Source organism: Rhineura floridana, chromosome 12 (assembly GCF_030035675.1).
Source record: "Rhineura floridana isolate rRhiFlo1 chromosome 12, rRhiFlo1.hap2, whole genome shotgun sequence".
Taxonomy (NCBI): domain Eukaryota; kingdom Metazoa; phylum Chordata; class Lepidosauria; order Squamata; family Rhineuridae; genus Rhineura; species Rhineura floridana.
Window position 1 is genome coordinate 7,254,913 of NC_084491.1, and position 104,564 is coordinate 7,359,476.

The following is a 104,564-nucleotide window of genomic DNA, read 5'->3' on the forward strand; positions in this document are numbered from 1 at the left end:
TTGGGACCCTCTGCTCTAACTGAGGTAGCAGATCTTTGGGGGGAACTTGGAATCTCCTTTGGGCAGGGTCAGCCCTTACCATTAGACAGAATGAGGCATAGGGGCTCTACTCCCGAGTAAGCATGAAGATAGGTTCCAGCCGCATAGGAATGAGGGTGCCCCCCCCCCAAGTTTTGCATGGGGAATGATGCGGGCGGGGGGAGAACCTCCCGTGCATTAAGATCCTGTTTGCATGTTTACTTGGGAGTAAACACCATTGAGTTCTAATGGGGTTTGCTCCCGAACACGTATGCACAGGGCTGAAGCCGTGCACCTACATTCCGTTTGCATGTTTCCTCGGGGGTCAGGGCCGCTGGAGGGAACGGGGAAGGGAGCGTTTAATCCGGGCCTGCAGAATGGAGGGCCGCGGCCCCTTTAAATCGCAGCTTTCCTCCCTCTTCTCCCCCTCCCCTCCGCCTTGTTTATAACACGGTGCCACCGAACTTGCTCCTTGTTCCCCCTTCTGGACCACGCCCTCGGCCATGCCCATTGGCTGAGCTCTGCTGGCCCCTCGTTTGCATTGGCCTAGGCGCCCGCAGGCAGGTTCGGCGGCGCCCCAAGGGGAGTCAGCTGACCTTCCCCTCGCCCAGTCCACTCCCCCTAGTAGCTGCCTTTGGCTGCTGTAGCTGCAGCTCCTCTGCTGGGTCCAGCAATGGTGGGCAATTGCAGCTGGCTGGCGCTGTTTTGTGGCTGGGCTGCGGCGGCTGCTCTTGCAGCTTTGTGGCTGGGCTGCGCAGCCGTACAAGGAGAGGCTCCAGCGAGCAAGGTCCCCACGGGAGCCCCAAAAGCCGAGGCCAGGGCATCCCAGGAACCCGGGCTGCCTGTCCCCAAGGTGATGGGCTTCCGCCTGGAGGAGGGGGCCTCAGCCACTGGGGGCCTTATCCGGGCCACCCCAGGAGCCACTTTCCGCCTGCGCCTCTACGGCACTGGCCTCAGCAACCACAGCTGGCCCTGGGTGGCCTTTGTGCCAGTGGAGACCTCCTGCATGGTGCCTAGAGGTGGCCCTCACTCCACGCCCTCCCCTGCTGGGGCTCCCAAAGTCCTTCCTCACGATGTCCTGGCTGTTGGGGAGCATGCTGCGCTGGTGACCGTGAAAGTGGCCCCTGGGGGCACCCAAGGCCAGTACCGGCTCTGCAGCCCAGCAGGGCCTGGACACCAGTGGGCTCCAGCTGCCCCTGGGGATGCTATCTTGGTGACAGAGGATGAAGGTGGGGGTGGGAGAGTGGCAGCCGTGGCCTTGCCACCTCCTTTGGCCCCCTGGCTTCTGGGCACCCTTGTGGCCTTGCTGCTGGCCCTCTTGGCTTTGCTTCGTACCTTGCAGCTCAGCACGTTGTGGCTGGATCCAGTGGAACTGTACGTGTTGCGGGACTGTGGCTCAGAGTCGGAGCGAGAGGCTTCCAAAGCGCTGGAACCAGTTAGGCAACGTGGGACGTTTGTTCTGTGCTCGCTCCTGCTGTTGAGCTCCTTGGCCAATGCTGCCTTGGCCGTGCTGTTCTATAGAGCTGTGGAGATGTTGGCGCCTGCTATCCTGGGAGTAGCAGGTTTGGTCTTCCTGCTGGCGGAGGTCCTGCCCTTTGCCATCAGTTCACGGTGGGGGCTCTTGCTGGCCCCGCGTGGGCTCTGGCTCACCCAGCTCTTCATGCTGCTCACTTTCCCCATTTCACTACCGCTCAGCAAGGTGCTGGAACTGGCCTTGCAGCATGACACCAGCACGTGCCTCCTGCGGGAGAAGATCCTGGATATGGTGCGCAACAGTGACCCCTACAACGAGTTTGTGCGGGAGGAGTTCAGCAAGAGTGCCCTGCGCAACAAAACCGTGGAGGATGTCCTGACGCCGCTGGGTGAGTGTTTCATGCTCAACGCCAGTGCTGTGCTGGACTTCAACAACATGTCCATGATCATGCAAAGTGGCTACACCCGCATCCCTGTCTATGAAGACGAGCGCACCAACCTGGTGGACATGCTTTATGTCAAGGACCTAGCCCTGGTGGATCCCGACGACTGTACCCCTCTCAGCACCATCATCAAATTCTACAATCACCCGCTCCATTTTGTCTTCAATGACACCAAGTTGGATGCTGTGCTGGAGGAGTTCAAGAGAGGTAAAAGACACCCCCCCCCCCCAGCTAGACCACATGCTTTGCATGTCTGCCTGAGATTCTGGTGAGCTGCTGCCATTAGAATAGACAATTGGCTTTCAACCTATGTACCATGGAGCCCCAGTTTTCTTAAAACAGGCATGAGAAACCTGTGGCCTTCCAGATGTTGTTGGACCCTACTTCCATTAGCCAACATGGCCCATGATCGGGGATGATGTGACTTGTAGTCCAGCATCATCTGGAGGGTCACAGGCTCTTCATGCCCGGACTCCAGCTCCCATCATCCCTGGCCATAGGCCATGCTGGCTGAGGCTGATGGGAGTTGGAGTCTTAACAACATCTGAAGGACCGTCGGGTTCTCAACCCTGTCGTAGAAGCTTATCCAGGGTTATTGCACAGGAAGCTCAATAATGGCAAATAAACTTCCTAGCTTGCCTGTCTGTTACCAGTCTTCTCCAGTGCACAGAAAGTGCTGAGTGTGAGCTAGGGCACAGCCTCAGTTCCCACAGAGCGACAATGAGGCCCAACAGGTACAATCAATGCCCTGCAAGGACTGTGCATGTCTCTCAGACAACTCTCCAGCAAGCTGTGGTTCCATAGTAAATACCTGGGGGTTCTTTGGCAGACAAGTCAATGTGGAAAGCAGAAAGTCTGAAAACAGTACTAAGCTAGATGGATCAGTGGTCTGACTCCAGGATGCATTGTGTTAGGGGGCTTGTCTTGGCCTCCTTGCAGGAATGCTGGTACCTTTCCAGCTCATGATGTGGGTGACTTTTCCAAGTGAGGACCATAGTTCAGTGATAGAGGAAATTCTTAGCATGCAGAAAGTCCCAGTTCAATCCCTGGCACTTCCAGGTAGTAGGTAACAAGAAAGACCCTTCTCTGCCTGCTGCTGCTGCCGCCAGCCAGAGTGGTCAGTACTGGGCCAACTGGGTAAATAATCTGACCTGGTATAAGGTAGCTTTTTATGCAAGTAAGTTTTGATCTTGGTGCTTCAGAGAGCCTCTGTGCTTTGTGAGCCTTATCAGAGTGGGTTTGTTGGTCCAACAGAACAAGAACTCAGTAAAATGATAATAGCTGGCCCAATAAAAAAGCTATCTAAAGAGCATTGCTAGCTTTTGAACCCCATTTGCGCTTCATGTGGTTGTTATCATTTGAACATATGTACCATAAAGAGCTTGTAAAGTCCCACAGTTTGCAGCATTGCTGAAACATCTAGCTCAGTCTTTGCCAACCTAGTGCCCTCCAGATGTTTTGGACTGCTACTCCCATTGGCCCCAGCCAGCACAAATATCAATTTAATTGTTTCCAGGAAGGACAAGTAGAGTTGTATCTCAGCAGGGATGTTGTTCTACAAAACGGGAACAGCTGCTGCACTTCTCCAGGTTGTTTTGGAGTGAGCTCTGATATTTTGTGGACTTTAAGGAGAGAGAGAAAAACCTGGTTGTACAAGGGATAAGGTGGTCTCTCAAGTAACCTGGCATGGGAACTTATATATTAGTACCAAAACCTTGAACTTGGTCCACTGTTACCAGCCTTTGGTGCTCCAGAGGAGAAAAGCAGGCAGGAGGTTGGATGACAATGTTGAAAAGTATTCTGTGCACCTTTCCTCCAACCTGTCATGCTCCCTGCTAGCCTATCTCTCTGGAGAAGTGAGGGTTGCTGCATTCATCTCCCAGTATCTGTGCCCAACTGGCTGCTCTCCTCACCATCCCTTCCCTTGGGAAAAGCCACAAGGAGAGTTTTAGGATCTTCAATGCAAAGGCATTGGGAGCACTTTAAAGCAGCGGAAACCAAACTGACGTGCTTTCCATGCAGGGGTAAGGGGCTTTGTGTGAGAGGAGGGGGATGGGGGATGCTGAAAACTACAATTTTTGGCTTCTCCCAGCAAGGCCAGCCAAGAATGGCTGACCCCCGTCTCTTAGAGATTTGCAGTTGATCAGCAAGGGGTTCTGATTCCTATTCGTTTTAACAGTAGCAAATAAAATGGTTAAGTACACAAAAGGACTGTTCAGCATGGTTGGCCTTGTGCTAATTGCTTATCTCTCAGCCTTGATGTTCCTCGGCTGTAAAATATTGAAAAACTTCACAGTTGAATAATACCTTTATTAGGACCAGTCAAAAAGCTCAAAAATATGGCAACCAGTTATCTAGGGAGGTGGTGGGCTTTTCAACACTGGAGGCATTCAAGAGGCAGCTGGATGGCCATATGGTGGATATGCTTTCACTTGGATTCTTGCATTGAGCAGTGGGTTGGACTCAGTGGACTTATTGGCCCCTTCCAACTCTGCTGTTTTATGATTCTGAGTTTTTTGAGTTCTCTAGAGCTCTTCATTGGGCAAGATGTTACACTCTGGGATTTTCTGCCCCTTGATATAGTGAGGGCCACCAATGTGGGCCTCATCTGCACTATACATTTAAGACAGTATTACACCACTTTAAACAGTCATAGCTTCTTCCCCCAAAGAATCCTTGGAACTGTAGTTTGTTAAGGGAGCTCTGTGAGTGAAACGAGGGTCCCTAATAACTCTTAGCACCCTTAACGAACTACAGTTCCCAGGATTCTTTGGGGGAAGCCATGACTGTTTAAAGTCATTTAAATGTATAGGGCAGATGGGGCCTTGGATAGCTTTAAAAAGGAGTTAGACAATTCCATGGAAGAGAAGGCTACCAGTGGCTAGTAGTCATGATGACTATGTATAATCTCCAATGTCAGAGGCAGCGTGCGTTCTGAATTTTAGTTTCTAGGAATTGCAAGTGGGGAGAGTGCTGCAGTGCTCAGGCTGTGCTTGTGGACGCCCCATTGGGGCATCTGTGAGAACAGGGTGCTGGACCAGACTTTGGTCTGATCCAGCAGGGCTCAACTTTCGAGCAGGCCCTTCTGTAGTTCTGCTGGGCAGACTTAGAGTTTTATTATGTGGAATCCCTGATCTAGAATAACTCGTACCTAAGTTTGGACTTGACTGTGCAAGCCATCCTTTGGGTGGCTTATGGAGTGTACTAGGTAATTATCTCTGCCCTTGCCCTGCCATTTTGCATCTAGCTTCAACCCTAGTCACTGTTTTGCACTTGGCTCCAGCTGGTAAACATCAGAGTTCTAGTAAAAACAAAGTTTGCCCTCCAAAGTTGGCTCACCTCTGCAAGAAATTATGCACAATAAGAATGCAAAGAAGATTGCTTGGTTTTCATTATTACAAGGCCCAGAATCCGGCATCTCTCAACACAGTATTTGGGGTGTGTAAGTGCAGAGTTGTAGCGTAGAGCAGAGATTCTCAACCTTCTTGGTGTGGTGACCCACAAGTCAAATTTACTTGGTATGCTGACCTATTGATTTATTGTCTCATGGATTGTGGACCTTAGGTCTTTGGCAGCCATCAGTTTCATGCATTTTAACTGCAAGTTTGTCTACTCTTGTAATCATTGCTCGAGGCATCCAAGCAAAAATCTACTTAACGGCCCTATTAATGTGGAATTTGTTGAAATATTTATTGTAATTGCAAGTTTTTCACAGTTTTATTTACAGGAATGTAACCACATCAACCATGTGGTTGCAGGATACTTTGGGTTTACTTAAAAACCCACTTGCATGTTGAGACCCGCAGGCTGGGAAACACTGGTCTAGAGTACACACCAGCCCTGCTTATGAAAGCCTTGGTGAGAGGGGTAACCATATATACCAAAGGCATCCCAACCCAATAGGCTAGGTGTAGGGGAAGAATACACTTGACCTAATGTCATGCAGGTGGTGGGGAGCCAAAATGGATGGAGTGAGAGAAGGAAGGATAAGGATGCAGCTCCTGCTGGGTGGGGAGAAAGTTTTGGGAGGTAGTGAAAGGGGTTTGAGAGGGAGGGAGGGACCTGCCCACTGGTATGTGGTCCTGCAATAGACACATGAAGCATTTGCAGATACTGTCTGCACATCTTCAGATGCATCTTTGCAGTTCATGAGGACTAGTAAATTGTTCCCTCCTGTTTTTTTTAAAGAACTGGAAGCTGTTATTGTTAGGAACCCAGATTTTTGTGCAGTGTTGTGCACAGACAGAATACCAAATGGCTCGCTCTTCATTGCCTCTAGAAAATTGCTCCAGCTCTGTAAAAATTTGTTTTTGCCCAAGGAGCCACCCCCCCCTTTGCCCCACACGCACACAGACACCTTCCACTACTTCCAGGCCCTTTTCTATCCTCTCCCTGTAGAAACTAGCATGATATAATCTGGCCTTGTGTAGCTTGTACATGACCTGCGTCACGAGAACACTCTCAGTGTCTTCCCAGCAATAACAAAGCCAGCGGGTGTCCTGGCCTAAGAGAGGAGGTGAGGCCTTTGATTTTGGTCGTGGGGATTACGCAAAATATTGTTCTCAAGATAACCAACTTTCTTTGGTTGCTTCCCTCCCCCTCTTTCTCCTGGAAGCCAGCGAACACTGAAAGAAGGCCGGAGTGGGGAGCAGGATCCGGCCAGTGGGCTAGTTTCTGACTCCCCCCGACCTCCTATAGGCCATTATGACAGGAGAGGGGAGCCACACTTTTCATTGGCGGATGCAGCTTGAGCCTTGCCTGCAAAGGAAAATCCTTTGCATTGCCGGCTTTAATTTAAGTCGGTGATGCAAAGGGGTACCGTATATTCTGGCGTATAAGATGACTTTTTAACCCAGGAAATTTTTCACAAAAGTTGGGTGTCGTCTTATACGCCGGGTGTCGTCTTATACGCCGGAATATAGTATTTCTCCTGCTTGCAGCCTGGCCAGGCGTCCCCTCCCCTGAGGGGAATCCCCATTGCTCCTCCGTCCCCGCCATCTCCTGCTCGGCCGCCTCCACTGCAAAATGGCGGCCGGGGTGGGGAGCAGCAGCAGCCTCCCCGCATCCTTCTCCTCCGTGGCAGCCTCGCCTGCGCCGCCTCCCGCCGCTGCTGCTGCTCCTCCGCCCGCAGCTGCTCAGGCGAGCGACGGGGCCGCGGCGGCTGCTCCTCCTCGGGCGGCCAACGGCGGGCCGCTTTTGCTGCTCTCCTCGCTGCAGGCCGCGCCGGCGCCTCCGCTGACGCACAACCACTGGGCGGCGGCAGCAGCAGCTGCAGGGGCAGCTGTCGGCAGCGGGTTCCCGCATCCGCCGCCTCCCGCTCAATAATGGCAAATAAACTTCCTAGCTTGCCTGTCTGTTACCAGTCTTCTCCAGTGCACAGAAAGTGCTGAGTGTGAGCTAGGGCACAGCCTCAGTTCTCACAGAGCGACAATGAGACCCAACAGGTACAATCAATGCCCTGCAAGGACTGTGCATGTCTCTCAGACAACTCTCCAGCAAGCTGTGGTTCCATAGTAAATACCTGGGGGTTCTTTGGCAGACAAGTCAATGTGGAAAGCAGAAAGTCTGAAAACAGTACTAAGCTAGATGGATCAGTGGTCTGACTCCAGGATGCATTGTGTTAGGGGGCTTGTCTTGGCCTCCTTGCAGGAATGCTGGTACCTTTCCAGCTCATGATGTGGGTGACTTTTCCAAGTGAGGACCATAGTTCAGTGATAGAGGAAATTCTTAGCATGCAGAAAGTCCCAGTTCAATCCCTGGCACTTCCAGGTAGTAGGTAACAAGAAAGACCCTTCTCTGCCTGCTGCTGCTGCCGCCAGCCAGAGTGGTCAGTACTGGGCCAACTGGGTAAATAATCTGACCTGGTATAAGGCAGCTTTTTATGCAAGTAAGTTTTGATCTTGGTGCTTCAGAGAGCCTCTGTGCTTTGTGAGCCTTATCAGAGTGGGTTTGTTGGTCCAACAGAACAAGAACTCAGTAAAATGATAATAGCTGGCCCAATAAAAAAGCTATCTAAAGAGCATTGCTAGCTTTTGAACCCCATTTGCGCTTCATGTGGTTGTTATCATTTGAACATATGTACCATAAAGAGCTTGTAAAGTCCCACAGTTTGCAGCATTGCTGAAACATCTAGCTCAGTCTTTGCCAACCTAGTGCCCTCCAGATGTTTTGGACTGCTACTCCCATTGGCCCCAGCCAGCACAAATATCAATTTAATTGTTTCCAGGAAGGACAAGTAGAGTTGTATCTCAGCAGGGATGTTGTTCTACAAAACGGGAACAGCTGCTGCACTTCTCCAGGTTGTTTTGGAGTGAGCTCTGATATTTTGTGGACTTTAAGGAGAGAGAGAAAAACCTAGTTGTACAAGGGATAAGGTGGTCTCTCAAGTAACCTGGCATGGGAACTTATATATTAGTACCAAAACCTTGAACTTGGTCCACTGTTACCAGCCTTTGGTGCTCCAGAGGAGAAAAGCAGGCAGGAGGTTGGATGACAATGTTGAAAAGTATTCTGTGCACCTTTCCTCCAACCTGTCATGCTCCCTGCTAGCCTATCTCTCTGGAGAAGTGAGGGTTGCTGCATTCATCTCCCAGTATCTGTGCCCAACTGGCTGCTCTCCTCACCATCCCTTCCCTTGGGAAAAGCCACAAGGAGAGTTTTAGGATCTTCAATGCAAAGGCATTGGGAGCACTTTAAAGCAGCGGAAACCAAACTGACGTGCTTTCCATGCAGGGGTAAGGGGCTTTGTGTGAGAGGAGGGGGATGGGGGATGCTGAAAACTACAATTTTTGGCTTCTCCCAGCAAGGCCAGCCAAGAATGGCTGACCCCCGTCTCTTAGAGATTTTGCCCCACACGCACACAGACACCTTCCACTACTTCCAGGCCCTTTTCTATCCTCTCCCTGTAGAAACTAGCATGATATAATCTGGCCTTGTGTAGCTTGTACATGACCTGCGTCACGAGAACACTCTCAGTGTCTTCCCAGCAATAACAAAGCCAGCGGGTGTCCTGGCCTAAGAGAGGAGGTGAGGCCTTTGATTTTGGTCGTGGGGATTACGCAAAATATTGTTCTCAAGATGACCAACTTTCTTTGGTTGCTTCCCTCCCCCTCTTTCTCCTGGAAGCCAGCGAACACTGAAAGAAGGCCGGAGTGGGGAGCAGGATCCGGCCAGTGGGCTAGTTTCTGACTCCCCCCGACCTCCTATAGGCCATTATGACAGGAGAGGGGAGCCACACTTTTCATTGGCGGATGCAGCTTGAGCCTTGCCTGCAAAGGAAAATCCTTTGCATTGCCGGCTTTAATTTAAGTCGGTGATGCAAAGGGGTACCGTATATTCCGGCGTATAAGACGACTTTTTAACCCAGGAAATTTTTCACAAAAGTTGGGGGTCGTCTTATACGCCGGGTGTCGTCTTATACGCCGGAATATAGTATTTCTCCTGCTTGCAGCCTGGCCCGGCGTCCCCTCCCCTGAGGGGAATCCCCATTGCTCCTCTGTCCCCGCCATCTCCTGCGCGGCCTCCTCCGCTGCAAAATGGCGGCTGGGGTGGGGAGCAGCAGCAGCAGCAGCCTCCCCGCATCCTTCTCCTCCGTGGCAGCCTCGCCTGCGCCGCCTCCCGCCGCTGCTGCTGCTCCTCCTCCGCCCGCAGCTGCTCAGGCGAGCGACGGGGCCGCGGCGGCTGCTCCTCCTCGGGCGGCCAACGGCGGGCCGCTTTTGCTGCTCTCCCCGCCGCAGGCCGCGACGGCGCCTCCGCTGACGCACAACCACTGGGCGGCTGCAGCAGCAGCGGGAGGCGGCGGAGGCGGGAACCCGCTGCCGACAGCTGCCCCTGCGGCTTCCTCCTCGGCGGCCGCTGCCGCCTCCAGCCTGCTGGCGCCGCGGGAGCTGGCCTACAACTGGCAGGCGACGAAGCCGACGGTGCAGGAGCGCTTCGCCTTCCTCTTCAAGAACGAGGTGCTCAGCGACATCCACTTCTTGGTGGGCAAAGGTCGGTGCGGGCTATGGGGCGAGGGGGCGCTGGCCACTCAGGGAAGAAAGGGGAGAGGGACACTGGCTTTTTAAACGGGGATCAGGGTCTTTCTTGCGGCTGGGGGCGGGTTGCTATGGGGGCAAGCGGGTTGAAGTGTTGTGGCTGTGGTTGGGGGGCTGTTATTCCGGCGTATAAGACAACTTTTTAACCCAGGAAAATCTTCTCAAAAGTTGGGGGTCGTCTTATACACCCAGTCGTCTTATACGCCAGAATATACGGTATTTGCCCTTCCAGCAAGCCCTGCTTTGGACAGGCGTCAGCTCCACAGTGGAACCCCCCGGCTCTGTGGGCCGACAGCAAGCAAGCACTGGGAGCACGTCAAGGGTCTCAGCTGTCCCTTGGCAGCCGTGTCTCCATTTGCCCCGCACTTGACATCACGTACAATGGCAGGTGGGCATTGTTTGGGGAAAATGGATCACAGGCCAAATTTGGAGCTGTGCCTGGCCTAATTTGGCCCACAGGTCAGAGGTTCCCTTTGCCTGACCTGAGGGAAGCATCCCCGGGGCAGATAGTTGGGTGGCAAACATTTAGGCCATCCAACTTCGCTCTCCTATAAACCCCCTGCTCAATGCAGGAATCCAGCTTAAAGCATCCCCAACAGGTGGCTGTCCAGCTGTCTCTCGAATGCCTCTGGTGGGCTCTCCAAAACTGGAGGCGTTCTAGAGGCAGCTGGACAGCCACCTGTCAGGGATGCTTTAAGTTGGATTCCTGCATTGAGCAGGGGTTGGGCTTGATGGCCTGATAGGCCCCTTCCAGCTCCAGTGATTCTATGGTGGGGAGCTTGTGGTCCTTTAGATGTTTCTGGACTACAGTTCCCATCATCCCTGACCATTGGCCATATCTGCTGGGGCTGATAAGAGCCAAAGTCCAACAGCCTCTGGAAAACCACAAGTTCCCCATCCTTGCTGTAAGCTTACGCCAGATGCTGATGGAGCACATCCGGTTCCAAAGGATTGCAAATGATCCTAGCAAGAAGAGGGCTTATTTTGGATGTGGGTGCCTGGTCTGTGTGCCTGAGGAAGTGGAAAACCTTGAATATTTTTAACTTGTTTAAGTATTTATAAGCCACACTTTGACAGCAAATGTAACAAAGCAGTGTACAACATAAAATATGGACCCAGACTTTCCTTTCTGCATGGATATATTTGGCTGAAGTTGAGCCATTGATTGTGGATTCAATTCTGTTTGCTGCTATAAAGTTGTACGTTTTACGAAACAGCAGTACTCCACTCTCTACCATGTGGTAAACTGAGGCAGGAATCTCAGACAGCAAATGCTAATGGGTGAGGAGTGGATGGAGCTGTGTGTACCATATGGTCTACCCCTCAGCCACCTGACAACTGCTGTTGATCAGGGCTGGGGAACTTCAAGTCTGGGGGCCACATGTGGCCCTCTATAGGCAGTGGAAGCTGATGGCTCCGATGTCAGCAGGAGTAGTGAATCCCCTCTGGGTTTTAGTCTATACACTTTCAAGGGGCAGTGATTCCGCTCTGGGTTTTACTCCGAACTGCAAAGCACCTTGGACAGGCTTCTTAAGAGTTCAGACTAACCGGGAGCGGATTCATTTCCCTGCTGACTTTGGAGCCACCAGCCTCCACTGCCTCTAGGCATCTCTTTCTGGCATTCAGGACTTCCCCGCCCTGCTATACCTCCTCAACCACACCCATCTTCAGCCCTACTTCACACATTCCGTTTAGCCTCTCTGATTCAAGCACCGCACTCCCTCCTGCCTCCACCCTCATCAAACATAGCACTGCCATGTGTTCAGAGTATTTCCCATATGCCATCTGGTAACTCTTACTAGAGTTCTGTGAGGTTGGACAGTATTACCCCCATATTGTAGGTGGGAGAGAGCATGGCTTGCTCAATGCTGCCTAGAAAGCCCTGAAACCAGCACGGGCTGCATTCTTAGAAAACTGTAGCTGTCGGCTGTAGAAGCTCTGACTTCAATTTATTTTATTTTATTATTTGATTTATATCCCGCCCTTCCTCCCAGCAGGAGCCCAGGGCAGCAAACAGAAGCGCCAAAAACACTCCAAAACATCACAAAAACAGACCTTAAAATACATTAAAACAAAACAACGTTAAAAACATTTTTTAAAAAAAGCTTTAAAAACATCTTTTAAAAAAGGGTTAAAAACATTATTTAAAAAAACATATTAACAAGCAATTCTAACGCAGACTGGGATAGGTCTCAACCTAAAAGGCTTGTTGAAAGAGGAAAGTCTTCAAAAGGCACCGAAAAGATAGCAGAGATGGCGCCTGCCTAATATTCAAAGGGAGGGTATCCCACAGGGTAGGTGCTGCCACACTAAAGGTCCATTTCCTATATTGTGCAGAATGGACTTCCTGATAAGATGGTATCTGCAGGAGGCCCTCACCTGCACAGCGCAGTGATCGACTAGTATATAAGGGATAAGACAGTCTTTCAGGTGTCCTGGTCCTGAGCTGAGATGAACTCTCCTTTGCTTTTGGTTTAGCTACTCGGGTGTTGTGGACTGTTTATGAACATTCCAGCTGCTCAGAATTTTAGAGGGATGGTAGCTAACCTTTAGCTCTCCAGGTGTTGCAGGACTACAGTTCCCATCATTCCTGCTGGGAGTTGAATAACATCTGGAGAGCCACAGATTAACCACCCCTGGTTTATAGGGTCAGGGAGCCTCCCTGCACAGCTGGCCTCATAAGAGACAGTGGGGCTCCGTGTTTTCAGTGGGAGGGGTTCAGTGAAGAAAAGGAGCACTATGAAGTTGTGAGTCAACTGACTGAGTGTACATGTGAGAGTGTGTATATGTGAACTGCGTCAGTTAGTGGTATCTACAGTAGTTTTGCATGGGAGGGATGTGAATGGATGTTGTGTAAGGATTGGGCCTAGAGAAGTCACTGCATGTGAAAGCCTCCCCACATCCAGATAGTCTGGGTGCCTCCAGACTGTCATCATTTTGCTGGTGGGAGAGATGCAAGCTCTTACCGGAGTTAAAGTGCATTGTCACCCTAATGCATCAAATACACTTTAAAAGAAAACTTTTTGCAGTTAGGAAAGTGATAGGGAAATGCAAATGGTTAATGGGAACATGCTGCCAACAGATCAAGACAAGTGCTTGTTGTGTTGCTGCCCCATAAGCAGATCAGAACAACTGCACACTAAAGACTGGACAGTCTTAACCACCTCAGAAGCATTGTCCAAGCAAATCATGTTGAATGCTGGAGAAGCCCTGAAACGGGTAGCAATTCAGCAGGGCCCTGAGAGGCCTGCCTGGCCGCGGTCCCCTTGGCATAGGCTATGCCTGCTTGGCCTTGCGCAGAGACATGTTCTTGTTTGTTCCCCAGGAGCTTTCTCTTTTCTGCTCTAGCCGCTCCCCCTCCTGAAACTCTTGGCAGGATGGCCCGGGTGGCAGCCGTGACCTCTGCATAGTTGTGGAGATCTGGCTTGCACAGGTTCAGTTTGCCAACCTTGCCACTTTCCTTGCAAGGGCCTCTGGGGTCATTTTACTCTGGGGAAATAAGCCTCCTAAGAATCTTACACATTTGTTCCTCCTCCTCCTCCTCTCTCTGATTATCTTCACAGCTAAGAAGCTGGCTCCCCCTTTCCTGGCACATGATGGGAATGAGCAGTCTCTGCCCCATTCTGCTCAGCAGCCAAAATAGCTAAGCCTCTGGAACAGGGATGGCTCCTCTGCTGCCGCTACCACTTTTCTGGGCTCCTATGTATTATACTTATTTATCTAGAACAGAGATGGGAGATATGGCACCCGCTGGTTGCTGTTGGACTATAACTCACATCATCCCTGACCAATGGCCATGCTGGCTGGGACTGCTGGGAGTTGTAGTCCAGCAACACCTGGAGGGGCACAGGCTCCCCTTCTGCCTGATTTAGAGCCTTTGTACCTTGCTCTTCAGCAAAAAGCCTCCAAAGGGGCCTACATACAATCTGTTTAAAACAAGGCAGTCTCTGCGCGCAGGCTTACACTAAGACATGGCACACAAGGAACAAGGGACAGGGAGGGGAAGGGGGGCTGAGAAACCACTGCCAGTGGAATGCAGATTGTGGGTTCCAGCATAACGCTTGAAGTTGGATGCCTCCAAAGGGGAGGGGAGGAAGCCTGATCCGGCTCTCGTTGTGCGTAAGCAAGGTGCTAACATTGGGGAAGGGCTGTAGCTCAGTGCCAGAGCATCTGCTTGGCATGCAGAAAGTCCCAAAGTCTGTCCCCAGCATCTCCAGGTAGGGTTGGGAAAGAGCTTGGGGAGTTGCTGCCAATCAATTTAGACCCCCTGCCTGACCCTGGCTCCAGAGAGAGGCTACAGTTATTCACGCAGCCTCTTGCATCAGCTCCTGGCTGGGTCAGGAGGCATAAAAGCCCAGCTTCCCCTGGGCAGTGGATCTGCCACCGGCAGGGTTGCCAATGAAGGGGTGACATCAAAGGGTGTTGTCCCTTAGGGAGGCCCAAGGGCCAGGGCACTACCCTCTTCTGTTTCTTTCTTTTGTTTTCCTAACCAGTCTGGAGGAGATTGGGTAATGGGGAGGGCGTGTGGCTTGTGTGTAGTTCCTGCTCAGGGTGAGAGCCTGTGCAGTGAACTGAATGATAGGAAAAAGTCGGCAGATGCCTTCAGAGTGAGAGTCTGTAACTGGCAGGAGGCTGGCCCTCCCTGGGTGTGAGACAGAGGGGGAGTAGATGTGCCCTGTGTGAAAAAAATATTGAGTGGGTCTGACCGTTCCCAATTCTTGCAGAGGCCTACTGGGATAATTGGCTCAGGTGGGTTTTGTTGCTGGACTCTTGTTGAGTCCATATTGGGTGTTTAGGAGGAGTCTTAGTAAGGAGAAACTTGGGTGATACCACCTCAGTTTCGGTGATCACGGGTAGAGGGAAGTATAGCCATGGGGAGGTGGTGAATTACCATAGAAGATGAGGGCAAGGCTATCTGCGCCTTGTTCCTTGCTGCCACTCCTCTCATGGATGGGTTCCTTGTTGCTCATCTGCTGTGCCCACTGGCCTGTGTGTGTTGTTGTTTAATGCCAGATCGGTACACAGTAAGATCACACTGATCCATGATTTGATCATGGATGAAGGTGCCCATTTGGTGTGCATTACTGAGACCTGGGTGGGTGAGCTGGGAGGAGTTGCTCTGACCCAGCTTTGCCCACCTGGATACTCAGTGCAACACCAGCACAGGCTGCAGGGACAGGGGGGAGGAGTTGCTGTGGTCTGCAGAACTTCCATCTCTGTCACCAGGAAACCGCTCTCTGTCTTGGAGTTGGCTGTGAGGGCCTGAACCTGGTGTCGGGCTGAGGAGACAGTAAACTAGGGTTGCTGCTGGTGTATTGTCCACCCTGCTGCCTGGCAGCTTCTCTGACTGAGCTGGCGGAGGCCATCTCGGCTGTGGTATTGGAGGAGCCCAGAACGAAAGTCCTGGGTGATTTCAATGTCCACGCTGAGGCTTCCTCTAGTGTTCTGGCTAGGGACTTCATTGCCTCCATGACTACCATGGGGCTGTCTCAAGTTGTCACCGGCCCGACGCATAGGGCAGGGTACACCCTCGACTTGGTTTTTGCTCCAGATGGAGGAAGGAGTGGTCTGGGGATAGTGGGGTGGATGTCTTGGTCTTAATTACTTTTCTGTATACTTCTTTAAAAGCAGTTTAATAAATTCATAAACTTAAAACTTGAGCTGTCCATTAGCCATGCTGACTGGGACAGATGGGAGCCGGGAGTTCAACAACATCTGGAGGGCCAGAGGTTTCCCATGCCGTTCCCCTGGGGTAGAGCAGGGCAGGTGGAGCCACAGGATGGGTTAGTTCACCCAGCTGAGATGCAGAGCGTCTCATTCCACTATGCTTGCACCTCAGTCTCTGGCACATTCACACATTACTCAAGGCTAACTCCTTTTTGCAGCTAAGTCTGCCAAGCCTGCCTTTCTGGTGTGCATACTTGTTTACAATAAATAAATAATAAAAAGATGCATAGCTTTTTAAAAAATAAATGTGTTATAAGTCACTTAGAGACCTTCAGGTAACATGATGATGATGATAAAAGAAAAAGAAAGATTTCTGTGGTGGTGGTTGTGATGAGGATGATTACCTGCCCTTCCATAGCATATTCAATATTAAAAACTGTTTAAAATGAAAGAGTAGTGTGGGCCCTGAATACACATACCTCAAACATCAAAGGCCAGGGTGAAGAGGTGTGTCTTCAGCATATGGAGTAAATTCTATAATGAAGATGCCAGACTCTGTGGGGAGGGACTGCTACAGCTTAGGGGCTGCCATAGGGAATGCCCTGTCTTGGACAGACAGATGGACAGACGGACTGAAACACAAGCTTCTGAGGAGGATGGAACTACCACAAGGGCCCCCTTTGCTGATCTTATTACCCAAGAAGGTCTGTGGGAAAGCAGGCAGCCTTTGGGACCTAAGCTCGAGGACGTGGACAAGGTGCTTGGACAGGTACATGCAACCACTTCGATACTGGATCCTTGCCCCTCTTGGCTAATAAAAACTAGCAGGGATGGAACAGCTAGTTGGGCCAGGGAGGTGATAAACGCCTCTTTACAAGAGGGAGTGGTCCCTGGCCGTCTGAAAGAGGCGGCTGTGAGACCACTTCTGAAAAAGCCTTCCTTGGACCCAGATAATTTCAATAGCTACAGACCAGTAGCGCATGTTCCATTCCTGGGCAAGATCTTGGAGCGAGTGGTTGCCGGCCAGCTCCAGGCACTGTTGGATGAAACCAATTATCTAGACCCATTTCAATTGGGTTTCAGGCCTGGTTTCGGCACCGAGACAGCCTTGGTTGCCCTGTATGATGACCTATGTTGGGAGAGGGACAGAGGGAGTGCAACTCTGTTGATTCTCCTTGATCTCTCCGGCTTTTGATACCATCGACCATGGTATCCTTCTGGAGAGGCTCGCGGAGTTGGGAGTTGGTGGTACTGCTTGGCAGTGGTTCCACTCCTACTTGGCGGGTCGTCTCCAGAAGGTAGTGCTTGGGGAACATTGCTCGACACCGTGGGCTCTCCAATGTGGAGTCCCGCAGGGGTCGGTTCTGTCTCCCATGCTTTTCAACATCTACGTGAAGCCGTTGGGTGCGGTCATCAGGAGTTTTGGAGTGCGTTGTCATCAGTATGCTGATGACACGCAACTCTACTTCTCCTTTTCATCCTCTTCAGGTGAGGCTGTCAATGTGCTGAACTGTTGCCTGGCCTCGATAATGGACTGGATGAGAGCTAACAAACTGAGGCTCAATCCAGACAAGACTGAGGTGCTGTTGGTACGCGGTTTCTCTGATCAGACGGTGGATATATACCCTGTCCTGGACGGGGTTACACTCCCCCTAAAGGAGCGAGTTCGTAGTCTGGGAGTTCTTTTAGATCCTTCCCTCACACTGGAGGCTCAAGTAGCCTCGGTGGCACGGAATGCGTTCTACCATCTTCAGTTGGTAGCCCAGCTACGTCCCTATCTGAGCAGGGAGGACCTCACATCAGTGGTACATGCTCTGGTAACCTCGCGTTTGGATTACTGCAATGTGCTCTACGTAGGGCTGCCTCTGAAGACAGTTCGGAAGCTACAGCTTGTGCAAAACGCGGCTGCCAGATTGATAACGAGGACCAAGCGGTCTGAACACATAACACCTCTTCTGGCCCACTTGCACTGGCTTCCAATTTGCTTCCGAGCCAGATTCAAAGTGCTGGTTTTGACCTATAAAGCCTTATATGGCGCGGGACCACAATACCTGTTGGAACGCCTCTCCCAATATGAACCTGCCCGTACACTGCGCTCTACATCGAAGGCCCTCCTCCGAGCTCCGACCCACAGAGAAGCTCGGAGGGTGGTAACAAGAACTAGGGTCTTCTGAGTGGTGGCCCCCAAACTGTGGAACAGTCTCCCTGATGAGGTGCACTTGGCGCCAACGCTGCTGTCTTTTCGGCGCCAGATTAAAACCTTCCTCTTTTCCAGAGCTTTTAATCTAACTTAATTCAGTTTTAAAGTGTGTTGTAATTGTTTTTAGATCTTTCATTCTCTGTACTTTTGCAGTATGGTATTATTGGATTTTATTGTATTTATTTGTATTGCTTGTTGTTCACCGCCCAGAGAGCTATGCTAGTGGGGCGGTATAAAAATTTAATAAATAAATAAAATAAATAAATAAGTAGTTAAGGGCTCTAAACACTAGCATAAGCACCTTAAATTGAGCCCAGAAACAAACTGGCAACCAGTGCAGCTGTTTTAGAACAGGGGTCACACGAGTTCTAACTAAAGGGAACATAGCCTGTAATCTAGCTGCTGCATTTTGGACCAGTTGAAGTTTCCGAGTCGTCTCTGCGTTTGCCATATTTGTTTTTAGGTGTACACTCACTGTTAGGTAGCGGAAGCGTGTACCAGCCAGATGTTGTTCTGAACCAGATGCCGAAATATATTTGCTTCACCTCCACCTCTGTTTATTTATTTTTCTCTTGTAGCAGCCTCATCCCATTTTTGACTCTGTTGTTGTTAACCAAGCCCTGTGCGTTCCTGTTCCTCCTTCTTAGGTAAATCACACATGGCCATTGTTCAGAAGGTAAACAACGAAGGTGAAGGTGACCCTTTCTACGAAGTCATGGGCTTGGTGACTTTGGAAGATGTCATCGAGGAGATCATAAAATCTGAGATCATGGATGAGTCAGATGACTACAGTAAGTGGTTTCTGTCAAGCATAGCTAAGTTTGGTCAAGCTAAAATGGCTCAACCAGAGGGAATTCTGGGGGGCTTTGTTGCAAAGACCTCTGGGATACTCTGTGCTGGGGAAACCCAAGTGTTTTAGTGCCAGACAGACAGCTGCAAATTGCTAATGTTAAGAAGATGCAGCTGAGTCCTATCTGTCACCTCTGTGATGACCGACGGGGGTCCTCCCCGCCCTTCACCGTCCCAGGAGCCAATTCCCTATCCAGGGCAGTTGATCCTGGCAAGATAACCTTCTTTGCCAAGGCTATGCATGCTCACAACAGCCCTGCAAGGTAGATAGCTGCCACCACCCCTTATCTGGTTAATCACCCTGAGCCAAGGGGAAGCTCAGAGCCCCGTAACTTTCCTGAGATCCTCAGAGACAAGAGACAATCAGACACTCCTTGCTCTGGGGCCCTAGACAAACATCCCAATTTACACAGTCGTCATGGTCAATAGTCAAGGTACTGGGTTAGAACCAACCCTCTCCTAAAATGAACATGCACTGGTAAATAGAAGTAAGTTTATTAAAGAATAAAAGAGGTGCACTGTTACAGCAGCAAAAGGGTTCCTTAATATTCACACCCAAGAGGGGCAAGATAAAACATAGAGTTCAATCACAATAATGAAAACAACAAAGACTAACTAGCCTAGCCTAATACTTACAGAAAGGCTTTCAGTTGGTTTGCCACCTCTCCTCAGAGAGAGAACAGTCAGGATAGTCAATGGCACAATGGAACCTCACCAGGCAACATCAAGTAGGCATGGTGGGACCCAGAAAAGGAAGAAACATTGGAGTTTACTGCCCATACTTACGGCAAAATCCTCCAGCCACAGGCCAGAGACAATTAACCAATCAGGGGCCAAATTGTACATTCTCCCTGCAGCCTGCCAGACCTCACATCTTCTGTGGAGCCAGTCCTCTGCTGACAAGAAGGTATTAAGTTGGGCCTCTGATTACACATCCTCCCTAAAGCTTCCCAGGCTTTAGATCTTGTTGGAGCCAGGCCTCTGCTGATAAGAAGGTGTTAGGTTGGGCCTCTGATTACACATTCTTCCTGAAGCTGGGCAGACAACTGCCACTCATGGCCTCATTGCAACAACCAAATGTTAACCTGTGAAGATCCCACAATTCCCTGCTACACAACCATCTTGAATGCAGGTGTTCATGGCAATCTCTTATCTGCTTCCGGAGATCAAAGTCAGGGGTTTGGGTATTGCAGATCAGGGACTGCTTGAGGTGAACTGTCTAGCCCTCCTTATCTTCAAAGAAGGTGATCATGGAAGAGGTGCCTAGGATGGCTGATTGGCCCCCTTCCTGTTACCAGCTAAACCCCATAAAATTTAGGGTGATTCTTCAGTTACTTGTTCCCCCATTTCATCTATCTCATTTCATCTATGGATTTCAATAAAAGCCTTCGGGAACCAGGCTATCAGACTACGAAGTAAGTATTAGCTAGGATAGGTGAGCTTTCTTATCAAATCAAATCAAATTTTATTGTGCGGTCATAGAGCCAATATACAATTGATTAAACAAACAAAGTAAAACAAATGAAGCACTTCAGTGCGATATTACAAAATGGTATTACTCTAAAACAGACAATTTTTTAAAAGTATCGTTCTTACGCAATCTCTGAGCTACATTAAAAAACTTTGCGACTGATTCTGAGATGGACTTATCTGTATCGGACATGAGACGTTTCAGGAGCCAGGCTGTAGATCTACCTGGGAAGGCTTTGATAATAGGGGAAATAAATCTAGAGCGTACATCATTGTAAAAGTTACCGTCAAAAAGAACATGAGCTATTGTTTCGACCTCAATAGACGTACAAGGGCAGACTCGCTTTTCATAGGGAATACCAAGAAAACGACCCTCCAATATGAGCTTTCTTATTTTCTTTGTCTGTTTGTCTTTGTCTCAGTGTTATGTAAATGTATCTCTTGCTCAGCCCTGTTGAGGATAACTGGCTTTAAAGGAAATATATGCTGCTGTCTTTTTATGTGTACCTTTCTTTTCTTTTAAATAAACTACCTTTTCTTACTGGTGTGTATTGCTTGGGTCTTTGGCTCTAAATGCAGTCCTTGACCACACACTACTGACTACTGTTGATTAATTTAGGTTAAAGCTCCAGAGCAAGGAGTTTAACAATAGATCTGCTCTAGGATTTCAGATAGTGCTCTGAGTTCCCCGTACTCAGAGTGAAGGACTATTTAAAGGGGTGTGGTGGCAGTCTACCTTCTAGGGTTGGCGTTAGGTATAAACTAACCCTGGGAAAGTGAGTGTTTGCCTGGGAAGCAGTGACCCAGGGAATTGGGACTGTTCTCAGAAGCAAGGACACCCCCTTGGGGTTGCTGAGGTCAAAGGACCCCAGGGGGCAATCTTTGACAGTTTTCATGCAGGTTTGGCCTATTAGGGGCTTGTTTTCTTCCGGTCTTTCTTCCTCTCTCTCTTTTGTTCTTTTTTTTAGCAAAGATATCCTAAAAACCTCAGTTCCTCTGTAAGGACTACAACCTAATCAAAAGACGAAGCAAGTAAGCAGCAGCACAGAGATCTCTCCCACCTGTAGTTTACCATCCTAAGGACCCTCTCCTCTTAAGCTCTTTTCTCCCAGCCAAGGCCTCCTCCAGGGTGTGAGCAGGCCAGAATATGCTACTGCATTGGGAGGTGGCAAACTGGGAGTTGCCATTCCAGGTCCTGTGACCTGTTGAATGTAGCCGGGCACCTGACCCACTCTGGTGCACACACACCATCCCCTCTCATTTTTAGGCACCTCCCCCAGAGCTGCTGTTCCAACTTCAGATCATTTGAAAGGCAAGCAGTGCATTGCAAGGAACTTCACTGATGTTCAGTTAGCCCTGAAGCACATTTAGTGAAGCCACAGGACTCTGGGCTTCTTTTGCACAGCCTCCCTCAACCTGCTGTGCTCCAGATGGTTTGGATTACAACCAGTTCAACTCTAGTTTAAAGATGAAGAACCCTAAAGAGGAAGAGGGCAAGTTGCCACAGTGAGAATCTGGACAGCAGCCTGAGCCAGGCACGCAGGTCACTTGGTCACAGTCTTCCCCACTTTGGTGAGATGTTTTGTACTTCTATTTAAATTATAGTAATTATTCCTAAATTTGCATCTATACATATAAACTGGCACGTGCACGTTTTAGGCAAATCTGTGTCTCATCCTCTTTTTTTGGTTTTGCATAAGTGGCTGCCTTAAAGTGTGTGTGTGCGCATGTGCACATATGCTAGAAAGGACTGCACCATTTCGGAGTGTACGGGAGGGCAGCTCACGTTTTTGAATGCTCCCCTACTTTAAAAATTCCACCCAAAGAGAACACCAGCTCAAGAGAAAACATTTGGGGTATCCCTGATGTTGCTGCTGTTTAATTTGCAGGTTGTTTTTTGGGGGGGCTGCTGTTACAAGGGGAGCATTCAAAAGTGGTATTCCTCATTTGTAGTTTTAAGTGGTACAGTTCACTGTGCTGCCGTACTTTGCTGCATTTATAGTCCTAGTTCGAAGCTCCTAGGTTGATGGAGGAGGGTTTTTACAAATCCTGCTCCCCTCAACCCTGAATTAGGAAGTCTTAAGCCCGGTCTATCCATGCAGGAGAATGCTGACATGATAAAATGGACTGCATCAGATCAGGTTGCAAGGGGGGGACTCCAATTTCAGATGCTCCTCTTGATTTATTTAAAAACAAACACTCCTTGCAATTAGAGCACTAGCACTAGGCAAGGTTTTGTTGCGCCCTTTGCCAACTGTGCCAGTTTTCTATTTGAAGTAACTTTTTTAGTGTATGAGAGCATTACAAAGAAAAGTGATCGCGGATGTGCAGGCTGCAGGGCTACAGCCCGCCCAGCTGCCTTGTTCTGTTGCAATTGTAGAGCAGGGCTTAGTACTTGAGGAAGGGGAGGCCTGTTCGCAGCTGGAGGAAGAAAAGAGTAGAAACTGTGGATCCACAACTCAGAACTGGGGGCAGCATACAGCTGCCACTTTGAATGTTGCACCCAAGAGATGCCAGGATAGCAGTATCCATAATAAACAGATGAGTGCCCCTGCAGGGAGACTAGTCTCACATTATGAGAAGCAGGAAGCATATTGTGGTGCCAGTTAGAATGGGGAAGTGCGTGCCATGAAAATTTCACAGACAGCTCAAACTCTGCAACTTCATCCAATCGTGTTGGAGTTAAATGAACACCCTCAAAGTGCACTTTTCATTATTTGCAGGTGGAACAGCAACTCTGGTGGAAGTTACTAAAAATGGCAATGCGTGGCACGGTTGTTTAGGTGTCTGGGCCCATCCCAGTCCTCAGGCTATATGTCATTATTCCTTGGAGCATCTATGGTTTTCCTTTCCACTTTGCTTTCTACCCAGGGCTGTGTGTGCCAAAAAAGATAGATAAACCAAAATTCTGTACAAAGATATCCCAAATTCTCTAGAGTACATAAATACTGCAGGTCAGACAAATTTGCACAAAATTGGCTCACTTTTCGGAACATATCATAATCAGGGAAGTAGTATGTAACTGCGCAGTTGAATCCCCACCCTCTTAGATTCAGACCTTTTATTTAGCTGTGTTTCTGGTTTCTGCGATTCCACCAAGCATTGCTAGGAGACATTCAGGTCTATATTGATTAGCATAAGAGCTAGACACTAGCGTGTTTTTTTTAATGAAAACGAAGATTTTCCAGAAACTGAGTTCTGCAGCCATAACTACGTCCTGTGGTTTTGCTGCACAGGTGCAGAATTGTTGGATCCCTCCAGTCATATTTTTATGGCCCTACAAGAGAGCCCACCCCCTCCCCAAGGAAACAGTGCTGGTAGTGGTGGATCGCTTGACTCTTCTGTCTCCTCTTGTCTCTTTTCGGCTTCTTCCCCCACCCTTCTAGGGGAGAACAAATTGAAAAAGAAGCCTCCTCCCCTTGGGACCTTGATGGACCGCAGGAAAGAAGATTTCTCCTTGTTCAAGGTGTCTGACAATGAGTATAAGGTGAAAATATCCCCCCAGTTACTCCTAGCTACGCAGCGCTTCTTATCCAGAGGTAAGGCCGGGGAAGAGGCACATCCTCCAACTTTGTTCTTTCCCCCCACCCTCCATCTCTGCTCAAGCCGGACACACTGGATGAAAATGGAGATTTGTTGCAGTGATGGCTCCATGAGGGCCCTTGGGAACGATGCCCCCCTCCCTCGATGAGTCTACCACAACCTTTGTCAACCTTAGGCCCTCCAGGTGTTTTGGACTACAACTCCCAGGCAGCACCCTGACTGGGTCTGTTGGGAGTTGCAGTCCAAAACATCTGGAGGGCACCAGGTTGGCAAAGGCTGCTAGACGACATGGCCTGATCCTCACCTTTCAGACTAATGTGCAGATATGAACATAGCTATCACTGGACTTTGCACAGTATCCAGTTTTTGACACAGTTACCCATTTAACTGTATTAAATATGTACATTTAGAGAGAAAATAAACAATTGAATGTGTATTAAAATATGCATTCAAATACACAAGGGAGTTTTTCCCAGTTCGCTACCTGCAGGTGCTGGGGACTGAATCAGACCTTCTGCATGCAAAGCAGATGTTCTACCACCGAACTATAGCTCTTCCCTATATATAGGAGGAGAAGAGGCACATTGCCCAGCTGCAGCAGGTCCAAGACACTCTTGTTAGTGGGCCCCCTGCTGGGGTGTGGGCCCCAGCAAATGCCTAATGGTGCCAACCCTTGGTGCCAACCTTGATTTGTTGCTTTTTTTATATATAGGTAGTTGCAGACTTCCTGCACCCGACCGACACTGCTCTTGCCCTTTTGTGCAGCAGGGTGATTTGACCTGTCTCTTCCTATGTAAGGAAGAAGGGCCATAGCTCTGCGGCAGAGCATCTTCTTTGCGTACAGTAGGTCCTTGGTTCAATCCCCAGCATCTGTAAGGCGAACTGGGAAAGACTCCCTTGTGTATTTGAATGTGTATTTTAATACATATGAAAATACTTCTTTTCCCTCTAAACGTGTGTTTTGATACCGTTAATTGTCTGAGTGTCTCAAATTTGGAGAAGTGCAAAAGATGATAGCTTTATTCCGATCTGCATGTTAGTCCGAGGGGTGAGGATCAGGGCATGTCGTATAGCGGACATTGCCAACCTGGTGCCTCCCAGATGTTTTGGACTACAACTTCCATCAGCCCCAGCTAAGCACAGCACAACTGTATGTTGTCATATAGGAATTTGCAAAGATTGAATTCCTCAAGCATCTCTTTTAGCAGCTAAGAGAGAAACTTGACCCTCACACTCCCCATAAGGACAGCAATGGTGTACTTTCCCGTCCCTTTAGGTACAGTGCCACACAGTATAAGGAATATCACAGTACACTCCATCAGATGGCATCCGGTCTGGAGAAAGTAAGCAACTGAAGAGTCTTTTACTCAAAGCCATTAGATAGTTTTCAAGGCCAACCTGAAATTTAGACATATTCGGGGGCAACCCTAGAAGTTATATCTGCAGCAGGGACCCTGTGGCCCTCCAGATGTTGTTAGACTACAACTCCCAACAGCCTTAGGAGTCTGCACAGCCAATGATCAGGGATGATGGGAGTTGTAGTCCAGCAATGTTTGGAGGGTTCCTCACCCTGGGTTATAGGCTATTGTGGCAGGTGTTTGGGATCGAACACATCTGTTCTCCTCCTCCCCCCGATCCATTTCATCTGGTGGGGTAGGAGAAGTGTCCACAGAGAGCTTGGGAGGGGGTTGCGGACTGGCCCTCTGCTCTTTGAGATTTTCATCAGATCTTCATGTGCCTCAGATGCCACTGCGATCGGAGGTGTGGTGGGTGAGTGTGGGTGAATTGGGCCTTTTTGGTGTTGGCCCCTTAGCAGTGGGGTGCCCTCCCCAGGCACACTCAACTGTTCCGTGCTCTTCTGTCATTTAAGACACCCAGTAAAAAGCAGTATTGTTCTCTCTCAAGCGTTTAATCAGATTGCACTTTCTCTGCAGGGTCTTTTATCCATTGCTGTTTACTCTTTATTTTACTTATTTATTTTATAATTTATTTGTTTTGTTGTTGCTGAGTCCTATGTGTGAGGTTTCTGCTCTTGTTGTTTCTGCCTCTTTTTATCATTGTTTCGTTTCTAAAATTGTTTAGCATGTGTTTTTAAATTGTTTTTTAAAAAATGTGTTTTTAAATTTGTATATTCGTTTTTAATGTTTTTAAATGCTGTAAACCACCCAGAGAGCTTCGGCTATGGGGCGGTATATAAATGTAATTAATTAATTAATCAATTAATCAATCAATCAATTAATTAGATCATTTTTAATGTCAAGTATGAACCTGCTGGTGCTGCCGTTTCTGTCTCTTCCACTTACCTTGCCCTGCCCTGCAGAGGTGGATCTCTTCAGCCCAGCCCGAATCTCCGAGAAGGTCCTCTTGCACCTGCTGAAACACCCCAGTGTCAACCAGGAGGTGAAGTTTGACGAAAGCAACCGCCTCGCTGCTGAGCACTACCTGTACCAGCGCAACCAGCCGGTCAATTACTTCATCCTCATCCTGCAGGTACCGCTTTTCACCAAGCATTTATTGAGTGCAACGGTGGGGGAATCTCAGGCCCCAGGACCAAATGCGGCCCTCCAGACCTCCCTGTCTGGCCCTTGCCACCCTCCCAAGGCCACACCCCCTCTCTTCAGGGCCACACCCCTCACCAGCCTTGCTTCGCACCCTCCTTGAATTTGCATAATTTCTTCTACATTGTTTGCTTTTTTGCATATTTTACTGTTATAGTCATAGGAAAGGGGTGTGTGGCCCTTCAGGTCTCTCTGTCTGGTCCTTGAAACTCTTCCCCAGGCCACACTCCTCACTGGCCTTACTTCACATTCAGAATATTTTTGTCTAGCTGGAATAGGTTTGTTAAACGATGATTATGCTTCCTGATTGCCTGGATGGAAGATAGAGAGAGGGGTGTGTGTAGAAACTAGCCTAGTGTACGTACTCCACCCACTTTTGCCTCTGGCCCCACCCACTACTGGTATGTGGTCCCCGGAAGGCTGCCCAGAAGGGAATGCGGCCCTCAGTCTGAAAAAGTTTCCCTACCACTTGTTTAGTGTTGCAGGTTTGTCAGGCGCTGTGCTCAGGGCTAGCCTGACCAGGAAGGAAGGTGAAGGCACTGCTTCAGGCGGCGGATTGGAGGCATGCAGCAAACGGAGGAGCCATTTGCCCTCCTTCTGTCAAGGCCAGGCCGTGTGAAGCTGCATCCAACCTCACGCCTTGAAGGTTGCACCATGTAATTGAGGAGCCTGAGCTGGAAGACAGGGGGGCTTTGAATATGCAGCCAGGGGGATATCCCACTCCAGAGGTTCCCAAACTGGTCCGCGAACCACCAGCAGTCCGCAAGCTTCATTCAGGTGGTCTGTGGCATGTCCACAGTTAAATATTCATTTTGGTTTTAATTCTTTTGTTTCTTACCTTTATTTATTTCTTACTTTATTGCATTACAACTTGAATTCTATGGAATGCAAATTGTAATGCTATAAAATACAAGATAAAAAAAATAAAAGAAGCAATGCAGATACAGTTAAAAAGCGTGCAGCCTCTACAAAACACGATTGTTACAACAGGCAGAAAAACTATTCAGCAATTATGAAGGCTGAGATTAGGCAGAGAGAAAGTGACGGACCCAGGGTGACTGATCATGCAGGGAGATTTGAACCTGGATCTTCCCAGTCCTAGTCCAGCAGTCTAACCACTGCACCACATTGGCTGTCCAGCTGTGAGGCAGAAACACAGCAGGTGAAGCCTGCAGTAATGTTGGAAAGAGAGGAAGGAGAAAACCTTAGCTCCTGGGTCAGCCAGGTGTGGAGTGTTGAAGAAGGAGGCCCCAGTTCAAATCTTGCTCTGCTTTGAATCCATAGGTGACCTTGGGTCAGACTTTTTCTCTCTCCTCCAGCATAACCTACCTCACAGGGTTATTGTGAAGATGAAATGCATACACAGGAACACTTCGATACCTATTCATCAATTTAGGACCCACCCTATTCTTGTGACTGTAAATTGTTTTAAACTGTTTTTGATACTGTATTTAAATTGTTGTAACCCTCCCTGGGACCTTATGGTGAAAGGCATATGGAATAAATGGAAATTAATAATGAAATTAATAATGCTGTGCAACAGCAACATCTTCATATCCGTATGCTTCTGCCAACGAAGTCCTTTTAGAAATGCTAATAGCACATTATTATTTTTTTCCTTTTTATATTCTCTCTTTCCTCCAAGGAGCTCAAGGTGTGGTATACATGGTTCTCCCCACCCCCAGCCCAGTTTTTCCCATCATTACAATGTTGTGAGGTAGGTTAGACTGAGAGATCGTGATTGGCCCAATGTCACCCAGTGAGCTTCACAAGAGAGTGGTAGTGGTGCAGTAGAGGAGAAGCACAGATCTTGGACTCTCTTCTGAGCAGGAGCAATCTCAGAGTACCAGGGTAATTGGTAGATTGTCCTTGCTGTGGCGGGTGAATGAGGTGATAACAAGGCTTTCAAGTTTTACTATTGTTTGCAACTGATTAGCATAGAGGAAATCAAAGAATGAGGAAAATAACCAACCAGAGGCTGGACACTTCTTTTGTTCCCTTTGATGGGGTTCCTACTTCAAGCTAGCAGTTTAAATGGTGTCATTTCTTTGCAAGATTGTGTGCATTTCTAATGAAAAGCCAATAGTTGCATTTCAGTCGCCTGAATCTTTTTTGTTAGTTTATGTGTTTTACAAGCCAAATTCATTCTGTAAACATCAATTCTATGACTGCCAGCTGATCCTAATGAATTGGATATTATGCTATGTACTGCTGCTCTTGAGGGGGAGAATGCAGTCTGTGCATATATATGGATGCCTGCGTTTTTGGACAGATTATGGAGGGTTAGGCTATCAATGACTACTCATCATGAGAGCTATGTACCACTTCTACTACTAGAGTCAGAAGGCCTCTGAGTACCAGTTGGTGGAGGGCATGAGTGGGGTGAGTGCTGCTGTTGCGGACATATCCTGCTTCTTCCCAAAGGTATCTGGTTGGCCACTCTGAGATCAGAAAGATGGACTAGGTGGGCCTTTGGTTTGGTCCAGCGGCCAGGCTCTTCTGATGCCCTTACAAACGCTCCTTGAGGGCCGTCATGATGTGTTCCAACTCCCCACAATTTACTGCTACCCCATAAGAGTGGGGATTCAACCCTGGGCCTCCCTAGTGCTGGCATGAAATCACTAGTGCTCCTCTGTCTGCCTGTCTCTCTTTCACATTTGTATCATGCTTTTCTGCCAAGGCACTCCATACCCTTTACAACTTGAAATATTAACCCCAACAAATGGTACAAAATAGTTGTGGCTCCCCATATGTAGAATGTATTAGGAAAGTATTAGGAAAGTGTGATTTGTTACTGTATTTTCATTGAAGGTTGTTATTGTTGCTTTTTAATAATGTTATTACCTTGTTTAATTTTTGTAAATTGTACTGTTTTTATTGATACGTATTTCTATATTTGTGTTTATTTTTTGTAAGCAGCCTTGAAGGCCTTTTGGCCAAAAGGTGGGATAGAAATAAACCGTAATAATCATAATGGAATGCTCTCCCCAGCAAGGATTGCCTGGCACCTCTTCGGTGACATATTTTGGCACTGGGTAAAGACTTACCTTTTCCCCCAGGCCTTTTGATGGACTGAGATGATGTTGATACTAGTGTGCTGACAAAGCTTTGTGTGGCTGTTGTGAGGATTTTTTTGCTCTGTTTTTATGGTATGACATATTTATACTCATGTTTTCAAATGTGTCATAAGTCGCTTGGAGACTTTCAAGTAACAAAAATGTAAATGTACTGCCTTCAAGTCGATTCTGACTTATGGCGACACTATGAATAGGGTTTTCACGAGGCTGAGAGGCAGTGACTGGCCCAAGGTCAGCCAGTGAGCTTCATGGCTATGTGGGGATTCGAACCCTTGTCTCCCAGGTCATAGTCCAACACCTTAACCACTACACCACACTGGCTCAAGCAACTGACAAGCCTAATAAATCCTTGCCATCTCTAGCTGGCTTCAGGATGATGGGCGAGTGCTCCCAGGCCTGCTCTTCCTGGTTTCTGCCTTCCCCCAGGGCATGCAGGTCTTAAGCAGCCTCAAGGAAGGTGAGAGTGGGCCTGTTCCCCACAGTTCTCTTGGGCCACTGATGGTCCCTTTAGTGGCTGGCGCTTGTGTCTGGCTAGGCCTCTGCTCTCTGCCCCACCCTGACTCTTTCTGTGTGGCCTGTCCTGTCCAGAGGCCCCATCCTGCCACAGGAGCCAAGATTGATGCACATCCCTGGTTGCTTCTGTGCTGGAAGAGGTCACCAAGGCCCCTCATGAGCCCTGACAGGTCTGGCCAGGCCTGGCTTCAGCGGTGGGCCAGGTGGGGCACTTGCCGGGAGGCACAATCCCATCCCATCCCTTCCAGCAGAGTCAGCTTATAGATGTTGCTATAATATCATTTTTTTTTATTAACATGCTTTGCCCATACAAAAATGTAATGTTTTTAAGGACCTGTGAAATGCGATGCTATAGAGAGACCCAAAGGTTTGCGTCAGATGTGGGGGAGCGGTGTATCCATTCAATGATGAAGAGATGGCACTCCTCATTGCAAAAGTTCAAAAAAGGGAATGTTCTTTCTTTGACAATAGGGGGATTTGTTTTACTTGAAAGGGGTGGGGCCAAGAGGGAGGAGGCTTGAGGAAGAAAGCAAGGGGACAAGGGGCCCCAAGAGATCTGGAGCCAGCCCTCGCTCTGCCCTGAAGCTCAGCAGAATGAGGTGGTAGCAGGCTGAGGACTGCACCATTTTAGATTGGCGGGGGAGGATGGGAGAAAATATTTTCAAATGCTTCCCTCTCTTATAAATGCCATGTTAACTAGAAAACCTTCATGCTGTGAAGGCTGCTGTGGGACCTTTCTTCCCTGACATGCTTTATACCCAAAGGACGTCTTCAATAGAGGTACTCCTCTCCCAGAGTGGTACAGCCCATTGTCCTGCCTCATTAACCACCTCCTGCCGCTGTGGAGGGAGGGGCACCCTGGCCCACCTGCCCTCCCTCCTCACCTTGGGTAGGAAGCCAATGAAGAAAGGAAGCTGCTCACCTCCTCCCAAGGAGAGAGACCTCCCTGTGGGACACAGAGGGCCCCATAGCTTTGAGGGAGGAACAGAGCTGGTGTTTGGGGGAAGCATCACCGGGCGCCTTCCGAGGCTCACCCCCGAGCAGGCGACCCACTGCCACACCCCAGAGTCTGCAGATCTGCCGCCTCCCTGCCAGCTGCCTGTTCAGTCTCCCCCATCGAAGCAAGTGAGCAATGAGGAGTGGAAGGGCCACCCGCCACCGGCACCCCTCGCCTCGTTCTTTCCTTCTGGGGCAGGCTGGGCCCAATGCCGGGGGCGAGAGATCGGGCAGCAGGGAGAGCCACGAGGAAGAAGCGGGCCGCCACCCTTCGCTCAGGAAGGGGACTCGCTGAGGGTCTAGTTTTGCCCAGCAGCCCCCTCTAACCTGAGGAGGAGGGAGACCAAGACCACCAGCAGCAGAGAGACTTGATGGGGGGTGGGCAGGGGGTGGGTCTGGCCCTACCATGAGGCAGAGTGACATGGCTGACTCAGGCTGCAGATGCTGGGGGGTGGGCAGGAGCGTTCCTCTTGAGCCCCCTGGCCATCTGTTGGGAGACAGAGGGGTGTGTGCCCCACGGACTGCTCTGCACCCCTGTAACTTGCCCGCTGCCTTCGGGCGTAGAGGAGGACACTGTCCACGATCGAAATAAGATTCGTGTGCTGGTCCAGTCAGCCTCTGTACATGGAAAGCTGAGGAAGCCATCTTGCCCTTAGCCTCAGGCAGCAAAATGTCTTGGCCCAGCCCTGTTGGGGAGAGCAGCAGTGCCTGATCCTCTGCCTTCATAAGAGGGGGGAGGAATCAGCAGCACAGCACCCGGGGCTGGCTCCAGATCCGAGGGGGCTGTCAGGAAAATCCCTGCTGACAGTCCTGTCTCACTTTGGGGGTTAGCTGGCAGCAGCAGGGAAACACCTAAATTTCCCACAATGCCCTGGATCAATGCTACGTTGGGGGCATTGTGGGAAATTTAAATGGCTACCCATCACTGTCCCACACATACACACACCAAGCAGCAGCTGCCTAAGGGTCCCAGGTGCTACCGGCACCCTATACGATGACGGAGGGAAGGGTTTTTGCATATGCTGCTTCTCTCTCTCTCTTCCCCCCCCCCCCGTGCTCTGCCAAAGGAAGACCAGCTCTCAGGATTTTAAACACCTTTTCCCCACGCAAAAGCATGTAGCTCCAAGATGGCACAGCTGACTTTTTGTACTTTTGAAGACACAGTTCCACATCCAGAGCCCTCTAATGCACTCCCTGCTCTGTCCATGGAGTAGTCAGACTCTGTTATAAAGTTTGGTTCACCTACTAGTCAGGACATCAGGGTGCGGTGGAGGGATGCTGTGCCAGTATGGAGTCATCAGTCGGGGGTGGCTGGGAGTGAGGGCCCCTGTGCTTCCTTCAGGAACCCTCTCAAAGTTTGGCAGCTGTCTTTTGGCTGCCAGAATGCTATGAAATAATAATAACCACCACAATGATAATTATGTCTCAAAGCAACTTACAATTGCAATTTAAAGAAAAATCCTCTGTCTGTTTTTTACTATTGCAAAGGAAACAAAGCCAGAAGTGTTTGTTTAACTGCACCCTGATTCAAATTTGGTATGGAATGAAGTTGGTTTAGGGTAAGGGTCCCCAAACCTTTGGGGGCATGGTGGCCCATTTGGAAACCTAAGAAATAGTTGTAATAGTTGCAAAATACCCATTTCACAGAAGAAAAACTGTCGATGCTCCGAACACTCCCCAACTGCGGACACCCCAAACCAAAACACAGACAAAAGATGCAAGCTGACTGTCAAATAGCAGCCCCCCTCAAAAAACAACCTCATTTTTTTAAAAAATAGGAGGGTCAAGGGGTGTAACTGAGAGAGCTGTTGTATCTGCAGGTGCCAGATTGGGGAAAGCCATAATCATGTCATTCCCACAGTGGCCTGGAGCAGCCTTTGCCAAGCTTGTGCCCTCCAAATGTTTGGGACTACAACTCCCCATCAACCCCAGCCAGCAGACCTGTGTGTTTGTATTTCCAGTTAATAAAATGAATTGAGAGTCTAGTCTATTTGTTTTTCCAGTTTATACAGTCAAAACACCTTAATCCAGCTTTTGCCAACCTGGCGCCCTCCAGATGCTTTGGACTACAACTCCCATCAGCCCCAGCCAGCATGGCCATTCATGTTATAGATGGCAATCCTGCTGGTCTCATCTGGGCTACAAGAACACGGGTTTGGAATCTGAGAATCAACTTGATCGGGTCTCAACTTGCTCTCCCCCCAGCAAAAAAAAGCTGCTGCCCTCACCTTGCCGTTCATGTTTTACTCCTCTCCAGGGCAGGGTTGAAGTGGAGATCGGAAAGGAGGGACTGAAGTTTGAGAACGGAGCCTTCACATATTATGGTGTGTCTGCACTGACAGCTCCTTCCTCGGGTGAGTCACATGCTCCGTCTCGCCACCGACAGTGCTTTCATGAGGGGGGATTTGCTCCGTGGGCCATAGCTTAGTGGTTAGAGCATCTGCTTTGCATGCTGACAGTCCCAGGTTCAATCTAGGTAGGACTGGGAATGTCCCCTGCCTGAAACTCTGGAGAGCTGTTACCACTCAGTGTAGACGTCTGTTTTTCAACCGTGGGTCCCCAGATGTTGCTGAACTACAACTCCCGTCCTCCCCCAGACAGCATGGTCGATGTTCGGGGATGATGGGAGTTGTAGTCCATCAGTATCTGGGGACCCGTGGTTGAAGAACACTGGCGTAGACACTCCTCAGCCAGGTGGACTGTTGGTCTGACTCCATGCAAGGCACCTTCCTGTAGGGACCATATTTTGAACTCAGCACAGTCTTGGAGGGCCAGCACCATTGGCTCCACCCACAGATTGAACCCCTACAAGGCAAAAGGCTTTTTAATTTGCTCCTCTCCAGCCTGAACATCAAAAGAAGCATCCGCAGCAGAGTTCGTCCTTCCTGCTGCTGAGTCACGTGAGCAGCCATCCAGCATTTGTTTTTTTAAAACACGTAACAGCCACTGAGAGGTGGGAGGAGGTATAAATCAGGACCATGGCACTGGAGAGTTGGTCCCGCTTTCTTTCTTTCTTTCTTTCTTTCTTTCTTTCTTTCTTTCTTTCTTTCTTTCTTCCTTCCCTCCTTCCTTCCCTCCTTCCTTCCCTCCTTCCTTCCTTCCTTTCTCGGGTGCCATTTGTCTGTGGAAAATAGCCTCCAACCCTGGCTGCTATTTGTCTTTAAAGACATCTTTGGGAGCCAATAGTAGCTGAGAGGACGGATTTACAGTGGATGAAGACTGTGCAAGGGGAATGAGTCAGATCCCACGCTGCAGTGCTGATGCCGATCACTCCCACCCCACCCGCAGCTGCTGTTTCTTTAATTTAAAACAAAAAATAAAACACTACGCCTGAGATTTGACAATCGCATGACAAAAGCAGCCTCTGAAGTGCCGCAAGGAAAGGTGTGGCTGCTGCAAGCGGTGTTTGTGTTAAGACTTAGAGGGAGGAGGTTTAATTAGGAGGCAAACCTTTGCCTTCTTGTGGGTTTGGGAGGAACTTGCTGACTCATAGGTACGGCTCGGGGGCCAGGTGGACTGGGACTGGACCCTTGTGCTGCCAGCTGCCTCTGCAAAGGGGATTTTTGCTCTCTGCACTTTGTTACATTGTTCAAATGTTTTTGGTTTGGATCTCGCATCCTAAACTGAAAGAGCGGAAAACGGATGAGAGAAGCCTTGAAAACAACCATCTCCTTTTGTGGACTTGTGGTGTATATTCTGTTATTTGTGAATCCTAGATTCTGGGCCAGGTTAGCAACATTCAGTGTAATTTGTGTACGCTATCTCAGTAACCCTTACAGCAACCCTACAGTTAGTATTGTTATCTCCATGTTGCATATAGGAAAGGCTGAGAGGAGAGCCAGAGTGGTGTAGTGGTTAAGGTGCTGGACTATGACCCACACGGCCATGAAGCTCACTGGGTGACCTTGGGCCAGTCACTGCCTCTCAGCCTCAGAGGGAGGCAATGGGAAAACCCCTCTGAATACCGCTTACCATGAAAACCCTATTCGCAGGGTCGCCTATAAGTCGGAATCGACTTGAAGGCAGTCCAGAGAGAGAGGCTGAGAGAGAATGGCTTGAGACTTCATGACAGCTGGGAGCTTCCTGGTTTGTCTCTCAGTCTCTTAGCCATTATGCTGGCACCAGCTTTGATTTCTGCATGTGGTGCAAATTATGCTAATTCAGCAAATGAGCTTATATTGTAACCTCCCTTGGGATAAAGTAGGAAGGAAACCTACAGAACTACATTTATTAACCTTTAACAAAACAGATAATGTGTTTAGAAAAAAAAACTAAAGGGTTCATAAGAGCTAGGAACATGTTCATTTTTTTCAAAGACAAGATTCACAGATCAGAAGCTATATTCCTATGCTTCCAGTCTCCCAGACTCAACACTGATATGTTTTCCTTCAATAGTTCACCAGTCCCCAGTGTCCACTCTCCGGATGAACCGTCGTGATCAGCAGCCTGAATGCACAGAGACCACCAATTACTCCACGTACTGTCCTGACTACACCGTCCGGGCACTCACTGACCTGCAGTTCATTAAGGTAAACACTAAAGTAGGGAATCTGAAGGGGGCTGCTCCTGGCCAGCCAACAAGAAATCCTCCAAAATTAATTTGACAAATAGGATTTGTTTTTAAAACCAGTAGCATTTATCCTGCAGTATGCGACTTGGCTCCCTTGCTTGAGTAATTTGGTGCTCGCGACTTAATTGCAACTTAGGGACTCATCAGATCCAATGCTGCTCACCAACCATATACGATGCCCTGCCAGGGGCTGGAGAACCTCCCCTTTTTGCAGTCTCAGGAAAGCAACAAAAACGGGGTGCATTGACTTCCTAGTGGGCTGCATTTAGCTTGGTCATTTAATGAGATATACAGGCCAGATTTTGGCAAATCCTGTCAAGACCACAAACCACTGAGATTGCAACCTGTAATTGGTTGTGTTAGTCAATTAAAAAACCCTTTAATGAACTGAAAGGGCAACCCCAATTAATCAGACAACATTTTCTTTTTAAAAAAAGGTTAATTATTTCTAACAAAAACTGGAGCTGCAGGCACAGATTTTTCCTTTTCACTCTTTCATGGGAGGCAATCCTCTTTTACTTTCTGAAACATATTCATGCACCATTTTAAAACAAGGAATGTCTCCTTTTTTCTTCAAAACTGTTGTTTTAGTCATGTGCGAGTTTATGCAGATGTAATCAATAAATTAATTAGTCACTGACAGTTCATTTGATTAATCAACTAAGATTTCTTTAAACAGGCAAGAGCCCTACAACTCAGCCACCTTCTTATATAATTCAACATCATTTCTCTAGTTGTTGAAATGAAAAATGCCTCAGAAAAGATGAAAGGCGGGATTATTAAGAACATAAGAAGAGCCCACCTGCTGGGTAACACTAAAGGCCCATCTAGTCCATCATCCTTTTCTCACAAGTAGCCAACCAGTTGCCTCTGGAAAGCCTGCAAAGCAGGACCTGAGGGCAACCCATCTGAAGTTCCCAGCAACTGACCTTCCTCTTTCAATGAGCCTTTTAAGTAGAGACTTTAACCCAGACTGTGCCTGTTTTAGAATTGCTTTTAAAGATGCTTTTAAAGATTTTTTAAAAAGTTTTTTAAATGTTTTATTTTTAAGATGTTTTAAAGACGTTTTGTTTTTGAGATGTTTTGCAATGTTTCTAGTGCTTTGTCTCTTGTTTGCTGCGCTGGGCTCTTTCTGGGAGGAAGGGCGGGATAGAAATTTAATAAATAATAATTCAGAGGCATGCGATCTCCAACAGTGGAGGTAGACTATAGCCCTCATGGCTAGTAGCCATTGATAGCCTTATCCTCCATGCATTTGTCTAATCCTCTTTAAAAGCCATCCATGTTGGTGGCTGTTACTGCCTTCTGTGGGAGCAAGTTCCATAGCTCAGCTATGCCCTACATGACGAAGAACTTCATTTTGTCTGTAGTGAATCTCCCAGCATTCAGCTTCATTGGATGTGGCCCCATTGGGGTCCAGCAGTAGCAGCCACAAGGCAAGCAGGCAGTGTTGCTTACCTGGCTTCCCAACGCACCCTCCATTGCTGCCACTTATTAAGAGGGGAGAGGGAGGGGCAAGAAAGTGGGGGGCTTTGTGCGATGTGCCCACACGTGCTCCCTGCTGCCTTGCTGCTCCCTCTTGGCAACAGCAGTGATATGCAGCATTGGGACACCAGAGAGCAACGTTGTCCTGCCTGTGCTACCCTGATGGCTGCCACTGGGTTCTAGGATTATGAGAGAAAATGAGAAGAATAAATTCTCTCTATCCTCAGTGGCAGCTGGTGGCTCCATGTCAGTGAGGCAGTGGAATCCGCTCTGGGTCTTAGTCTGAACTGTCAAGGAGCAGATTCCACTGCCGCACTCACATGGAGCCACCACTGTCTGTCCTCCTTTCCCAAACCATGCATACTTTTATACTCCTCTGTCATGTTACCCCCCCTTACCTGCCTTTTTCTCACAAATAAGGATGTTTGAGATGGGGAAAGAAAATCCATCCTCTATGTTCAGTGAACCAAAACCTGAAGCAGCGGAATAGAAATCTCCAAAGAGGCTTTATAAATAAGCCCAATTCTATCTTTGGCCCTGTAAAATTATCTGCTCTTAACTAGGGGGCCTCGGCTAGTTTGGAATTAAAAACTGGCCCCTTGATTTCCAAGCTGATCTGGCCTGCCGTGCCGGCACTCTCACTCCTCAGGTGACCCGGCTGCAGTATCTCAATGCCCTCATGGCCTCGAGGATACAGAACTCCCCCCAGTCGCCCGACACCGTTGAACTGAAAATCGTCCCCAGCAGCCAGACGAAGCTTCTGAATGACAAAAATGCCTCAGCAGGTACGTGCGTTTTGTGCAGCTGCGGTCACCAGGTGGCGCTCTGGCTTAATGCCTTCTCTCACCTGTGCCGTGCACTGCCCTTGTATCCATCCTTTGGGACTATGGCTACATGCAGGGCCGGCCCCAGGCATGCCAGGGCCCTTGGGTACCAGCCTGCCCTGGGCCCCTCAGCGATCCGCTGAAGCATCCGCGGACCGCAAGACAGGAGCTTCCGCACTGCCTGCCATCCCCACGCTAGCTCCACGCTTCACCTACCTTTCTGTTGTTTTTTGCGGCGCACACATGTTTGCCATCAATCAAGATGGCAGCTGAGGTTTCCCTAAGGGGCTGAAGCCTCTGCTGCCATCTTTGTTGATGGCAGCAACACACGTGTGTAGCACGCATGCGTGCCATCAGCAAAGATGGCGGCAGAGGCTTCAGCCCCTTAAGGAAACCTCGGCCGCCATCTTAATTGATGGCAAATCTGCACGCTGCAAAAAACAACGGAAAGGTAGGTAAAGCAGGGGGATGGCGGTCTGCGGATGCTTCCGTGAATCGCAGAAGGAGAGCGGAGGGCCTCCTGTAGCTCCAGGGGCCCTCAGGCCTGTGCCACACCTGGCCGCCCTTTAGAACTGGCCCTGGCTACATGCTTGGGTGGAGACAGACAAGGTTCCCGCAGATCTTCTTTAATCTTGCTTGAGCTTGTAAGCAGTTGAGGTCAGCCTCTCTGCAGAGTCCTCAGGGCAGGGCTGGAGAATTGCTGCTCCGGTTTGTATGAACAGGAGCTCTCTTCCCCCCCCCTTTTTTTTTTTTGGCCAGGTAGGAAGGGAAGCGAAGACAGAGGGAGAGAGAAGGGAGAGCGAGAAAGAAATAAAGGAAGGGAAGAGAATGGAGGAGAGAGAAAGGGACTATGACAATAACAAGGGTGGCAGAGAGAAAATAGTTGGCCCACTGCCCCCTTTGGCTCCACCCACTTTTTGGCTTAGGTCCCGCCCAGCACCATTATGCAGCCCTCAACATGAAAAAAAGGCTTGCTCCATCCCGCCTTCAGAGGCAGCTCCAGGCTGGTGGAGAGACTTAGTCCCAGCCTGACATCCCATAGGCTTCCTATTCAGGACTCGGGTTGGATGAAAAATTCAATTCAGTTCTCATTTAAAGGTGAATCTTATCAAATTCGCACTTTCCAAAACAATATGAGAACCAAACCACAGACATCCTTCACGTATCCAAATTTTGCGATGCAATCCTGCAACCAACCAACGTGTACAAAAATGCAGATACTAGGGGAACATGCATAAAAATGAATATATGACTGAAGATAAGATGCAAACTTGTGTTACAGGAGGGAAAATTGCTTTGCAGGAATGTGTACCTTAGCCAAAACTGCTTTCAAAGTTTATTAGGAGAAATTAGTACTAAAATACTGATGAATTTAAGATTAGAAAAATAAGCTGAAAGAACCAAACTTTTCAGATCCTTCCATCCCTATAATCAGGACCTGAGGCCATAGTTTTGTGGAGAAGGTGTAGCTCAGCAACAGAACACCGTGGCTTGCCTGTATAAGATCCCAGTTTGGATCCTTCCTCTTCTTGGCAGGAAGGTTGAGAATCACCTCTGCCCATGACCAGGGGCAGCTGGTGGCCCCGTGTCAGTCGGACAGTGGAACCCACTCCAGGTTTTAGTCTGAACTTTCAAGGAGCTGTTGAAGCACCTTGGACAGCTTCTTGAAAGTTCAGACTAAAACATGGAGTGGGTTCCACTGCCCCGGTGACATGGATGCACAGGCCAGGGAGAAGGAGAGGAGTCCTTGGGGTGCCAAACCAAGACAAAATGCAGGGTTGGAACAGTAATGAAGATGATTTATTGTAGCCCAATGTGTTTTGGGTTAACACACAACCCCTTATCAAGGGCAATCTTAAGAAGGCTTAAGACTAATACCTTGTAAAGATGACATGTAAAATTCAGAGGCACATCTGATTCCTGAGAGCCAGTGCCCAAGACTCTCAAAAGCAAGGGGTTGACCCGTGCTGTTTTGCCGCCCTGGCTGAACGTTAATTTTTGCCCCTCCTGGAGGCAGTTCCAGGTAGAACAACCAGCAAGGGAGAAAAAGCAGAGACTTTTGGGGAAGTAGGTGGCCATAAGACAGCAGAGGGTCTGTGAAGCTCATGGAAAGAAGGCCTCAAGCTGGGATGGATCATACTGAAATATAAAAGGTGGGGGCAAGGTAGCCAGTGGCTATGGAGAGGTAAGGACAAGGCGCTTGGGCTGGATCCAGGAGTGCAGAGGCTTCTGTTCCTGTTGGGCTTACTCTCCCAGCAAAGCCGCATATCTTTTGCCTTTTCTCTTGTTCTTTCTCTGTGCACTGTCCTTCTAGGAGCTAAACATCTCTCTCTCTCTCCTGTTCTGTTTCTTCCTTTCTTCCTCCAGCCTTCCCGCTAAATCTCTCTCTCTTTGGCACAATTGAGAACTGCATTTAATACAGGCCTCTCTCTGCCATAGTCTGGAGTGCCTTTTTTTTTTTAATCACAAGGTAAATATATCCAGTCAATTTTTCTTCCACATTTCCCTCTCTCCTTCACAGTCCTCTTTAGACCAGGAGTGGGGACAACCTGCAAGCCCTCCAGATGCTTTTGGGACCCCACTCCCATCAGCCCTAGCCAGCAAGGCCCATGGTCTGGAACAGTGATGGGGGGGTTAGACCAACGACATCTGGAGGGCAACAGATTGTCCCAGCTTTAGACAGCCCCCCAGCCAGGTGAGTGCTGCTTGTTCCTTAGGCAAAACCTGCATAGCTGGGAGAGGTTTTAAATCAACTAGCCACAGTGGGAACTGATTGCATGGTGTCTTCTCATGGAGTTAGCATCACAGCAAGAGGCAACTGCTGATTCCAAGGGAAAGACCAACTAATCGGCCCCTGGCCACATGGGTGAGTCACTTAAATGTATTCTCAGAGGGTGTTCAGGAATAATCAGGTCTGCCCCTACATTTTTTTTAAAAAAAAACTCCCTGCAAGTAAAAAAGCAGCACATCAAGGAGAGAGGTTCTTTTCTCTTGTGCTGGTTTTCTCCTTGCGGAGCCTTGTGTTTTGTTTGTGGTTGGACAACAAGAATTGATCCTCCTGCTTGTGTTCTAAAGTGGTACAGTCCATTCTACCATCTTGATTTTGCTGCATCGATAAACCAGAGCTTTGTCTGTGTCAGTGGGATCATGGATGGGTTTTTCCAACCTGCCTTTCCCACCATAAGCTGATATGGATCTGATGAGGAGGGGGGGATTGAATTTTACTGTGCCAGTTGCATGCATGTCTGTTTCCTCTCCTCTGTAGCCAGACTCAAGGGAGACAAATCCATTTCATTCCCAGTGCTGAAGGGCATTTCCACTTCTCATGTGGCAGATACATATGACAAATCTATCAAGTGGGAATTGCCACGCTGTGCTATGTAACCAGTTGGTGGACTGTATCATCTTACCATTCATACACAACCAGTTCCATATTTGTGGGGCTGTGGGTATGTCACAATTCCATGGGAGGACAGAATTTGACACTGGGCACTAAATTCAGCTTCCCAGAATCTCAACTTGTTTGCTTTTTCTTGAAGGCTTGAAAGAGCTAGCATGGTGAAGTGGTTGGTAGGTCAGATCCATACCCTGCGAAGACCCAGGTTCAAATCTTAGCTTGGCCATGAAGCTCACTGGGTAACCTTGGGCCAGTCACTCTTTCAGTCTAACCTACCTCACAGGGTTGTTGGTTGCTGTGAAGATAACGAGTGGGAAGGGGCATGTTTGCCACCTTGAGCTCCATGGGAAAAAAGGTGAGGTATAAATAAAATAAATAATTTAAAAGTTTAAAAGTGAGAAGGCCAGTCTAAGATTCCCAGTGGTTCAGATCAGGCTCTGACGGCCTCCTTACAACAGGGGTGGGGAACATTGTTCAGCCTGAGGGCCACATTCCCTTCTGGGCAATATTTTGAGGGCTGTGTACCAGGGGTAAAAATGGGCAGAGTGACAAATGTAAATGGTACTGTTCCAGTAGGCTAGTTTTTGCACTCACCGTCCATGCAAGCAAGAAGGCATTAGCAGCGTTCAAGGACACATTGCAGCCAGGCAACGACACTCAAGGAGGGTGTGCAGTTAAGGCAGTGAGGGGTATAGCCTGGGGAGAGTTCCAAGGGCCAGATAGAGAGGGCTTGAGGGCCATATTCGTACACACACCTGGCCTGAGTTTCCCCATAACCCCTGCCCTATGGCTACAAGAGTAAAATATGCAAAACAGCAAACAAATTATGCAAATCCACTCTATTTGCATAGTCTATACATCTCCATATAGCTCTCTTTCTTTGGCTCAGAACTTTGCTTTCCTGGGCACAAAATTTTGTTTTGTTTTTTAAGTGCAGAATACATGCATCCTTGTCTGTCTGAAAGTCACGAGCACAGACTGGGCTGCTTCTTTCCTGTACAGTGCCATGTGACAAAACATGCCTCCCTTCTTGTTCTTTAATCAGCTTGAAGGCAAGGTGCAAGAGGGTAACTCCTTGGGAGTTCAACACCCCGCAATCCTCAGCTTCCATGTTCATGTTTCTAGTCCTTAAGTTTTTAAAGATGAGCTGGAAAACGCGTGAGCAGCATGTGGTGAAACTTCAGGAAGCCAAAGGGGCCGGGTGAGTAGGGCTCCCAGAGGCCTGCAGAACTCCATGTCCTCCTGCCCAACATGCAACCTAAATTATGCAGAAGTAAACAAACATGTATTTATTGCTTCAGAGTATTCAAAATGTTTTAGGTCCATTATCTCGCAACGACCCTGTAAAGTAGGCCTGCATTCTATTGCAGATGGAGCGTGCTTTGCCTGAGGCCACCTAGAGAGTCAGACATTACAAGTGAAGCTTGGGCCAGGGTTTTCCTGCCGGCTCACAGCACCTGCTCTTCACCACGTCGTTATATTAAAACCCGCTTTCATCCTCCTTGTGCAGACTGCAAAGTTTAAGCAGGATTTACTGGGATAGGGAACCTGTGAGTGCCTTCCAGATGTTGCAGGACTGATGCTGCCATCATCCCTAACCATTGGCCATGCTGGCTATGGCTGGTGGAAGTTGGAGACCAATAACATCCGGAGGGTGCCAGGTTCCCTCCATCACTGGCTCAGGGTTCAGTGTTGTGCTATTGTCGAGACAGCCCGGCGACAGGGTTTAAGTCTTGTTCTTTCTGTCTCTCCTCCGCCCCACTCCAGGGAAAAGCAGAAGCAAGCCAAACCTTCTGGAAGAGGAAAACCAGAGCATGGGGGTCTGACCCACTGGAGGTGGGGGGGGGCTCAGGAGGCCCCTCCACCACTTTTCCCGTTTTCCTTTGGCGTCTGCATCCCCGAAAGACTCCTGAAAAAGCAAGGGAAGCGGCCATTTTCCTGGCCTCTGGTGCTCCGACCCGGCTACCGTGCCCAGGACGTCCTTTGAGCAGCACTTGACTGAAGAGGGTGGTTGCACGTGCGGGGTCTGTAAGACTGTTAGCAGCAGAGAACAGCCACCCGTGTGCCTACAGACTCAGTTGCGTGTACAGTTGTTGGTGTGAGTGGGAACCGGCAAGGGTGCCAGTGCAACAGCGTTCCCCTCTTTTCCGCTGACAGTGTTGATCTCCTTTTCCATGCAGCAATTCCCCCTTCTTCCTATTTGCCCAGCACTTATATTCCATGCCGTCAGACACCAGACCAGGCTTGCACTGACAGTTCCCGGACTCAGCTCTGGAGCCCCTCAGCCCCCTTCGTGGCTCGGGGGCAGGCAGGTCTTGAACTCATCCCTCGCACTTCTGGTCTTTGACTGAGCTGGCGTGAACCCATTGCGCCATGCCCAGCTCTAGGGCGTGAGGCCTGCTCTTCCTTCCACACTCCAGGTTCCTTAATGTGCCCACCTTGCTGGCAGCCCAGCTCCAGGCTTCAAGGGCCTTTGAAGCAGCGGTGGGCTCAGCTGGTGCCAGGCATGGCATCATCCCATCCTGTCCAAATTGTGCCAAAGTCCACACTCCCTGGAGCCACGCACTGCCCAGCTGACTTGGGATCAAGCTTGCCAGAAATGCACCGTTCACCTTCTTCCCAGAACATGGGGAGGCCCTGGCGTGGGAAGCTGTTTATGCCAAGCCAGGGAATGCTGTCGTCCTGCAAAGGAGCGCTTCCTCCTGCAGAGGCTGCCTCTCTCCCACCCATTCCCAGCTTACATTTTTGTTCTCTTCCTCCTTGGCCTTGTCTCCCCAGTCCTTTAATGCAACACAGGCTTGAAAACACAATTTGCGCAGGTGGTGGCAGCAAAGGCGTGGGGGGGGGGGCATACCTACCCCGTGATGGCCTTGACTGAAATGTGGAGTTTAATCCACTCTCCTGACTTCTCACATAAGTTATGGAGTGGTGGAAGGGGCAGACAACAGAATTTGCCCTATCAAGCTAAGCACCATGTGCATTACAGGCACTAAGATTTCCATCTCATCATTCCTTGCCAGCATATGAAGGATCTGCAACGCTTTGCAATAGTTTGTCCCACCGGGTGTGTGTGTGTGTGTCCTAAAGGACCCTCATTCCCCTGTAGCTTCTCCTGCACACTCATCCTGTGCTAGTGCTAGAGGTGAAGCTGCCGTCTTGTTACCTCTGGACCACTTTCCCAAGTTGGTGCCTTCCAGCTGTTTTGGACCAACCACAACTCCCATCAGCCCTAGCCACCATGGCCATTTTAGACTACAACTCCCATCAGCCCCTGTATCTTACAGCCATGTTGGCTGGGGCTCATGGGAGTTGTAGTCCCAAGCAGCTGGAGGATACCAGCTTGGCAAAAGCTGTGCTTGATTAACTCCACCTCAATTATCAATTCCAGGTTCGAGAGGCGGCACAGGAGACTCAGCTTGCCCTTGTGCAAGGGTAGCCCTTCACTCCATTGGCGGAGAGACGGTGTTTTTTTCCTAGTTGCTTCTAACAGTATTGTTTCCCAAAAAAATTCTTATTTTTTAAAAGAAATAAAGGAGCGAGGAGCAAGAGAGAGAGAAAGTTAGTTTGCCTTTCTCTCTTTTTCATTCTTCGTCTTCCTTTCCACAACCAACAGCAGAACTTGTCTAAAAGCAATGTATAATTTCAGGTAAATTATTTGTAACCTGCCTCTAGGTTGTAGTTTTTCTGCAAGGACTGTACCTTCAAATGGAATAGTCTAATCTTATATATTTATAAGTGAATTGGTTTGTAAGGAGTGATTGGTACACTGACCTGGAGGACTCTCCGTCTTTTTTGGGGGAAAAAAAAAATTAGGGAGATGTCACAGTGAAGTGCTTCCAGGAATGGAATTAAAATGCCACATCTTTCGTCTTGCTCCTCAGATTGCACGTAACTTTAGGGAGGAGCAATCAATTTGTTTTTCACCAAAGATGGTATTGACCAGGTGCTCCTGTCACCTCTGGTATAGGGACCACAGCTGCGTTCCCATTCTGCCAAGTCATACCACCTTTGGTTGATGAGATTCAAGACACTCCTTGGATCCCACGTTGGGAGCCCTCAGGCCTAGGGACTGCCTGTGACCCTCCAGACCACTCTGTGTGGCCCTTGTGGCACTTCACATATCATGCCCCTTCACAGGCTCCAGCCCTTTTCCATGCCCCCCTCAAGAGTTTTTGCTGGGCAGGAACGCGTCTTTGAACTGTAATGATGCCTCTTGCGTGCCTGGATGGGGAAGTACAGAAAACTGGTTTGTGTAGAGCTGGAATGCAGGCCTCTGGACAATGGTAAAAGTCCCCTCTGTTGTTCCTCCCAAGGTTGTCCGTGATGCCCTTGGGCTGAACAGGTTCCCCATTGCCCCTGGGATGAACTAGAGTTGATGCCGCGGCACTGGGAGAAAAAGGTGATCTCAGGAGGAGCACTTTCCTAAAACACAACACTACAGTCGCCATCCATACCCGCTTCTTCACAACAGCTTCAAATTAATTTATTATTTATCAAAGAGCAATCACATCAGCTCAGCATTGCCAAAAAACAATTACTCTGTTGAGTAACAGAGGGTTTAGCCATCCACAATTAGCCCCGTGCAGCCCCATAAGTAGGGCATCATTTGAAACACCCAACACTGGGAGAGGGGGGCTGTCTTACACAGAGCAAGGGGGCCACTTGGCTCAACGAGCCCATCCAGCATGGCAAAGTGCTGCTTAAATTTGTCAGATGCTTATAAAACAAAGTAGAGACTATAACATAGTCGGTGATGCACTTGGACTCAAGATCAACTTGAAGAGGAGTTGAGACCTTACATCAGTTTGCAAAGATCAGTTCAAATAATTTCCTCCGGTCCAAATTGCTCTTTTCTCTCGAGAGTGGAAGGGGTGTAGACTTTTTTTTAAAAAAGGTTCATACTCCAGAGTCCAGTCTGACCCACGTACCAGACAGAAAGGTCAAGGCAGGCCACCGTCATTGTCACCAGACACTGAGGGTCAATGCCCAGCCTGGCTCTGGGGCTCTTTTGCTGTGGTTTACCTTGCAAATACATTAATAGGTATGTCAGGTTTACAGTCTGTGAAACCCAGTTCCACGGGAGAAGGTAGTTAGCAGAGTCAGTGCTCTGCACATTCCAGAAACAAAACCATGAAATGCCGGGTAGCAGGACGATGCAGAGGGCAGCTAGCCAGCGGTGTGCAACTTGCCACACTTGTATGCCCATTCTGCATCAGAGAAACTTATCCTTTGAGGATCAGGTGTTGGCTGGGGATCTCGGCCTGAGCCAGCAGCGCCAAGCTCTCGCTTCTCCAGCAGGCAAGGAATGAGACGGCCATGCACACAGGCGCCTGGCCCCACAGCAAAAGTGGGGAATGGCAACAAGGAAGCAGCTGCTGGCACCAGCAAGACTGAGGGCGAAGAGGCTATGCTGCTATTCGTATGTGCAAAGCTGCCCTCGCCCCTGCCCCCGTGAGAGGGACTCTTCCAAGGGAAAAGGCACCGGATCGGGTGCCTGGAAAGAGCACGTGAGCATACCTCATGTGTCACAACGGGAAATCAAGGCAGCAGCGAGAGGATCCTTGTTCCTGCACCCGTAAGACAGGGTCTTCCAGAGGCCTACAGGACTTTGGCTTATAATCCTTTGTGGCCTGAGTGCCTTGGGCGTGCCTCCCCAATCTGCTAGGGACTTCTTCCAGTCCTCAACCATCAAAGCAGGGAAGGCTATAGGCTGACATTCTGGCCTTTGAACAGGAGGGGGAGAGACAGCACAGAGGCTGCCTCAGGGATCTCTGAAAGGCAGAGAAGTCCTACCCTTTCCTCCAAGGCAAAGGACGCGCATCCCCTGCAGATCTGTAAGGGGTGGAAGAGACTTGGTGAGGTCAGCCATCACAATTTCTCTGTCCCTCAGGCGGGGCCAGCCCTACCATGAGATAGCAAGGAAGCTTTGTCAAGTGGCCAATATGTGTGTGTGTGTGTGTGTATGAGATGGAGGGTTATGAAAGTGACAGCCCTCTCCCCAGCCATTCCTCCTGAGCTTCCTGCAACAATGCTTCCATGTTGGTGGCTTGCCTAGTCTTCTCCCAACACCCCAGACGGAGCAAGCAGGCAGAGAGGCAGCTGCCCCAGCTGCGCACTCTGGCAGGCAGGGTGCAGGTGCAGGCCCTGCATTGCTCTGCTTCCCTGCCGCTGCTTTCTTGCAGCCTTTGAGCAGGCGGCACCAGGCGGAGCAGCGAGCAAGCAGCAGTGAGGGCTTGGCAGGAGCGCTGTGTCTGCCACGGGGCCTGGCCTGTGCCCCCTAAGCCACGGTAGTCTGCTGCCTTCAAGCACAGAGGAGGACACCATCCCATGACCAGCGTTGAAGTAAGAGCCTGCTGCCATTCTGGAAGTGGAAGGGGCTGGTGTTGCTATCCTGCCCTGTGACTCAGGCAGCAAAGTCTTGGGGCCCCTAGCCCTGTAGCCTACACGTTAGGGTACCCTATCCCTAGTAGAGACATTTTAAAACGGGTACAAAATTCCCATCAGCTCCTGCTTGCAATAACAGAGCTACTGTGGACTTTCCTGAAATCGATCTGCATCAACCTTCCTGCATGAATCTCTCTTGTGCCTTAGTTTCCCCTGGTACAATCATCTGTACATCTGGAGGCTCCACTAAGAAGAGCAGAGGGGGGCGCCCAGCACTGCTCTCCTGGCCCATTCCGAGGAGCTGGATACTCTCCTTCAAGGTCTTTTGGGACAAAGAAGAGGGTCCTGAGGACCTCCTTCCTCTTCTGCCTCAGCCTGAGGGTGCCAAAAAAGGACCCTATACCTTACTGGCACCAGAATCGGAAAGGGAGGGCAGGTCTGCCCAAGCTCCATGCCAAGGGCAAGGATGGCAAGTTGGTCACAAGCTGGTGGAGGGAGGAGGAAGGTAGGCTCACAGAGCCAATGCCCCCCCGACCCTCCACTCAGTCTCAGCAGCTCCTGGGGGAGCCTCGCTGCCGGTCGGCACATGCTTGCAGCGTTTCCCGGATGCCCGTCTGCCAGTCTTTCACCAGGTCCACTGGAGTCACTGCCTCCTGCCAAAAGAAATAAAGAGATGAATCCTAGAAATGTAGCATCGGAAGGGGCCTATAAGGCCATCCAGTCCAACCCCCTGCTCAATGCAGGATCCACCTAAAAGCATCCCTGACAGGTGGCTGTCCTGCTGCCTCTTGAAGGCCTCCAGTGTCAGAGAGCCCACCACCTCCCTAGGTCATGGGTTCCATTGTTGTACCCCTCTAACAATTAGGATGTTTTTCCTGATGTTCAGCCGAAATCTGGCTTCCTGCAGCTTGAGCTCATGATTCCGGGTCCTGCACTCTGGGATCACCAAGAGGAGATCCTGGCCCTCCTTTGTGTGTGACAACCTTTCAAGTACTTGAAGAGTGCTATCGTACCTCCCCTCAGTCTTTCCCTCAGGTGATATAACTTTGCCCCTCCCATGTTCCCCCCCCTCCAAGCTGGAAGGGCAGAAGGAGGCAGAAGCCGGTTCCCCCCTCTCCTCATCAGGGATGAGGAATCTGTGGCCCTCCAGCTGCTGTTGCACTACAACTCCCTTCATCCCTGATGTTGGCCAGGAGGCTGATGGGAGTTGGAGGCCAATGACGCCTGGAGGGCAACAGGTTCACCACCCCCACCCTGATCTACATGCTGCTCTTTTTCCTCACCCAGCTTGGGCTTGGGCTTGGGCTTTGTTTTGGGTGGAGTGGCTGACTGGCAACGAAGTCTCCCCCTTGGCTACAGCACAGGTCCACAGACAGGCACAGAGAGGGGATAGGCAGAGGGGAAACCCTTGGGCTCCTGCGTAAGGCCTACACTGCATGTCTTGGTTGGACATCAGCTTAGTTCTCACTCAGGTAGTGAACCTGTATCTGACTGTACCACTACAGACTGCAAATGGGGGCTCACATGCCAAAAGAATCCGTCCATATAGAAAATTACATAGCAGGGAAAAGGTTTCTAGGCTTGCCTTTATTTTGAGTTGCTAGCTTCCTGTGTGAAGGGACCTTCCCTCCACCCCATAGAGGAGCATTCAGCCCCTGCAGCCCTCCCCTGCAGCCTGCTATGGCACAGCCCAGACACAGGTTCACCATCTCGGTGAACCTAGACTAGGCCTTGCAGCAGTGCAGAAAGCGCCATACCTGTTCACACTGTACAGCAGCCCCACAACAACTCTTGTGCGCCCAAGGAACATCCCTGCAGCACGCTGCCCTTCCCAAAAGAGAAGCAATGAACTCCCCACTGTCAACCCCCTCACCTCGTTCTGCACGCCAAGGTTTGCGCCGTACATCAGCAGCATCTTCACTGCCTTGAAGCGCCCCAGCCTGACTGCGTCGTGAATGGGCGTGTCGCCTTCCTGGCCAGGGAATGGTGAAGCACAGGGAGACAGAGTAAGGGCACATGGACTCTACACCAGCGTCCATTCAATTGTGTGGTGAGACGCAGGCCATAGCTCAGCGGCAGAGGATCTGCCTTGCAGAAGGGTCCCAGGTTCAATGCCCAATGGCATCCAGGCGAGGAAAAAGCCCTGCCGGAAGCCTCAGGGATCCACTGCCAATTGCAACAAATAACGAGTACTGGACTAGAAGGCCAAACGGTTTGATGCAATAAAAGCAGAGCTTTGTGTTGGATAAAAATTGATTGTTGGATAAAACTGATAAATTAAAATGACATGAAATGAGTCTTTAGTGCTCAGAGCCATAGGCTACCACAATTAAACACATGTAAAAGGAGAATACAAAATACATATTAAAATACAAGTCATATTACAACAAAACAACATACAGTAAAAGAACAGCAATACATTTCAAATGAAATTTCCTCTCCCAAGCGAAAGATACCCTGACCCACCCCATGTCTTCGTGTATAGATATTACAGTCATAATAGCGCTGGGGCACATCCCACTCACCCCACAAGGTGTTTTTGGTATCTAACTCTTACTTACCCACTGCCAATTGCAACAAATAATGTGTACTGGACTAGAAGGCCAAATGGTTTGACTCAATAAAAGCAGATCTTTGTGTTGGATAAAAATTGATTGCTGGATAAATTGATTGTTAGATAAAAAGTTCTGTGTCCTGGCAGTTCAAAATCTGCAACCTACATATATTATGCAAACATTCACAATTGCTGTTATTATGCAGAATTTATTCTGCAGTAAACAAGGAGCTCACTACCAGGAGAGGGCCATTTCTGTAACAGCTTGGGAAGGAACTCTGATGTGCCTGGAGCAGAAGACCATCAGAAGGGCCCTACAGCCACATCAGGCCAAAGGGAGCCCCTCTAGTCCAGCATCGTGTTCTCACAATGGCCAACCAGACGTCTCAATGGGAAACCCACAAGCAGGACCTGAGTGCAGCAGCAGAACTCTCCCTGCGTGATTCCCAGCAATTGGCATTCGGAGGCATACTCCCTTCGACAGCGGAGGGAGAACGTAGCCACTGACATTCAAAGGGCTTCTGTTGCCACCCTACCTCCCAAAATCAGTATGGACTGGAAGAAGGCTGGGTGGAGTTAAAATAAAGACTGGGCCAGGGCTGTACAGCTAGAGATGGCCAAGCCTGCATGCTGCCCGTTCCCCAGTTGCTGCTGCTCCCCTGGTGCAGAGGCAGGCCTGACATGAATTACGCCCCCTCCCCTCCCCCTCTTACCTTGTCTTGTGCATTGATATTTGCCCCGCAGGCAATGAGATGTTCGGCGCAATCGCAGTGCCCCGTCCGGACGGCCACATGCAGTGGGGTGCTCCACAGCTGCCAGACAAAGAGAATCCCTCAAAAGAGCACCCCAGAGCCCAGTGTGAACCCATTCAGGGGGACACCACTCATTTAGATACAGAAGATTTTTTTTAAATTATTTATTTATCTATTATTATTCATAATCATAATAACATTGAAATCCCACCCTTCCTCCCAGTAGGAGCCCAGGGTGGCAAACAAAAACAGTAAAAACACTCCAAAACATCTTTACAAACGACCTTTAAAATATATTAAAACAAAACATCTTTAAAAATGTACCCAAAGCATATTTTTTAAAAACCTTTAAAAACATCTTAACAAACAATTCCAAAACAGATGCAGACGGATATAAAGTTTCTACTTAAAAGGCTTGTTGAAGGAGAAAGGTCTTCAGCAGGCGCTGAAAAGATAACAGAGATGGTGCCTGTCTAATATTTAAGGGGAGGGAATTCCACAGGGTAGGTGCCTCCACACTAAAATCTGTTTCCTATGTTGTGCAGAACAGACCTCCTGAAAAGATGGTATTTGCAGGAGGCCCTCACCTGCAGAGCGCAGTGATCAACTGGGTATATAAGGGGTAAAATTATATTTCAGGTATTTCCTCCAAGGAGCTCAAGGTGGGATACAAAGATTATTCTTCCCCTCCCAATTTTATCCTCACAACAACCCTGTGAGGTAGGTCAGGGTGAGTGACAGTGACTGGTCACCCAGTGAGTTTCATGGCTGAATGGGTCTGAACCCTGGTCTCCCAGGTCTCAGTCGGACCCTCTAAGCACTACAGCACACCACTCACCTTGTCCCGTGTGGAGATCTTGGCTCCCCTGTTGATCAAGCACTTGAGGATCTCCAGGTGTCCCCCACGACAGGCCCAGAACACGGGGGTTGCATCCAGCTGCAGCAAAGCAGAGCCAGCACATTACACAGACAGACGACTTGAGGCACAAGCAGTCTAGCTAGACAGGAGCCCCGGGGGGGGGGAGGAAGGGGCAGTCTGTGGGCCTCACTGGCATAAAGCAGCCTTCATTTACCAGTGACTTCCAGATGTTTTGCACAATTTCCAGATGTTTTGCACGATAAATCCCAGCAGTGTCAGCAGTTAGCATGGCCATGCTCCCCTCAGCATCAGACGGCCACGCTGGCTGAGGCTGAAGGGAGTCATAGTGCAAAACAGTTGGAGGGTGCCAGGTTGGCGAAGAGAGAGATGGGGCAGGTGCATGTTTCCTCCCCTGCGGAAAGGGTCCCGGTAGTAGAGGCTGCTCCATTCAGGGGAACGGGAGGCTGCCCCAAGAGCCTCAGTCTGCCCTCAAGCCCAGATCGGTTTGTTTCATTAAACAGCCAAAAAATAATCAAGTCTTTATATTTTTGATTTTTTTTCCGGTGGCAAGCTGTTCCTAGTTTGTTGAATTTCTTGCTGGTCTTCTGATTCAGACAGAATTTTTACTATGGTCTTAGTTTAAAAGTTTTAAGGGTGGTTTAATACTGTAGGTTTTGTTGTTGTTGCAAGATATAACATCATAGTTCATGTTTAATTGTTGCATTTTTTTCAGATAAGCCCCTGATCAAGGCCATTTGGCCGAAACGCATTGGGTAATTTGTCAAAATAAAGAATTTCTGTTTCTTTGCATCTTTCAGAATTATTTCTCCTGTGGGCTCCATGGTCTGCCCTTGGCCAGCCCCCTTTGATTTGCCCTGGTAGGACTCAGCAGGGAACAAGATGCGGACAACCCTCGAATTACTGGGCTCAGGCTCCACCTACTGTTGGACACCCTGACCTCTGCCCCACCAGTCCTGATGAGCCCCAGACACCAGTGGGTCCCAGTCCCAATCTCTTCCTCTCCCCCTCTGTCTTTGCCACTGCGATGCCCCAAGGGTCTCAGAGGGGCCCAAGCGCCCAGGCCAGTCCTCTGGGGCTGGAATCATGTGCTCAACAACTGAGCGTGGGGTGGTGAGACTCACCATGTCTCTTGGCTCCAGTTTGGCCCCAGCTTCCAGCAGCTTGTCTACGATCTCTGCATGGCCGCGCAGGCAGGCCCGGTGCAGGGCTGTACATCTAAACTGCAGCAGGGAGACACAAGGGTGCGAGGGGGAGAGAGAAAGATCGATTTGGTTGGCCTGCTGCATGCAAGCCTGCCACACACCTTCCACATCCATCCTTGTGGGGAGGGGGACTCCAGGGGGTTCTTACCTCCCCAGAGTGGACACTCGGCACAGCCCAGCAAACCCGACAGTTCTTTGGTAGCATGCAGTGAAATAAAAAAACCACACCCCACCTTCCTAAGGTGTAATTACACGTTGCTCCAGAATAGCCTTTGTTAACCTGGTGCGCTCCAGTGGTTTTGGACTGCAGCTCCCACCAGCCCCGAGTCTGGGAGTTGCAGTCCAAAACATGTGGAGGGCACCAGGTTGACAAAGGCTGCTCTAACAAATGCCAGTTCCCATGTTCATCTTTGCCAAGGTCATGTGAATTGAGGTACAGGGCAAGGGGACATTTATGGGGTTAATTCCTGGTGGGAGGGGGCTTCAGCCTTCCCCACAGGCAGGGATTCACCCCCACATGCCTATCCCCAGGCCATTCCTGTCCACCACCACTTCTCACCCCTCTCTAGGTCAGGCTGATTTCCCCTGAATCAGAGCCCAGCAGAGAAAACACTTGTTGTGCCCTCCACCCCCAGGCAACTCCCACAACAGCCCCCTAGGCACTTGCCACCGCTCTCCATTTAGGCAGCTTACCAGCCTCCTCCCTGGCCAGGCTGCTGCTGTTATGGCTACTCCGCCTTACTGCTTATCTGCCTCCCGTGTTATCGCCCCATTCGCCTGCCCCTTGATGCCCACCCGCTCCCCCTCCCCCTGCTCACCCCCTGCCTGCTTGCCACTCCCCCCACTGCTGGCATGCATATCCACCTGCCATTGCCGCCCCCTGCCTGCCATCTTTGCTTCCCTCATTTGCTTGCTTGCCATTGTGTCGCCATGCCCCCATGTATGACAGCTTACAAAAATATTAGATAGCTATATTATCCTTTCCTACAACAAAATGCTGCTTACTTCCAAATAAATTAGTTGCATCCAATGTAGCCCTAAGTTAAAGTCACAAAGTGGCATACTTGTTCCACTGTTGAAATGTTTTGTACCAGCACAAAGTTGTTGTACAAGAGAACGCATGAGCAGGCTGCTGGTAACTTTGTTGCATGACAGAATGTGCAATAGATTGGATACCTCTGTTTTGCAACATCAGAGCTCACCCTTGCGCTAGTACAGAGAGAGCACTGGAAAGCAACCTGTTTAACATCAGGGCTGTAGACGCAAATGCCATTTTATTCCTGTAGCAGTGGTCGTACGAGGATTTAAATGGGTTTAGCATGCAACACGGCGCATGCTCAGAGCAGTTCTTATTTTTATTGGAGTTTGCAATTTAGTTGTTGTTGCTTTTTGCTGTAACGCATCAGGAACGTGGAAGCAGCTGTAAAGCATGGAATGGCAGTTGCAGAGGATGAAGGAGGGAAATGTTCACTGTGTGCTTCATAACTGAAGCAATACTCATGGGTGTCTAACGGGGGTCTTCCCATAAGATCAGTCAGTCCAGGGTCTAAAATTGCCTCACTGCACCACTCTGTTTGAATGTGCCTGTGTGTGTGCGCGCGCATGCCTGTATACTTTGGGATTCTGGGCCATACTTCCAGAGGGCTCAGTCAGGAGGCAAGGTGGGGTAGCTGCCTCTGGTGGATAGAATTTAGGTGCAATTTTGGGTGGCAGAGAGATCTGAATGATGGGGCATGATTCTCCAGGAAGGGGCCCAGTGAATGGTCTTAGGCACACTTAATGCTGCAGCGCTGCTGAAGCTGCTCAGCACGGACCTAAATAAAATGGAATAATCTCAAATAGTAGCCATCCCCTAGGAGGTTCTCCTGCGCAGTGAACTGGAGCTGCTCAAAAGCAGGGTGGCTCATTTCAGTGTCGCTTGTGCAGGAGAACTTCCCAGTGGATTGCACCCCATGAAGAGATGCTCTTTGGATTTGACACCAAAAAGTCTCAGGCACCCCCAGTCTCTCTCCCTGCTTCCTTGTTAATATGCTCCACCCCGCTAAGATCCTTGCTTCTCTTTCCCTTCCCTCAGCTGACCCTTGGCTCCTTTTCCTGCTTCATCCTCATGCAAACACTTGACTGAAACATCATGTCTTTTGAACACAGCGGCTGGAGTTTCTTAGCACCCCTGTACCTTGTCATGAGCATTGGGGTCCCCTCCATCTGCCAGGTATTTGTCAATCACAGGAACCAGGTTTTCCAGCACCGCTTGAAGAAACTGCCCTGGATCCACAGGCTCTGTCTGAGGAGGAGGACATAGGACTTAATCTAGCTTTTTTACAAGATGCACATATGGGGGGGGTGTCAGCCTGCCTTATCTACCCCCCCGCAATCCAAAGGGGTTGCCTTCAACAGGATATATCCTTTCTCTTTTTACTACTACTTTGATTTCCGCTCCGTCTTTTCTAGAGTCCCTTCTGTCAACATACAGTTTTGTAAGCCCCTTGGAACAGAGCTCTTTTTTGTGTGTGAGAGACATTGTATTTATGGATGGTGCTATATAAAGAATTACACATTGTTATTTGTTTGTTTGGTTGATGAAAATATTTATATTATGCCTTTTTATATCACGCTTTTTCACAAGCACGGGCCTCAAATGTGACTCGCAACGGACTACAAACAATCAAACTTCAGTAAAATGGAACAAAAATAAACAAAATGAAACAAAATAGAAACAGTGACTAGTAAAAAATACCTAATATTACTGATATTTAATTTAATCTTCAGTTAACTTATATACTGCTTCATATTTCAACAGAAATCTCTAAGTGTATATATCTCAACAAAAAAGAACCTTTTTTTAAAATTAAGAATTCCACATTCAAAACTAAACAATATTAACAATACACATTTTTATCATTTACTTATTTATAGCATTTATATCACGCCTTTCTACCATCAAGGAATTCAAGGCAGCATGCATGTGGTTCCCAAGCAGTCTCCCAACCAGGCACTGGCCAGCCCCAGGCCTGCTTAGCTTCAACAAGGTGGTAGCCTCATGTGCCTTTAGGCCATAACCTGGGACCAGGCATGAAGGGGTTTTTTTACAATTAAGAAATATAAAAATTCTATTTAAATAAAAAACAAAAAAATCCTACTAATACTAATTCTATATTTTAAGTAACATAGGGCACAATCCACCTGGTAGAGACACCGGGTCAAGCGGCTTCAGGATGAGACGCAGCTGCGGTTTCAGGAGGAAGAGTGATGGCTCCACAGCACAAAATGTAAATGTACTGCCTTCAAGTCGATTCTGACTTATGGCGACCCTACGAACAGGGTTTTCATGAGACTGAGAGGCAGTGACTGGCCCAAGGTCACCCAGTGAGTTTCATGGCTGTGTGGGGATTCGAATCCTGGTCTCCCAGGTTGTAGTCCAACACTTTAACCACTACACCACACTTCCTCCCCAAGGTGCAGCTGCAGCACAGCCATGGAATTCTATTGCCACCTGGGCCCAGCCAAGACCAGCTCAAGTAGAGCCAGCAGAAGGCCCCAAAACTGGGCATAGGGGGGAGGGGGCAGAAGCGGAACGGAGGGGAGTGGGACTTCCACCACATACTGAGCCCAGTCAGCTTAGTCCTGCGGTCTCCATCCCAGCAGCTGCTACACCAGGAAAAAGGTGACAGAAGGAAACATGTGTTCCATTTCTTTCCGCTGTGCCCTGCGGGCAGAGCTGGCCTCCTCCCCTCCTAGTGGTGCCTGAATGAAGGTTGGATGTGGCAGCTCCACTTCTACCAGCTCCTATGAGTTGGATTGTGCCCCCAATTAAGCGGCAATAAATACCTCAACCTCAGAGGAAGGCAATGGTAAACCCCCTCTGAATACCGCTTACCGTGAAAACCCTATTCATAGGGTCACCATAAGGTCGACTTGAAGGCAGTCCATTTTTTCCATCAAATATCTCAAAACAATGTGCTTTATAAATAAGAACCACAAATACATATCACAAATGCCAAAAGCTTGGCTAATTTTTTAAAAAATTAGCTGGTGCCTCAAAGATTACAATGCAGGTGCCTGAGGAATTTGCCTTTCCATTCCAAAGTCTGGTGCCAATGGCAAAAAGTCTCTGTTGGCATCAACCAACAACCTCAGCACTGACGGTGGGTGGCAGGGCCAGTCCTGCCATTAAGCAGAATAAGGAAGCTGCCTCAGGCGGCAATGCTATGGAGAGGGCATCAATCTTCCACCATTTCCCTCAAACCCCCTAAGCTAGCCAGAGACACAGCAGAAGGTGCTGTCCCATCTGCAATATTGAAGATTCAGCTGCTAGTCCAGTTGGATTCTAGATATGGAATGTGAGGACGCCATCTTGTCCTTTGCTGCAGGCACCAAAATATCTTGGCCCTGACCTGTGAAGGGGCCTCAGCGGTGGATCTCAGTACATTGGCTAAGTTTGTATCAGAGCAGGTGGTTCAGATGTACTGGCCCCCAACCATTTAGGGCTTTTGCACCCCCAAAATAAATTGGAAACCCATACAGATCTGTATGTGCTGTCTGGCAAGGGTCCCAGGTGATGTCCTCAACACCATGGTGTGGAGTAGTTAGTTCCCAAGCGCTCTTCATAGGCAACCCCACTTATAACACATTGCAGTAGTCTATAACTTGGATGTTACCCAAGCATGGATAAGTGTGGCAAGATCAGGTTTTTTTCTGAGGAAGGGATGCAGATGGTGCACCAACTGATGTCAATGAAAGGATGCCCCCTTGGGCATTTGTCTACAAAGCAAGATTTAACCGCACCTCCAAGCTGCAAACTTCATCTTTCATGGGATGCACAACCCCTAAGTCTAAGTCTAACCCCATTAAGTCTAAAACAGACTTAATGGTACACATGGTGCATCATCGTGCAGAGGGTGCAAATTCTAGCAAAGCCAGCGGATACTCACTATCACTTCTGGCTCCCGTTCTTTGGGGCGGACCACTTTCTTCAACCTCTTCTTATTCTTGCGAAGCTTGACGATGGCCTCCAAGTCCTGCAGGCTGTCCAGCTTCAGTCTGGAATTGTTGAGTGTCTCAAGCTGGAAAGGAGACAGAGAACATGAGAGCTGAGGGCAAGTAGCTTTCCACACTGTGCTTGGGGCAGGCCAGCCCAAGATATTTCGGTGCCCACGGTGGGCATCAGGGCCCAGCTTGCCGGGAAGTTTCCCTGCACAGACTTCATAACATCCCCTTGCAAAGCGACCATTCATTTCAATGGGGCTCATGCAGGATTACTTCTGGGAGTGGGAGGTCTGCCCCTTAATAGTGCTCATTATATTCTATCTCCCAGGCATGTGTAGACTGAGATTGTGTTTAGTGTGCTGCTAAAGCTTTCTGTGGCTGTACGAGTGGTGCTATTATTGTCTTGTTATTTAAATTTATATCCCGCTCTTCCTCCCAAAAGGAGCCCAGGCCAGCAAACAAACAACAAAACACTAAAAAATGGTATGGGATGAGATACTACCCTGTTAAACTTTCAAGCACCGGCTATCAGGTAAACCAGCCGCTGGGCCAGATCCTGACATCCCCGACCTTTGTGGGCCACCTTGGCAGGTGCATGGGGCTGCCAACTTGTCAATCGCCTGACATGACCATGGGACCAGGTGATGTGATTTCTTTTGTCCGCACAGTTTGATTTCGAAGCACATGGGCACAGGAACTGGGGTTTGCATCTGATCAGCTGATTGGTGGTGGCAGCAAGCCCCGCCTCTGGCAGGGTTTGACCCCACTCGGGACCAAGAGCTCCCAAGTGGAACCAATCCCAGAGAGACTTGCATTCAGTGCCAAACTGAAAAGGTGCCCAATACAAGTCACTAATGCCAAGGAACCATAAAGAGTGCACTTTAAGGCTCCTGATTGTCCTTCACAACTGCATCTTTACCTGCCACACCTGATGTCATCTATGATGTCAAGTGTAGTGCAGGGGGGCATGGCTTGGGAGAAAGACCCTTGCGGGCGCATTAGATCTCATTATTAGGCCCTAAGGCTGGGAGGTTTTGGTCTATAAAGTTGTCCATGATGCCTTGTTAACACAGACCTAGCCCATGGCTTAGCTGTGAAGAGATCCTAAGTGCACACACCCTTGCTTTGTCTATTTAACACACATGAGGGGGCTGTAGGGAGACTGATGGCAGCCCAACCCTACAAGAGCCATAGAATCATAGAACAGCAGAGTTGGAAGGGACCAATAAGGCCATCAAGTCCAACCCCCTGCTCAGTGCAGGAATCCAACTTAAAGCATCCCTGACAGGTGGATGTCCTGCTGCCTCTTGAATGCCTCCAGTGTTGGAGAGCCCATCATCTCCCCAGGTAACTGGTTCCATTGTCATACTGCTGTAACAGGAAGTTTTTCCTGAGGTTCAGCCGGAATCCGTCTTCCTGTAATTTGTGCCCATTATTCCATGTCCTGCACTCTGGGATGATCAGGAAGTCTTCCTGTCCTTTGTCGCCCCCATTTGGTCACGCAGGGAACAGGCACGTGCACCCTCACTCTCTCTGCGCAAGGTGAAACTTCTCCAAACCCACCTTTTTCTTCTTCTCATCTTCTGCCTTCTGTCTCTCCTTGCTGACTGTTTCCCTTACGCTAGCCGGGCCTGTTCGGCAGCTCCCAGGCTCCCAGGCTGCACCTCTGGCCAGCGCCTCAAAACCTCGCACTTTCCCCTCATGTCGTTCGTCACTTACCTAGCGGGAGGAAAAAGGCAGGTTAGGGATGATAATATATGCCGATTTTGGTTCCCTTAGTTTCTCATTTTTCTAATCTTAAATTTGGTTCTGCAGCAATTCGCAGGTTTTTTTTAAAATCGTCATGAAAATTCTCCATCATTTTAGTGTGACTTTCTCTTATTAAACACATTTTTGTATGGAGTTTTGACTAACGCACACATTTTGCGAGCAACTTCTCCTAATACTGTATAATGCATTTTTGTATGTTGTTTTCACTAATATATCCATTTTGATGCACATTTCCCCCTAATATATGTATGTTTGTAAACAGTGTTTAGTTGGAGAACCGTATTGCAAAATTTGGACAAGTGTGAATTTTGAAGGATGGCTGCGTTTCAGTTCTCATAGATTTTGGAGTGTGCAAATTTAATGCATTTGGGTTTAAATGTGAACTACATCAAATTTCTCTTCCATGCTTAGTCTTGGGTTCTTTCTTTCAGTTAAGTATTTATATCACTCCTTCTAACAGCAAATTCAGGTGGTGTGTTCAGGATGTGCCATGGCTCGGTGGCAGAGCATGCAGAAGGTCTCAAGTTCAGTCACCAGCGTCTGCAGAAGGAGCTGGGAGCGTGGCCTGTCTGAAGCCATGGAGAGACGCTGCTGGTCTGTGTAGACAACATTGAGCTAGACGGGACAATGGCTGGACTCAGTAGAAGACAGCTTCCTATTTTCCTAGGATTGTCGCCACTGTGGAACAGTGGCTAGAGTGTTGGACTAGAACCTGAGAGACCATGGTTCAAATCCCCACTCAGCCATGAAACTTACTGGGTGACCTTGGGGCCAGCCGCAGTCTCTCAGCCTAACCTACCTCACAGGGTTGTTTTAAAAAAGAAGGGGGGGAGGAGAACCGTGTGCACCACCTTGAGCTCCTCGGAGAAAAGGTGTGATATAAATGCTATAATTAATTAATTATAATATAATTCATTAATTCATTAATTAAAACAGGCCAGTACAGATCAGGAAGGAGGTTTCAGCATGCTTGGGGGGAACCCCAGGGTTTGAAGATGTACTATATATATTTATTTTATTTATTTTATTTTGTTCAATTTTTATACCGCCCAAAGCCTGAAGGCTCTCTGGGCGGTGCACAGCATAAAATTATTGCAACTATAAAGTGCAATAAAATCACAATAAAAACATAAAAACATACATTTCAAACATTCAACATCCTAAAACGTTATTAGCTATAATCCATCCAGAAATGCTTTCAGAGCCCAGGGCCTAAGGGAACTTCAGCACCTCAGTTGCATCAGAATCCACAGCTGCCTACAGCGTCTCAGAGAATCCATTTATTTCTTCATCTGCCCTTAAGTTGGCCGCTTCCCTGCCCAGGGTCAGTCCCTCTCCAACTGAGTTTATATGTTTCCCCAAGTTGCTAATCCATCTTGAGCTGCCACCCTCTCCTGCCAAGTGAAGGGTCCCTGGGTCCAACTTGCAACATTTCCCCCATGCCTCTGGCTCCTCCTAGCCCAGCTGAAGCAGCCTCTATTTATATATGTGTGTATGCATGAAAGCAGCAGCCCTTGGCTGAGGAATAAACATCATGTGATGCAAATGCCATCTCTCATTCCTACCAAGGGCAATGTCCGCATTGTCAACAACAGGGCCAGCCAGAGACATTTGGGCGCTGGAGGCATCTCCAGGGCTGGAAAATCCCCAGGCACTAACAGCACAATTCCCTGGGAACAATCTCTGGGCAGATTTCATTCAGATGAACTACCAGGTTCCTATTCATTTCAACAGGGATTATGCCAGGCAATTTCCTGGCTGGCTGTAACTCACTACAGTCTGCACACACACTCCCACACTTTGCCTGTCTCAATGAAAATCAGCTACCTGAGATGTCCATATCAAGACAACAGAAGACATGTTGGCACCTTGGCAGAAAATCCAAATGCATCTTTCTTTGGGATCTTCCAAACATCAGAAGAGCCCTGCTGGATCAGACCAAAGGGGTCCAGCATCCTCTTCTCACACTGGCCCATCAGATGCACCAAAGAGAAGCCCACGAACAAGACCTGAGTGCAACTGCACTCTCCCCATCTGTGATTCCCAGCAACTGACCCTGGAATTTGTCTAATCCTCTTTTAACGCCATCCAGGGTCCTCACTACCCTGGTTTTCTAACAGATGTAATACAACAAAGATATTTTGCTGCCTGAAGCGGATTCCAAATGGTGTTACCCGCTCTAACCCTGCTAGGGTCACCCCTTCCAAAAATACTTATCCAGGCACCTGTTCCTGCCTTCATTTCACGGCGCTGCCTGAAGCATAGCAGGCACCCTGTAGATGACAAAATGTACACATACACACACACGGTCCTTAAATAGTGCTCCCAAATGTGCCACCTGAGGCAATCCACACACCCCGTTGCGCTGTCTCTCAACATAACATTGCTAGAGTAATATGATAGCCTCTTGGCATCACCGCCGCAGGCTGAGCATGAAAGGAACGGCTCTTTCCTCCTCAGACAGTTTCGGTCACCGCAGCATCTGCTCCAACCGCTCCCTTCCTTCTTAGGCGAACCTGCCTCTGGGAAGCAAACACCCAGAGGTCTTGCGTGACCTCCATGAGGCAGCAGGCAGAACTTCAGCCTGACACAGCGGCTAAAATAAGATGAGGCAGCAGCACCTCCAGCCCAGGGGTGGACTCACAGGCTCGCTTGTGTTGTCAAGGGCCTGCAGTCGTTATTCTTCACACCACACAGAAAAGGCATTTGAAGAAGTTTGCTTCGCTCTTGCAGCTACTTGGGGTTATTCAACCATGAGCCACTGTGCTTTGCAGTGGAGCAACTGAGGCCACCCAGTACAGCGAGCACCTCTGCTACCACTGGAGACACCCCGATGTCAGCAGGGCAGTGAATCTGCTCCGGGTCTAGCTTTCAGCATCTTGGGCAGCTCCTTGAAAGTTCACACTAAAACCCAGAGTGGATTCACTGCCCCACTGACATTTGAGCCGCCGTCTTCATGGTGTGCCGCTGCTGCTACAAAAGTCTTTCCCAGTCCTGCCTACCTGGAGAGGACTGAAGCTAGAACTTTTTACATGCAAAGCAGTGCACTACCACTGAGCGAAGGCCCTTCCCTGATTTACACAACCCTGATGCACTCCAACAGGCAAGTGGGCTGGTACCCTCTGTACTGTGCCAGGAAACCAGCCCCAGCCCTTCTGCCTTACATCTGTCATCATCCCCTGGGATTGTGCCTGTGCAGAGGTGAGGTGGGCTGCTTTGAGCCATGTCTTTCCTACTAAAAGCAAGAGGGTTTTTCTTCATGCTATTGATGGCATTGTGGTTTCCTTGTTACCTATAGAGAAAATCACCCTCTTGGAAGGTGTTGGGACCAAAAAAGCTGAAGCATGTGTCTACAACAGCCTCACCCGAACTGGTGCTCTCCAGATGTTTTGGACTACCACTCCCATCAGCCTCTGGCTTGGGCTGATGGGAGTCACAGTGCCAAACATATGAAGTGCCCCAGGTTGGGAGAATCTGGTCTCCAAGAAGTTCTTTTCACCCAGCCGCCAGAAATGCATCAAAATGAACGAGACACCTGTGGTGGACACAACCCTCTAGGCAAGGATGTGGTGGTGGCTGTGAGAGAAGAGTTGGAAACACGGGACTAGTCTTAGGAGCCACTCAAGGGACTGGTGCTGAATAATTGGATCAGTCATCAAGAGATTAGTCGGTAATTTACTCCTGGCAGAAAGAATGTTAGTTGTGGCCCCCTGGAAGACCTTTTAAATCAGAACTCAAGACACTGACAACGTGTAAAAATGAAGACAACATAGTTTGAAAAAAGATAAATTTCTATGTGATGGGGGCTTTTCTCATGTATTGTTGATATATAATATTTAGAGGTGTCTTCACTATAAAGACTGCTGTTACCATGAGGAGTATTCAGCTCTTTAAATTACATGCCCCACCCCCATCAGTTTAGTCTACCACACTTACCTGGGACTCAGAGTAAGCCTCACTGAAACCAATGCAATTTAATTTTGAGTAGAGATATATAGGATTGTGTTGTTAATTTTACGGTTACCCACGTGGAGCAAGCCTTGAAATTTGCTGAGACAACCAATCTTCCTCCCCTCTCTTTGCCCCCTGGATCATGCACCCCTCCATATCCAGGATGGACAAATGACCTACTTTACAGAGGAGGAGAGTCTGAAGGGGTCCTTAATGTGAAGGCTATCCAGTCAAAGGCTGGTTTAAAGAGGAGGAACCATTGAAAGGGAGACCTGCAGGGTCCTTGAAATTGCTCATCAACAGCTAACAGCACCTGGTCAGGAGACTGAGCAGGCACACAGACCACAGTCTTCCCCACTAGGGTGAGATGTATTTCCGTTTAAATTAAGTCTAAATTTGCATCTATGCCTATTAGAAGCTAAAACGATGAAACTGAGGTTGGACACATAATGAGAAGACATGATTTACTAGAAAAGACAATAATGCTGGAGAAAGCAGCATTACAAGATCTGGACAGGGTGGTTCATAACAGATGCTACTGGAGGTCACTGATTCATAGGGTTGCCATAAGTCGTAATCAGCTTGGAGGCACATAAAAACAACAAAAACCTATTAATTAACACATGCACATTTTATGCAAATTGGTGGTTTTTTTGGCAATGCATAACTGGCCACCCAACCCACACCACTTTACACCTGGCATTGACCCCATCATCTGGATCAGTCCTGGATCAGAGATTCTTTGCTCCCAAAGGTCTATAGCAAGGGTGGGCAGAAAGGAGATCAGGATCTCCTGGTACATTTCTAGGTGATGCATAGGGGAGCTGCAAGGGTTTCTGACTAACTGTCTAAACAACTGCAACAACTTAAAGGCTTTCCCACCTCTCTAAATCAAGTTGCTGAAAAAGAAGGCATGGGGGAAGAACCAGGAGTGAGTTGTTGTTTTGTGAAAGGATGCAAGAGCTTGGTTCTGGTACTGATCACAAATTCCTGGGCTGAACATATGCTCACAAAGGCATCCTGTTCCTTAATTCTTAGTGTCTGTCTGCCTGGTGGAGTCACTATTTTACCCATGGCTCTGGCTTGTAGACTCAAGTAAAGTAAACCCCACAAGCCTGAAGTTTGCCCAGTCCTGGTCTAAGGAACCCATCCCAGTGCTCTCAATTTGCACTAGACAAGTGCCCACCCCACCCCACCCCACCCCACCCCACCCTTCTCTTACCAACTGCTGAATGCTGAAGATCTCCATGGTCCCCCCTACGCCAGAGCCACAATGCTCACTCCGTGGCTGCTAGCCTCAGCTGCTGCTTTTATTCCAGCCCAGGGGGGGGGTGGATTTGGGCTACGGTCCAAAGCTTCCCTCCTCCCTTCCTTTCCACTGGGCCCAGCAAACTGGATAATTCAGGTGCCATGTCACACCAGCTAAAATAACTTCATAGTTTAAAGGTTTCCAGAGTGTGGGGAAAGAGGGAGAGCTGGCAATGGGATTCCCAGACCCAGACTGGGAAGTTTATTCAATTACATAATTATTTGGACCATGTGTGTGTCAAGGGTTACAGATAAATCAGGAGAGTCTTTTCCTAACCTCAAGAGAATTGGCTGCAACCTGTTAGGATGGATTAGCAGGTAGGAACAAAACTGTGATACTAGCAAATCAACAGGAACTAACCTCTTCCAACCTAGTTGACACATAGTCATGTCCTTTTTTTAGCTGGCTGTTTTATATTTATTATTTATTTATTAATTAAACTTATATACCGCCCGACTAGCAATAGCTCTCTGGGCGGTGAACATCAAAAAAATACAATAAAATACTTGCTGACAAATAGCAACCTACACCTTAATTGTTGGAGGCTACCTTGAAACCCAGGGTTAGGGACTGTAAACAAATAATGAAATACGAGTGAGCAGGCCAGCCTCCTCGGGAATATCATGCCTCTCGTTATTTGGTTGTATAAAGTCAGAGCAAGCATCAAGTCCTCATGTTTGTAAGGAAGAAATGAGGCAAGCAAGTCCTGCTAATTCTGGGGTGGGCAAGTTGCAGCCTTCCAGAGGTATGGACTCAAGCCACATGTGGCTTCATTTTTGAGATGACCAACTGAAGGAACCATTACTGATCAGTCTTCCACAAGCCCAAAAATCTGGAAGAACCAGAACTGATCGAAATCTCAGCTCCTCAGACAATCATATGCAAGCCCAACTCAGCCCCTGCAGTCCTGCAGTTATGGGCTAATAATACTTATCTACCTTAGAAAGTTGTTGTAAGGATTCCTATGATAATGTACATAAAGCACTTTGGTCTAACACACCTCCGCCATGAACTCATCAGCTGATCCTCAAGTTCAGTTCCACCCACCCAGTCCACTAAGGCTGCAATATTTCTTTGCGTATAACTGTTTTATCATTAAACCTGATGGCTATTTTTATTAATTGTGTATGTAATTTGTCTAGAGAGATGTTTTGCATTAGGCAACAAATAAACCAAATAAATAAAATGAGGTTAGCAGCACAGACTCACCTTACAGGATTTTAAATATCACTGAAACAATGCAAAGCCCTTTGAACGGTTTAAAGCAGGGGGGAACTAACCTGTGGCCCTTCAGATGTTCCTGGTCTACAGTTCCCATCATTCCCAACTACTGGCCACGCTGGCTGGTGCTGATTGGAGTTGGACTACCATCTGCAGGGCACCAGCTTTGCCGCCCCTCCCCTAAATGCGAAGCACTGTAACCAGTTTTATGGTGTGCCTACACAAGAATTTTTCCTGTGCCAATTGGCATTGAAAAGAAAGGGAGACAGGATAAACAATGGTTTCAAACCAGTCTTGTCCAACCTAGTGCCCCTCCAGATGTTTTGGACTACAACTCCCAGCTGGCTGGGACCGATAGGAGTTAAAGTCCAAAACATCTGTAGGGCTCCAGGTTGGAGAAGGCCGTCCCAAACTGTCACTCATTGGTTCCTGCAGACCAGGGATTCCCAGACTGTGGTCTGTGGACCACCAGTGGTCCACGAGCTTCATTCAGGTGGTCTGCGGCATGTCTGTGGGTTTGTGGCTGAAGATGGGAAACGGCATATCCATCACATTAAATATTTGTGTTGATTTTAATTGCATTTTTGTTGCTTCTTTGGTTTATTATATTGCATTTTATTGCATTAGAGTTTGAATTCTATGGGATTCAAATTGTAACACAAAAATGCAATATGTAAGAAATCAAAGAAGCGATAAAAATACAATTAAAAATCATTCAGCATTCATCACAACACATCAGCTAAGTGGTCGGCCAAGACCCACAGCAATTTTCAAGTGGTCCATGGAGAGAAAAAAGTTAGGGAACCATTGCTGTTGACCACACAGCTTCTCCTGAGCTACTCCTATATTGATGGCTGGAGGTTAGGGATGGGTGGGAATTTCAGTTCAGTTCACATTTCAAGCCAAATTTCTCCAATTCGCACTTTCCAAAACAATGAGAACCAAAACACACCCACCCTTCACAATTCGTATGTATTTGAATTTTGTGATGAAGTTCTTCAACTAAATAATGTTTACAAAAATGCATGTATTACGGGAAAGTAGGCATATAAATGAAAATAACATGCAAAAATGTGTACAGTAGTCAAAATTCCCAACAAAAAATTATTTATTATGAGAGATTTGCCCTAAAATTGTGAATTTTCATGGTTGTTTTTTTTAAAAAAAATCTGCTAATTGCTGCAGAAGTGTGGAGAACTGAATTCAAGATTAGAAAAATGAGACAGTAAGAGAAGCAAACCTGACAGATCTTTCCATCTCTAATGGGGATAGACATGGGTTAGAACTCCAAGGGGAAAACAGTCCTATGGCTGCTTGCTCTTTGAATCCCATTCAACTCTGCCAGCTTTCTTCTTCTTTTGCTTTCAACCACTTTGGGCCCAGTATAAGACAGGGAAGGGAAAGGGTTACAGGGATTCAAAAGCCAGGATTCTCTGTCACTAGGTTGCTGAAGAGTTCATGTTACAGGTACAGGAGATACAAGATGGAAATAGATCTGAGAAAGGATGATATTGAATCTCAGGGAGGGGCTATTCACTTCCCGCTGCTCAAGAGCTTAAGGTTACAGAAACACCCCACGATTCTGCTTCAGGAACTGCAGGCAGCGGTCTTTTTGGGGGGTGGGGGGAAGAGAACCCCCCTCTCTCTGTTTCTCTCTCTCACACACACATATACACACACGGTGGCAGGTTCAAAACCCAGCAGCTTTTTTATTCCTCAAAAAGCTAGTTAAAGTTTGGATAGTAGCAGAAATTCATAAATTCACAGGTGTGGTTCAGCTACATGATGGAAGATATATGAAGAAAAATAAATAAAAGTAAATGGCTCCCATGGATGGAATATAATATGGATATTGACAAATATAATAGCTTCTCCATACGTTAAGAATATACGGTCAGAACTATATTGATTATTGACTGTAAATGTGTGTGTGTGTGTTTGTGTGTAATCTATCTATCTATCTATCTATCTATCTATCTAAACATATAGAGATTTGGTATTAATAGGTTTTTTAAAAAAAATATGTGAATAGCGTGATGTGTTGAAATGATACTAAATATTAAAGAAATGCAACGTTGATGTAAAAGGCCAGAAGGGCAGATGGGCAAGTTAATTTCCCTTTGCTGATCTTAGTAGCAAAGGATACAGAAAGATCCCTCTGCTTAATAAACAGTATTCTCTTACAGAACAGTGCAGTATCAGCCATACCAGCAAGGGGCCAGTCACCTGCTGCAACTCCCTAACGTGATTAAGATGCCATTGCAGGCCAGTCACACCCTCTTCCAGTTTCCGTACAGCACACAATTTATCGCTTTTGTAAAAGAATGAAGGGACAATGGCAAAGCACACTTGGACCAGCTAAATGAAGTGCCTGAGGCTGATCGGAGTTATAGTCCAAAACATCTGGAGGGCACCAGATTGGAGAAATCTGTCCTTAAGGTTTTCATTTAATTTTAATGAAGCAATGGGGGGGGTAGGTCGCTCCAAATGTAATTGGGAGCAGCAGGGAAGAAGTTACTCAGTCCTGCTCATCATATGGAATGTTATTCAATCAGCTGTCCCCACCCCACCTCACTCCAGTTGCTTTTCCACCCATAGGGGAAAAGATGCTCGGGCAGGCATCTTTCCAGATGCAGTGCGAAAAAGCAGCTGGGGGTGATTCTTAGTGGATAAAAAATTTGCAGGGAAAGGGGAAAGACCCCACCTCACCTGTCTAGTCCCAGCCTTCTCTAACCTGCTGCCCTCCAGATGTTTCGTGCTATAACTCCCATTGGACCTGGGTATCACACACCGGCTGGGCCTGATGGGTGTTGTAGTCCAAAACACCTAGAAGGCATCAGGTTGGCAAAGGCTCTCTTAAACAACGTATGTTTAGAGCTAGGCTGTGTTATTTGGGTGCCTAATGCAGAAAATCCAAATTAAAAAAATACATTAATTAATACATGACAGAGGAAATTCTTCTGTGCAGGCCTCGTTGAAACAAGCTGTTCATCTCCCAGTCTATCACCCTTAACAGAGCCCCAAATCTGCCACATAAGGCAACCACCTTGCCTTGCTACTTCTGAGAAAATGTGAAGCTATTAAGCGGAAGCTAACTCATGGATCCAATCCTATCTCCACCCACTTAATGGGTTCACCAGAGGTGGCCTAGATGCCAGGCACCTCTTGGCTGCTTCAACAGGACTTATCTTACATACGGATAAGTGGTAGAGTCCACCGGGGCAAGCTTCACCATTTGGAGTCTGCAAGCTGTATAAATAAACCGTAACTCATCTAGAAAGAACCCCACGAGGAAACAGCATCTACCAGTGTACATATAGGATGGGAGATTTGTTTGTTAACTATTGGAATTCATATTTTGGATATCCTTAAAGGGTTTCCTACCTATGCTTTGCTCTATGTGTATGTCAGTTAAGGAATCTCTTTAATTTAGTCGATAAAGTAACTGTGCCTGAATAACCTCACACGAGGAAGAAAAAAACATCTTTTTTAAAAAAAGAAACAAAATATATACTATGGATCCAGGCTTAGTCATACTTAAGTCCCATTAAACTCAATGGGACTTGTGAGTGACTAACACATCTCATTGCTTTCAATGGGTCTGCTTTAAGTGTGGATCCAAGCCTTTTGAGTTTAGATGATGCATCCATGTGTTGCTGCAGAAATCGCCTTAGGAGAGGTATTCCTTCTTATCAAACGAATAGGATGGAATGACTGTTCTAAGAGGACACCTAGCCAGATACTTTTTTTATCAATCCTTTTTTAAAAATTGTTTTTAAAGTTGGCTGCATGCTAATCTGGCATACCTTTTTAGTCAAGCAATACATTGTTAATCTGATTAGTCTAACCAATTCATCAACTAAACGCTGCAGCCCAAGTTGTTACAATAAAGCTTTTGCAATATTAAAGAGGCGACAAGATCAACAGGGAAAAGTCTACAGTGGGGGAGGAGGAAGGTGGGGGCAGGGCCTAGGCGTGGGGGGCAGGGTGTTCGGGGAGAGGCAAGTCACCTGAGTGCTGACAGCTCCGAACTGTGACTCAGAATACAGATCACCAACTCTTTTGATATAGCCCCAAATCCAAGGACAGATATCACATCCTTCTGAAATGGTGCCATCAGCCGATCATAGGTGCTTGATTTAGCAAGCATAGGAAGCGGTCTCATATTGAATCAGACCAGTGGTCCATCTAGCTGAGAACTGTCTACAGCAAGGGTAGCTAACCATTTTCAGGCCAGTACAGTATTTTAAAAAATTAAATGACAAATTTGGGGCAGCAGATCTTAAGGAGCCACATACAAGCTTTTGGGGGGCCGGATCCAGCTTGCAGGCTGGCCACCTAGGTCTACATTTTGCAGTAGCTCTTCGGGGTTCCAGAACAAAAAGACTTCCCCAGCCCTGCTTGGAGATGCCATTGGAGACTGAACCTGCAACCTTTTGCCTGCAAAGCACATGAGTTACAACTGAGCTGCAGCCATTCCCCAGATTTAGCTGCTTTTAGGGAAAGGGGCAGCCCTCTGAAACCCCACAAGGTCTTTTTCTGCAACAACGACATTCTAATAATCTCCACCCAAAGCTACCGCCATGGTTCCTGCGCCCTTCTGCAGCTCCTAAAACTAGGCCAAGCCTCGAGAAAGAGGAATCAAAGTTTTTAACCAACTAATATCTTCTCCACAGATTGAGGTCAAAAATTAATTTGGTTCAGATGTGTCTTTGTAATACCAGAGAACACGAGTGTGTGTGTGGGGGGGAGGATAAGAGCTGCAGAGCCCTTTGCCTAGAGAACAGCTCAGCTCCCAAAATCCTTGGCAATTTGTCAGCCATCCAGTCCCTGTTCCAAAAGCTTCCTCAAGTCTTCATTCTTGGCAGGTACTAAATCGCAGGCGCGCCAGTGGTTCTTGTCCCGCAGGTGCCTCAGGCTGGAGTTGTGCTCCAGGAAGAGAGCACAGAGCTTGCGGTGTCCGTTCTCTGCTGCCTGCGTGGAGAGAGGGAGACGTCCTCAGCACGGCCAGGAGAGCAGGCTCGGCCCTTGGCCTCCCATCGGCCAAGCAGACTTACATGACGGACCTCAAGGCAGCAATACACCAATGGAAATGTCAAAAAGGAAAGGCAGGACACCACGTCTCCCCCCAAACAGGGAAATCCCACAACGAATTAGGAATTGGGGAGAGCAGACATTAAGGCTTACATCAGGCTTATCTAGAATCAGCTGAAATCTGTCCCTAACGCCTTGCCATATCCCAGGAGCAAGGAAAGCTGCATTATATGGAGTCAGACCAATCACCATCAAGCTCAGCACTGTCTATCAGCAGCCCCCCAGGGTCTCAGGCAGGGCTCCCTTCCCGCTCTACCCAGTGCTGTCGGGGATTGAGCCTGAGACCTTCTGCAAAGCAGGCGGTCCGCCAGGGAGCAACGGCCTTCCCCTTCTAGCATGAGAAGCTAAGAAGAGCCCGGCTGCACGAGGTCCATCTAATCCAGCCTCTTGTTCTCACAGGGCCAAGAGGACCTGAGGGCAACAGCAGGGAGCCTCTCCCAGCCCTACCTGAAGATGCCAGGGTCGGAACCTGGAAACCTTCTGCATACAAAACCAGTGCTCTGCTGCTGGTCTAAGTGGGGCCCGCAGGAGAGCAGGAAGCAGCGCCTAGAGGGGCGGGGGAATGACGAAGCATGCCAGCTTCCCCTGCCCTCCCTGCAAATCCCGTGACCAGCTATCCTGAGGCAGTGGTGGCTAGTGGCTCCATGTCAGCGGGACAGTGGAATCCACTCTGGACTTTCACTCTGAACTTTCACAGGGCTGCCCAAGGTGCTAAAGCAACCTGAAAGCTTGGACTAAAACCCGGAATGGATTCCACTGCCCCAATGACATGAAGCTACCAGACGCCACTACCTGGCTGGAGCGTGTCCTCAAAGTGTGACGATGCCTCTTGGCTTGCCTGGATGGAGAGACAGGTGGGTGAAATGGGTGCACAGAAACCCATGACTTTGGCACAAGGATGTAGCCTACTGAAGGGATGTAAAAAGTTACTCCAGCTCCTCTGGCCCCACTTGCCTGCCTCTGGCCTTGCCCACCATTCGCATATGGCCTCCAGAAGGCTCCCTTGAGGGACTGCAGTCCTTGGGCTGAAAAGGGTTCCCCACCCTGGCCTTAGGGCAAGCCTCGTGACTCTATGGACAAAGGCAGGGTGGCGCATCGCTGCACATCTGCCCAGGCGTGAAAGAAAAGGCAGAGGAGGCATTCTGTGCAGCACACCTTGTGCAGGCAGGTCCTGCCGTCGTCGTCCGTGGCAGCCGGGTCAGCTCCGTGGGTCAGCAGCAGCTCGGCTATCTCCCTGTGGCCGCAGTAAGCGGCTCGGTGGAGAGGGGTAGCCCCACCGTGGGTCTGAGCATTGCAGTTGGCTCCGCTCTCCAGGAGGAAATGGCAGACGTCGTAATGCCCGTTGCGACTGGCGTAGTGCTGCAAGAGAGAAAATGCGGCCTCTTGGGCTGACTCGGCACGCACAGCGCCCAGAACATCTAGGCCAGCGCTGGGGAGTCTTTGGCCCCCAAGCCTAATTGGGCCTCCCCCATTTGGCCCATGCCACACCCACCTGCCTTCCACCCAAAGTCATGCATGATGTCAGGTGTGGGGCAGGGAAAGGGGATTTGCAAGCACAAACAATCAGCTGATCAGCAGCATGTGCAGAACACCGGGGATACGACTTGGGAGGTGCTGACAAAACGCCTCTTGGCCCAGCGGCACCTTTACCTGCCCCACACCCAGAGCTTGGAAGATTACTTTTAAACAGTAATAACTTACAGATACAATTACATGGCCCAAAATGTAGCAATTGCCGTTGCAATTACAAATGCTGTGAAAGTAACTGATTACTTTACTTTTTCTCAAACGTAATCACTACAATTACATTTCAGTTACTTTTAAAAAAACAATGCCTACAAGGCGCTGGCCTTGGCTGCTGCACATCTGAGTAGCCTAAAACAACATTAAAAATAAACACACACATACAGAGGTAGTAGAATAATTCTTTTTATCCATGATACCAATGGTGGTCTCTCTGCTGGTAAGGGAGGTGGGGAGGGAGGCAGTGGCCACTACTCAGATCTTTGCACGGCAAACCAAGTGCAACCCCCCCTCTCAGCCAGCAAGCATAATCTCTCTCACTTAACCACCTCCCAGACCCTGCCCTGCCACCAACTAAGAGACACTCACCCAAGCAAACATTTTCCTCTCAGATGCAAAAAAGTTAAAATACTGCAAATGCAGCACAGTAGCCAGAGAGGGTGGTGGAGGCCACTTTGTGTGCCAAGTGCAAACGCAGTATATTCTCTCTCTCTCTCTCTCTCTCTCTCTCTCTCTCACTCACACACACACACACACACACACACACACACAAACACACAAACACACACAAACCATCTTTCACCTCCACAGTTCTTTATCTCCATTCTGCTGCTGCCTCCTTCTCCTCCTTTATCCATGTTCTTGCCCTCCGGCTCCTATTTCCCTCCACTCCATTCTTCACCACCACCATCCATTTTTTTAAACAATTGTTTTCTCCACCCCATCTCACTCTCCACCTCCTCCCTCATCGCCCCCTACCCACCCACACAGCATGAGGGAAGAGCAACGCTGCACAGAAGCCCAGTTTGAGGCACATGATTTTCATCCACAAATCAGAGGAGCCGAAGACTTGCTTCCCCACCCAAGTAATGCCCAAAAGTAATGCTGGAAACATTACAATTACTCCACAAAAGTAATAAAATTACTCCTAGTTCTATTACAATCAAAATGTAAAGGAATTACCCACTCGTTCCTCAAAAAAGTAAAGCATTACAAGTAATTCGTTACTTGTAACAAATTTCTTTCAAGCTCTGCCCACACCTAACGCCATACATACAGGACTGGTGGGCGTGGCTTGGCTGAAATGGCCCAATGGCATTGGGGAGGAGCTTGCAAAGCGCAGTGCCTGGGACTTTGCAAGCTGACCAACAGCACTTGCAAAGCACTGTGTGGGCAAAAACAGGTCATCTGATGTCATTGTGACATCAGGTGATTGACAGGCAGATGGCCCTGCCCAGCTGTCAAGCTTGGGCTATGGGGAGTGCGGGAGATAAAGATGCAGCCCACTGACTGGATCCCATTCCTCATCCCTGTTGGTTGGTCCATGACCGAAATAAATTAATTCATTCATTCATTCCTCATCCCTGGGTCTCAGCCATCTGGCCCCAGCACATTGCAAAGGAGTTGAATTCAGAACTTGGATTGCAAAAACGCATCCTGAGTGCATCCGGTATGCAAAATACAGCCTTTGAGAGATCCAGAGCACCCAAAAGGCCCACAGCAGCCCTGTCCCACAAGCTCCTGTCTCCTGCACCCAAATATCCTGGAGCAGGTCCCCTATGAGGAAAGGTTAAACCATTTGGGGCTTTTTAGTTGAGGGAAAAAGAGGCAGGGGGGCATAAATTATGCATGGTGTGGAGTAAATGGATAGGAGTTTTTCTACCCTCTCCCATAATGCTAGAACTCAGGGCCATCCAATGAAGCTGAATACTGGGGGATTCAGGACAGACCAAAGAAAGTTTTATTATTATTATTGTTGTTGTTGTTGTTAATTTATTAATTAAATTTATATCCCGCCCTTCCTCCCAGTAGGAGCCCAGGGCAGCAAACAAAAACACTAAAAACACTTTAAAACATCTTTTAAAAAAGACTTTAAAATATATTAAAACAAAACAGCTTTAAAAACATATTCTTTAAAAAAGCTTTAAAAACATCTTAAAAAGCAATTCCAACACAGACGCAGACTGGGATAAGATCTCTACTTAAAAGGCTTGTTGAAAAAGAAAGGTCTTCAGTAGGCACCAAAAAGATAACAGAGATGGTGCCAGTTTAATATTTAAGAGGAGGGAATTCCAAAGGGTAGGTGCCACCACATTAGAGGCCTGGTTCCTATATTGTGCGGAATGGACCTCCTGATAAGATGGTATCTGCAGGAGGCCCTCGCCTGCAGAGCGCAGTGATCGACTGGATATATAAGGGGTAAGACAACCTTTCAGGTATCCTGGTCCCACACTGCACAGGGCTTTGTACACCAAAACCAGAACCTTGAACTTGGCCCAGTACCTAATGGGCAGCCAGTGCAATTCTTTCAGCAGTGGGGTGACATGTTGGCGATATCCTGCCCCAGTGAGCAGTTGCGCCACCACATTTTGCACCAGCTGCAGCTTCCAGACCAACCTCGAGGGCAGCCCCACATAGAGCGCATTACAGTAATCCAGCCTGGAGGTTACTAGTGTGTAGTAAAACTACGGAATCAGCTCCCATAAGAGGCAGTGATGCTCACCAGCTTGGATGGCTTTAAAAAAGACTGGACAAATGCGTGTAGGATAAGCCTATTAGTGGCAACTAGCCACAATGGCTATGTTCTACTTCCACTGTCGGAGGCAGGATGCCTCTGACTACCAGTTTCTGAGAATCACAAGTGATGAGAGTGTGGCTGCACTCAGGCCCTGCTTCTGGATTTCCCATGAGCATCTGGATGGCCATTATGAGAACAAGATGCCGGACCAGATGAGCCTTTGGCCTGAACCAGCAGCCAGGCTCTTCTTATGCTCTCATCCCCAGGGAACACACTGCGGCCTTTCTGCCTATAACACTACAGCTGGCATCATGACACGAAGCTACCCATGGATGTGGCAGGGCAGGAATTACATTACATTACTTTTATATACTGCCCCATAGCCGAAGCTCTCTGGGCGGTTTACAGCAATTAAAAACATTAAAATCAAATATACAAATTTTAAAACACACACAAAAAAATTTAAAAACACAATTTAGATTTTCTAAAAATAATTTAAAAACACATGCTAAAATACCTGGGAGAAGAGGAAAGTCTTGACCTGGCGCCGAAAAGATAACAGTGTTGGTGCCAGGTGCTCCCCATCACACAAATCATTCCATAATTTGGGGGCCACCACTGAGAAGGCCCTCTCCCTTGTTGAATCCAGAGAAACAGCAGGAGTGAGTCCCCTTGAGCACCCAAGCACCACCACCATGCCCTGGTTTTCAGGGTGGGACAGGAAATGACAAGTGACACTTGGAAGATGTCACACCAATACAACATTACAGCAGCCATATCTTCTTTCCCACAACGGACAGCAAGCGTAAGCACTTTGGGTTGTTGGGACACACGATTTGGCCAAGGGGATGTTTGCGGCCAATTCTGTTGTAAGCTTGAAACCCTGCCCCACAAACAGTGCTCCTAGAGACTCCTTACCAAGGCCGTGTATCCAAAGGGGTCAGGATCGCTGGGATTACTGTGGCTTAGGACCTTTTTTTTGACCCTCTCAAGGTCTCCATTCAGTGCAGCACACCAAATACCTAGACAATAAACAGAGCAATACATAACTCTTAATTTTATGTAAATCTCTGATATATTCCATTTGAAGGACGTAACAGTAGGAAACAATGCCTTACAACTAGGACTGCAAAGTTTATTTTTCATCAACTAGAGAGATGCCCCTATTAATGAGAAGATTTTATTTTTTATATTATTAATAGAGGTGCTTATAAAAATGGCAGGTAGCAACCAGCCTCCTAAGAGGCACTCCCCCATCCCTCCTCGCATAGCAGGAGATACCTGCTATGATGGCAATAGTGTTTGTTACCTAAAAGCAAAGGAAGCCTGCTTCGTGCTCCAGAAACATTGTTTTTACCCTTATGCTCATTTAATTGATTTGTTAATCAATCCTTTGACTGACACAATTAAACAATGAACACTTGCCTAAACTGGCCTACAGAGCATCTTAAGGCACAGCAGAGCAAATGGCCAGTGCAGCCTGAACAGGTGCATGTTTACTTGGACGTAAGTCCTGCTGTGTCTATTGGGGCTTACTCTCAAGTAAGTACAGACTGCACCAAGAACGGACAGTGCAGGAACGGTATCTGCAGCTCTACGCTGTGCAAAAAAGTCTTTCACGGGTCTGCTTTTCGGTCAAGAATACTGGGAATAATACATTCCAGGGGGTAGGAGAGGGGAAGTTTACCACCAAAGCTTCTGTACCTCTCTCAAACTCCATCTCATCCAGGGTCTGGTGAACGCTCGGCACTGCCATCTGGTGGGAGCAACAGGAGCCATCCTTGTGGTGTCCTGGTGATGATGCCATTGTTGCCACTCCCCCTTGGGGTTTCTGCCCTGCCAGAACGCTATAACCGCAGGGAGCTGCTGTAGGGCCTGCAGAGGGGGAAGACTCAGGCTGTGTCACACAGCGCAACAGGCAGCTCAGCTCTCCAGCACAAAGGCTGGAAGGAGCATCTCAGATCCCAGGACAAGAATACTGTTTTGTTTATTGTGGGCTTCTTTGACAAACGCACACAGCATGGGGAAACATTTGGATTCCTGCATTGAGCAGGGGGTTGGACTTGATGGCCTTATGGACCCCTTCCAACTCTACTATTCTATGATTCTATGACTTCCTAGGTGGCAGTCAGAGCACAACATGTGGAGAACTGCTGGATCCGTGTCTTCATTTCACATTCTATTTCTACCGGAAGGGAGCAGGATGCAAACTCTGTGCAAGTGCCCTGCACCATGTTTGTATTCTGAATTATTGCTCACCTATCCAGGAATAAGCAGCCTTATCCCAGGATGACATTCAGAGCAGTGATGGGCGACCTGTGGCCCTCCAGATGTTGTCAGACTCCAACTCCCACCATCTGACCATTGGCCACACTGTTCTGGGCTGATGGGAGCCCAACAACATCTGGAGGGCCACAGGTTCCACCCCCTGGCTTTTAGAGGGATATGAAGCCACTGCCCAAAGATGGGTAGCCATGAGCAAGATGTTCCCTGAAGTTTCTCATAGGGCAAAGCCTTTTGCAGTTCCAATTCTCACGGCAGGCTCCGTCTCCTGCACTCCTCTGGAGTTAAGAACATTTGTCAGAGGGCTGAAGCTCAGAGGCAGAGCACCTGCTTTGCATGCAAAAGGTCCCAGATTCAATCCTTGGCATCTCCCCATAGGGCTTGGAAAGACTGTTGTCTCAAACCTTTGAGAGCAACTGCCTGAAAGTGCAGACAACGGTCACCAGTTGTGCAACCCTCTCTTTAAAGGAACACAGCCATTAAAAAAGGCAGCAGCAGCTTGAGAAAAAAGCTTGACGGACTCAATTTCTGCCCACCATTTACACAGACTCTCCCCATTTTATGATCCCTGCCCAGGTAAACAATGCTTCCTATATCTGTCTTTTGGGGATGCCCAATTCTTAGTGTGAGTGTAAACCATGAGCATCATCATTCTGCAGGCATCAGTTTCCTCTCCAGGGCTCCTAGAAGTTAAATCTCAGTGTGTGGAGGAAGCAGGCAGATGTAAAGGCACAACCATCCAGGGACTGTGCCTTGCCCGCCATTTCACACCCTGCAGCAGCCCAGGGAACATTCCAAGCGTTTTAACGTATTTTAAGGCTAAGAGCAACATCATTGCTTAAAACCCACACTACTGTGGTTTAGCGTTTAAATCAGTGGAGGACAGGCATTTGCAGAGTAAGACCACAACCACACTATACTTTTTCATGGACTGTGATACCACTTTCAACAGTCATGGCTTCCCCCAAAGAATAATAATATATAATAAAATTTTATTTAGCAGACACCCATCTGTCCGACTAAACGGACACTCTGGGCAACATACAATATAAAATACAATATAAAATACAATCTCCTCATATACATAATCATCACATTAATCCTTGGAACTGTAGTTTGTTAAGGATGCTGAGAATTCCCAGAGAACTCCAGGAATTGCAGCTCTGTGAGGGCAACAGGGGTCTCCTAATCACAGCTACAATTCCCAGAGGCTCCTGGGAGGAAGAGGGACTGGTTGTTAAACCACTCTGGGAATTGTAGCTCTGTGAGGGGAAGAGGGGTCTCCCACAGGGCCGGCACCAGCCTACCCCCGACCCACAGTGTCCTAGCCCAACCCCCCCATACAGGCTGTGCGGGGCTAATAAGCCCGCCTGTGCATTTCACCTACCTCACTTGTCCCTGTAAATGATGTGTGCATTGCGCACACGTGTGTACCATCAACCAAGATGGCGGAAAGGTCATAATCCTCTTACGGAAGCCCTGGTTGCCATCTTAGTCGATGGCAGGCATGAGTGCACAATGCACATGTCATTTACAGGGAAAGAAGAGGTAGGTGGGGCATGTGTACAGGATTAATGAAGCCCACACTGACTGTATTGAGGAGGTGGGGTCCCTGGGAGCTCCCTCTCTGCGATGCGCAGCAGTGTTGGGAGCCAACGCTGCCACGGATCATGGAATGGGAGTACTACACTCTTACCCTAAGGAAGGGCACTTCAGGGGCCCCTCTGGGCTGCAGGGGCCCTTAGCCAGGGCCCAACCTGGCCACCCTCTGGCGCTGGCCCTGGTCTCCCAACAACTCTCAGTACTGTTAACAAACTACACTTCCCAGGATTATTTGGGGGAAGCCAGGACTGTTGAATTGGTATAACAGTGCTCTAAATTTATGGTGCAGATGTGGCCTAAATTAATAAAGCACACTGAAGGGATGTCACAGCCTCCAGCAAAAAGGGAAGAGGAACTGTAGCTGAGTGGTAGAGCTCCCATTTTATGAGCAAAAAGACTCAGGTTCAGTTCCTGGCATCTCCAGTTAAAAACATCAGGGTTGCAGGCAATGGGCAAGACTCTTCTCTGCTTAAGGCCCTGGGAAGCTGCTGCCAGTCAGAGTAGACAATATTGGGCTAGATGTGCACAATGCAGCTTCCTAAGAGTACTTTCCAGAGGAATAGCTGTGTTAAGTCTATCAGAGCAAAACCAACAAAAAGGCTGAAGGCACCTTAACAACTTAACAGATAAGCAAACTGTGACCGAGATCAGCACTACTGCCACAAACTGCTGTAGGGGTGAGACTGTGCTGGGACCATCAAGGGGCAAGTTTTTCCACCTGCCTTGCCCCACCCCTCTGCCTGGACCATATCAGGAAGAGCTGCAGACTGAGAGGTACTGCTGCAGGGGTGAGACTGGGACCATCTAGGGGCACACTTTTCCACCTGCCTTGCTCCCTCACCTCTGCTCTCAGTGACATTTTTCTGGGGACTGTCCTTTACCAGGAAGATGAATGCTTTTGGATAGCTGTTGATGCTTTTGAGAAATGCTAGGATTTTGTTAGCTTGATTTTTTGTAAATTGTATTGTTTTTATTTGTATTTTGTATTTGTGTTTTTTATTTGTGTGTAAGCCACCTTGGGAGCCTTTTTGGCCAAAAGGCAGCCTAGAAATAAAACATAACAAATTCAGTTCCTTTTGACAGTGCATTAAAAGCACCTTTGAGCTTCTTTCACACTGTTTGTGCCATGCATGAACGTCGTCCATGCCAGACGGAAATTAGAGGCGACACTGGGTTAAGCGGGCCAATGATCTGATATAACACAGCGACATGTGTTTGGGGAATGGGCACATGTTCTGCGTGCAGAAGGTCCCAGGTTCAATCCCCGGCATCTCTGTTTATAAAGATCAGGTGCCAGGTAGTGGGAAACACTTCTTCCCAGGACCCTGGAGACCTCACAGGACAAGACAGATATGTAGCCTCACCTGAGATAAGGCACCTCCCTATGTTCTAACTGAGAGCACCTGCTTGAAATGCAGAAGGCCCCGGGTTCAGCACCAGGCACCTCCTATTAAAACAGGGATGGGGAGCCTGCAGCCCTTCATTTGTGACTGGGTAACAATTCCCATCAAGCCTGACTATTGGCCATGCTGGATGGGGCTCATGGGAGATAGAATCCAACAACATCCGCAGGGCTGCAGGTTCCATATTCCTGAATTAAAAGAATCAGAGAGCATGTGGTCGGAAACAGCTGCCTCTGACTGATACTGAAAAAGTCCCTGCTAGTTAGAACAGGCCAGCGATGGGCAAAAGGTACAACCAGGATCTGCTTGTAGATCCTTGGGTGAATTGCAGCAGATAAATAATGGGGAATCAGAAACCCTTGGTTAATATGAGAAACAACAAACAACATTTCCCCCCCTTCTAAATTAGGCTGCTGAGGTTAAGAAAGTTTGAGGGGTGAAACCAGAAGTGGATTTTTTGTGTGATGCGACTGTGCGCAAAGTCCTAGTTGTGAAAACAAATTCCCGGGCTGAGCACATGCTCAAAGTCACCCTGTACCTGGATTCTATGTTACCCCCGATCCACTATTTTGCAGGCAGCTCAGTGGGGGACCCTCAACATTCTAGTTTAATAAACAAAAGTAGATCCTGCCAGCCTTAACCCTGCCCACCCCTGGAACAGACCAGCCTTTCTTAACCTGGCCTCCTCCAGATGTTTTGGAGTACTAACTCCAATCAGTCTGAGCCAGCACAGCCGTATGACTGGGGAAGCTGGGCTAATTAATAATGGGCAAATTATACACATAACAGCCCTACTGGATCAGGCCAGTGGCCCATCTAGTCCAGCACTCTGTTCTCACAGTGGCCAACCAGATGCCTGTGGGAAGTCCTTAAGTTCTGATGTGGTATAAGGTCAGAGCTTCCAACAATTCAAGGTGCTCACACTGGTGTTTAAATGACTTAGGCCCCAAATATCTGGGAGGCCACCTCCTTCTCTTCAGATCCTCTTGGCTGTTGAGATTGGCAGGAGCCCTTGTGATAATTCTAGCACCCTCAGAAGTTTGGGGGGGGGGCTGGGAGAGGGCATTCTCTTTGGTGGCTGCTATGTTGTGGAACTCCCTCCCTACGTATGATGGGGCCAAAGCATGTCTCAGGTAGTAGTGATTTTTAGCATGGCAAAACACCATGCCTGTTTCCACCTGTAAAATAGTAGACACTGTGGATGCAGCTGCTGGGGAACCTGTGGCCCTCCAGATGTTGTTGAACTCCAACTCCCAGCAGTCCCACCCATCATGGTCAAGTCAGGGATGATGGGAGTTGTGGTCCAGAAACATCTGGAGAGACTGGGGTGGGATCATTATGCCCACATACAGATGTGGGAAACCTTTGGCCCTCCAGATCTTGCTGAACTCCAACTCCCATCATCCCAGGCTGCTAGCCATGTTTGCTGGGGCTGATGGGAGTTGCCGTTGTATAAATCTATGTTGTGGCTGCATCTGGAATACTGTGTACAGTTCTGGTCGCCTCACCTCAAAAAGGATATTGGAGAGCTGGAAATGGTTCAGAAAAGGGCAACCAAGATGATCAAGGGGATGGACAGACTCCCCTACGAAGAATGATTGCATCATTTGCGGCTTTTTAGTTTAGAGAAAAGGTGAGCAGGAGGTGGCATGACAGAAGTGTATAAAATTATATATGGCATGGAGAAAGTAGATAGAGAAAGGTTTTTCTCCCTCTGTCATAACACTAGAACTGGTGGATGTTCAATGAAGCCGAATATTGGAAGATTCAGGACAGACAAAAGAAAGCACATGGTTAAACTATGTAACTCACTCCCACAAGAGGCAGTGATGGCAACCAACCTAGATGGTTTAAAAGAAGATTAGACGAATTCATGGAGGAAAAGGCTATCAGCAGCTACTAGCCATGATGCCTGTGCTCTGCCACTATAGTCAGACGCAATATGCTTCTGAAAACCAGTTGCTGGAAGCCACAGGAAGGGAGAGTATTTATTTATTTGTTTATTATTTGATTTATATCCTCCCCTTCCCCCCAGCAGGAGCCCAGGGTGGCAGACAAAAGCACTAAAAACTCTACATCATCATAAAAACAAACTTTAAAACACATTAAAACAAAACATCTTTAAAAACATTTCTTTAAAAAAGCTTTCAAAACATCTAAGATGAAAAACATTTTTAAAAGGTTTAAGAACATATTAAAAAGAAATTCCAACACAGACGCAGACTGGGATAAGGTCTCTACGTAAAAGGCTTGTTGAAAGAGGAAGGTCTTCAATAGGCACTGAAAACATAACAGAGATGGCATCTACCTAATATTTCTTCTGCTCAGGTCCTGCTTGGGGCTTCCTATTAGGACAGCCTTTCCCAACCAGAGTGCCTCCAGATGTTGTTGGACCACAATTCCCATTTTTCTTGACCACTGGCAATGCTGGCTGAGGCTGATGGGAGTTGTGGTCCAACAACATCTGGAGGCACTCTGGTTGGAAAAGGCTGTATTAGGATATCTGGTTGGCCACTGTGAGACCAGGATGCTGGACTAGATGGGCCACTGGCCTGACCCAGCAGGCTCGCCTTACGTTTTAGTTCAGCAACATCTGGAGGGCCAAAGGTTCCACATACCCACCAACCACAATCACCCAGCATTAAAGAAGCCCCCCCTCAGCTGCCCCTATTCTGAGGATCCTGCTAAGGGGACTGTTAATGAGGTCTCGCGCGTGCGCCCCCTCAAAAAAAATCCCACGTGGACGCCTGGTGCTCCCAGGAAAGGAGAGCGCCCCCAACCCTTACAGCAGCCACCGCCATCTTACCTCTTACCTTACACGGACATCCGTTCCGCCCAATCAAAGAGGAGGTAGGCGGGCGAAAGCAACCAATACGGTTGCCGAAAAAAAAAGAAAAGAAAAGGGTGGAGGGAAAAGGTTCAGGGGCGGAGTCTTCCCAGGTGCAGAAGCGGCAAGTGTCCACTAGAGGGAGCAGGGAACTCAGGAATGTTTCCACGCTCTCTGCAGCGCGTTGCAGTCTCGTTGAGCTCTAGGTTGACGATAGCAAGGGCGAAATTTGATCAATTTAAGCCGGGGTTCAGCCCTCCAGGCGTTTAGTATGAGGATTAGAATGCTGTGTTTTTCACATTTGGGGTGTGTGTGAGCGTGTGTAGAGTTCATTTCCTTCTCCACTAAATCGTTCAGAGTCCCACATCTAGGATTACCGAAGTGACCCTTCCAGGCACGCTTGAGCGTTCTCAAGAAAGCCCTGCTTCCCGCAGGAAAACCCCGCCTCAAGTCCCAGCCAGGCCATGTAGAAACTGACTTGCGGTTCCCTTCGGTCTTGGCGTGGGGTGACATACGCTGGTGCTGTCCCGGGGCAGTCGCTGCTTGCTCAGACCTGGCAATTCACTCTCCTTCCTTTTGAGCCTGTTTTAACATTTTGCTTCCATGCTTCCTTCCGTGTTTCCGCAGCCTTCCCTCGGGCTCTAGAGTGGGAGGCAGATGCCTCGGCCATCTGGCTCGCAAGCGCAGAAATGCACATCCATGAAAATGTGAATGCCCCGGGTCATTCACACCATCTACCACATCATACACTGCAGGGAGCAAGGTTTGTTTTTAACTGTTGATAACTATTCATCTCTGTTTTCCTAGTACAGCCTTTACGAACCTGGTGCCCTCCAGACGTTTTGGACAACAACTATCGCTCCAGCCATCCAGGCCATTGGTGAAAGCTGTTCTATGATACGAAGCCAAATTTTGTCTGGGAACCAGTCTGAAAAGCCGAGAGTTGCTGTTCCGGGTGACCAGGTTTATTGAGCATTTATCCTGGATTGTTTGCATAAAGTTTGCACAGAGGTTATACAATGGCCACGGTTTAATTGAGCTGCCATTCTGGTTTATACAATGTCATGTCAAGCTATTGTTATCCACATTCCCCAGTGTATTTCCCTATTGCCTTCCTTACCCATAAGAAGGCCGGTATGTGATTGAATTCCACCCACAAAATAGGGACAGTCTGGAAGCAACCAGTCTTTCCAGATTCTGCCAGGCTCCACTCATGAGTAACTGGCCAAATTTCCTCGAGTGTCCTTCCCTTTACACAGCAGGTTCTGTCCTAACTCCATCTGTCCTTTTCTCTACTTCCCGGCTGCATCTGAGAGCTCAATATTTGTGACCATCCAGAGGCCTCTTGACCCACATTTGGATCAAAATTTGACCTCAGAAGTATGTTGCATCACTCACACCTCATCCCTCAACTTTCTTCTTTTTAACCGGGGGGGGGGGATCTTTTTCATCCTGAGGGCTGCATTTCATATGAGCTGCCTTCTACTGAGTTAGACCATTGGTCCATCTAGTTCAGTATTGTCTACACTGACTGGCAGTGGCACTCCAGGACGTCAGATGGGGGACAATCAGAGCTCTACCAGGCAATGCCAGGGATTGAACCTGGGACCTTCTGCATGCAAAGCTCCACCACTGAGACACTCCTCCACTTAATTCTCTTCCGGGCAATCATCCAAGGGCCGCCGCATGCTGGTGGTGGGCGGGATTTGAGGCAAAAGTGGGTGGAGCAACTGATGTAAATGTTACCTTTGTACATTAGGCTAGCTTTGCACGTTGGGCTTTAACTCTGAAAATGGCTTTTGCTTGCCTGGATGGAAGATGAAAAGGGGTGTGTGTGTGTAGGTAGGTAGGTAGTTCAAGAACACATTCCAGCCAGGCCAAAATATTCATGGTGTGAAGCTCTTGGAGAAATGTTAAGAGAAACAATAAAATGAAAGTAGGCTTGTAGAGTTAAAGTTGAGTTCTGAACTCAGAACATTTGGAGGCCATTGGTTCAACCTTCTCCTCCAGCCCCAGATATTTTGGACTACAACTCCCATCAGCCCCAGCCAGCACGGTTGTGATGGAGAGCTGTAGTCCAAACCATTTGAAGGGCATCAGGTTGGGGAAGGCTGGCCTAGACCACTGCTTTTGAAAGTGTCTCCCTCCAGAGAAACATTTCCCCATTGGGTTGTCGGCCAAAGATCTTCTGTGCCCCAGCCACAGAACGGCTGCACATTGCACAGAGCTGGCCCTCTGTTTGTGCTGGGTATCAGCTGGTGCTATTGGGCTAAGGAATTTCCCCCTGCAGGCTGAGAACGTCACCGGGAACCTGAGGCTGCATTTTCCCAGGGCAAATAGGTCAAGGTGGGCAAGATGAATTTCCGGAAGCTTGTCTGTCTGCCGTTCTTGCCCATTTCAAAACCAACCACAATCCTGAAAGGCAAACGCAGTCAACCCCCTACTCGTCTTGCATTGTTAATTTAACACATGTAGTGATCTAAACCAGATGACCACCAGCACCCAGAGAGCAGTTTCTGAATTCAGCCTTATTTCAACAGGAGACCCACCCCTGACCTCAAAGTAGCAGGCGGTGCTGACCAGACGCAGCCTCCAGACCTCTAATTTCAGAGTCTTCCCCCAGTTTAATTAAAACTCCGGAGTCTGGCGGTGGAGAGCGACGCAGGGTGCGCTCATGCTACTCTCTGGCTCCCCGCCCTATTAGCAAGTCATGCTCTGACTCCAGAAAGCCAGAAACCTCTGATTGCAGCTTAGGGCAGGGGTGAGTCAACGGTCACAAAACTGGCTGCACAGAGCAGTGCTCAAAGTTCAAAGGGGGAAGTTTTATTTCTCCCACTAATAGGACAGGTGAGGTATGCAGCTGGGAAGTGTTCCACATGGCTCTCGTCCAGGTGCTGATCAAAGCAGTCGGCCACAGGTGCCTGGACAGCTCTGTTGTCGCAGTTGGTTTTCCCAGCATGCCTTGCCTCTGGCACCCAGTCATCATAGCCACTCACAACAACCAGATTGCCCTGCAAAGCATTGTGGGTATTTGGCCTGCAGCTAGAACTGGCATATAAACAAGAGAGAAAAAACAGGGCGTGGGGCGGCTTCCCGATCTTGGAGAGGACATAATGTTCACGGTGGCCGCCCCACAAGAGTGGAAACTCTTTCCCCATAGAGAGCCGTTAAAATCTGAGCCTTTATATATATTAAACCTTCCTCTCTGGGCAAGCATTCAGCAGCCAGGATTAGATACGAGGTGGCTTTAATTTAAACTCTTTTTAACTGCTCTGACTTGAGCCTTTGGGAAGAGGTGAGATGAAAAATGGAACCAGCTAAGCCATTAAATAAATGAATAAGGCCAGTATCCAAGGCTCAGAAAGCCAGGCAGTTCCAGATTTCTCTTATGAGAGCTAGTGTGGTGTAGTGGTTAGAGTGTCGGGTTGGGACCTTGTGAGACCAGGGTTCAAATCCCCACTTGGCCATGCTCACTGAAAGACCTTGGGCTGGTCACTGTCTCTTAGCCTGATCTACCTCACAGGGTTGTTACAAGGACAGAACCATGTTTGTACGCCACCTTGGGTGCCTTGGAGGAATATAATAATAAAATAAATTTTTTAAATGCTCTGCAGGATCTGTTTGTTGCCCCAGGAACATAGGAAGCTGCTTTTTACTGAGTCCGACCATTGGTCCATCTAGCTCAGTATTACCCACACTGATTGGCAGTGGCTCTCCAGGAGTCCAGACTGGGTACATTCCCAGCACTATCTGCAGATGCCTGGGTTAAACCTACATTCTATCACTGCTCAAATCAGAACTCCAGGCTCTGCCTATTTGTGGCACATCTGGGTTTAAACCCACAGATCTGCTGCCATCACCTCTAATTTTGGCGCCTAGATTAAACTTCCTGCAAGTGAAGCTCCAGATCCCTTACCACAGCTTATTAAAAATGTGAAGTCTCTTATCCTCTCTTCCCTTAATCTTAGAATTATAGAATAGAGTTGGAAGGGGCCTATAAGGCCATCAAGTCCAACCCCCTGCTCAATGCAGGAATTCAACTTAAAGCATTCCCGACAGATGGCTGTCCAGCTGCCTCTTGAATGCCTCCAGTGTCGGAGAGCCCACTACCTCTCTAGGTCATTGGTTCCATTGTCATATGGCTCTAACAGTTAGGAAGTTTTTCCTGATGTCCAGTTGAAAACTGGCTTCTTCTTTCGTCTAATCTACCCAATTCCTTCAAGTCCACTCTCATCTTTGATGATCAGAATCTGACCCAATTTTTCCACACCTTTCCACATTTAGGGGTCCTGAATGGAACACACAACTCCCATCATCCCAAGAGGGAATCAACCAGCGGAACATGTCATTACACAGGGGCTGCCATTTTGATTTTCTGCCTCAGGACTGTGAAAGACAGAAGCACTCCCCTCTAGCAGTGGGTGACCTGTCCCACTCTTCTTTTCTTGGCCATCTGCACCTGCTTATTTGTCACCTGGGGAAGGGGTGTGGGGATTCCCAATGCCATACAGTGGTCTACTAATGAGTAGTGGGACTGCCAGCAATATTCCAAGGCTACGTACACATTTAGGGATGGGTGAGAATTTCAATCCAGTTCACGTTTCAAGCTGGATCTATCAAGTGCACACTTCCTGAAACAATGAGAACCAAAATGCAGCCATCCTTTGAAATTTACACTTATTCAAATTTTGTGATGCAGTTTGCCAACCAACCAATGTTTTATTAGGGGAAAATGTGCATAAAAATGAGTATTTGAAAATAACATGCAAAAATGCATTATATGACAAGAAATGGCTTGCAAAAATGTTTACATTAGTTAAAAACTTCCTATCAAAATATGTTTATTAGAAGAAATTCACACTAAAATGCTGGAAAATGTTCACGAGGTGTTTTTTTTTTAAGTTGCAAATTGCTGCAGAAATGTGGAGGAGTGAATTTAAGATTGGAAAAATGAGAACCGAAAAATCCGAAATTGACAGATCTTTCCATCTCAAGTGCATATTACCACATGCACGGGGACCTTGGGTTCTTAGATGTTGCTGAACCACAACTCCCATCAGCCCAAACAAACATGATCAAAGGGCGGGGATGGTGGGAGTTGTAGTTCAGCTTTTGGAGGGGCACAAGTTCCCTACACCACACTACCTGCTTAAAATGCAGCTGAGTCCTTTTCCCCCCTCAGTTCAGATCCAAGTTGGTTGGAGGATAAATGCATCAAAATACAGTATTTCATAAGAAACAACAGGATAGATTTCGACTGTGGCTAACATCATGTATACATCTCTTCCCAAACCAGGGGTCGAGGCACACAGGATGCAGAGTAAATGGGAATGTGTACATAGCCCAAGTCTCCTGCCTTGCAACTTCAGCCCATCAGCCCTCTTGACCTCCCAGGGACCTCAACCTAATCACATAGCTTAAGTGGTCAAAGCAATGTGTGTGTTTGAGGGAGGGGCAGGGAGGAGGGACAAACAGCCCTTGAGCATGTTCAGAAACCACTGCAGCCCAGAAATCCAACATTTATTTAGGAAAGTGGGGGAAACGGTGAGTCCGTGTAACCAAAACTGAATTTTTGTGAAAGATGAGTGACAACAGGATTCAGGGCCCATATCGATAGGGATGATCTTTTTGTGCCCAAGTGGAAGGTCGCTGTGCACAGCCAATTGCAGGAGTGTGTGCTTCAGGAGAGGGAGCTTAACATCTTTTGGTAGTTGGGAGAGGGGGCTTAACATCTTTTGGTAGTCAGGAGAGGGGGCTGTCAAAAAAATAATAACTTCTGCCAAGGTTGTCCAACTTCCCTGCTAGACTGCAAGCTTCCCTCAGCTTGTGTATTCCAGACTTGATGAAGGGGAGATGTGACCTCTCCACGTGTGTAGGATGGAGGATGAAAGAACCTGAGTATCTTAAAGGGACGCAAAAGGGCAGAGCAGTCTTCTGCGACAAGGATGACCCTGGGTCTGGCGACAACTGCCCCATCCACCATTTCCTGGCAGATGCCACCAGAACTAGTTTTCAACAGGTGTGTCGGGACATCAGTGGACTGACTATAAGAGAAGTCCTGCTGGATCAGGCCAAAGGCTCACTGAGTCCAGCATCCTGTTCTCACACCAGATGGAATCGGGACCTGAGTGCAACAGTGTTCTTCCCTCCTCCTGTTCCCAGCAACTGGTGTTCAGAGACACACTGCCTCCAACAGTGGCTGTAGGGCATGCTGTCGTGGCTAACAGCCACTGCTAGCCTTCTCCTCCATGAATTTGTTTAATCTTCTTTTAAAGCCATCCAAGTTGGTGGCCATTGCCACCTCTTCTGGGAGTGAATTCTATAGTTTAACTATGTACTCTGTGAAGAGTCTGTCCTGATTCTTCCAACATTCAGCTTCATTGAAGGTCCCCGAGTTCTAGTGTTATGAGAGAGGGAGAAAAACATCTCTCGATCCACTTTCTCCCTGCCATGCATAATTTAAAAATATATCACTCACCTAAAAGCCCCAAATGCTGCAACTGTTCCTCATAAGAGAGTTGCTCCAACCCCTTGATAACATAAGAACGTAAGACGAGGTCTGCTGGATCAGATCAAATGGGGTCCATCTAGTTCAGCATCCTCTTCGCACAGTGGCCCATCAGATGCACCAAAGAAGCCACAAGCAAGGCCTGAGCGCAACTGCACTCTCCCCACCTGCGATCTCCAGCAACTGGTATCCAGAGGCACAACTGCCTCCAGTTATGGAGGTAGAACAGCCAGGGGATGCATCTGCCACCTAAGGGGGCTGCCTCACTCTGTCTCATGGTAAGGCTGGCTCTGACATTGGCGGTGTCGAGGAGTTTTCTGCTTGTATCTCACAGTGAAAGGTTATGATGTATAATAAAAAGGAGGAACTATCAAAACAGCTGGCCTGCTCTCTCACAGGTGGCTCCTAGCGCTAGGAGGACTAACAGAACTACAGTTGTCTTCCCACACTATCAGAAGCATTGCAGGTCTTCAATGTGCACATTCCGCAATGTTGTGTCCTCACCAGTGCGCTTGGCATAGTTACTGAGAGTGGAGCCATTGGAGTCTCAGCATATGCCCACTATAACCTTTGTGGTAGGTGCTACTTTATATCCCCCTTTTTAAAAAGATATTTCAATTAGTGCTAAACTGCTTTTCTGACTAATATTTTTAATGGAAGAGTTATAGCATTATAATGTTAATCTTTTTCTAATGACCCTTCCCCCCCCAAAAAAGCCCCTCCTTTTCTTTCACTGTCATCTTAGCTATATGGTTAAGTGTCACTGACCAGAAAGTATTTTGTAAGAGATTAACATTATCACATTATGGTGTTATGGCACCAACGTGTGCCGATGTCAGCTCTACACTGCATCAGCAGTGTCGGGGGGCTGAAAATTCCTGGGTCTTTGGCAGGGAAGGAAAGTCCTTAGCCAGCAGTCGGGTTGTAAATCTGCCAGGCCTATCCGAAGCGTACTTGCCGAGTCAGCAGTCCAGAAGCGAGGTCAGTGGAGGTCCGGGATCAATTGCCAAGGAGGTCAGTCAAAGAGATGCTGCAGGGAAACTAGGTCTACACAAAGCCACACCTGACGTTGCAGTCAGCAACAGGCTGCAGCCAAGGTGTGCCTTATAAAGAGCAGGATGGACAGCAGGTGTGAGCCCTCAGCGTTTGGGCCTTAAGGAGACAGGCCTGCCCCTCTTCTGCCTGACCTTCTGCTGTCTACGTTCTGCAGGTGAGGGGGGAGTATCCTGTTCACTGTCTGTGTCTGGCTGCAGGGCCTCTGCTGTCCCTGGGGTGCTCTGCAGCTGAGGGGCAGAAGGAGCTGGATTCTCAGGAGGCTCCTCTGTGTCTCCTGCTGCTCCTGGGTCTGCTGCTGTTACTCCCGAGTCATCCTCATCTGAGGAGTCCTCTGACGGGGCCATGACACAGAGCTGTGCCAGGTTCTCTACCCTTCCGATATGCCACTGCCCACATCAAGCTCCACCCAGTGGTGGCTGTGGCTAATGGGATTTGTAGTCCAAACCATCTGGAGGATTCCAGCTTGGGGACAGCTGCCCTAGACTCCCAGCTGCCTGCTCTTACTGCAAAAACCTATCCTTCTTGCATATCCTGGTGACTTTTCTCACTTAGCCATGCTAACAAAGTGTTATTTGAATTTAAATTAAATCTGCAAATGTTAGGTCTTTCCAAAATGTCACTTAGTTTGTTGCAAATGCTGACTCACCCAGAAAGAACTGCATTCTTCTTTCAGTTTAGCCAATTGTTGTTCTTCATTTTAGTTTGGGGCCTTTGACTTTTTGGCGCCATGTAACAGCCTGCAATTTCCTTTGCCCAGTTCATTTCTTCCTCTTCTTTTAATCCACCCACTTATCTAATTTTATGGTCACTAAAGTTGTCAGCCCCCAAAAGGTTCCCCCACCCTGTCGGGTTGATTAACTGTCTCTGGTTTTTTACCATTTAATCAATCAAGATTAAAATAATGCTGCAGCGTCTCAGCCCAGAGTAAGATGGTGAAGATGTGTAACGCAGTCCCCTTGGCTAAATAGCAAAGATACAAAGCGCATATTGTTTGGGAAAGCATAATGAATGCATTGTCTGAAGACTGAAGAAAACAACCACTTCCTACTCATAACGGCCAACTTTTGATTTCAAAAATACTGGCTTCCCACTCCATAAAGAAGGGGTGGAGACATGATATAACCAGCGAGGAGAAGCCCTGGAGTGTTAAGTCTGGAGCCTGAAAAAATTTCCAAGAAAGAGAAGCTGTGGCCCACCAGATGTCGTTGGACTACAACTCCCATCATCCCTGACCATGGTCCATGCTGGCTGGGAGGACTGATGAGAAATGGAGTCCAACAATATCTGCAAGGCCACAGATTCCCTGTCCCTGATCAAGAAGGACAGAGGTGCAGTCAGGGCACATGTAAAGCCTGAAAGAATCTAAATCAGCCTTCCGCAGCCTGGCACCCTCCAGATGTTTTGCACTACAACTCCCATCAGCTCCAGCCAGCATGGCCATGCTTCCATCAGCCCCAGCATCATAGACTATCCTGGCTGGGGCTGATGGGAGTTGTAGTAAAAAAAAAAACCCGGAGGGCACCAGGTTGGAGAAGGGTTTTTTAAGAAAATCATTCTGTGTGTGCCATCATTCTTCCGCCTACTGCAGCTGTTCTCAGGTTCTTAAAATCTCCATTAAACATCCTGTTCTAAATTCTTCAATTTATTGAATTAATCAATCCATCATATTGATATAGTGACCAATGCTTTCAGGCCTAATTATAAAGCTCTTTTTAAATTCTAGATTCTTTCCTTCAAAGTGTTTGCTGGCTTTGAGCCATCTGCAGATTGGATAAGTCTACGCTCCACTTCTTTGCTCAGCCCATGATTTAAAAGTCTGAATAGCCCTTGAGCTAAGATAAGATCCTCGGGAATATCATGTCGTGAAGCATGACCCTCTGTGCATTTACGTACTCTGAATGATGTTCCACTGAGGCGTCCTTCCAGGTAAGTGTGCTGGGGTTTGCAGCCTTATAGTGCCAGCCTATACAAGTTTACTCAAGAGTAAGTCAAATTATTAAATTCAATATAGGACTTACTCCCAGGCTTGGGCTTATGGGAGTTGTAGTCCAAAAGATTTGGAGGGCACCAAGTTGGCAAAGGCTACTATAGGCAGTACCCAATCCCTCTTGAAAGCAGTGCAGGCAGGAAATTGAACTGAATTCAGGCCATGGCTGCAAAAGGCTTACAGTGTGCTCCCAACGGATCCTTTTCAGCTAAGGAATTACCTTTACTACTCCTGATGTTATGTGCTAGACAGGTGGGTGTGCCTGGCCTGAAACAACCTTGTCAGCTAAACAGAGTCCCCACCATGAGATATTTCTTTCACAGGCTGTATGCACACATTGAATGCTCATGGCTTCCCCACCAAAAAAATCCTGGGAACTGCAGGTTACACCCTTACAATTCCCTACAATTCCCAGCACCTTTACCAAACTCCAGTTCCCAGGATTCTTTGGGAAGAGTCATGTGCTTTCGATGTATGGTGTATATGCAGCCACAATCAGAAATTTGTTTTATTTATTGGATCTATATCCTGCCCTTCCTCCTGGAAGGAGCCCAGGACAGCAATGCCAACAGTTGTTTGCACTTTTCAGAGATGGTTAACCAGGCAGTGGAGACTAGTGGCTCCGATGTCAGGTGGGGCAGTGAATCCGCTCCGGGTTTTAGTCAGAAATTTCAAGGAGCTGTCCAAGGCGCAGAAGCTAAAACCTGGAGCGGATTCACTTCCTCACTGACATCGGAGCCATAGGTCTCCTCTGTAATAAGGGGTTGTTATCATGACTCAAAAGCATGGATTGACATGGGTTTGGAACAGAGCAAGAGCAACCAGGTGTGATAAACTTCAGAAAATCAGTGGAAGGCTTGATGATGATACAGGAGTTGCACCATGAACTCTAGGCATTAAGGTTTTGTTGGGGGAGCTTCAATTGGGGCTGTATTCTGAGACAAAGCTCAAGGGAGGTGCCGTCAGAGGTCAATATTTTTAAAATGCTGGACTCCTGTCTTATACCAGCTGAACTAGCTGCTAGTCCATTTCTGAATGAGTTTATTTATTTATTTATTATTTGATTTATATTTATTTATTTATTTATTTTATTAGATTTCTATACCGCCCCATAGCCGAAGCTCTCTGGGCGGTGCACAACATTCAATCATAAAAATACAATAGGTCACATATAAACAAATGTAAAACTTTTTTTAAAACTTTAAAATTATAAAATATCCAGAAGAATCAAAACAGTTTTCAATACATACTAAAATGCTAAAATGCCTGGGAAAAGAGGAAAGTTTTAACTTGGCGCCGAAACGATAGTAATGTTGGCGCCAGGCGTACCTCCTCAGGGAGATTGTTCCATAATTCGGGGGCCACCACTGAGAAGGCCCTTTTTCTTGTTGCCACCCTCCGAGCTTCCCTATGAGTAGGTACCCGGAGGAGGGTCTTCGATGTAGAGCGTAGTGTACGGGTGGGTTCATATCGGGGGAGGCGTTCCATCAGGTATTGTGGTCCCGCACCATATAAGGCTTTATAGGTTAACACCAGCACTTTGAACCTGGCCCGGAAACATATAGGCAGCCAATGCAAGCGAGCCAGGATCGGTGTTATATGATTGGAACGCTTAGTCCCCGTTATCAGTCTGGCCGCTGCATTTTGTACAAGCTGCAGTTTCCGGACCGTCTTCAAAGGCAGCCCCACGTAGAGCGCATTGCAGTAATCTAGCTTCGAGGTTACCAGAGCATGGACAACCGAAGCGAGATTCTCTCTAACCAGATAGGGGCGTAGCTGGGCCACCAACCGAAGTTGGTAAAAAGCACTCCGTGCCACCGAGGCTACCTGAGCCTCAAGTGACAGGGATGGTTCTAAAAGAACTCCCAAGCTATGAACCTGCTCCTTCAGGGGGAGTGCAACCCCATCCAGAACAGGTTGAACGTCCACCATCCGGTCAGGAGAAGCACCCACTGACAGCACCTCAGTCTTGTCTGGATTGAGCCTCAGTTTATTAGCTCTCATCCAGTCCATTGTCGCAGTCAGGCATCGGTTCAGCATATCGACAGCCTCACCTGAGAAAGATGAAAAGGAGAAGTAGAGTTGCGTGTCATCAGCATATTGATGGCAACGCACCCCAAAACTCCTGATGACTGCACCCAGCGGCTTCATATAGATATTAAAAAGCATGGGGGACAGAACTGACCCCTGCGGCACCCCATATTGGAGAGCCCAGGTTGCCGAGCAATGTTTCCCATCACCTTCTGGAGATGGCCCGCCAAGTAGGAGCGGAACCACTGCCAGGCAGTACTGCCAACTCCCAACCCAGCAGGAGCCCAGGGTGGCAAACAAAAGCACTAAAAACACATCAAAACATCATAAAAACAAACCTTAAAATACACCAAAACAAAACAACTTTAAAAACATTTTTAAAAGCTTTAAAAGCATATTTTAAAAAGGGTTAAAAACATATTGTTTTTAAAAAACATATTAAAAAGCAATTCTAACACAGATGCAGGCTGAGGAAGGTCTTCAAAAGGTGCTGAAAAGAGTTGCCACCCAAAGTGCTACAACATAAGGAACACATGGTGCGGTCCTAAGAAAACGACATATGGCATGTGCCAGACTCAGGACATTAAGAAATACTTCATTGCAATATACTGTCCTTGTAATGTACTAAATTAAAGTTGCATTTTGCAGTTAAGGAGCATCTCACAAATAAATTATCTTCATAAATAAGGAACCTCTTCTGGAAATAAGGAACAGATGGCAAGTTTAATCTACGAGCACAATTCTTTAAACTTCTTTTAAAGGAAACCACATAACTCCCCTCCCCCCCAATGGGATCAGTCCTGAGGGTACCCATAAGTTTTCCCAAGCAGGGCAAATAGCCGATGAGGATATTCAAACTGGCCAAATGGGACAAGGGAAACAGTTAAACACCCTCTTCCATAACGCTGTGGTCCAAATCCAATTCCCCCACAAATCATGGCTGCTTTTCAAGGAAGCTTAAAGAGTTGGGAGATTGGATCACAGATCTCTTAACATTTATTTTAGTTGTTTCTAAAAGTATTTATATACTGCCCTCACAAAACATCAGGGCTGAGTGCATCAACAACAACAACAAAGTGCCCTTTAGAAGCAATAAAAATAATTAAAATGGCATCTCAGCTAAATTGGCCCTATGCATGTAAGGGCAGGCTGCAATTGCTTGGTGATAAGGGAAATGCACTTTGTACATGCTCAGAGGCAATTTTTGGTATGTTTTGATACGGCTTTCAACTGGCTACAACAAACTGCCAGTTCCCTCTCCAACCACTAGACAGCACTGGAGTGAATTCCCTGCGGTTCTCCCCCTCCATTCTCTTTAGGGTCCTTCACCACTGCGTTTCTGGCTCAGGGTCTGTCATTCTGTCATTGAAACTTTATGCCCCAAAGCAGCCTTTGCTAACCTGGTGCCCTCCAGATGCTTTAGACTGCAACTCCCATCGGCCCCAGCCAGTGCAGCTGTGTTGCCATCACTATGCCACCCCAGGCTCCTACTGGGAGGAAGGGCGGGATATAAATCTAATAAATAAATAAATACATTTGGGTGGCTGTGCTGGCCGAGGCTGAGGAGACTTGTAGTACAAAACGTCTGGAGGACACCAGGCTGCAGGAGCCTGTCCTACAGGTTTTCATCTGTTAATGCAGCTATGCAGGGGGTAAGTTGACACCAGGTTGGGGACAACTGCCCCTTTAAAGGATCAATGGGTGGCCTCAAAGAATGCGTCTCCCCCAAGTTCAATTCCCCCCTCTCCTTCCTTCGCACTAACATCAGGGACCAAGCCAAGTATCATGATGAGAAGACTGTTTCCTTCTAGCAGACTTTCCTCTCACTTGCATAGCAGACTAGCGTGGAACTCCTGTCAAAATTGCTTAGTGACTACTTAATGGGATGGAAAAACCTGACGCGTATGCTCTGCAGCGGGGATGAAGAGGCCGCTTCCCGGCCCACGCACACACCAAGGCGTGCCTCAGCGGCCAGTGACACCAATTCTGCAGAGCCTGAAGAGATACAAGCAACAGAAAAGGAGACATGCTGGAGTCGGGCTGCCCTTGGGTTCAAGCGTTTCTGCAGGCCCCACTGAGGAGGGCGAGAAGGCCTGCCTCGTAGGGCATTCTCTCTGGTGCCAAAAACCTTGGCAACCCCTGAAAAGCAACTTCCTGTGTGCATAGAGAGAAAGGGACGGAGATAAGCACAGTATTTCACGCTAAGCCAACTTTTGCTCATTAGAGCATCATTACTAGAGCATACCAAGGGATACTGATTGATTTCAGCTTTCTGCTTTACATCAGCTTCCCATAAGCTCACAAGCACGGCATGTGAAGGAACAGATAGTCACTCCCTGGTGTTTGACTCCAGGCAGATGAATTTCAGAGGTACACTGCCTCTGAGCATGGAGGCTTGATTTAGCTAAGTAGCTGTTGACAGCCTGCTAATGTTGCCTAATATTTTCCAAAAGGCAATCTAAGCTAGTAGCCTTCACCACAAGTTCCATGCCATAATAAGGCCCATTAGTTTATTCTGTGGTGGTGTGCGAAGGAGGGATAGCCCTTTTTGTCTGGCTTGATCCATCTTGAGAGAGAAGAGTGTTTCCCCTCCACCTACAGAGTTCCAGTACATGAGAGCCTTTCCTTATACAGTTTCCGTAGAGCTTGCTTGAACCCAATGCCCTCCGCAACTAATCCTCAGCAACTTTCCTGGCAATTATCACATTGCTTAATCCGGCATGAACTCACTGCCCTAACCCGGCCTGCTTTTTCTCAGGCTGGGGGGCTGGAGCCATTCTGGCTGGCAGGAAAAGGCTTGACTGGGAGGATACAACCCCTCTGAGAATGGATACCCCTTGAGGACCAGTGAGGCTCTTCCCCAAACTTTCAACAAAACGAGTCAGCTCATTTGGCAAACTACGGCATCAGTGCTACTGAAGGAGTGGCCACAGACAGGCTGAGGCTTGCAGGAAAGGATAAGGGAAGCACTGCCATTCTTTTGTCTCTGTTGGGGGGGACACACGGAGTGCAAGAACAGTGGGCATGGAGAGGCTGCTTAATTCTTCCCAGTTATTTTTAAAACTTAAAATCATCCTTCCTCCCAAGCTGTTTTCCTAAATGCCATGGTGAGGAAACAAAGCACTACCATGCACCTGGCAGAGGAGCGGCCCGTGACGCAGATGTTGACCAAATGCTTTCTGTGGGCTGCTCCAGATCCTTTGTATTTTGCATGCATGAGGCTATCGGGACATTGGAGAACAAACTAAAGCAGATGCAATTCACCACTATTATTGTGTCAAAAACATGTTGCAGAATATACCCGCACTAAAGCACCAGTCTGGAGACGCCAGCATTGCATGCCCTGCATTTCCTGCCACCATCGCTATCTAGGAGACCTTTCAAAAAAAATTAAATCCCACAGATCAGCTGTTCCAGAGATGGGATGGGACGAGGGAGAAGTATATTCAGCCATCTAATTGGTGGGCTTTGACCCACTGCCATCACCGGTCCTGCAATTCAAAGTGCTGCTTTTGGTCTCTAAAGCTCTAAACCAGGGAACATTTTTCAGCTGCATTCCCTTCCAAGCAAACTTCTGAAGGCCACATGCCAGTGGTGGGTGGGACTGGAGGCAAAAGTAGGTGGAGCAACAAATGTAAGCTTTATCTTTGTACCATAGCCTACTTTCCACACAGACTTCTCCCCATTCTCCATCCAAGCAAGCAAGAGGCATTAGCAGAATGCAAAGACACATTCTCCCAGGCAAAAACACCAGAAGTGGCCTCGGGGAGTTCTGAGGACCAGACAGCGGCCACATTCACACCATACATTCCACTTTAAACACTCAAGACTGTTCCACCAAAGAATCCTGGGAAGTGTAGTTTGCGACAGGTGTTGAGAATTGTTAGGAGAGCTCTATTCCCCCTCATAGAGCTACAGTTGGCAGAGTTCTCTGGGAAGAGGACTTCACTGTTAAACCACGCTAGGAATGGTAGCTCTGTGAAGGGAAGAGGGGTCTCCTCTTAGCACCCTTCACAAAATACACTTCCCAGGATTCTTTGGGAGAAGCCATGACAGCTTAAAGTGGAACAATAGTGGAATAAATGTCTGGTGTGATTATGGCCAGAATGGCCTAGAGGGCCACAGAGCCTGAAATTCCCCACCCTTGCCCTAAACCGATTTGGGCCAGGTGATTTGAAGGGCCGCCTGTGCCTGTATGAGCTTGTCCATCCACGAGATCAGCATCAGAGGCTCTGCTCATTTGCTCACCTTTAAGATTGGTCAGATTGATAGGCACTAAGACAGGGCCTTCTCAGTTGTGGTCCCTCCTCTATGGAACTTCCTTCCAAATGATGCAAGGTTACCTGCTTTTGTTTTGATATTATTTATTTATTTAAATTTATATCCTGCCCTTCCAGTAGGAGCCCAGGGCAGCAAACAAAAACACTAAAAACACAAAACATCATGAAAACAGACTTTAAAATGTATTAAAACGAAACATCTTAAAAAATATTTTAACCCAAAACATATTTAAAAACAAAACTTTTAAAAACTTAAGGTCTCTATTTAAAAGGCTTCTTGAAAGAGGAAGGTCTTCATTAGATACCAAAAAGATAACAGATATAGCGCCTGTCTAATATTTAAGGGGCGGGTATTCAATGAGGCTTTAAAAACCTACCTGTTTCAAGTGGCTTTTAACCATTGTGAATTCATTGGCATGAATTTCATATTCCTGTGTCTCTGCGAATTGTTTACTACTGTCAGAACAATATTTTAATGCACTGCCAGGGTTTGTTCGTTTTTTGCATTTTAAAGTTTTAATATAGTGTTATATTACTGTTTTTATGTTTTATGATGGTATTCCACCTTGGGTGAACTTTGTCCAGAAAGGCAGTTTACAAATATGTAAAATAAAAATGAAATACATGTATTACAGATTGCTTTGACTAGCCAACCTGACATTTTTCGTTTTGCGCTAACATGCAAGTGCACAAAAAATTTAAAAAATAAAAAGCACTTCTGCTATGACGTCTCCTGCAACAAGGTCCCTTCCTCCATTTGGACAGCCAACATTTGTCAATTTCCTTTATTTCTTCCTTTATGTTTTCATTTCGGTTGTTGTTCCAAAGCACAAGTGCAGCAATAAAATAAAATAATACATAACATGAATGAGGAAATACTCAACCGTTATTGAGGGGGAGGGGGCTCTGGAGTACAGTGGCTGGTGTAGTAATGTGACACTCACTTTAGCTTTGGGAATGATGTGTTGCAGGGTTGTAACAAAGTATAGGGTACTATGGGAACTTCCAGACTATCACTAATTTGGGGTGGGATTCAATCACATACCTACAAATTCAGATTGCGTGGTTAAAGTTGATTTGGAGTTCCTGCACAAGCCCACTTCCCCAAAGTATCTGATGTTTTGCAATAAGGAAATTGATGAGAAAATGCACTGGAAAGTGTGGGATAACACTTGCTTGACACGTTGGTCGGATCCACACCATACATTTAAAGCACATGACTTCCTCAAAAAAATAATAGGAATCTGTAGTTTACTCTTCACAGAGCTACAATTCTCCACACCATTAACAAACTACAGTTTCCAGGATTCTTTAGGGGGAAAGCCATGTGTTTAACTTTTCAATGGGCTTTAAATATAAGGTGTGGATGTGACCAGTGTCGTATAACCTCCCCACAAACAAACATTTATTTTGAATGTTCAGTAAATAGCTGACATTGACTAGCCTTCCCACAAACCTTGTGCAAACAAATCAGGATGAATGCTTAATAAACAGGTTATGGAGAAGTGACCCAAGTTAAGTGCGATATGGAATGCTTCCGGCTAATTGCAAAAAACAAACAAACCACTAAACTAAAGGCCCTAATGTGGAAGAGGCTAAAGAGTAGGCAGAAGCTGGTGTGTGAAAAAGCCCTTTTGGTTGCCAGGGGTCAGGGGTCTGCAGCCCCCATTTTCTGTACTGAAAATGCCTTCCAGCCTCTCCCGTATTAGGCCCAGAAACTACCAGCTCCGTGTTGCAGGAGATGTAGTGGCAGAAGTGCATTTCCTAATTTTGGAATTCTCATGCTATGGCCAGATAGTTTGATGTAGGCTAGGGGTGGGGTAGAAATTTGATTCCGCTTGCATTTTAAAGGCAAATCTACCTAATTTGTACTTTCTGAAACAATGTGTGAACCAAAATGCAGCCAGCTTTCGAAGTTCACTCTCCTTCCATTTTGCAGCACAGTTCTCCAGCCAAGTAATGTATACAAAAATGCATGTACTAGGGTAAAATGTGCATTAAAATGCCTATATTAGTGAAAATTACATACAAAAATTGCATTGTATGAGGGGAACTTGGTCTGCAAAAATGTGTCTCTTAGGAGAAATTCACACTAAAATTCTGATGAATTTTCATGAGGACTTTTTGAAAAGAATGTAGAAATGTAGAGATATGAACTTAAGCCTGGAAAAATGTGAAAGTCAGAGAAATCCAGATGGCCAGATCTGTCCGTCCCTGGAGGTGGCCTTTATTCCATTTCCCTCTTTGCCCTCACGGCCATTCAGTTAAGAGTAATCATCTGGAGAGTAGCCGTGTTAAACTCTGGGGAGGATGGGGCCAGCATGATCTCTCAGCCGTTGCTCCGAGGGCCCCCACAAGCACGGTTCTGTTCCTACAGCTTGTGGGAAAGACTAGGAAGGAGGCCAGATTGACTTATGGGACAGTGATTTTCCCAGCCCCTGTTGTCTTTGTTTGCATTACGGGGTTGGGTCCAGGCTATTTCTGACTTCCGCTGCTTCATCTCCAGGCGCCTCTCTCCCCTAGAGAGAATTTGGCATGCCCTCCCAGCTTGCTGAGGAGTAGCCGCGCTCCTTCTGGCAGCTGGCAAAGCTGTGTCACTTCCCCTACACCCACGTTGAAATGGGAAAAGCCTGGCTTTACAGGAACATTACAGCCTTGGCCTACTTGGTGCCCGCCAGATGTTTTGGACTACAACTCCCATCAGCCCCAGCCAGCACAGCCTAAATCAATATAGGCTCCTGGAAATTCAAAATCAAAGCTCTACGGCTTTTCAAATAGTCTGCATATTCCTTTTCCACATGGCCATTTTCTTCAGGCGCACACGTGCGTGTGCACACACACACACACTGGCCAGCTGTAAAGGCAAAGGGCTCTCAGCCCCTCTCCTGCAGTCTCCTAGCAGGAAGAGAGGCTCTGGCAAGCCATTCATTCACCTCAGCTTCCCTCACTAGCAACTGGGAGCAATTGACTGAGGTGACTAAAAATATTAAGGCTCTACCAAAGCCCATCATGTTGTTCACACAACAGTCGCTTGACCAAAAAATCATGAAACTGGCCCAGTAATTTGAGAAGCACCAATTCCGTGAAATGGGCCCTCCCCCAATTTTTTCTCTCCAAATCATATTGTAGATTCGTCAGCATATTTATCCAGTCAGGAGTGAACTATTGAGCTCAATGGGACTTGCTCTGATTAGACATGCATGAAAAATGGAATTGGACCGCCTTCAAGTTGATCCCGATTTATGGCGACCCTACGAATAGGGTTTTCATGGTAAGCGGTGTTCAGAAGGGGTTTACCATTGCCTTCCTCTGAGACTGAGAGCCAATGACTGGCCCAAGGCCAACCAGTGAGCTTCATGGCTGTGGGGGGGGGTTGAACCCTGGTCTTCCAGGTGTTCTTTAAACTTTTGGGTCTACTTTTGAAAAGATCATATTGCTTTGGTTTTCTTTGCATGACATTCTTGTAAACACACACATGCACACATGACGTGTAAAAAGCCTTTTCCTCGCAGTTCAGGCTTAAAAATAGGATTTTGTGGAATGACACAGTGTGACTTTGTATTTTTAATAACCTCGTTTCAATCATTGCCCTTTTTGGTGGAATATTTAATATATCTAACTGCGCTGCTCATCTTGAATAAGATGAGTTGCTGGAGGAATGGTCTGCCCGCTCTATAAAAATGTGTGTTTCTCTAGATAGTCTATTGCCGTCGACTATAATGGTGACCCACAGTGAATGACAAAGGAGGCAGCCATTTTTTAAAAAATGGCAAAAGCCATTTTGAATTTGCCCAAAATCAGAAAGCTCCCCAGAACAGGGTTTTCTGGGGAAAACAAAATGGTGACCACCCAACAGAATTTCACATCGCCCTCAAAACAGTGCTGAAAGAAAACAACTGATTTTGAGGTACATGAAGCACCTGAGATATGTTCCATGTCAATTAAGAACAGCTCTGGTTCACACTGGGAAGATCCCTTAACCTGGGTCTTAAACTTTTGAGGGAGTGAGCCGCTAGGCAGAGCTGGCCCTCCAAATTTGGCCCATATTAAAAAATTAGAACCAAACAAACAAATCCCAAGAACATAGGAAGTTGCCTTAAACTGAGCCAGACTGTTGGTCAATCCAGCTCAATCCAGAATGTCCAAGAATGTCCTCAACGGCAGAACAGGCGGAGGATAACAATGTGTATGTTACAACGGCTGTGAAGGCGGATGAAGGCTGCAGCAGATAAAGGACTTCCAATCGTTGTGGTACCCATGCCATTGGATCAAAGCCTTTTTCTGTCAAGATTGTGTGTTGATCATCGTGCGCCGATCTCCCCACATAAAACAAATTCATGCATAGGCATCTTCCAACCAAATTATCTTGGAAGACAATCTTACTCGGCCACGAGTGATCGCCAACCCCAATCCAGCTCAGTATTGCCAGCACTGACTGGCAGTTGGTCTCCAGAGTTTCAGGCAGGAGTCTTTCCTGGTACTACCTGGAGCTGCTGGGACTAAACCTGGCATTTCTGTATGCAAAGCGTTTCTCTACCACTGAGCTGTATATAGCCCTTCCCCAGCAAGATTATCAGGCACCATGTGGGGGGATTCCCCCTGTGTGCCTTTAAATTTGCTGCTGAGACTGGAATCAAGTCAGTAGTTTCTGCTGTCTGGTTTGTTCTCAAGTCCTTCTTGCTGTAGTGAAAATGCCTAAGGCATGGTCCTCAGCTAGGGAGGGAGAAGGACATAAGACCCTAGGAGAACAAACGGATAGACAGGAAGAATTATGGCACTCTGTCCTCCTGATTCAGTGCAGTAGAGAATACAGAGAATTGCTAGGTTGTTATCTGAAACTCTAGGTGCCTGTCGTTTTGCAGATGCTGCTTTTGGCTACCACAAAATTTGGTATGGCTAGTGGAAGCAGCAGCAGGATGGCACACAAAGCTAAACAGCATCCCCCAAGATGGATCCAGCAGCCAGTTTCCTTTCCTGCCCATTGGCTGCAAGGGCTTGCCAGGACTGCATCTCCAAAGCACCCTGACTGCATCCCAATATGAGGATTAGTCAATGAGTTGTTTTTTACATTCCTCTTGGTGGAAGAATAGGTCTGCTGTATGGTGCT

At 48.0% G+C, this 104,564-nt stretch overlaps 3 protein-coding genes across 9 annotated transcripts; 1 reads left to right on the plus strand and 2 right to left on the minus strand.

The window, feature by feature from the left end:
* The first annotated feature begins 509 nt into the window (after positions 1 to 509).
* CNNM3 (cyclin and CBS domain divalent metal cation transport mediator 3) lies at positions 510 to 48,662 on the plus strand. Of its 4 annotated transcripts, XR_009758741.1 has the most exons (9): positions 510 to 2,141; positions 18,482 to 18,625; positions 23,540 to 23,692; positions 26,017 to 26,186; positions 33,098 to 33,194; positions 35,236 to 35,369; positions 37,545 to 37,680; positions 42,162 to 42,317; positions 42,884 to 42,947. XR_009758741.1 is itself a non-coding variant. In XM_061593209.1 (8 exons), the coding sequence occupies exons 1-8, from the start codon at positions 692 to 694 to the stop codon at positions 42,940 to 42,942; spliced, it is 2,343 nt and encodes a 780-aa protein (XP_061449193.1). In that variant the 5' UTR covers positions 510 to 691; the 3' UTR covers positions 42,943 to 48,662. The 4 variants fall into 4 exon arrangements, 3 of the variants coding, with proteins under 3 accessions (XP_061449193.1, XP_061449192.1, XP_061449194.1); XM_061593209.1 differs by lacking the exon at positions 42,162 to 42,317 and having other exon boundaries at positions 42,884 to 48,662; XM_061593208.1 differs by lacking the exons at positions 42,162 to 42,317; positions 42,884 to 42,947 and adding an exon at positions 40,241 to 40,836.
* Positions 45,575 to 64,920, minus strand: ANKRD23 (ankyrin repeat domain 23). Its single transcript, XM_061593211.1, has 9 exons — positions 64,818 to 64,920; positions 59,438 to 59,593; positions 57,820 to 57,951; positions 55,065 to 55,172; positions 52,808 to 52,906; positions 51,645 to 51,743; positions 50,768 to 50,866; positions 49,374 to 49,472; positions 45,575 to 48,153 (listed from the first exon to the last, which is right to left on the minus strand). The coding sequence occupies exons 1-9, from the start codon at positions 64,842 to 64,844 to the stop codon at positions 48,049 to 48,051; spliced, it is 924 nt and encodes a 307-aa protein (XP_061449195.1). The 5' UTR covers positions 64,845 to 64,920; the 3' UTR covers positions 45,575 to 48,048.
* Positions 64,921 to 67,258: 2,338 nt separating this feature from the next.
* Positions 67,259 to 84,216, minus strand: ANKRD39 (ankyrin repeat domain 39). Of its 4 annotated transcripts, none has more exons than XM_061593119.1 (5): positions 83,582 to 84,216; positions 77,185 to 77,355; positions 76,399 to 76,502; positions 72,375 to 72,578; positions 67,259 to 71,099 (listed from the first exon to the last, which is right to left on the minus strand). In XM_061593119.1, the coding sequence occupies exons 2-5, from the start codon at positions 77,285 to 77,287 to the stop codon at positions 70,941 to 70,943; spliced, it is 570 nt and encodes a 189-aa protein (XP_061449103.1). In that variant the 5' UTR covers positions 77,288 to 77,355; positions 83,582 to 84,216; the 3' UTR covers positions 67,259 to 70,940. The 4 variants fall into 4 exon arrangements, with proteins under 4 accessions (XP_061449103.1, XP_061449104.1, XP_061449102.1 ...); XM_061593120.1 differs by having other exon boundaries at positions 83,575 to 84,216; XM_061593118.1 differs by lacking the exon at positions 83,582 to 84,216 and adding an exon at positions 81,691 to 82,105.
* Positions 84,217 to 104,564: the final 20,348 nt, after the last annotated feature.

Bases quoted from the DNA above. Each gene is read 5' to 3' on its own strand.
- ANKRD39 (XM_061593118.1), bottom strand. From the start codon at position 81,934: ATGGTGTTTTGCCATGCTAAAAATCACTACTACCTGAGACATGCTTTG. The intron at 72,579-76,398 runs GTAAGGAGTCTC...TCTCTCTTGCAG, and splicing joins CCTTTGGATACACGGCCTTG to CACTACGCCAGTCGCAACGG. The intron at 71,100-72,374 runs GTGTGCTGCACA...CTCTCCACGCAG, and splicing joins GCAGGACCTGCCTGCACAAG to GCAGCAGAGAACGGACACCG.
- CNNM3 (XM_061593208.1), top strand. From the start codon at position 692: ATGGTGGGCAATTGCAGCTGGCTGGCGCTGTTTTGTGGCTGGGCTGCG. The intron at 33,195-35,235 runs GTGAGTCACATG...TTCCTTCAATAG, and splicing joins ACTGACAGCTCCTTCCTCGG to TTCACCAGTCCCCAGTGTCC. The intron at 35,370-37,544 runs GTAAACACTAAA...CTCACTCCTCAG, and splicing joins CTGACCTGCAGTTCATTAAG to GTGACCCGGCTGCAGTATCT.
- ANKRD23 (XM_061593211.1), bottom strand. From the start codon at position 64,844: ATGGAGATCTTCAGCATTCAGCAGTTG. The intron at 49,473-50,767 runs GTAAGAGGGGGA...TTCCCTGGCCAG, and splicing joins ATATCAATGCACAAGACAAG to GAAGGCGACACGCCCATTCA. The intron at 48,154-49,373 runs GTGAGGGGGTTG...TTCTTTTGGCAG, and splicing joins ACCTTGGCGTGCAGAACGAG to GAGGCAGTGACTCCAGTGGA.